Here is a 111,330-nt window from a genome sequence, read left to right on the forward strand (position 1 = left end):
TTTTAGAGGCCAAAAGCACACTTCAGTGCTCTCTGTGGAACTAATTACGCACTAAGGTGCTCTATTGGGAGGCAAATGTGCACTAAAGTGCCCTTTTGGGAGCTAAACACACATTAAATTGCTCTCTTTTTGAAACTAAAAGTGCACATAAGTGCCCTCTTGGGATCTAAATACGCACTAGAATGCCTTCTTGGTAGCCAGAAGTGCACTAAAGTGCTATTTTGGGATCTAAAAAACACACTAAAGTGCCCTTATGGAAGCCAAAAGCACACTTCAATGCCATCTTGGGAGCGAATTACACACCAATGTGCTCTATTTGAAGCCAAATGTGCACTAAAGTGCCCTTTTGGGAGCTAAACAAACACTTAAGTGCCCTCTTGGGACTCAAATCTACACTTAAGTGCCCTCTTGGGATCCAAAACACACACCAAAGTGCCCTCTTGTGAGCCAAAAGCACACTCTTGGGATCTAAAACACAGACTTAACTTCCCATATTTGGAGCCACACATGCATTAAGTGCCCTCTTTGGAGCCAAATGTACACTAAAGTGCCCTCTTGGGAGCCAAAGTGTGCGCTGTATGTGCCTCTTTTTTTTCCCTTCAGAAGGTCTGTGCGCGCCACTGATTCCTGACCTTCTCGGCACGTCCTTCTCTTCCTCCTGCCCCTTTAACTTTACTGTCTCATGCCTCAAACTTAAGTGTTACACAAAACAGATAGACAGATGATTTCTGACTCCTTTCTTTGGTATAATTTGCTCCTTGCATCAGTGTGAGGCAGCTGTGTCTCAGTGGAGTGGAGACTCACCCCCAGCTCCTGCAGTCACATGTGTCCTTGAGAAAGACACTGAAACCCAAACTGCTCCTGCTGTTGTTCAGCAGTGTTCCTACCCAACCACTGGGGGGCAGTTTTTAGTCGATGGCTCAAAAATCTGACTGTTTAACCTTGCTGCATGATTTTTCACGTCTTTTCTTTTAAGGGAAGATACAGCTACAAGAAAAAAAATGTAAACCTGTCCTTTATTAGTAACTCCTGCAGTCTGAGAGGTCAGCCTTCAAAAAGATTAAAGCAGCTGGAGTAGGAGTAGAAATATCAACCATAAGAAGAATGACAGCGTGCTTATCTGGAAATGTTCATTTATTATATAGCAAAAGTAGCTCTCTTGTGCGAAGTCTGTAACACTGTTCGAGAACATTCATTGAGCTGGTAATGACCCCCCCTCCCCGACCCTTCAGCATCATCTCACCACTGCAGCACCCCGTGAACTCTGCACACTCCCAAAACACTAACCTGGAATATCAGCCGTCTGAAATAATCTTTTCTCTCAGAGAACATTAGTTTGCTTCAGTGACTAGGTCACTTTAAAGTATTAAACTCCTCGGAGTTAGTGTAACAGTTTGTTTTTTTTAACCAACCCCGACAACGGTAAGGCCATCAGCCGTGACGACGAACTTTTGCTACGACAAACGGAACAGTACCTCAACATAAAATGAGTCTCAGAAGTCGAATAAAAAGCATTCAAAGTGCTTCTCCAAATTAAAGATATGGTAAAAATCAGTTACATGTGAAGAATTGATCAACGTAAAGTGTTATAAAAAATTGCATTGCGTTTGAAGGGGCGTGGAGTTACAGTAGAAAATAAAGAATAAGAAAACAGTCTGTGGTCCAGGAGCACGCTCAGGATACGCTAAAGGTTTTTGGAGGGAGCGGTTCGTCTTAACAGTCTTAATCCACGGTTCTCCAACCAGGAGGATCTCTGACATCTGATTCCTGGATGAGGAGGCGTGGCGGTAGAGGGGGCGGAGCTTAGAGCGGGGTGATGAAGTAGTCGGCAGGTTTCTGGAAGCTGTGTGCTTGCTGGTTGTGTGCTTGGATCTGCTCCTGCTGCTGCTGCTGGATGATCTGCCGGACCTCCTCCTCCAGCTCCGGCGGGATGATGAGCTGGTCGTCAGGGTCGGGCTGAGCCGGCGCGTTGAAGTAGCCCCCCTGCTTCCTGACCGGGGCGTCCCCCGCCTCCTCTATGACGTCCTGGTTCCTTGCTTGGCAGGCGACGGAGCCGTTAGCTCGAGCGCGGCGTCCCAGAGTCCCCGACAGAGCCTCCCTGCCCAGGCAGGGGGAGGAGGGGGGGACGGGGGAGGCAGAGGGGGAGAAGGGAAGAGGCGAAGGCTCGTGATGCAAGGCAGCAGCGGGAGGGGTGTGTGTGCGAGGCTGAGGGTGTGTCTGGGGGGCTGAGGCGTCATGGCGGTGCAGACAGTGGACGTCAGCCTCCACCTCTACACGGCTGCCGTTAGAGAAGACACCAGCGATGGGCTCCTCGTCCTCGCTGTCCACGCCGTTATCCGACAGAGCTCCAGAGAACTGTCTGTGGAAGTTCCCTCCCCCACACGGCGGTCTCCTCATCCCGGCTCGCCCCCCCGGCAGGCTCAAGTGGGACGTCAGGGGCTCGGCGTGAGGCGGCGGCTCCTCTGAGGACGCTGTGGATCCGACCTCACTGCTCATCTCTGACGTGCTGAACTCGCTGCTCAGCTCGCTGACGGTCCCCGAGGAGGCGGGCGGCAGCGGGATGCCTCCATCACCACTCCCTGAGTAGGGGTGTGTGGTGGCGTGGGTGCCGGGGCCAGGGCTCGGTGGCGGGGGAGGCGGCTCGCAGAAGCAGCAGCAGTCCTCTGTGATGCTGAGCTGGACGACCACGGCGCTGAGGCTGTCGGAGCAGCCGTAGCTCTGCGCCAGCGTCACCAGCTTCTTAGCAGCAGCCAGAGCATCCGGGACGTTTCTGACCGCCTCCACGGCTTCACCGGGAGACAACATGTCCCATAATCCCCTGCTCCCCAGGAGGAAGAACTCATCCTGTGGTGTTAGAGTCACAGTGGCGACGTGGGGTCTGGGAGTCACTGACGGACAGAGGAAGGAGTAACCCATGATCCTGGTGGAGTCGGTCACTCCGCTGACTTTGTTATCCTGAGAGGAGAAGAAGACAGACGGTTTATTTACTCAGAAAGCATCAAATATGGATGCAAAACTCTTCATATTCACTGATTTCTGTGCCTAAAAGGTTGACACCACCTCTATTTTTAATTTAAAACTAACACAAGATGTGCCTTAATGCTGCATTCTTCCTAATGTCCAGCAGGAGGCGACATGTATGACTCCCGCAGAAGTCATTTTATCTTTGCTCTTAAAAATTCAGCTTACTATTAAGAGTCACTTCTGTTTAAAACAGCTTTGGGTTCATCTCTCTTATTTTTTTTTCAGAGTAACTTCAATCTGTTGATCCAATTCAAAACGCTATTTTGTCAAGCTTAAATTCTCCGTTACTCATAAAAGTGAGTTGTGAAGACGTCAGAAGGTTGCTTTTGACTTGGTTTATTTTTTGTCAGAGGTTGAACAGTATAACCTTGCAGAGCAGATGGATCCCGGCTAAATTCTTAATGGCCCAATCAGGGAAGAGAGGCAGGAGCAACGGAAGTGATGAGCAGACGTGACGTCAGCAGACTTTCATACTTGTCAGCGGTCCTTTAATTCTTAAGTTAACTTTACAAAAACGGCAGTAGTCGTCTGACTCCATTATCACGGCAGTTTCTTGTGTTCCTGTAGTTGTTTGTCTTTTGTTCTTCTGCAGCGGCGCACATGAGCTATGTCATACTGTGCCTTGATGTGGATTGGTCTGTCCAATCACAAGCTGCTGATTTTTTTTGAAGGTCCCGCCTCTAAAAACAAATCCGAAGAGCTTCTACCCAGATGGTCTAAGGAAATATTTCTGTGGTGGATATACGACACTGTTTGTCTGGCGTTTCAGGTTATGAACATTGGGGGTGGGAGAAAAATCAATTCACATGTGTATTGGGATTTTTGGTTTCATAGTACTAAAATCAGGATTCGTTATTAAAAAAAAAACTTTTTTTTTTCAAATTCAAATTCTTAATTTCTGTCTTTGTTATTAAGTGAGATTGGAAAAACGTTACCACTTTTCTCCAGCAGAGGGTGTAATGTTTCTCTCTGACTCGTGATGTGCATTTTACTGGGGAAATATGGCTCCTGATCTAGTCTGTAGACATTATCATCATCATTTAACTTTTTTCCATGGTCTGGTGTTAAAAAACAAATTAAAAATGGCAATAATTGGAAATATCAAAGAATCAAAATTTAAATTGAATTGGCGCCCACTGAGGGCACCGATTCGACTGAAGAACATTATTCAACTACTTTAGATAAACAAAACAGGTACATCTACTTTATTTTGTTAGTGGGCGTGTTGTAGGTGATAACAGGTGCATCCTGACCTTTTTAAATGAGGATTTGGCCCGTGCTACCTGTTGTCACCATGAAGAGTTTAGGAGAGCTGAGAGGTCATAAACAAAAAAATGAAGTTTGAAGCCATGGAGGTTGAGAAACAGATGTATGAGTCACAGGCTGCTGCACAGGAGGTGACGTGCTCCCTCCGCCGTGACACTCAGGCCATCATTGTGCACACAACCCAGCTGGTCGGTGCTGAGTCTGGGCTGACACTGATCGTAAATTCCCTGGCAACAGGTCCAGGGCTCTCTGAAGAGCACTGGAGATAAACATTCACTATGCACAGGTGGGGACTAGCGAAGCTGGCAAAAACACAATCAAAGCTCAGAAATGGCGTTGTTGGACAGGTGAACAATATGTCGCCACTATTTTTTATTTCCGACAGTCTAACTGTTTTGATAAGCGGCACCTCAGCCGTTTGTGTGCAACGCTGCTTTTCAAACGTGCTAAATATAGACGCAATAACAGTGAGTTTCAGGTCTGATAAATCACTCTGCAAGCGCTAATTGATTATATTGGCTAATCAAATGTCTGTCAAAACATGAACAAACAAATTCTATCGAGATTCTATCCACAACATCTCATATTTCTATCAAGGAAAGGTTATTTTGTGATATATTTCTTAATGTTTTTTTTTTTGCCCAGGGCTACCCAGACACAGACTAATAATGTCCAGATAAAAAAAAGCATTGTTTTTCTTTACCTCTGTGATGATGGCATTGTGCTGTCGGACCCTCTGATACTCCGGCCCCTCTTTGATCGTGTGAGTGGTGGTCAGCTGCAGGGCTTGACCATCACGGCACAAAACCGCCTGACACCTGCCGACGTTTGCCGCTTTCAGGGTGAAGCAGCCGCCGTGATCGCCTGGAGCCACAGGGTCGTGTCTGATGTGACATAAAGCAGCAGAGCCTCCCATCCGCTGGCCCGCTGTGCCCAGCTTCCTGCGGGATGGAAACACACACAAACACAGAGTTAAAGATGATCTGTCGGACAGCTGTCTCTGTTTGTCTTCTCAGGGAGTCTCAGGATTTGTTTTTACCTCTGCATGGTGAGGAACGTGTTGGTCATGTAGTCTTCCTGCCTCTGGCCCCTGTGAAGCTCCTCTGCAAGCACGTCTCCCATGGTGCACTGCAGCAGGTAAGGCACCTCGACGTTCCTGTCACCGTCAAAAACCCCGTACAGAGCTTCACGGATCCCACAGAAGCTGTCCAGCGCCAGAGCGGCCACACACAACCTGAGAACAACAGGAAGGAGAGCAGGTTGGTGATAAATAATTCAGAATCACATCCTTGACTTTTTTCATCCCAAAAGAATAAGAAGGTGATGAAAGTAAATCAGCTGAGGACTGACTTGTTTTTGACCCCGGAGGCTTCAGTGTAGCCGTGGCTCCAGACTGCAGGGGCGCCGTGGCTCTCACTCACACACGGAGCAGAAGGAGACGGATCCACTCTGAAACATTTGATGTTACTGCAGGAAAAGAAACAAAAAGGAGGTCAGCAGGTTGATTTCTGGAGTGTGAATGTTTCCCATAGGTTATCAGACGTGCAGCGTCTCTGAGGCTCCTACTTGAGGAGTTCCAGGCTCCTGTGGTCCAGGTTGAGACGAGGGTTTCCTGTGAGGTCCAGCTCCTGGAGCTTTGGAGGAAGAGTCTCTGGCAGAGTGATTTCTGTTAGCTCGTTACAGCTCAGGTCGACACACTGAGGAGGAAGAACAGAAATAAAGAGATGGTTAGTCCACAAGAGGGAGAAACTCTGGATCCTACAGTTTTCCTAGTTTGATTCAGGGGTCCAGGGGTCTGCAATCTTTACTCTCATGGAGCCATTTTGCCTCAGTTCACCTGGATTAAAGTAATTCAGGAGCCGCAAAATCTACTTTATCTTCACAATATAGACAAAAAAAAAAAAAAAAATATATATATATATATATATATATATATATATATATATATATATATATATATATATATATATATATATATATATATATATATATACATATATATATATATATATATATATATAGTATAAAATACTGTACAAAGTAAAAAATCTAGTGGATAAATATCTAAACAAGGAGTTATTCTAATCTATAAAATTGTACATGTAATGTGTTGTTTTTTAAATTTTCAATAAATTTACAAAAAAAAAAAAGAAATTGGCAAAATGGTTACAAATGTTGCAAAAAAAGAAATCTCACAAAAATGTTAAAAATTTGCAAAAATTGCAACTTTTTTCTAAAAATGTAAGTTTTGAAAATTTGCAAAAATCTTAAAAATTTCAAATATTTTTAAGTTTCAAAAGTTTGCAAAAGATATTGAAAATATTAAAATGTTCTCATTTTGTTAAAAATAAATATACAAATGAAATTTAATCAATTTGCATTGTTTTTTACAATTTCAAAATTTGCCAAAAAAATTGTAAAATTTTCAAAAACTCGAAAAAATTAAAATGTAAAAAATGCAAAAATTTCAATTTTAAAATTCAAAAATTTGCCAAAACTTTAAAACGAATTGAAACTTAGGCATTTTAAAAATATATTTAAAAACCTAAAACACTTAAATTTCATAACGTATTGATAATAATGCCCAACTCATCATTTTTTGTTGTTTGCTGATGTCCTGCCACATATCAAGCATGTACATAAAGCCGGCACATTTGCAGTTAGATGAATCCATCCACACAGAATTGAAATCAGTGTTTTTCTTCCAGATTAGTCTTTTTGTAGATTTAGTTACCTTAATCACAGGTTTATGGAAAGTTATTGGCTGTGGACGTTGTAGGAGGTGAAGTAGAGGTGGCAGCCTTTATTACTTGATGTGAATTCAGTGAAAAAATAAAAATCATTTTTTTCAATTTTTTTTAAAGCTACAAGGAGCCACAAAGGAGTCAAAGAGCCGCAGGTTGCAGACCCCTGATTCAGACCCAAGCTGCAAAAAATGATTCAGAAAGAGTCTCGATGTTTCTCAGTCTGTGACACACTTAAGATGGAAAATCATGAATATTAATGACTGAAGTTTTGGATAAATTCTTTCGAACCCTACATTAATTTATTAAAAAATCATCATTTTGAAATCATTATGGAAAAAATGTATTATTTGATTCCACCCTTCATTCAAACAAACTCATGCTCTGACAGAACTACAGTGTGGTCATTTGGGTTCAGAGAAAAGCAGAGATTAGGCAGCTACGAGGAGATTACAAAGGATTTCCTGATCTGGCACAACCCAATAAAGACGAACACAGAGGTACAGGGATAGACAGAGGGATAAAAAAGGGACAGGAGGAGCACTTTTTTCCCTTCAGCGTGGAGTGACGCAGATTATTATCCTCGAAATAACCAGACAGGAGCTAAAGGTGATGTGTGAGACGAGAGGGAGCGTGTAGAGGAGCGGTGCAGCTTAATGACTTAAAGAAACGCTCGTGTGTCTTACTAACCTTGATCTCAGGCAGCTGGAGGACCTCGGGGAAGGCGTTGATGCAGTTGGAGTGGGCGGAGAGCGTGTGCATGCGCTGACAGCTGAGGATGGTGGTGGGCACGGCTCTCAGTCGGTTTCCGCTCAGGTCCAGCTCCTCCAGCTGCTCCAGCCGTGCCAGTTTGCTGCAGGAGGCGGAGGAGGAACAGTTATATCAGAGCAGAACCTGTGACCTCTGTTCTGGAAAAACTCATCTTGTTAAGCATCTTTCTCCTGACAATTAACCTGATTCAGGAGAGACCCAGAAGAAGACTTTAGACTGCTGCTCATGTCTCTTTCAAAACCAGAGCTTTTTGTTGTTAGTTTATGGGTAACTTTCTCCATAGACAGAGATCACAAACCCAGATCTGTAGGCTTACAGTCTGGGAAAATGTGTCATGTTTGATTTGAGAGCAGCTGATGAAACCAAAGGAAAGACTCATGCTTTAAAGACACTAAAGTACAAGGACTGCACTGAGTGAGGTGATGCTGAAGCTTCAGATTTCAGGAATTTGGGCCACTGCCTAACTCTTCTCCAAGGTCTTTTCTGATTTAATTTCCTCATGTATACGTTCACTAAAGCCCTGTTTCCACCAAGTGATTCAGTTCGGTTCGTCGCAACATGGTCCACATTTTGTGAAGATTCCATTGACCAATCCTGGGACAGATACCCAAATTACTGAGAAGTACCGTCCCACTTTTTGGCATCCTTTCATTAGGGTGCCAGACTAAACCGACCCCACAAGGTGGAGCTACAACACTGCAGTCTGCTGATTGGTCAAAAGAATCGTCACTTCCTGTGTGACAGCGGCACACAGTCTTCTCTGAAACAAAGCTTACATGCTCTTTGTAACAAAGAGCCACATGAAAATTAAAAAGGAGACAAATTACTGGATGGCTTCCATTGTCTCTTTGTTTCCTCTGTCATGTCATGGATTTTTTGGTGGGACACACTGAGTAGCACTGCTTTGGTGTCACGCTATTACGAAACTGACACAGCTATTGGTATCCGGTTTACACGTCCCCTACCACTAGGGGGCACCATTGGCTATGGAAACGCAAACAGGATCCAACCTGGACCAAAGCGTTCTGACCATAGACCGTAAAAAAAAAGGGATGTCCGCTTGCTCGGCTCGAAGTGAGGTCTCCACAAAAACTGCTCCCCCTGGTGACTAGCTGCAGTATAGGTTGGAAAATTCATCTCCCCAGTCATTCCAGATGGGCTGTGGTCAAACTTTGAAAAACTGATACACTTCATAGAAATGTTTCTCACGTCTGATTGTTGTTGTGATTTGAAGATATCATTTGGCTGCCTTGTATTCAAGTCCTCTTTTTTTCTGAGAAGTTTTATTTTCATTAGTTATACAAGGTTAAAACGAGGTTTTACGTCATGTTTGACGATGATTGACAGCTGCTGTTCTTGTGTATTTTTCTCGGGGATTGTAAAGTATGTTGGGAGGTAGAGTCAGGAAGAGATAAGACTCTTGAAAGAAAAAAAATATATTATTTTTTGTCACCCAGCTCCACACAGATTCTCCCAGAATCCCTCACAGTCTCTACTGCGCAGACTCTGGCTGCACAACTGTTTCAATGGCTGCGCCTGTGATGGGGGAATTTTGGCTTCAAAACTGTACAATGATAAATGGCGGAGCCACACTGTCCACTCTATATATACAATATACCTGTGGTGTCCCACAAGGGTCAGTACTGGGCCCTAAGTTGTTTATTCTATATATCAATGATATATATAAAGTGTCTGACTTATTAAAATGTATTGTGTTTGCTGATGACACCAATATTTTATGTACTGGAGATAACCTCGAGCAGCTGCTAGATATGGTCAAGAATGAATTGTGTAAACTGAAATGCTGGTTTGACAGAAACAAATTATCACTAAATGTTACTAAAACAAAATTTATGGTATTTGGGAAAAGAAAGACAGATGGTGTAATTGAGCTGACAATTGATGACATACTTATTGAAAGAGTCTATGAAAGTAAGTTCTTGGGCATTCTGGTTGACCATAAGCTGTCCTGGAAACCATACATAAAATATCTGTGCTCAAAAATATCAAGAAGTATTGGAATAATCAGCAAAACAAAATATTTACTGCCACAAAAATCTCTGCGCACCCTCTACTGCTCCATGATCTTGCCATACCTCTCCTACTGTGCTGAAGTCTGGGGTAACACATATAAGACCAATCTACAAAAGATCTGCACATTACAAAAAAGAGTTATACGGTTAATAAGTCATGCTGGGTACAGAGATCACACTAACCCTCTATTTCTACAATTAAAATTGCTTAAATTCTGTGACATAGTTAATCTGATGACTGCTCAGGTGCTATATAAAGCATTGCACAATAATTTACCCGGTAATTTACAAAAAAAATTCAAAACCAGAGAGGGGGGCTATAATCTAAGGGGTGAACATAATTTCATTTTACCAATCATTCACTCAACTCTTAAAAGTTTGTGCATTTCTGTTTGTGGAGTCAAACTCTGGAACAGACTGGATGTCACTTTAAAAATGTGCACTACCACGCAAATATTCAAACTACACTATAAAAAAGTACTACTAAACTCATACAGGTAATTTAAAATAACATGGCCTTGGATTAGAACATTGATAACTATTAACATATGTAAATAATCACAGTAAGTAATTTAAAATGTTGCTTTGAACAGATATACAATGGTGAATTTGAAAGTATTATGAGTTGGATGTTTATGAACACTGTTGTCAGCGGGTTCTGAGTTATAATTTGATATTGTATCTGTTTTGTATTGAAAGGGGCAGAACTAGATAAGCTTTTTTGCTTCATTCTGCTCCTTCTCAAACTGGTTGCTGTGCATGTGTTTGCACTCATATGTTTATTTCTTTATTTCCTTTTGTTTTCTGTTTTTTTAAAGTTTGAGATAAATAAATAAATAAATAAAATAAAATATATACAGTCTATGGTTCTGATTCAGCCCGGACTGCTTGGTGGAAACAGGGTTTAATAATCTGGGATTTTCTATTGTCATTATTGTTATTTTTACGACTGTACATTACTTAAACTAGATAATCTTAAATTCTTTACTATGGTTATAAGTGTTGTGATTGTAACTACTATTGCTACTTATTTCAGTACTTAATAATTTTAATTTAATTTCATTTATTTATCAATTTTTTTGCTCAAAAATCTCTTCTCGCCCTCAACACACAGGCACACACACTTTGTCCTCGCCTCCTGTTGTTGTCTCTGGTGTTTAGTTTTTGTTGTCTTCTTATTTCTGTTTATCTCTTCTCATCTCATATCCATTTTTTCTTTCTTTTAAGTTTCTATATACCACTTGTATTGCACTTGCATTACTTAATAATATAATAAATAAATAAATAAATAAATGAATAAATAGATAAATAAAAATAATAATATTTTTGGCCCCAAATGATGGATGGATTTTTGATTTTTTTTGTCTTATCTAAGCTGTAATTAGATGAAAAATCAGGACTATCTTCTCATTTTTTAAACCAGAACGAATCGTTGCATTGCTCTCTTGAAGCAAAAACAGTGACTTATAAAAATGCTTGAGGCTGTGGTGGATTGGATTGATGAACTTTGCTCAAAAGCCTTTAAGATGTTTGTTTTTTGCCAAGGTAGTCTCTGCTTTCTGATTCCATCCTTCTTTGACACACCTCAGTTAAAAGCACTCTAAAAATGTTACAGAGAGAAGCAAATGTCGCTATTTCAGGCCTGGCCCCTGACGACACAAAGGTAAGTTTCTGAAACTGTTCCACTTTCAGCCGACAGCTGCAAAAAGCAGCTGAACAGAGAGGGAAAACAACGACTGTTTTCCTGTTTTTAAAGACAAAAAACCTCCGCGACAGGAGACAGTTTGCTTTTGTTATTGAGGGGCTTATAAAAATGTTTAAGGCTGCGTTGGATAAGGGACTCCCGTGTTCTGCTGATTACATTTTCTGTTTTTGTCAACGTTCTCTGATGGCTTTGAAGTTAGAGATTATAACATCTGTTTCTGGTTTGAGAATAAAACAGATTTTATCAGTAGGAATCCTTCCTGTAACATCGTCAGGCACGTAGGATAACAGTTTAGCCGGTCAGAGGCTAAAACATGAACTTTAAGGAACACAGAGGGTTCATTCAGCAGTTTTTTTCCCCAGAATCTATTTTTAAACGACACTTTTTCATCCTCAGTGATGTATTTCACCTGGCAGTGAAGGTCTGCAGCTGGTTGTAGGCGAGGTGTAGCACCCTGAGGTGGCCGTGTCCCGTCAGCAGAGGGACACACTTGTCTGTCAGGCTGTTGTTGGTGACATACAGCTCCTCCAGGCTGCTAAAGCTGTCCTCTGATAGGCTGGCTGCGGGCAGGTTCTCCAGCTTATTGGCTGACACATTTAGGTACCGCAGGCTGCCACGAAATCCCAAGAGAGAGAACAAACTTAGCACTTGACATGAGGGGAAAAACTGTGACAGACTGAAGGAGAAAAGCAGACGGAGAGGAGAGCAGGGAGCTAAATGGGTTTGATGATGTGGTGAGCACCTCTGCGCTTTGATGAACAGGTTGTGTGGGAGCTCGGTCAGGTGGTTGTGTTGGAGGTCCAGGACCTCGAGCTGAGATCTCTCCACCCTCTCAGCCAGCCGACACACTTCGTTCCAGCCTGCCAGGAGTTTTCTGAGGCTCCCGCTGGACAGCAGCCTGAAACACACACACAAACACACCAGTTTAGAGTCTCTTTCTGCATTTACTGTGACTGTTTTACCCTCATGAAGACTTAAAATGATACAGTGACCTATCTTCCACAGAGATCAAGCTTTGTCTCATGTTAAACAAAATTTAAAGTCACGTCTGCTCATAAATCAAATCATGTTTCAGCCACAGATTTTTTTTCTTAAGTGCTGAAAAAATCAGCTCACAGGCTGCGAAAGGCTCTGCATCTGTGTGGGCGTGTTGCTAAAGGTAAAAGCTTATGCAATATGAATAATAATACATCTGAGTTTAAGTGTTAGTGCTGTACTCCTTTGTACCTGTGTGCTCAGTGCGTACAGAGAAATGCTGAACGCAGACAAAACCAAACAGCCTCTTGATTCTGAGAGCACATTAAACCTTTACAGTTACAATACAAATATTTACATTACACACATCTTATTCTGTGTATCTTTCAATAACTGTGTCTGGAGAGCTTCACTGAACGTCATTTCTAGGTTTCCTGTGTTGTTTATTCCTCTTCTTCTTCTCTCTTTTCTAAGGCCCCGTTTCCACCAAGCCGTCCGGTTTGGATCAGTGCACTTTGATACGGTTTGGATCGTTAAAGCCTGATCCTGTTTGTGTTTCCACAACCAACCTTAAATATTTCTAAAATTAGTGATTTTTAGTTTGCCTTTTTAACACCGGACCAAGTGAAAAAGTTGTATATCAGATTTTTTCAGTGGGAGTCCGTTCATTTGTGTTTTTGGTCAGTAAAATATGGCCCCGTCTGAGTGCAGAGGAAACCGGCAGAGGAGCAGGGAGGAGGTATTTGGTGCGAGCGCTCTGGGCTTCTGCTGCACAAAAACACTGCTGTAGGGGTAATTTCTGCCCTAAACCTTGTGATAGGACCCAACTTGATCCATCCCGGAGTATCACTTTAAACAAACTGTTAGAGCTGCAACCTGACCAACCAGCTTCCTCATCCTGATCTGATGCTGCAGATCATTTGAAATGAGTGTTGGTGCTCCTGTGTTGTGCTTACTGAACAGGGAGATCGGTCACAGAGTTATGACTGACGTCCAACACCTCCAGTCTGCCGCTCTCACAAACCCAGTCGGGGACACATCCCAGGTTGTTCCTGAAAGAGAAAGAGAGATTCATCTTAGAGGACACACATTAACCTCTTTTCCACACCGTCAGAGAGAGAAAGTTGATTTTCCTACCAGGACAAATCCAGAACAGTCAGATTCTCCGGCACTGGCTGCACCTCTAACACCTTCAGCACTGCAAACACAACATGTGTTATTCTTTCTCAATCTACACATCCAGCATCAGATGTTATCTCTTCATCATGTGACACGTGTGTGTGTCTGTACCGTTGCGTGCAGCATGCAGGCTCTTGAGAGCTTGACCACACACTCTGAGGAGGGAGAGGCTGTTTCTGTCACAGCGGAGGAGCTCCAGCCTGCAGAGAGGCCGGACATCCAGCTCCTGCAGACCCGTGTCCCTCAGGTCCAGATGCGCAATGTGGACCAGCTGCTCTGAGTCTCCCACTGTCAGGTTGTGAAGCCGGTTCAGCCTGAACCAAAGGGAACAGAGACATTAGGTCAGAGGGCATGGAGAGGGTAAACAAAGAGTTAACACAGCTGCTTCATTTCAGCTCACATCTCTGGAAAAGTTTGATTTCACAGAGTTTAGTCCCAGTATTGTGGATAAATTCACCTCAGATCGACGTAGCGAGCAGGCAGCCACTGCAGCCCAGCCATATCCAGGACAGAGAGCTGGTTCCCTGCCAGGCAGAGTCTCTCCATGCCTTTAAGTCTCTCCAGGACGGGAGGGATGCAGTAGAAACAGTTGAAGGACAAACCGAGGTAGGTCAGGCCATCCAGAGAGCCCAGCTCGATGGGCAGGGAGCTGAGGAAGTTCCCGTCCAGGAGGAGAGTCTGCAGGCTGACGTAAAGACAAGACAAAGAGAGGATCTTAAGCTCAGGCTGAATCCATATCTCTTCATTTACTGGATACGTTTTGAAAAATTGATGTCAGCAGAGAGTCCCTTTGCAGTCGCATATTTGACGGTGGATGATAGCTCAGGGCTTGTCCCCACATTCCCTTTTCATGCAGAGGCAGCAGCAGCATGACTCTGCACTCTGATCACCTGAACAAACTCCCTGCACTGTCAGGATGAGTCTCTGGTCTGCAGCCAGTCGACCACTTAACGCAGAGAGGGATTTAATCTGCCCTGATGGAACCACAATGACAACAACTCCCGTCTGACGCCTCTGTCAGCAAAGTGCAGGAGGTCACTGCGGAGACATCGTGCTGCGAGGCTAATTATCATCCGTATTATCATTAATAGCTGAGGCCCAGGGAGGCGGTTTGAGCCAGTCAGACCACTCACTTGTGCATGGATCCGACGTCTGCAGGCAGAGAGGAGAGTTGGTTTCCAGACAAGTTGAGCTCCGTGAGCGAGGGGATGTCACACAAGGCCAGAGGAAACTCTGACAGAGCGTTATTTGACAGACTGAGACTTCTCAGCTTACAAAACCTAGACAGAGGGAGACAGGGACAGAGAGCGATGGAGCAGACAGGGGAGTTAATTCAAGATACAATCATGGTTAGACTTTTCAAAACAGAGACTTCAGAAATGAGGATGAAATTTGAAGTTAAGTTTATCAGGGTAGAGAGGAGCATGAACACTGTTCAATCATAGCAGAACATGAGTATTGGTCGTACAGTAAATCAGCTGTAACAACTAGGGATGCATGATATTATCGGCTGATATTGGCTTAAAAATAAGATATTAAATATCGGCCAACACTCCAATTTTGGCTGATATAACAAACTGATAAAATAATGGGCTGAAGCTGCATACTTTTTTTTTCGACTTTTGTGATTTTTTTTTGCACAGTTCAGATTGATCCGCCCCATATTTGGCTCCTGTTCAGTTTAAATTTAGCCAGCAGTCCGGCACTTCTCACATGTTCCCTGTGAACAGAGGTCATGTTTACTCATGGTCATTTATGATTAGGGATGGGTACCTTTCACATTTGAAACAATATGGTACTGATGCCCAGTACCTGGCAATTGGTATCGGTACCCAATGGTAGCAATTTTTTGTACTTGTTTGTGTTTATGTGGTAAAAAAATATATACATTAGTTTAATAATAAAGTATATATTTTTTCAATTTAACATATTCATTCTTCAAAACATAACCTTGCAATGCTGTCTTCATGGAAAACCACCTGGTACTTTTGACAGAATTTGGTCAGTACCTATAAAAGTACCTAATTCAGTACCCATTCCTAGTTATGAGGTTGGCCAAATTTGCCCTGGTTGTGGGTAATGCTATGATTTTCTCAGGAAGAGCATCATCCAGCTTTCAAGTAGGATTTATCTTTTGGATTTTTTTTGTTTGAAACCAATTCTAATAAATACATTTACAGTTTCAAGTATATATTTTTCTTCTTTAGCACAAGAAATGAATTTAAAAAAACAAATGGGATAAGAGTATGCAGCATAGTACAGTATGCTACTTCCAATTGGACATGCACTTATCGATCGGTGCCGATTTTCTTACTTTTGGGAGATCAGTGATCGTTATCAGTGATGGGTGATCATGATCAGCCCATCTTTACATATAAATCTGATCTTATATTCCTCCAGGAAGGTCTGACAGCCAGCCATTGTTGCTTTTTGCTCTGGGACCTAAAACTCAGGACACTTTATTAGTTGTTTAAGCTAAAACACAAAGATTTTATTGTTCAATGATTTTCAATAATATAGGATTAGAAAATTGAAAGTATATACTGTCAGTTATAAAAAATAAAAATCGGTATCGGCCCAAATTGATATAGGCAGATCAGGCTTTTTAAGGAGATCGGCCAAAAAATTGTGATCAGTGCACCCCTACTTCCAATACAGAAGAGAGTTGATGATCTCAGCAGCATGTGCACAGAAAAATTATCAGTATTGGTATCGGCTAAGTGAGTTGTTAAATATCTGCATTCGGGATGCGCGATATATTGGTATCGATATTGGTATCGGCCGATGTGTAAAAGTGGGCTGATATTTACTCATTAACTGTTGCCCATTTTGAGCAGAGCATCTTGAACCATCTTTAAAGACCCAAAAATGTTGTTTTCTATGCCAAAGTAAACACCAAAATTACCTAAGAAGAGTGGACCCTCTTCTTTTGCCATAACATTAATATTAATATTGGATATCAGTATTGAACAAAATTTTCCTATCGGTGCATCCCTTATCTGCATATCGAGTGTCAGCAAAAAATCCAATATTGTGCATCCGTAGTAAAAGCATTCCTTCCTGACGTTGCTGCAGTGTTCACAGGAATGGATCAATTTTGGGATCAACTCCAAATCTGATCAGTTTGTCCATTTCAGAAACATCTGAAGATTTTCCCTTCAAGCATTCCTAAAATATCATGTCCTTAAGAATGTGACAGAAATATTTTCATTTCTGCATTTTACACTGTTTGGCATGATTTCAGTCAAATGAACTGAAGACTACATCTCTAAGATTGACTGATGCCTTTTGAAATCTACAGTGAGCTCCAGCTTTGACCAGCAAGATTCAATCAGCTATTCAGCTTGTTCTGCAACGTCTCCGGACCTTCCTGATATATCAGATTTATGAGGATAGGCAGGACCGACGTACTGACAGAGGTATGCAAACACAGACAACATTAAGAAAATGGCCTCTGGACACAGCTTCCCAAAGGCATGAAAACAAATACCTGCGTCACGAGCACAGAGAACGACAGGAGCGGAAACCCACGAGGCACTCAGAGCGCACATGCTAATTTAAGCTAAATGTTTACATAACAGAAAGTTTGCACAATAACATAAGAGCACGTGGAACGGGCAGGAGTCTGTGAGTGTATCAGTGTGTGTTTCTCTCTTTGTGTGTATATGTGTGTGTGTATTTCCTGGCTCTCCTACTGTAATCCAGTTCACAGAGGGTTCAGGGTGGAAGGCTGAGCCCAGACCCACGTCCTTCCTCCGGGCGCAAGACGGGGAAAACACATCCCTCAAAGCAGCGGCTGGGAAGTGTGTGTTTATGAGGAACAATGGGTGTGTGTGTGTGACAGAGCTGAACGATTTTGGACAGTAATCTAATTGTGTTTTTTTGGACCAATATTGCAAATTTTTTGGGGGAAGTTCATCTTCTGCATTATTGACTTAACACAAGCAATAAACCGTTCAATAGCTTGACCAATACAACAAAGGATACTGTTAACTTAAAAACAATTCTTTCCTGTCGGCCAGACCTACATGTTATGATAAAATGAGATAAACTGATGTGTTAATTGATATGAATTACATATCTTTGTTTAAATATTACAATTACAGCAGAATATTGACTGATTAATTAAACTTTGGGCCTTGTTTTTTGCCATAAAAACTAGCATATTGATTTTTGCTGGTTCTAAGGAAGACCAAGTACAAGTTACTGTATTCACTCCAGGTCTGTGTACAAAAAAACATCTTTTTTCTTTTTTAAATTTATTACAGTCGTCACGATTTGAAGATTGCTTTCTATTGCATTGCAATGCCATTTTCAATTTAATTAATTGTTGAGCTCAATCCATTTTAAGCCCCGGAAGATTTATAATTAATTTTTGATTTATAATACCACTTTAAAAACTAACAGACAAATATATAATATAAACATTTAATTGTAAAATACTGCAATACTATTATGAAATATGTTTTATTATACTTGGACACCAAATTACTATAATAAAATATTTAATAATGATTATTTTAACAATTTCATACTTTTTGAAATAATTACTTTTTAAACTATTTTCCAAGCTTTGATTAATTAAAAAAATAAATAAATAAATAAAAACAACTTTTTACAAAATCAATTTTTATTCCATGGTGTCCTTTTCCACATTGGCCTTTTTATTTCAAAAAGTTGTTTTTCAGCATAATGACTAGGTCTGATATTAAAGAATAATGAAACATATTTCATAACAATATTGCTGTATTTTACAATTTAATGGCCATATTTTATATTTGTTATTTATCAAATGGTATTTATTTTGTTTGTTATTTTTATGTTTTTAATTATGAATCTTTTGGGGTTTAATAATCCATCTAGTTCAGTTCATGGCTACTATATAAGTTCACTGGCCATGAAGCAGCTCTAAATCTATAAAAATAAAGATCTGAATTACTGGTTATAGTCTTCTTTACCAGAGTTAAAAATTTAGCTTGCAGTAAAAAGATGAGAGTGTATGAATGATCTAGGGCCGGGCAACTAGTAATTGATAATTTGCTACAAAACCAGCCCCCAAACCTGCATATACACCATGGTAACAATGCAGATCCACCCGGCCCTCCAGAAACAGTAACTCCTGGTTATAAAACAGTCACCCCCTGTACCCAGTTGTTACCCAGCCTGTTGGCATTTAGAGAACAGCACAGTTTGTAGCTTAAGTAATAAAATAGACTCGTGCTCTTGCCACAGACGCTGTGTGAAGAAAGCTAGGCGCCTCACACAGAGGTCAAGAGTCAAAGGATGAACGCACATTCTGAGAACAGATGGTCGCCCCCTCATGACGCCAAATATGAGAACCATGCAGAAAATTTCCAGCTTCATGCAGGTGTGATTGTTGTTATGCAGCATTTAAAACTTTCATGTCTGAAGCATCATTTCACATGTAAAGACTATGATACTTAAAATTGACTGATACACAGTGACATGACTACATAAGACTGACGTCATTGGACAAACTGACCCAGGGCTCCAGAACAAACCTCCCTGTTCCTAACTTGGATATCTGCATGTCAAATCTGTCATCAGCACCGCAGCTCTATTTAATCATCAGAACCTCCAGGCCGCCCGCACACACGTCATCCGCAATTTGATCTAAGCTGCTTCCGCGTTACACCATATGGTAGCTCCCCAGCACAGTAAAAACCACCAAGGGGGATGTTCCACATCCAAAATAGAGAAGATAATAAAGAGGAAAATGGAGCGTTTCATCTGTCAGCTCCTCCTGTTCGTGCCCTTGTTCATGAACGCACAGGGCGGCTGAAGTGTGTGCAGAAACTCACCTGGTGAGTGCTGGGACACCTTTGTGCAGGGACATGAAGTTGTTCTTGAGATTGAGGTGTGTGAGGTCCTGGCTGTAAAAGAGCTGAGTGGGCAGCTCCTCCAGGCTGCAGCAGGACAGGTCGACTGAGTTCACCCTCTGGGACGCGATCTGACAAGGGGAGAGATACAACACCAGGATGAGACGGCAACAAACACAAGGAAAACATGGCCTTAAATGTATGCCATGATAAAAATAAAGCTATGGAGAAACTGTGGACACAGATTCACAAGTAGAACGTACCTTAGATGCCGTCCTGTGCCAGCGTAGATGCTCTGTGTACGAGTCGTAGCTGATGTAGTAGGTCTGACTCTGAGGACCAGCGGAGCTCAAAGCCAGACAGTGGCTGTGTCTCTTTACCTCCTCCACCTGCACCACAAGAAAAGTTAAGTTGACTTTTATCTTTTTAAATCCTCAGACACTAAGTCAGCTTGACAGCGGTCTGTTTTTAAAAAAAATAATTCCTCGCTTGTGACCTTTTAGTTAGCCATACAGTATGTTTTGTAAAAACAGGGAGTTGCGTGTTTGAACTTCTTTAGTTTGGCCGGGGGGCAGAGACTTCCAGGATCTTTGTCCTCTCCCTGAGGCTACGTCCACACGGATCATTCTCTTTTAAAAAACACTTTACCTCAGTGACAGGGTTTAAGGGACACATAAACAGAAACCTGAAGACGCAGCTGACCCTCTTTTCTACTGAACTCTCCGGGATGTGTTGTATTGTGTATGGGTGTAAACTGAAGGGTCTTCAACCTGCGGCTCTGGAGCCTCATGCGGCTCATTGACTCCTTTGCAGTGGCTCCTTTTAACTTAAAAAAATATCATTGAAATAAAGAACTTTTATTTTTCTTACAGAGGGTATTGATGATTTAAAAACATTGACACTAAATAAAATCCTGTGTTGACATTTAGTTGAACTAAATCTTCATCCCATCTGTCAATAAAGCCTGCCACCGCTCTACTTCACCTCCTACAACATCAACAGCCCACCAACTTTCCATGCACCTGTGGCTAACCTCAAGTTTTACAGCCCTGGGAAGATAACTACATCTACAAAAAGACTAATCTGGAAGAAAATACTGATTTAAATTCTGTGTGAATGGCTTCATTCAGTTGCCTATGTGTCGGCTTCATAACTGTGCTTGAAATTTGACAAGACAAAAAAAGAATGAGATTCAATTTATTTAATGTTTTTAGGTTTGGAATTTCAAAATTGTTTATAATGTAATTTTTGCATGTTTTTTTTTTTTTTTACCTTTTTTATCTTTTTTTTTTTTTCTGGAAATACATTTTTTAAAATAGTTTTAATATTTATTATTATGAATTTTTATTTATGCATTTTTTTCCAAAAAATTTCATTTTTTTTTTAATTCCATTTTTTAAATAGTTGCAAATTTATTAAAAATAAAAAACTAAGATATCACATGTATAATTTCAAAATATAAATCAAAATCAAATATAAATTTTAAGAAATATATTTAAACTTGTATAGATAATTATTCACTAGATTTTATCTCTGTGTAGAATTTCATACACCTTATTGTCTTTATTGTGAAGGTACAGTAGATTCAGTGACTCCCAAATGACTTTTATCCACGAGAGCTGAGGTAAAATGACTCCAATGGAAGTAAAGGTTGCAGACCCCTGGTGTAGACAGTATCTTCACCACTTTCTGGTGCAGCAAATAATTCACCATAAAACTACCAGTTGTTCATTTTTAATGTCCAATTTTGGATCGTGATGAGCATTTCCTGAACTTTTTGTCATTGTAAAGACATAAGGATTTATTACATGTTAGATAAACACAGGAGTGATGGAAAACCTCTAGACCACAGGGAGGGATACCAAGCCAGGCATACCTTTCCTCCGATGAGAGGGAGGATGTGCATCTTGCCGGTGTGGGCGTGCTTCACAGAGGAGACAATGAGGCAGGTTCCACTCAGAGTGACCTGCCGCTTGGACCAGCGGTTCACCGGCAGCGCCAGCTTCCCTTTCCGCACGTTGAACACCCCGGAGAGCTGGACGCGCTCAGAACCTCCCACGCTTCGCGGCTTACCTGGAAAGACAGAAAGAACCATGTCATACTGTAATCCAGCTGATCATCGTCACGCATGCTGACTTTATGTTTCATAGTGGCCTTCTCACACAATGGGGCGTGTTATTTTTAGCGGTCTGGGATTTTGTGAACCGACTCTCATGCTGGGTTTTTCTTTTCAGATGGCGAGAGTGACAGCGAGCAGTGCAGTTATGTAAGTGAATTGAAGCTAATAGCCTGTAGGCTGAAAGAGAGAGCAGTCACTCAGCCGTGGTTTGTTACTTTAACCCTTTACTGATGCAAACACAGCCACAGTTCAGTGAAAGCCACAGAGCTGAGCAGGGAATGGGCCAGACAGAGCGGGCATGAGTGTGAGTGTGTGTGTGTGTGTGTTCAAACCCAGTGAAACCTCATGAAACATGATACAGGTGATTATTCTCCTATAACACTGTATTTTCCAGTCTCTGTGTGTATTGTTGTCTACTCTAGTGATCACACACACACACACACACACACACACACACACACACACACACACACACACACACACACACACACACACACACACACACACACACACACACACACACAAACCAGAGACCAAGAGCGAGGGAAACAGATGAAGAGTCTGAGCCAGTGAGAGGCCTGAAATCAGATTAGCTTGTTATGTAACGTCTTTAAACACCAGCACCTCGGTCCACGCTGCTGCCTCCCTCGCCGGCTTACACACAGCTTCACTCAGACAGAACATTTCACAGGGACTAACCAGCTCCTCAGCAAAGCTGACACTGAACCTTAACACGTCTGAAATCTGTCTGCGGGACTTTGTTACACTCTTTGAGCTCTTCTTTGATCAAGCAGTGATGACTAAGGTTCGACACATGGGCTGTTAGTGTCCAAACAAAGTCTCTGCCTTTGGTTGGACATCATTCCACATTCAGGAGCTCACACTTCTTAAGAAAATACAAACAAAAAAGCTGTTGGAGAATCAGTATCCTGTCAAACACAGCAAACTTTTAGAAAAACCTGAATGAGACTCTACCCTGTCAAATGTGCCGAAAGTCTCAAGCTTTCTGTGTTGCATCTGGGATCCAAAAATGTGGTGTTGTTCTTTAGTTTAATGCTTTCAAAAGTTAACAGAGTGAATAACCTAGCTGAGCTAATGTCTCGGAGGGTTATTTTGAGAAAGATATGTTAAGTTTAGAGATGAGTTTGTAAGATTTTATCGACACTGATGCCTCATTAATTCGGCTTATCAATCCACTTCTTCATCAATTATCGTATCACTTCCTCCTGAGAATTTTCGCTGTACAAAAAGTAGTTTTACAGGTTTTCTGGGTCAAAATTAAATTGAGTTCAGAAGTGAATAAATGTGAAATTGGTCACTGGATCTGCATATCTCTGGACATAAATACACAGAAATAAGTAAAAATTGCACTTCATGTGTAGGGATGGGTACCGAAATAGGTACTATTGTGGGTACCGACCGAATTCTGTCAAAAGTACTGGGTACCGATTCACGTAAAATCAAAAGGTACCATTGTTTAGGTACCCAAATGCATCCTTGTGACTGTGAGGGAGTGGAAGAGTTGGTGATTTTCCATGCTGGACATGAACACAGCATTGCAAGGTTATATATTGAAGAATATTAAATTGAAAAACTTTTTATACTTTATCATAAAAAATGATATTTTTTACCACACAAACACAAAAAAGTACTGAAAATTGGTACCGTTGAGTACCAGTACAGATTGCCAAGTACCTGGCATTAGTACCATATTGTTTCAAATGTGAAAGGTACCCATCCCTAGTCATGTGACACTGATGTACTGTTTTGTAATATATTACCGGCTCACGAGGCCATCTAGTGTCTCAAAGTGGTTAAAGCATTATTTTAAGTCGTTTAGAACCTTGTACATAACCTGTGAGTATTTTGACAGTATTTTTTTACAAAGAGTAAGTGTGATATGTTTCTGTGATGAAAGTTGAAATTCTATTCTGAAGCCAAAGTTATACCATTGTATGCTAACTGCTAGCACATCAATGCAATTTCCTATATATATAAGCATCAAGCTAGCGTTGTTTTGTTTATATCATTTCTGGTAAATAATTCGATTTATACCATGTTGAATGTACTGAATAGGAATCTCCTGTGAGGGAGTAATGAACATTTCTTTGTGAGTTCAGTTCTTTTGTAAAACTCAAAGTTGAAAATCCTAAATCACAGTTTTCTTGGGAAATGTTATCTAACTTCTGGGCTAAGATATGGGAAATGTTAAGCAAAAAGGTGATATCAATGGATTGAAACATTTATCGACTCTCAACAGGAATCGTTTTCTAATACCCACCCCCAGTCAAGTTTACATTCTTTTATGTTGTTGCTACAATATCCAGCCCCAAAAATTCAACGATCCGCCTCAGACAAAATGCAAATCGACTTGGAAGTCTTGAGCGTATCAATCCCCCTGCAGCCCTAATATATACTCAGTAATGTTATGAAGCAAAGCGAGCGAAAAAACAGTTTTTGTTTCGACCTAAAAGAAAGAGATTGTAGAAGAGGAAAAAGAAGAAAGCCTTACATTTTGAGGCTGAAAAGTTAGAAGAAGTGAATAGAAACTGAAGGGTAAGACTTGCAGAGAGTTTCCCGAACACCTTCTCAATCTGCCCACATGAAACTTCCCCATTATATGTGCTCTGTACGTACCCTGAGTTCAAACAGGAACAGGGAGTCCTGAGAGACCAGACTGATGATGTAAGCAAACACAAATAAAGATACGACAGGAGCCAGTGAAGGGGAACAATCCATGCTTCGCTCAGAGCTGACAGAACACAGTCACATCATGATTTAACAGAGTCCGTACGTAAAGCTCCCACGTGACGGAAATGGATCGTGTTTTCTGTACGACTCCATTTAAACTAAATAACGTGGAATGTGTGTACTGTCGGGGTCCACCCTTCCCTGGGCGGTGCAGGAGAGATGTAGCGTGTTCATTTCTACACGACATACATGCCCTTTCCTTCCGTCTGTTTCTCTGAATGGAGACATCCTGTCTCTCATCAAGCTGCCAATAGCCATTTCCTGTCCACGCCACGATTTTACGGTTTCTGGTGCATCTTTAGCTCGAAAAGCTTCGCCAATGCATGCACACAAAGGCTCTGGCATTCATTCGTCCATCTCTTTCTTATTAGCTGCAAGAATTCGCCCGAGGCTGCGTCCAGGATTTCAGCTAAATCTAAGAAAATTTTATTAAACTGGATGAAATAACAGCCTGCGGGTATTTATGCAGGTATGTTTTGAAGGTTTCTGGTGAATTTTTGGTCACAGGTATCAGAAACATTTCACTGCCAAGTGTTTGACCTTGTGAAGTTAAGCAGTGACCTCTGAGCACTGCGGCTCTGCATCGGTCCCCGGCAGATCTGAAACACTGAGGAGGTGAAATCTGAGTTCTGCTAAGGTCACTTTCTCTTTCTGTCAACACAGCGTCTGTGTGTGTGTGTGTGAGTGTGTGTGTGCATAAAGAGAAAGAGTATACTTGGCTATGCGCATTGTGCCACAGGGATTATGCTGAGTCAAACTCCTTTGGCTCAACAGTGAGCATCGATATAAGCAAACAATTCATTCTGCACCCACCGGGGGAGCAGGACAGCACAGAGTAACAGTAACTAATGGTGAATGAAGAGTTGGTGTTATTCTTTCAGGCTCATAAATCTCTCAACAAGCAGATATTTGCCTGGATTGTGAACTTGAGCAGGGCTGATATGATCAGGGTTGTAAAAAGACTGAATGAAGCACTGTTTAATCTTTATGACTCATTTCATTTACATGTGCTGCAGATGTCTGTGCAAACTCGAGGATATGAATGACTCACAGCGCTCATGACTGAAGCTCTAACTGAAACTTAACGACTGATAGAAACTTCTTCTTGCGGTGGGAAATGTGGTAGATGCTGTCAGATCGAGCGTAAAAAGCGCAGAGTTTGGTATCCCTGCAGAGATAAACTTAATCACAACCAAAAGTTTGAGATTATTTAGACTCTGACAGACGCCTGGCTCCAGTTTCACATTTTGGAAGAAACACAGGATCATGTTGTCATCCTGAGCAGCTGGTTTTTGGTGTCAAATGTTATTTTTTCAGATGATTGGTGAAGTCACCACCTACTGTCTGTGGAAAGGCACTAGAGCGGAAACGATTCCTCGAACTCGATTAAAAAAATTACTCGAGTAATTTTCTCCGCCTCGAGGAATCTAATTAATTAATTAATTTTAAAAAGATCAAAGAATTGTATTTCAAATAGAGCTGAGGCCATATTAAGAGAGTTTTCAGACCCCTCAAGCTACCTCTTAGACAAAATAGCAACTAGCAACAAATCTAGCTTCTTTTCTGGAGTTTGGAGACTAATGGGTCATTCTACGAAACGGGTGCCATTTGGGTCCGCAACATTTGATGAGATGTACAAGGCACAAAAAATGTGTCAAAGTGTGTTTACAGATTTTGGAGCTACCAAAGCAAGTGCTCTTATTGACATGCTGTATCAGAAAATTCTATTTCTTAAAGAGAAAAATGTTCATTTGAAAAACTCTCTTTAACTAAACAAAAAATGTATTTTATCCGATTACTCGATTAATCGATGGGATTTTCAGTAGAATACTCGGATACTAAAATATTGGATAGTTGCAGCCCTAAAATGCACCAAAGGAAAATTGTAGGCACTTCACCCTCTTCATGCAGGAGGATGTGTTCACCGCCGAGTGCTTTAACTACAGGGCCCCTGCAGCCAGGAAGCCCCTTGATGTGGCTTCAAGCCTCTGTCCAAAGCACTCGCTGTCCAGCCTGACAACTCAAACCCTGATCATGAATTTATTAATCAGCTCGTATCTTCATCACACTAATTTTTCCTGTTAGTCGTCCTTGATTTGACAGCTTTCCTGTCACACCACCCCCTCAGTGCTTGTTTCGTGGCTGTGTGTGTGTGTGTTTGTCTCCAGTAGCTGGAGGGGGCCTCTGCCTTCAGGGGCCTGACTCTACGTCATGCTTTGTTCTTCTGTCATGTCACCGTGGGAGCCAAGGGTGGAGGGGAAGGCAACCGGTGGAATTTCTGCTCAACCCTCGATGAAACAGTTTGAGGGTAGAGGAAAGACAGTTTTGAGCTTTGTCCTTAAAAAGTCAAAGTCAAAGGTACACGCAGTAAAATGCACTTTTGCGCTGCTCTTTCTCTCTGAACTGACTTGACACATCATCTCAAATTGTTTTTTTATCACCAATATTGATATCGGTAAATATCGGTAAATATCTGTAAATAACGGTTATTGGCCATAGCAAGAATATTATCTGATATCGGTATCGACCAAAGTTTTCATATCAATGCATCCCTAATTTTTAATATTCACTAATATCTAAGAGCACCAAAGAAGCTACTGATCAACCAAGGAATTTAAAAGCACAATGTAAAGAAACAGTTATCCTAACTGAACCCAGACTTCAGAGGACAAGAGATGAATTAAATAAGAATTCATTCATCCTGGTGGATTTGTTTTTGTCCGTCTACCCTGTCACCCCATCCGGACCCTTCACCCCCTCTGTCTTTGTTGATGGCATTAAAAATAAGGTCAAAAACAGTATCCAGTTGTGTTAATCCCGTAAGAGATCACGGCTGATTTCCCATCCTCTTACCCGTCTTATCAGCAAAACAGGATCTTTATCAATAACAACAGCAGTAAAAACAACAACAACAACAGAATCTATGGTTGTGCCAAAAGATCCCACCTGTTACCTCCAGATGTGTCTCCCTACAGGCCTGTACACAGAGGGGTTGAGTGTTTACACGGTGGGTATTGTCCCACCAGGAAAACTGAACACACTCGATTAACAGTCTGACTGAGCAAACACAAAGACAGCACTCACGGTACACTGAGGACGGATGAACAATGAGTGAGCAGAACTAAAGAGGCGTGTTGGAGCGAGCAGGTGGCTCTCAGACAGCGAAGGTGCAGCGCAACTGGAGAGGCATAACACGTTCAACACACATCTGAAGTTCATTAAATTACAGGACATGAACACGGATCCTTATTTGGGAATATTTTATGATTCACCCTCTAAAGAGCTGAAGCCTGGCTGCTGGTGTATCTATGACACATACATCTGAATCATGGCGTATTTTCCCATTTCAGTAAAATGAATGGGGCACAGAAGTCAGCAGATAATTATAGGATGATTAAGAGACTGTGTCATTTATTTTCTACCTTAAATCCATTTTAATCATTTCAGCAGAAAAAAGCCTTAAGAATTTCTCTTAGAGTTGGGGGAAAGGGGATATTATTTTTATGGACCAATTACTATCATTATTCATCACAACATTAAATTTAAGATAAACGTGTAAAAGAGTAAGCTTATAATGAAAAACCCCTGAAAAACAAAGCCAATATATGAAAAACGCATTTTGGCTGATTATCAAACTAATCCAAGTATATCACTAACTTTGTTTAACGCTACATTTATTGGCTGAATAACTTCTGACAGGCGATTGCTGACACCAACTTTTCAGTTGTGGTTCTTTGGGTGCCCAGCTAAATTGGCAGTGTTAAAGAAGTGTTGTTTTTCTCCTCCTCTCATCACCTGTGCTTTAAAAGCTTTGTAGACAGCTATTTTGCTCTGTTTCCGACACTTCGAAATACTCAAAAAGCGAACATGTTGGAGCTTGTTGTTGGAAAGGATTAGCTGCTATTGTGTGTGCGTAAACACAACATGTCATTAGTCATGAATGTCGCACTGAACTTTCACATCAGCCAATTCAGACATTATGCCAGTGGTGTCGTGAATCGCTGTTGATAATCAGGGAAGTCCTGATACAGATTTTGACTTCCAATCTGATTTTTTAATTAAATGTTTTGCCAATACTGATACTAGTGGTGGGGGATAAAATCAATTCTCAGATGCATATAGATTCAGGCAAGGACGATTTTGAATCGATTCACACACGTCCAAATTCCGATTTTTTAAATGTGAAATAACGTCAAATAGGCAGAACTGCAGCGCGTTGTCACCCGGGGGACATTTAACGGGGAGCGCATAACAAAGAAGCATGGCTGAGCGCGAGATCCACCCTGCCCCTTCCGGATTAAAAGCTACTGTTTGGAAGAATTTTGGCTTCTTTAAAGTTGAGGGTGGACTTGAACTGGACAAGAGCCACGCTATATGTAAACTGTGTCACACCAAGATTAAATACTTCGGTAACACCACGAACATGAGGAGTCACATCACTCATTTTCACCTGAACGAGGGGGGGGGATGCCACCAAACAGAGAACAATCCAGCAAGTAATTACAAAGCTCCACCCATCATCGGAAAAGGCGAATCACGAAGTCCATCGCTTCATTTGTTGCCAAGGATTTACGTCCGTAAAGGCAGCTGTTGGTTGTTAACTAAGGTTTGAAAGTACATTTGTACTGCTGCCTGTACAGAATTATACATGTTTGACCTTTTCATGGTCCTTTTTTTCTGAAGTCTGAAGCACTTTAGTTGAGCTACCAAAACAGAATTATATGTTATTCCTTTTCTAAAAAATGAAAAAAAAAAAAAAGTTTTTACTTGTTTGAGTGCTATATCGCACATAAATTAAAGATTTAATATTTTCTTACAGTTGTTCATAAGGACATATTTTCACATTTCACATATTGTGATTAAGGATATGTTAAAAGCTTAGGATGCTACTACCTTTTGTTCTTTACATGAAGTTTTCTTGTTTACACATTTCCATTAGTATAATAAAAGATAATGGAAGTTAATTCATTGAATTTTTTCTCATTATTACTATTTTAAAAACACAAAGTGGTGAGTGGTTACACAGTGAGACAAAAAGAAATGTGTAATAGCTGGGGGAAAAAAAAGATAGTCGTTTCAGAATCGAATCGTAGCCCCTGAGTCGTAATCGTAATCGAATCATGACGTGCCTGAAGATTCCCACCCCTAACCGATCCCTTTCTCTGATTAATACTGTACTTCACCAGGTGATTCTGTTATAAATTACGAATCACATTTGTCGTAATAAAGTGAGCCCTGATGGCACTTCATCCTGTTTCCCAAAAAGAAAGGAGTCCCACACAGCGGACATGTTTGCAACATAGTTTGATTTACAGCAGTTGCAAAGCATTACGGTGCTGAAAACACTTGAAAACTGGATCTGTCCTGATCACTTAACAAAATACGATGCGATCGAATCCTCCAAAAAATAGCCACATAGGGCGTTGATACCAATCAGTGTATGGGATTGGGACATCCCTATTGATACACTCAATTCAATTAACGCTAATTATTTTTTATTAATAAGTTTCAGACAAATACCACTAGACGATGGGAATGGGAGTAGTAAATGAATAGTATGAGGTAAAAATCGTATAATTCAGTGCAACTAAGGCTGTTTTCAACCGGAACGAGGGGTCAGATGAGGCAGCCAGCTGAGCTGCTGCTGACCAAAGCCTGAGCTAATTCAAGGAATTAAACCAGCTTTTGGATCCAATTCTTCAAATAATCAAAAACAGACTTTTACAAAATGAAAACGTAATGTTTTCCCAGTCTGTGAAAGGGGCTGCCAGCTGAGCCACCAATAACATCTGTATAACTGAGGTCATGTGACCCTCTATCTTTAAATGATGACCTGAGTTCAGCATCAGCGACTGATGCAATTTAATTTCTTCACTGGCATCAGACTTTCTGACTGTTGTTAGTATCTCTGCTTTATGACAGACAGTTTTATCCATACACTGAATAAAAATATCCAGAGTTTTGCGTATTAATCATAAATCAGCCTCAATCCTTGCTCAAGAGTGTTTCATCATTCATCTCTCCGCAGTCATAATGTTGCAAAATCAATATGTCTTCTCAATGCAAATTAAAACTTCATTTTATCTCTTGAAACGTCAGCAAATGATGAACTGTGTTCTATTAAAATCAATATTGGATCCACAAATCCTGTATTGGAGAATCTCTTAAATTAATGCTGCTGCAAGAAGTGTTTTTTTTTTGTTATTCATTGAAGACACTCACCAAAGTAGAAGCGTATGAGGCAGCCAATCTCAGGATTCATCCCCTCAGCCTGCACTCTCCAGGGGTCTTCAAACCCGAGGTTAGTGAGGTACTCGTTTAATATCTGCAGAGGCCTGTCCTCATCTCTTAGTCGCCTTACGGCTCCTCCATGCAGTTGGATAAAGAGAGCAGGGGTCGGACTGGTATTGATGGGTTCGGGCCAAGCTTTGCTTCCCCCAGGGATCTCCGGGTCAGGCTGCACAGATGCTTGGCTGGTCAGGGGCCGAGTCTGGGAGCTGCTGGGGCATTTAGAGGCAGGTTTGATTAATTTGGGGCTGTCTGCGCTAACAGCAGCTCCTACACCATCGATGTCATCCAGGTTGGGTGTAGCTTGGCTGGAAGCACTGCTGGGATCTGTGGCGGGCAAATCTGCTTGTTTGTCCGAGGCGGAGGTGCCAGCCGAATGTGTCGGAGAAGAGGTGAGCTCAACCTCATCTGAAGAGCTCTCAAAAGGATCTGGTTCCTCTGTGGCACTGTCACAGTTTGGGCTCAATGCTGAGGAGTCGGTACCCGCGCCCAGACCTTCACTGAGGGAGTCCCGGAGCTCTGTGCTTCTGGGTCCACCTGGGCTGAAGTCTTCACAGGTGCTGCTCTCCATGTCTGAACCAGAATAAACTCCATAACAGTCAGCAACGCTCAGGCTCAAATCCACCCCGATGTCATTCAGATACACCTCAGATGAGGAGTTACTGGCAGTTTTATCATCCAACAAGTTAGAGGACAGTTTAGCATCAGGATAATACTGTTTTGTGTCATCATTCTCGTCTGATTTGGGGTTTTTGACATCCACACTGTCACTGAGACTTTCAGCCTCATCACTCTGTACACTACTGTCTTTACAGTTGTCATTCACGTCCACTGAAGCAGCTGTTTTGTAGTTAATTCTCAACACAGCCCCAGCTTTGCTCCCCTCCAGCTTACTGGCCACCTCCTGAGCAGTAGTGTCCACCGTGCACAGCACCGGCCGTGGGTAGGAGGGCGTGAGCCAGTCGTGGACGTGAATGCAGCCACGCCGCAGGTCTGATCTCACCCATGTCTTATCCGAGGCCTGGAGCTGCTTGGACTGTTTCTGCCGGAGAAAAGTCCTCCTGTCCAGGCTGAGGGTGCTCAGGGGCGAGGCTGAAGGAGCAGGGCTGGCTGCCTCTGTGGAGGACACGCCGGGCGAGCTGCTGGTCGGCGGAGCCCCGAGAGACAGGTTCCTCTTGTGTCTGTGCCGCCTCCTGCTCAGCAAAGAGTTGACAGAAGTGTTGCTGTTGGCGGATGTCAGGCTGTAAATGTTGGCTGTTTTCACGGCGGGAATGTTTATGTTTTTGGCTGCACCGCCGATAGCATTGGCAACTTGGTTTTGATAGATCCCGTTCCTGATCGCAATCTGAAGAAGGGAGGTGGCTGCCAGTCCCTTCCCGAAGAGTTTCGCCTCGGCTCCCCCACCGTCATCCTCCCCGATTGAGGGTCTTTTCCCGGCTGACAGAGGCGTTAATCCTACCGACTTCACGGAAACACTATCAGCACCCGAATCTGGTGGTGCTGATGAAGTTGAAAGCCCACCAGACCCGTTTTCCTTCACACTTTCCATCCCGTTAGCTCCAGTTAGCTCAAACAGCCCGCAGGTGAATGCTAGCCCACGTTAGCTCACAGCCGTTAGCTCGCTCTAGTTACGGGCTGCTTTCTCCTTAACGGCTCCACCTAAGCTTAGCATGCTCTATATACTGCGCGGTTCGTCCAAACAGTTGTCCCGCTACATTATCCCGTTTTGTAATATGCCTGTTAGCTCGCACAAAGGAGCTAACCGGCTGGTCGTCATGAGAAAATGCTCTTCTAGTTGGTCGCCATGGAAGCTAGCGAGAGTAGGCGCGTCCGCTGCCGTGTAGACAGATGAGAGTGACGGTCAGCAGGACACGGTGGCCAGGGCAGGGCGGGCGCTCATTGGATATGAATTATGACGCCTTCAGGTGCTGTCAAAAGCTCGGAATTTACGTTGTTTATGTAAAAGAGTAAGAAGAATAGAGATAACTGATGTTAATTGTAAAGTTAACGTCTGTATTTGAGGATTTTTTTGGGTTAAACATTGATGTAATCAATAAGTCTAATTTTTTACATTATTTTTGTCACAAAAGAATCTTTAAAAAACATCTTTCCATTTGTGAAACTTATTTCCGCCATGTTAAAATAAATAAATGAATGAATAATAATAGGGAAACTTGCCCTCAATTAAAAAAACTAAATAAGACTTTTCCTGAAATATCGAAAAGCAAAATAAATGAAGTGCGGCAAAATCCTTTTTAGACTCTGGAGGCTCAGAAGTCCGAGCGTAAATGAGTAAGTGACTGCCACATACATTGCAGTTACATGTCTTGTTTGCTTTGCTCTAACGGTCACATTCCGTCGGTTCTCTAACGATTATATTCGATTGTTTCCAAATTTATTGTATTTTAGATGAACACAGCGAGACCTCCAAACACTTTAAAGAGAAACTGAGAATTTCAAGTAAATGGGAAAGGTCATACTTGCTGTACCTCGACTTCTGCTGCCGTTACGTGGTGAAAAGGGCGTATTACAATAGAGAACGATGAGTCCTAAGGTCTTCATTCCTCGTAAATGGCAGGTATATGGAAACTTCTTCAAATAAGTTTCTAAATGTTGTATTAATGTTTCTTCTCTTAGTGTATAGTTGTATTTTAAGATTTACTTTTTCATGCTAACCCTTTGTTTATATATAGTCTTTATATTACTTAATTTATGTCCTTATTAATTTAATTTTGCACTAGGAGACCAAGACAATTTAATTGTAATGTCAAATCTTGGCAATAAATCTTATTCTGAATTAAAGTAAATATACATGAATGAATAAATTCACAAGGCCCAAAGTCATAGCATGTTAAATGTCAATACATGTGATGATGATATTAATAGTCTTGTATGTTAATGGACAAAATACAGTGCAAATAGAATAGCTTTTGTATAATAAGCTTCGAAAAACATATACCAGCAGTAAAAGTAGCAGAAATACAAAGTAAATTCATACAATAGACAATGTGCTAAGTTGCACTCCAAAGCTAGCTATATAGTGCAGTTATGCAATAAATCATTTTATGACTCAGTGTAACATTGATCTTTATCTCAAACGAGTCTGTGGTGTTAAACAAATCTCCTGTTTCCTTCACATTAAAGACAATTGTATTTTTCCAGATTTTAACAAAGATGCACAAAGTAAAATAACTTGATCAGCTGTTGACTGAATGTTTGTGAAAGAAGAACTTATTCCCACTGTTTTATTCTGTGTTACTTTCACATACACAGGAAGAAGGCCTGCTGTCACACTGCAGTCCAACAGAGGGCAAAGTACAAGTATCATGCTCTCTGTCTTTCTGTTTCTCCCTCCCCCTGGTAAGTCTCCACCTCGTTTTCTACTGCAGTCACACTCTGACTTTCACTCATCAGGCTCCTGTGACTCTGACTTCTTCTTACCTGCAGCATCTGTAAAGGTAAGACCCCTTCATGTTGTCTCAGATAATGTTGAAAGTCTCCCCTTCTGCAGGATTAAGAATAGGCTACAGTTGGGTTATCTACCCTGTGAGTCATGGGCAGTTCAACGTTCATTCATGGACGTTTCCTTGAACGCTTGCAGCCTTCATTCCTCATTCGAAGTTTCAGCACAGACCACTTTTAGTAAACAAAGGAACATGTGATGGATGGGGAATCTCAAAGGGATTAAAAGGGGGAAAAGTCCCCCTGCAGATGCTCTTAATCCCTCTGACATATTAAGATGCTGAACCCCAGGAGACATGTTTCCCCTTGGATTCATTCCACTTTAAGAGCTCATTTAATCTTGCATTAAGTCTCAAAACCCCTCTTTTCTCAGGACAAGTGAAAACCCTGCCAGTGGGGGTGTGATAATCACACTTATTACCAATGCAAATTAACTTCCCACAAAAATCCAGTGACATGAATTTGATACTAATTAGATGGAGGACTAAGTGATTGAGATCCCCGTGTTACAAAATGAAATAACCTCACACTGCAGGCGAACTAATCTCGTGGATTTGTAGAAAAAATAAGGTTTGGTAATCAAATAAGGCGTCTCCGTGGGGTGGAGATGTACTCAGAGGAGATTAGTTTACTGCTCAGATAAAACGCTTTCAGGAAGGAGAGAAAAACAGAGAGGAATAGGGTCTTACTGTAGCAGGAAAAGCAGAACAATAGTGACATGTTGCTGTCCATTTAAGGTCTGCTGCTCTGCAGAAATACTTTCAATTTCAAATAATCTGTGTTGTTTTACTCACGGCTTTGAGGTATCCTAAAAAGAGGTATAAGAAAGACACAAAGATGGCAAATCCATTTCAGAATTCCTCTGTTAAAATCGTACATATACACTATAATTAAATGTGGCTAGCTGCAGCTCAAGGCCTCTGCTAAGGGTTCTCCCTATAGCAACATGTGGGCATATGCATGTGTGTGTGTGTGGCTAGGGAACACACTTCCGTTTGTTTTGCTCCTTCAAGCCAAACACTGACAAATTTAGGCTGCCGTGGCCTTAAAGAGGTTCGAAAAACACGCCAGAAATACATAATTGGAGGGTAGTGACTGATTAAGAATGTTTTCCCAGCCCTGTCAACTGTTCCAGCGAGGGAATGTCAGACGCTCTTAAACTCGGAATAACAGGAACAGAAAGCAGGAGAAAGAAAGTGTGTTTGTGATAAAAAAGTACATTTTTCACACATGTGCCCAAACAGGCCTGGGCCCCAGATGTGAGCCATGTGGAACGCCGTACATGTGAGAGATAATTGGTTTTAATTGTAGAAGTTTGCACAGAATTAGCTTTGGTTTGGGGCACTGAAGAGCATGTGGTAGATGACCAGGCTCAATCCACAGCTGTTTGCTTCTAGCTTAGTCGTATAAAGTTGGGTGGAAGGCCAATCAGGAGAAAAGTTTTAATGAGTCATCTTAAGGGGTTTGTCTGTTTAACTCATAGTGAAGTGAACCTGTTAAGAAAGTTACTTTAGAAATAAATGACAGACACTTAAGCATCTGGCAGTAAAAGGGGAGAAAATGGAAAAACATGTTCTCCTAAACCTGACCAATAAAAAAAATATGCTTGGAGGTTTTATTGCCGAGTGAGATCCATGCTTCAAGATAAACCTTATTGTTTGTTTCTCTTCATTCAGATCAGTCTTTATCAATTTTTTTTCTGCATAATTTCATATTTCCATCTTAATTTAACCTGATACATTTAGGTTCTTCTCCAGCAATTTTCTGAGCACAAATTACATTTTTAGAGCTTCTTTCTGTTTGATTTTAGTTTTTACATTCAACATTCACCAGTTCCAGGTTGTTAAAGCTCTGGTAAGGGACTTTTGGTCCTTGCATTGACCCTGTCCTGTAACAAGGTAGAGTTTTCTGGAATCCTAAAAAATAAAATGTGTCTGAGTAATTGTGAATATTTACTGTTGGAAATGTAAAGAGACAGTCTTTGCCTGACATCTACCCCTTGCACCAGCTACAAGAACTAAAATAACAATATATACATAAAGCATAGTGTTTGTTGCTGATGGTCTCACTTTCTTTTGGTCAAATATAAATATCCAAACAAATTTCAGTCTATTTCACAACCTGTAAAAAAAAAAAAAAAATTATTATTAAAAAAATAGATAAATAAATAGATAAATAAGTAAATAAAAATACAATCAAACAATTAAAAATACAAAAGTATAAATAAAAAATAAAATAAAATAAAAATTATTTAAATAAAATAGCATAAAATAAAATAAAATTAAATTAAAAAATGAAATAAAATGAAATTAATTTAAATTAAATTAAATTGATTTAAATTAAATTAAATTAAATTAAATTAAATTAAATTAAATTAAATTAAATTAAATTGAATCAAATTAATCCACACGAGTTGTCCAAACAAATTTCAGTCTATTTCATAACCTGTCAAAAAATAAAGATAAAAAAGATGAATCAATCAATAAATAAAGATAAAAAAAAGATAAATTAATAAATTACAATGGAAATATAAAATAACATAAAATAAAATAAAATAAAATAAAATAAAATAAACTAAAATAAAATAAAATAAAATATAAATGCATGAGATCTTTAAACTACAAAAGAAGATGTTCCAAGTTGTGGCTTTGGTGCAATGGGTTTAAAAAATAAATTAAAATAAAATGAAATTAAATTTAAAAAGTTGTTGCCAGAGGAATTGTTCATGTGAAATAAGCTTATATTTAAAAAGTAATCTGAACATTGTGAACGTTGCTTGGATGTCTTCGAAACAATAGGGGGAATTTCTGTTGCACATGTATTTTCATAAGAAATGCCCTTTAAGCTCTGGTGTGTGAAACAGAAACCAGGAACCTGTGTCAGGACCAAACCTGAGGACCTGTCATGTGTTTTCCCCCATGCTGTGGTGATTCCCAGTGGGTTATTCTTGCACATGCAGCTCCGGTGAAAACGTTTTTTATCACTGTTTACTCTGCTGTGGTCACATGGTCAGGGTGAAGGCGAGGTTAACCACTGCTCTCTCTTTCCTCTGCTCCTCTTTCTGTATGTTGATCTGGCTCCCACAGACGTGAACTGACATGCATGTCCATGTGCAGATATAGAGCTCAGATACCACAGGACTGTCCAGTCTGGGATTTAGCAGAAACGTGTGGCAGGAGTTCAGATTCTGTAGGTTTCTAGGACACAGAGGTCATAAAAACAGGAACTCTATGTACAAGATACAAACAAACAAAAAAAACACAGAAGTCTGATAAACTGAGCGGCCTGTACATGATGCTACACCTCACTGAAAATAACACATCTGGACTTTTATTTGATTTAATCTTTTTAACTACAATGATATTCTTAGAGGAAAAGTTTAAACTAGTGCATCAAAGTGGATTTCACACACTGCTGAGCTGTTACAGGTATTTAGCCTCTTCAGGAGCTGATGGGCTCTCCGGGTTTTTGCCGGTTAGTAATGAGGTTTCAATCTGCTGTTTGGGCAGCATCCCTCCTCTGACTCATCACCTCTCCTCCAGTCACAAGCTCAGCAAAGGCCTTCAGTGACTCAGCTCTTGTTTCACTACCTCATTTTCTGGCCTTGACCCTTCTTTGTTTTAGCATCACGTCCTGTAAGAGGATTTGTGGATTTATGTAGGATGACCTGGTTTGAACTTTCATGACTTTACAAAAGTGTTCTCACTGATAATGCAAATAAATTCTCAGTAGATTCTCACTTCCACAAAATTTACCCCTGACTGTCACTCTCACGCCTTCAGGACGCCAATGTGCGAGCGAAACCAGCCATGGAGGAACAGCAGAGAATCGATCTGACCTACATCACTGAACGCATCATCATCATCTCCTGTCCTCCTGAGGGTCTGGAGAAGGTCTACCTGCAAAACCTGCAGGAGATTATTGCGATGCTACAGTCCAAGCATGGACACAACTACATGGTGAGGAAGTGGAGCACATGTATCATAATAGAGAGTTAACAAATCTACATCCTGTCCTTTGTCCTTCCTTCCTCAGCTCATCAACCTCTCCCAGAAGAACCACACTTTGACCCAAATGAACCACAAGGTGAGGATAAAGCTTTAAATCTCAGTGTTTAAATCCATCAGTGTGACTTACAGTATGTTTAAGTGTTTGTGTTTTATCTTACAGATTCTGGACACAGGTTGGCTGGACCTCCTGGCTCCCAGCCTGGATCAGATCTTCAGTGTGTGCTCTACGATGGAAAACTGGCTGCAGACACATCCGAAGCACGTCCTGGTGTTACACTGCAGGGTAAGCTTCACTGATTCCTGCACAAACACACAGACTCTGACATGATCTGTAGATTCATCCATGTGCTGCAGGTTTAGGTTTGTTTATCCTGTGACTGTGGTTGCTCCTCAGGGAGGGAAAGGCCTGCTAGGAGTCCTGGTGGCTTCTTATATCCACTTCAGCAACATGTCCTCCAGGTAAAACTGATGCAGGTCAATTCATTTAAATTTTGTTGTTGTATGATTCTTGAGCTTCTGCTTTCTTTCATAAACTAATACATTTTTAATGTGGTGTTGTAGCTTCCTAACAGTTGCTAATGTTGTGTTGTAGTATGCTATGAGTTGCAAATATGGTTTCCCAGCTTCCTAATAGTTACTTATATGGTGCTCTGACTTGCTAAAGGTGCCAATGTTTTGTTCTGGTTGGCTAACAGTTACCAACTTGGTGTTATATCTCGCTAAAATCTATCTTATGCTGTCCTAGCTTGCTAACAGTGAGCAATATGGGGCTCTAACTTGCTAACTTGCTAACAGTTGTTAATGTGGTGTTCTAGCTTGCTTAATACTGCTAATGTGGTGGCATAGCTTGCTAAAAGTTATTAATATGGTGCTCTAATCTGCTAATAGTTGCTAATATGGTTTTCTAGCTTTGGAAGAGTTGAAAATGTCACGTTCTAGCTTGCTTAAGATTGCTAATTTGGTGTCCTTGCTTAGTATAGTGCTAATATGGTGCTCTAATCTGCTAACAGTTGCTGATGTGCTGTTTTATCTTTTGAACAGTCTCTAACGTTATGTTTTAGCTCGCTAATAAATGCTAATTTGGTGTCCTAGCTTGCTAACAGTTGTGCAAATGGTGTTCTCACCTGCTAACCATTGCTGATGCGCTTTTTTTTTGCTAGGCATTGCTAATGTGGTTTTCTAGTTTTCCTACAGTTTCTAATGTTGCGGTCTAGCTTGCTTAAAATTGCTAATTTAGTGTCTTAGCTTGCTAACAGTTGCTGTTATGGTGCTCTAACCTGCTAACCATTGCTGATGCGCTTTTTTTTATCTTTCTTACAGTTAATGAAGTCAAGTTTTAGCTTGCTGATAATTGCTAATTTGATGTCCTAGCTTGCTAAAATGTAGTATTGTAGTGCTCTTAACTGCTAAAGTGGTGTTTTAGGTTTTTAACAGTTTCCAAATTTGTGGTTTGGCTGGCTTAAAATTGCTAATTTTGTGTCCCAGCTTGCTAAAAGGTGCTATTATGGTGCCCTTACCCACTAACTGTTGCTAATGTGGTGTTCTGGTTGTTCTACAGTTTATAATGTCATCTTTTAGCCTGCTAACATTTGCTAATTTGGTGTCCTTAGTTGCTAAAAGCTAATTATACAGTTATCTAACCTGCTAGCCATTGCTAACTAGGTGTTTTAGGTTTTTAATAGTTTCTAATGTTGTGTTCTAGCTTGCTTAAATTGCTAATGTGGTGTCCTAGCTTGCTAAAAGTTGCTATTAAGATGCTCTAACCTGCTAACTGTTGTTAATGTGGTGTTCTAGTTTTCCAACAGTTTCTAATGTCATCTTTTAGCTTGCCAACAGTTGCTCATATGGTGCTCTAACCTGCTAACTGTTGCTCAAGTTGTGTTCTGGCTTTCCTACTGTTTGAAATGTCATCTTTTAGCTTGCTAACAGTTGCTAATTTAGTGTCCCAGCTTGTGTACAATTGGTAATGTGTTTCTCTAACATGCTAACCATTGCTTATGTGGTGTTCTATTTTTTTAAACTATTTCTAGTGTTTAATCATAGCTTGCTAACAGTTGCTAAAATGGTACATTGACATGCTACCAGTTCTTAATGTGGCCTGATGGCTTGCTAACAGTTGCTAACATTGTGTGAAATAAAGTGTTATTTTCACCTGCCAACTGTTGCTACTTTTGTGTTGTGTTTTAGCCTGCCAACCGTTGCTAATTTGGTGTTCTGGCTTGCTTTGTGTGGACAAAGTGATGCTGTTATCTCATTCATTGCTCTAAATATGACGAAAGAGTGTTATCTGGTGGAAAATTATCATGGTCTGATTTGGTTTTGTGATGTGACACGGACCCCCTCACAGCAGTGTCAGTCATTTTAAAGTAAAACACATATCGTGTGTGTTATAGAAATCTCTGAATGTGTCTGTAAACTGCTCAAAACAGCCTGTTCTACAAATAGCATGAGATCTTCATGAGACCTGCTGAAATGATGAGGTCATGGCCGGAGCTTTAAGGTTTCAGCGTATACTCTAGCCTTTTTAGCAGACTAACAGCTTAAACTCTGTAGTCTGATGTCTTATTTTTCTTTCATGCATAGTTCTGCTCCAGAAAGAGGTTAATCCAAGTAAAGAGAAACTTGGCTGTAAAGTAAGGACGCAGTCTTAATGAATAAGAGACGTGTTTGCAGGTCAAAGAGCGCTGACAGAACAATAGATTGATCCACTCTGAGTCTCCAGGAGGTGAAGGACAGGATGTCTGCCGGACAGACTCTGACTTAGACTGCTGTTTGGTTTTCAGGCTGGGGTCCTGTAAATACTGGACAGGGTTTGTGGATTGTGTGGCTACAGATCCTCTATTCGAATGATTGGACGTGAGGCATTTTAAGCACACCCTCAATGAACGTGTCTAATAATAGAAAGGAGAGAAAGGTCAGCGTTCACTTTGAGTTACAGACCAGAGGAAGATAAGGTTGATTTCTTCACTTCTGGTGAACATGAGTGTGAGCGCTGGGTTCTGGGTGAACAGCTGACTTATTGTTGAGAAATATCTGACTGTGACCGAATATCACAGAGAATGATTTTTGTAAATGAGTGCAGGCATGCAAAGGATTGTGGGGAAAAAATCTTTTTGCAGAACAAAAAATAAGCACTGACTTTTGAGGGGTATCTCGCCATGGAGAGAGTCCTTTTTATTCTTTGTTTTGGCTTTTGTCTGGAATTTTCTGCTGCTAGTGTTGAAAAAGTAGTTTTGTTCGCTGTGTATGAATAAATGACTTTTGTATGATGCCTTCAGGAACCAAAGGTCTTAAAACTTACCCAACGATAAGATAAGATAAGATCAGATCTGTGTGATAAATGTGTTAGATATTTCATCGTGACTTTTGTTCCCCTCTCTTAGTGCAGACCTTTCACTGGACCACTTCGCCATGAGGAGGTTTTACAACGACAAACTGTCAGCTCTGATGACTCCATCACAAAAGCGGTAAGAGCGGAAGTGCAGCAGGTCAAAGGTCAGGTGTGGCTGAGTTTTCATCCTCAGGTTTGATGGATACAGAGTGATCCTCGATCTTGATTGTGAAGTTACTGATCACCTGATTTGGTAAAAAAAATAATAATAACACCACGATAATATGGAAGTATATTTAGGGCAAAATTCAAATGAAAATGCAAAAATGAAAATAAGAATGCAAAACAGGAAATACACTTTCATTTCAAGAATATAGGTGCATCTTTTGAGTCAAAATGAAAATTAGATGTCAAATATCCAATTTCCATTTTTATCTTAAGGAACACACTTTATGTGAAATTATTCAAATTAAAAAAGGGTGTTTGCATTTTAATTTCCAAGAAAAGACAGCTAAGTTCTGAAGATAATTCAAATTAAAAAGGAAAAGATTATTTGCACCTTTTTATTTTAATTTTGAGAAAATGAAACTGATTGGACATTTACATTTAATTTCCATTATGGCTCAAATAATGTGCCTATATTCTCAAAATGAAAATGTATTTCCTATGTTGCATTTTCATTTTCACGTTTGCTTTTGCAATTTATTTTGTCCTTAATATGCTTCCATACTGTAATGCTATAAACGGCTCAATATAAATACCTTTAGACTGAAATAAAGTCATTTTGGATACTTCCTCCAGGAGAAATCATTTTCTTTGTTCTGCAGGTACGTGTGGATGCTGGGGTCGATGTTAAAGCGAGGGCTGAGGATGTTCCCCTCTCCGTCTTTCCTCCTCTGTGTCGTTCTTCACAGAGTTCCTAAATTAAGACCGGATGGAGGTGAGGAGCAGGTGTCTGCAGTGGTGTGTCTAGAGGGTGGTCAGGGGTGGCATGGCCCCCTTTAAAATCTGAATGGCCACTCCAAAATCCTCAATTATGATCAGCTGTTCATCTTAAAAGCAAGAAAACTGAGGGAAAATGAACCATTAGATGATTTTTCACCAGGCTTTCAGCTGTTTTTTTTTTTTTTTAATTTTGAATCTTTATCTTGCCCTTACACCAGTTTTACATTTAAACTATATAGCGCCAAGATTTTGACAAACGCTCACTTAAATAATAGTGGATTTAGTAGAGGAAATGATAGATATTTGTTTGTTTGTGTGTGCACACCATAGACTGTAAAAAAATGGATGTCATTTTGTGAGGTCACCACAAAAACTGCTCCCCCTGGTGGCTGGCTGCAGAATAGGTCAAAAAATCAATCTCCCCAGTCATTCCAGATGGGCTGTGGTCAAACTTTAAAATATTAATACACCTCATAGAAATGTTTCTCATGTCTGATTTTTGCGATGATTTGAAGATATCATTTGGCTGCCTTGTATTCAAGTCCCCTTTTTTCTGAAAAGTTTTGTTTTCATTAGTTATACGAGGTTGAAAATGAGGCTTTACGTCACGTTTAACAATGACTGACAGATGCTGTTCTTGTGTTTTTTTTTCGGGGATTGTAAAATATGTTGGGAGCGAGAGTCAAGAAGAAATTAGACTCTCGAAAGAAAAAAATATATGATATATGATATATTATTTTTGTCACCTGGCTCCACTCAGATTCTCACAGAATCCCTCAGAGTCTCTACTGCGCAGACTCTGACTGCACCACTCTTTATACAGTCCATGGTGCACACATATCCTCTGCCAGCTCTGCATTATCAAGTGACACCACCTCAGTCGTAAAGGTGTAACCCCGCCCAAGGATGTCTGACCTGAATTAGAGGAATCTAGGCAGTTTAAAAACAGTTGCATTAATCTCTGAAACAATGACAGACTGATTTAGTAATGCAGTTAATATTCATTCAAATGAATGTTAGTTTTTGTGATGAGATTTTGTGATTGTCTTTCTGCAGGATGTTGTCTTTTCCTGAGAGTTTACCAGAGTCTACAAGCTGTTTGCACGTCAGCAGTCTAGTAAGAAAGCACACAATAAATAAATGGCTGGATGCTTCATAAAAAAACAAAGAAGACAATATAATAATAAATGTGTTTTTATTCACTTCAGCCACGTTAATGCAGCTCAGACGGACCAGCTCTACTTTGTGCTGCAGCCGGCTCAGCTGCTCAAAGGAGACATCATGGTGAGTGTACGACAGAGACAGAAAGACATTAGCTTGAGTGATTCGCATCAGTTTGAGAGATTCAAACAGTACACACGTGTGTTCCTCTTTTCTTGTTTTCAGGTGGTTTGCTATGATAAAAACAGCCACTCGTCCAGCCGCCAGGTCGTCTTCCGTCTCCAGTTCCATACGGGCCTGGTTCACGGACACACCCTCACCTTCTCCAAGGCGGAGCTGGACGTAGCCTCTGAAGGTATTTATCACCAGCCGCTGTCTCTGCCAGCAGCAGCTCCAGGCTCTATCATCAATCTTAATGTGTAACTGATAAATCCTCCCCAGTGTAAATATCACACACCTGAGCTGACCTTGGATCTCTTTTATCAGCCGTGCTCCTGCAGCACAGGTGTCGAGTACACATGAACGCACTTCCAGCGCGCTAAGATAACCAGCTGTCTGATTTCTCTTTTTCTGGTAATGTTGCAGACCCTCGGTTCCCAGAAGATGGAAAAGTGGAGTTGTTCCTCTCTGACAGCCCTGAAAAGATCGCAGGTATCCAAAAAAGATAAAGATAATAAATACGCAGGTGAAGACATGCTTTTGGAAGTTTTTCCAAGTGTAGACCAGAAACTGATGTGTATTTGATCAAAGATTTCTTCCGTCAGTAGTTGGAAAAAAAGTTTTCAGCGGGACAGTTTACAGTGGGGAAAATAAATATTGAATGCGTCAACTTTTTTCTCATCACATTCATTTCCAAAGCTGCAATTCAAACAAAATTTCTACCAGACATTGGTATTAACTCAAATAATCCACACATGAAAAAAAATCACAACGTTCAGGTCCATAAATAATGATTATGTGGAATTAAGTAAGATAACACAGGAAAAAAGTATTGAACACACCATGGAAAGGCTGTATACTTTGGGAAGGAAATGCACCATACCACCTGAAATCTGTCAGTAATTATTACTTCAACTTCCAATTAGTGCAAACCAACATCAGCTGGGCAACCTGGTTGTTGCTCATCATCAGAATGGAACTGGTTACAGACTTATATCAAAGCACCTGAATATTCCAGTCAGCACCACAATTATTCACAAGTGGAAGAAGCACCACCTTACCATCAACAGGCCACGCACAGGAGCTCCTTGAAGATTTCTGACCAGGGAGTCAGAAAGATAGTCAGAAGAGTACTCAACGAGCCAAGGACCACCCTGAAAGTGCTCCAGAAAGACTTGGAGGCAGCAGGTACAATTGTTACAGAGAAAACAATAGGCAATGCACTCCACCGCCATGGCCTCTATGGACGCTCAGCCCGCAAGACTCCATTCCTCAAGAAAAAGCATGTTGAAGCTGGTTTAAAGTTTGCTAAACAGCATCTTGACAAGCCTGTAGAATACTGGGAGAATGTTGTCTGGTCAGATGAGACCAAAACTGAACTTTTGGGCTGTCATACTACAGACCATGTTTGGAGGAGAAATGGCTCTGCACATCAGCCAAAAAACACTACACCAACAGTGAAGTTTGGAGGTGGAAGCATCATGGCATGGGGTTGTTTCTCATCTCATGGTGTTGGCAAACTTCATATAATTGACGGAGCAATGAATGGAGCCATGTATGGGGAAATTCTTGATCTGAATCTGCTGCCATCCACCAGGATGATGAAGATGAGACGTGGCTGGACCTTCCAGCAGGACAACCATCCAAAGCACATGGCAAAGTTGACTCTCAAATGGTTACAAAAAAGAAAATCAATCTGTTAGAATGGCCTAGTCAATCACCTGACTTCAATCCAACTGAACATTTGTGGAAAGAAGTAAAGAAAAGGGTTCACCAGAGGGCACCAAAGAATATTCCAGATTTAAAGACAATCTGTGCAGAGGAATGGGCCAAAATCACACCTGAGCAGTGTGGGCCATTAGTTCAAAACATAAAAGAAGCTTCTGGAAGCTGTCACTGCAAACAAAGGCTTCTCCACTAAGTATTAGATGAGTCTCAGTTAGCGTGTTCAATACTTTTTCCCTGTTATCATACTTAATTCACCATAATCATTATTTATGGACCTGCGTTCAATAGTTATTTTCCCCACTGTATGTTTGGATTGTTAGTTTCATCCAGTCATTCAAAAATGAATTGATATTGTGTCTATACATGAATATTTGCTGATCTTATCAGGGACAACACACACACACACCCACACACAGACTCATGATTTAGTCTCCTCACTAAACCAGCTTTCATTGTGTCTCCTAACTGGAGCAGAAGAGACGGAGATGACTCAGTTCGAAGCATCTCACACACTCTCACACTCTCACACACTCACGTCTCATGAATGAGTAACATATTCATCAGGTTCAACAAACAGTCACCAGGAGGGGGCGGTGTTGGGCCCCTGTAGGAGGGACAAGCTGCTGAACTGACCCTCAGCGCAATCACACTCACTGGCTCTCAACAGGAAGCAATATGAAGGGTTATCACACACACACATCTGACAGGAATTCAGATGGCTGATAGTACACACACACACACACACAAAATGAGCAGAAATGATCATTTAAGCTCATTATTTCTGAAATTAAATTTGAAATTTGATCTGGGCGCAGCTCGTGTTATTGTGTACACATCCGGAGCTGTGTGTGTGTTTCTGTGTGTGTTGTTGTTTAACTGACTGCTTCTTCTTCTTCCTCTTCTGTCCCGCTGGTCGTCGCTTCCAGGCAGAGAGCTGTGGCACAACGGACACGGTGTGACAGTGGACTATGACACCTTGGACCCTCTGGTCCGACGAGATTCATACCAGGACACGTCGTCTCTAGAGACAGGTGAGACGCATTTTCTCATTTTTATATAAAGAAATCTCACTTTTTGAACCTCTTTCTGTGTCTTTCACTTTCTGTTCCTGTTGTTTTGAATTCCTGAGGTGTCTCTGGCTGACTTCTTAGACAGGATTTGACAGGTAGAGCTCTCAAAGACACAAAAACACAAGGTCTGTGTCAATGCAATTCCAAATAAATGACAACAATCAAGATCTTACCTTCTTAAGACCAAGCTGCAAGCCACATCCACTTCTATAGAATGCTCAGTCTGTAAGTGTGTGAGCAGGTTTTGGTGTCTAGAGTGTTTCCATTTCTGCAGGAAATTGTCCAAGTCTCCAAGGTCCAACTTCTGTCTGGTTTCTTCAGTTGTCCAGGACTGAATGAGTAGAAAGTCTTGGCCTGTAGTCTCTTATCAATAACCGAAAGCCCCATAAAGGCTTTGTGATCGTGGCAGGAGCAGTGGAGGAAGTAGAGTCATGTAGTTTAAGGAGGAATAGGGAAAGAAAGTCATCTCAGACTTTTACAAAGACGCCAGGTTCTGTTGTCTCCTGTGTGATCAGCAGGTCAAGAAAAAATTTAATTATATGATTATGTTATTATATCATTTCCTTGTTCATTTCCACACTTCCTGTGTTAATCTTTTACGCTTCCTGCTGGCCCAGTACCATAGCTGAGGATTCTAGTTTTTGGAGTCTTTGAAGTGACTGTGAGGAGTTTCTAAGTGATCATTAAAAAGTCTCCACTCTAGATATATGCCTGATCACAATCTCCACTTTAAATTGAGATTATCAGCACTACTATAGGTTATTTCTAAATGCTACCTCTTAGCTTCCTGATCGGGTTGAGCAGGACCGGATTGACTTACAGCACGTCAAAGTCTCTTTTAGTGATGGTGGACACTGGAGCCTAACTGTCAGACAGAAAAAGGACAGAAGAGCAGAAGAAAGATAAACAGGAGAGAGATACAGCCCAAGCTAATGGCTAACACACGAGCTTGTGGGTAAAACACAAGCTTTTACCTAAAATACAGGGCTAAAGGCTAAAATACAAGCTAAAGGCTAAAACAGGAGTTAAAGGCTAAAATATGAGCTAAAGGCTAACACACAAGTTAAAAGCTAAAACATGAGCTAAAGGCTAAAGCACAAGATTAAGGCTAGCATACTAGTTAAAAGCTAAAACACGTGCAAAAGGCTAAAAAAAAAAGGCTAAAAACTAAAACACAAGCTTAAGGTTAAAACATGAGCTATAGGCTTCAACACAAGCTAAAGCAGGGGTCTCAAACTCGTGCCATGGAGGGCCAAGAGGCTGCTGGTTTTCTTTCCAACAAGAAACTCCACCAGCTGATTTCACTGATTAGTCCCTGCTCTCTGCTTGAAGGTGAGGTAATCAGTGAAATCAGCTGGTGGAGTTTCTTGTTGGAAAGAAAACCTGCAGCCTCTTGGCCCTCCATGGCACGAGTTTGACATCCCTGGGCAAAAGGCTAAAACGTGAGCCAAAAGCAAAAACACAAGCTAAAAGCTAAAACATGGGATAAAGGCTAAAACACTAGCTAAAGGCTTCAACACAGGCTAAAGGGTAAAACACTGGCTAAATGCTAAAACTCAGGCTTAAGGCTTCAACGCAAGCTAAAGGCTAAAACGCAATCCAAAAGCAAAAACACAAGCTTAAGGCTGAAACAAGGCTTAAGGGCTTAAACATGGGTTAATATATTTGTGCCAATGTTGACTCCAACCCACAGTCAGCAGTTATTCGGCAGTGGTCTGTTCAAACTTGAGAGTCTATCAACAAAATGAAGAGTGAGGTTACGTAGCTCTGATTGGTGAGGTTGGAGTTGGTAGATAGGCCAGGCTGTGAGTAGAGCTAAATACAGCTGGCTACTAATCTACGGTACAAAGTGACAAAGTGACAAAGTTTGTTTGTTGTTGCTTCAAGATTTAGCCTTTAACCTTTAAATATGTGTTTTTATTAAGCTTGTTGTGGATTTTTCTGCCCCCAACTGATCAAAAACCAAACTCTTCCATTTCTTTCTGCTGTTGAGAAGTCGTATCCGTCTGTGGGTGCAGATTTCGTCTCCCAGAAGCTCTGTTTGGACTCCAGCCTTCGCTGTGGTCAGCGCTGTGGGTAATTGTGCGGTCATTAGAGTGACAGCTTACAACTGCTGCGGCCTCAAAGGCCTCTTTCACGTTCCTGGGAATGGGTGTGACGGCAGTCACCCAGACCAGACCAGACCAGTGTGTTTGGGAGCAGCTTGTGTTTCGACAGAGTTTCTCTTTAGCAAGAAAAACAGAAAGACACAAACACACATGCAGACGGCTGAAACAATCACTTAGAGCGGCGGTCGAGGTTCCAGCTCCAGCTGTTTTATGCTGTTGCTAAATCGGCTCGGCCTGCCGTGTAATTTAGACGGACCGATCATCGAAAAGTGGCACATACACAAACACGAGCACACACATGGCCATTACGTTTAACCGCCTGCACACACGCATGCACATGAGTGTAATGAGGGTGCCAGCCAGCTAGCGACGTAGCCAGGAGCAAGAATGCTGCTTTTAACCACAGGTGGTTCTACTTTACCTCCCCTGACAGTCTGCCCCTCTATCTCTCCTTCTCCCCTCATTTTCTGCTCCTCTTCCCAACCCTGTCTCAGTTTTCCCAACTGCTGCGTGTTGCTTTCATACGGAAGAGGATTAGGGCCATTTTTGACTGAAAGAAGCAGTAGAAAGTGACAGTGGACTGTGTTATGATGGCAGAGGTTAAATAAATAAGGTGTTTGCTGGAGTTGCCTAAAGTTTCTGTTGATGATATACGCAGAATTGTCCAGGTATTAAGTACAACACCATGTAGCAAGTCATATAAAGGCTTTAAAATGTACATGTTTTCATTTCTTTGGAGCTTTGGAGGTGATTTGCTAACAGTAGCTAGCCTGAGCTAGAAGACTTATTTTCGTGTTTAAAGTTGAGAGCTTCAGGTCAATCATACTGATGAGTAAGTTGAATCATGTGTATATTGCTCTCACCTCATGTGTTTGCATTTTTATAAAGCATAAGGTAAAAACAAGGTGCTACAAGAGATTTCCCTGAGAGCCAACTGATGCAGAAGTCTCTTACAAGATATATGCTAGCAGTTAGCATACAACGATAAAACTTTGAGGGATCTAACAGTCTACATCGTCATCAAGATGCACACACATTTTGACCGCAGAAGCAGCGTTTAGCTCCATTCAGTTAGCGTTTTTTAAACACTAAATTCAACCTGTTATCAGCATAAAAATGTTCGGTTGTTCTGTGATCAGTTTCTAGAAATGATACTATACAACAGAGGAAACGTCTATCAAGTTTTGACCGTCACAGAGAAACCGGTGTTTTGGAGTTATTGGCAACCATGCTAACTGGTGACTCTCAGCTGACAGTATCAGTGATTAAAGGCTGAGGGTCACCAGTTCACAGGGTCACACTTTACACTGAAACACCAGCGAAGTCTGCGCGTGAAAAATTAACTCTGGATGTAGTTTCTGGTTCTTTTATTATGAACCGGTATCAGACTTAACAGTTTGTGTGCTTTTTTTGGTCTGGGAGGGTTTCAGTTTTATTGACATGTGACATGTTTACGTCCTGGTCAGTCACAGTCTGGTAAGTGTCCACGGATAACACAGCCATGAGCTTCGAGTGACAGTTGTGTGTTTAAATTGATCTCTGGGTACATGTCGGATTTCTCTGCTAAAAACGTCTGTCCACTTGCTGATCTCTTCTGTTCACTTACTGCTATTTCACAAACCTGGGAGCCGCTTACCATCCGTATAAGTGATGATATTTAGTTTAAAAATGTGTTTTTTGGTGGTTAAGTCCTCCATGTCATGACAAACCGTTATACTCCGCAGTGCTTCTGCTCCAAGTTGCAAGCGCATCAGGCATTGATAAACAAATAATCCTTCTATAGAGCATTGGTGTTAGCTCGATGCTAACATACATTGGAAATTGCATTAATATGCTGGCAGGTAGCATACATCAATAAAACTTTGTTTTTCCAGCAGAATATCAACTTTCATCACTGAACACACCAACAAACTGACATAACTTCCTCACAAGAGATTCACTTCCAATCCATTCAACATTTTATATCTCTACTACAGCTCACAGCAGTGGATTGGAGATGGCTGAAAGAGCTGTCATCCCATCTATGAAAGGACAGCTACGTACGATTAGACAAAATCTAATTTGGGCGCATAAAAAACAAGCCATACTTAAAAACATGACAATTAAAATTAACCACACAGCTATAAAAAATGCACTGTTTTGGATGATTGGATGACAAACATTAAATAAATATTATTTAGCGATGCAGGCTATATCGGTATCAATATCTGTATGTGAAAAAGTCGGCCTATATTTACTCATTGGCCCAACTAATCTTGTTATCTCTAACTATGTAAAGACCAAAACTACCTAAGAAGAGTGGACTGTCTTCTGTTATGTCTCTCTTCCTGTTTTTGATCCAAAAACAGACAAAACAATTTTTTTGATCACGTTCATCTCAGGCGCTCCATCCTTTGATCCTCTCCATGTTCGTCTTTTTTCTCTCGATGGCGCCGCTCTTTCTCTCTGAACTACTGCGACACATCATCTCAGATTGTTTTTTTTTGGTTTATTTTTTTTAAAACCAGTATTGATATCAGCAAATATCAGTTATTGGCCATAACAGCAATATTAATGTTGGATATCGGTGTAGGCCAAAATTTTGATATCGGTGCCTCCCTAGTATTGTGTATGTAGCACGGCGCTCTGAGGTGACCGAAAGTTTACATGTCACTTTATTTTCAACGGGATATATGTCATACTCGCATGTGCATAAGACCTATCCTGAGAAAAAAAAGTCTTCAAAAAAACTTTTTGGTGGATTTTTTTTCAGTGGCCCTACTCCTTTTCTGCACTTTCAGGTTCAAGTTGCAGGTTGCAATTTGTCCAACATGTCCCCCATCCCCCTTCTGCACACAAGTCTCCTTCCAGAGCCCGCCCACGTGTTTACATTCCCCTCACCATACTTGGCCGGCTCAAGGTCCCTCTGCTCCTTTTTCCTCTTTCTTTAAAGTGTTGTGCACAAACTCTCCCACCTGCCTGTGCGCCCTTGCATGCAGTCGAGTGAATGATCCACCACGTAAACTTAAAAATGCACAAACGCACGCTCCTTCTCCCTCCTTCTCCTCTACCTGCGTGAGCGGGGACACAGGATGCAGGGGGGAGGAAAGGAAAGAGGGGAGGGAGGGATGGCTAGTTCTGTAGTGACGGCGAAGGCGGGGATTCAGAGCGCAGGGTTGGAGCAGGCGAGGAAGGAGTGACATAAGAGCGAGGGGAATGAGGGAGTAGGAGGAGGTGGTGGGGGGACAGGGGGGGTGTTAGCACCTTAAAAGAAAGAATGTTCTTTGCTTGTCTTCCTGTGGCAGCCTGAGAGGCAGAGGGGACGACAGCGAGGAGGAAAACACAGCTCAGCTTCAGCTTTTCTATCTCAATCTGCAGCTTCATCTCTTCTCATTCTGCCCTCGTCCTTTCCTCTGTCTCTCCTTTCAGCGTGTCATCTGTTTCTCTTTTCCTCTTTCTGGGACTCCGAAGGAAAGCAGGCGCTTCCATCCTGTTTCTGGTGCGCAGTGGGAGCAGTGAAAGTAAGCTGCTTTCTTGGTACTGAGACTTTTTTTTTTTACAGTTGTGTTAAAGTTTTTACTCCGTGTTTATCAGCGTGTGAATTTCCTTCACTGCTCGGTGCATCTGTGCGAGCAGGCGAGCTGCTACACCAGCTGTGAGGGTTTACCATGCATGTCTGGTATTTGGCTTTTATTGCCTCTCTGGACTTAAGAGACTGTGCTCATACAGCTCTGGTATGCACTGTATGTATTGTTACAGTCGCTGTACACGGCTGCTTTATCTCATCTCAGTGAAAGACTCTTTATCAGGGAGAGCTTGCTGTTTTCATTATGTTACCTCACTGTTTGAAGAAAAAAAACCATTGTTTTCTGCACGAACACTGCAAAAACTGGAATTTATCAAGTGCTTTTGTCTTATTTAAAAAAAAAAAACTTATCTTTTAATACTTAATATGAGCCACATTCAACTGATCAGTCCATAAATTGTTGTTTTCAGTTTTTTTTTTACTGAAAATAAGACAAAAACACTTGATAAGATTTTCGTTTCTTGCAGCAAAGTGACTTAAATTTCACCCAAAAATTCTGTTTTATTGAGCAAAACATGACTTGATTCAGTGATTCAATGTCATATCTCACTATAAATCAGAGAGTAGAGCTTAAACATATCAACATTTGATGCTGTTGCTTGAAAAAGTTACTCAAAGGATAATTTATCACCAGCTGAAAAGTCTGAAAGCAGCACGAGACAGTTCATCGTTTGTGCAAAATTGTAAAAAATTCAATTAAATATGAAAACAACAGAAATGATGCATAAAAAAGGATTGTTTGGCATGATTATAAAACAAGTATCATAAAAAAACTCTGATAAATCTTCATAAAGTCCCACTATAAATGTTTCAAGTAAGCTAAAAGAGAAGCTGCAAAAACTCAAATTTGAGGATTCAGACGAAACAATTTTCAAGGAAGTATTCGAAAAATTACATTTGCAAATTTGATATAATAATACTATTTTTATATTATATTGATTTTTATATTATTTTTTAAATATATTTTTTATTTTTATATTTTATACATATATTTTTTTTTCTTTAATTTATTATATATTTATAATACATTTTATTTTATAACATTTTTTCGATATATTTTATTTTATTTTTTAATTTGTTATTTATATTTTATTTTCTACATATATATATTACATATTTTTTATTTCATATATATTTTTAATTTCTTTATTATTTTTAAACTATTTTTTAAATAATATTTTATCAATAGTTGTAAATTTAGGCAGGTATGCTTTAAAAAAATGATAAACACATCGATTCAGTCATTACTTAAAGTCTGAAGTAAACAAATCATTAATTAAATGTTGTTTCCAAGGAGAAAAACTCAAAGATGAGTGTTTTATGTACATATTAACACGTCAAAAAGGCACAAAATCCACAATTTGTTCAATATTTTTTTCTATGAATACATTTTAATAATGTATATCTAAACAGAAAAGCAAACCTTTTTAACTCTAGTAAAAAAACAAAGTTAGGGCGCTCTTTCTGTTGTTTGGGAAGCTAACTCTGTGTGTGTCTGTAAAACTGTGACAGAAACCGTTTGCTCGTGCACGTGATTGTGCAATCCTCTCCACCTGACCTCAGGTACACTATGTACACTGTGACAGACACATCCTCTGCGTGACACACACACACACACACACACACACACACACACACACACACACACACACACACACACACACACACACACACACACACACATAAGTCAGACACGTATGCGTCCGTCAGCCGACACAAAGGAGCTCTGTGTTATCTCCACGGAGTGTGTCTGGAGTGATGGCTGCAGTCCAACAGGTGTGTGTGTGTGTGTGTGTGTGTGTGTGTGTGTGTGTGTGTGTGTGTGTGTGTGCGTGAGTGTGTGTGTCACAATGATTCATGACGCAGAGCTACAGGTAAAGAGTCAGAGTGGATCTACAGAGGATCTCTCTGACATGGAGGTGTTTTAATCTGCAGCTTTGATTTACTGACTGACCGCTCTCTAGAGGATCATTCAGCTCCTCTTCATCACTCTCACCTACACTCTTTTTCAGTATTTGTCAAACATTTTCTTCTACAGAGTGTAAAGTTAGAGTTCAGCCTTAACTTGACAATTTAGTGTCATTTTCAACAGTTTGACTTAGTTCTTAAAATGCAAAATATTGAAAACCTCCTCATTTCAGCTCCTCATGCCCAACCAAAACACTACTCTTTCTGTATTTGTTGTGCTGTTTAGAGATTCGTCCCTCCCAAAAACTGAGATTAAAAATCACATTTTAAAGGAGACAAAAGGCTTTTTCAATATGTGTTAAATGACTCAGGTGATCTGATGTTGTCATTTCTCAAAACCGCTAAACCTCACCTCTTCAACATGTGCAAGTTGTCGGTACCTTTTGGAGACGTTAATGAACACTGGACAGATAATACAGCTCACTGGGAAGCTTACTGTCCTCTTTTTGCTCCAGCAGAGATCATTTTTGAGTGATAATGACTGTTTTAGGACCCTAACTTATCAGAAAACAGCACAAATCTCCATCATCCACTCCTCAGGCAGGTGTGAGTCTGAATTTAATAAAAGAAAACAAAAAATACATTTTTTTTTCAGATTCTTGCAGGTATGAGTATTAGCTCCTCTTTTGTCTCTTTTCCTATGATGAGATTGATTGTGTCGTATTGGAATTGTTCATTTTAAATGTTTTGTAATTTATCTGTGAATCCTCACTGTCTGAATTGTATTTTAACTTTCAAACCTCTAACGTGCAGAGAAGCGATTGGTCGGAGTCACACAGCCACTACCGTTTAAGACGGCTTCATTGGCCGGCACTAACATTTGCTTGACGAAGGTCTATGAACCAAACGTTGCATTAAGGTTATTTTCTCTCTGAAAGTCGGCCAGTGTGTGGGATTTTTTGTTTTCTTCTGTTAAAGACCCAAACTGATAAAAACGACCATTTCTACAGAGTATTTTGACACCGATGTGTCGTGTTTCACCCTGCATCCTAAGTTTATAAACTGATTTTGCAAATAATGCTCTTTCTCAGAGAGTTGTTTTCCTGCCAGTTACGAAACGTAATGACCAATTTGCATCTCCCCATCTTCTTTTCTTTAATTGATAATGTCGCTAACAGCATCAGAGTTTATCTGCACAGTGCATCTTGGATGCACTGCGAAAAAGTGAAACCTTTTCAAGTGTTTTTGTCTTTTTTTCAAAAGAAAATGTCTTTTTAGACTTAGTATGAGCCACATTCACCTGACCAGTCCAGAAAATAAGAGAAAAGTTATTTAAATTAAGACTTTATTAAAGGTTCCAAGCAAATTTTTCTTGTTTCATTGGCTTTTTTTGTTTTTACTTTTTACGAGCAATTCAGACCTCAATTGTGTCTTAATGTAACTTAAAATAAGACATTTTTCAGGACTGGTCAGGTGAATGTGGCTCATATAAAGTGTACTAAAACAGTTAATACTTAAAATAAGACAAAACACTTGATAAGATTTCAGTTTTATCTTTAAGTACTCACATGAATGAAGCTGTTTTCAAATATTTTTATGGCTTTTCTGCTTCACAAACCTTCATGCTGACCTACATTTTAAACTAAATTAGTTCTGCTGTGGTCTGTTTTTAAGTTTTGAGTGTCACATCTCTCATTTGCAGAAAGCTGTTCTGTCTTAGGTACTAATAAAGAAACCCTGAACCTTAATTAAAAGCTGCTGATGACAGAGGAGAGTTTTCATCGAGCATGTTGGTCAAACTCAGAGACGAGTCGTAGATCAGGACATCTCTGAAACCAGACTGTATAAATCTGTTTTATATGTTTTTATTTACCTAAAGTTAGAGTTTCTTTTTTTTGTTGCACTTTTTATTGTTGTAATTTTGATAAACGTATGATTTATTCTTAATAAAAACATCCTTTAAGAGTATTTAAAGGATATTTTTCAAAGAATTTTGCATCATAAAAAACGATAAACTGTCAAATTTTTGACATATTTGTTTGAAACAACCACTTGTTAAAGTTTTTATTCTACTTTATTAAAGGATAATGAAAATACGATGATCTTCACACAGTTTGATGTTTCAGATTTCATCATCAGACTTAGTTTCAGGATTCGCTCTTTAACCCTGCTTTAACTCTAACGGTCACTCTGACCTCGCTGATCTGTCTCCACAGCTCCTCTCCATGTTCTGGATCCAGGTCATGGCACTTTGTTTACCAAAGTGAGGAAGAAGAGCGGTGAGGAAGGACCCGTGCCTGTCCATCCCACCAGCAGCCCGAGCTGCAGCGAGCGCGCTCCGTCCGCCAGCAGCGACTCGGGCCTGTCCTTGGCCTCCCAGAGGAGAGGGGCTGCAGCGGAGAGGATCACCCAGGCGGGGAAGCTCTTCCCTGGGCTGGACTTTGAGATCGCTCAGCCTCTCCTGGAGGTCATGACGGAGCTGGCTGCAGCTGGTGGAGGAGGGGAGGTGCTCGGAGACGAATCAGGACTTGGACACACTCTGAATGGGGAGGCTTCGTCCAGCGAGAGAGAAACGGATATTCTAGATGATGAGGATGAAACAGACGGTGTTGCAGCTCCACCTCTGGAGATAGCGAGCTCCAGCAGCATCTGTTTTCTCCCTGACACTCACGCCGAGTACTCCACGCACTCCTGGGTCCGGCAGCAGCAGATGGTGGACGTCTCCTCTGACTCCTACCTGGGAGCTGACGGGGAGGTGAGGCTGAACGGGGACAGGAAGGAGGCGCCTCCACCTCTGGTCTCTCCTGACACCCCTCCTCGAGGACTCAGCAGCAGGGAGGCGGTGCAGAGAGGGCCGCTGGACGAGGACGCCACTCAGAATCACACATCATCATGCCAGGAGGAGGATTTGGCGTCGTTAACGACAGATGTGGACGAGTCCATCGAGCAGCTGAACCAGCTCATCCTGGATTTGGACCCGACCTTTGTTCCTGTCCCGACTCGCTGTGCCCCGCTGTCCAGGTCTGCCTCTCTGCAAACCAACGGCCTGAGCCACAAAGGAACGAACCACCTGTCAGGTAAGACTAACAAAACATTTTTAGGGAAACTTTCATGAAACTGTGGATGAAATTTGACAGAAAACATCAACAGTTGATCCGTTTTTTAAAGCACGGGTAAATCCAGAGCATGAAATGTGTGTTTTCTGATTGTGGAAATCTCCACAGACACACACACATCGTGGGTTTTTTACAGAAGGTGTGTTAGCTGGCGCTGTTTGCTGAAGGGGTGGGAGCTTGGGTCAAACAGGTGAGCAGTGTAAAACCAGGACATACACAATGACGTGTTTACCCTCCAATCCGTCTTATTTTGAATGGAAATATACCGAGCTGGAGGGACGGGTCGGTCTGAGCGTGTCAGAGATAAACTGAGGATGAAGTAATGACAGGAAAACGTAATCCACAGAGCGACTGAACGTTAAGACCAACGAGCAGCTGAGGAGGATTACAGGAGTTAGTTCCTATCAGTGAAGACGCTGTCAGGGATGGGAAATGTTGTTAAAGAGGATGTCAGAAATAAGCTCCATCAAAGAGCAGGTTGAGATCCTGAATCAGCTGAATAATCTCAGAAGAGACAGAGGGAAGTGTTGGACAGATCCACCTGCTCAGGTTGGGTTCAGACCTAAATCATGTGGTGCCAAATGTGAGTTTTGTTCAGTTAGAGGCCAAAGAAATCAGATGTTTGGACTCACTGAGGAGTTTGTCCAGACGTTTTTGACTGGAGAATCCAAACTTTGGTGTATGAAGCGCTAACAAAAGAAATTTGGACGTGAATTTGCTCTGGAGGTCTGGGTTTGACTCCAGTCTGCGGCCTATTTACTTTGTGTCACCCCCAACTCTCCCCACTTCCTGCTCTGTCCACTGTCCTGTCCTTTCTAATTAAAAGCATAAAAAGCCCCGAACATTAAAATTCAAAAAAACAAAAACAAAATAAAGATGAAAACAAATAGCCTACACGATATAAACAATTATCTACAACAGGAACAAACAAATCTGGTGTGATTCTTAAAGAAGGATCTGAATATTCCAAGTGTAACCGCATAAAATTGTCCTACAGGAACACTCTGCATGTGCAGGATGTCTAAGTCTGGGACGTTCTGATCGGATCGATGTTTGAGGAAGGAGTCAGATACAGACACAAAAAGTTACAACAGACATCTTTAAACTTCCTGTGAGGAGTTTTAAAGTGATCTTAAAAACAGCTCCCTTCTAGCTAAATGCCTTATCCTAATCCACACTTTTGACAGGTCAGGTCAACAAGGACCGGGAGGATTTATGGCACGTTCAGGTCTCTATGACAACACCACCCTGGCTGACAAAGTTTTTGTAGTAAGGAGAGATTAAACACAGAGATCTGTTCAAACTTGAGAGTCTATCAATAAAATGAAGAGTGAGGTCATGTTAGCTCTGATTGGTAGATGACTGGCAGGACATAACCAGGATTCACTGACGTTGCACATTACAGACATGTCTAACCCCTAAATTCCACCACACGAGCCGCGAAGCGAAGCAGAGAGCCTGCGGTCTTGCTCCGATTGTCAAACCCGCTGCGCTGATCAATCCAAAAGGGGGGAGGGCTGGTCCTCGGAGATTCATGGGCTGTCGTGTGAATAGCAATATCACACGATCACCATCCACTCCAATAACTTTTGATATGTCAGTCCACACCTTGTCCTTTCTGCCTGCATCCTTATTAAAAGGATGTTTGGGATCATACAGAATGTTTAACTTCTCCACTTCCAAGATTAGCTTCTCTTCATCCATGGCGTCATGTTGCGTCTGGGACCCTCCGACCGACTGTTTTCCTGATGCACATGCTTTCTTAACGACAGTGAATTTACAAGGTTTGGAAGCGGTCGCACAGAAAATAGACTTGAAGCATATTTCTCACGCCGGGCGCTCGCCAACCCGTCCGAAGACAAAACAAGGTCTGAATTGCTTGTTACAATTAAAAAATTCTGCCAATTGAGCAAGAAAAAATTTGAGAGAAAAAAACAAAATTACTGTATCAACACAAGTATCTTTTCTCTTCCTCGAAAAGACAATTTTTTGACTGAAAATAAGACAAAAACACTCGATAAGATCCCAGTTTTTGGCAGTGAAGTGACTTAAATTGGACTAGAATTCTGTCTTGCTGTTGCTTGAAAAAAGTTACTCTAAGGATAATTTATCACCAGTTAATTGTCTGAAAGCAGCATGAGACATTTTATCATTGTGCAAATTTGTGAAATGTTCGATTAAATATGAAAACAACAGAAATAATGCATGAAAAGAGGATTGTTCGGCAGGATTTTGAATCAAGTAATCATGAAAGAAAAAAAAAATCTGACAAACCTCCTTAAGTCCCATTATTCTAAAAGTTAAATTTGTAAATTTAATATAATAATATTTTTTTTTTGTCTTATATTATTTTTAATATTTTTCTATTTTTATATTATTTTTACATAATTAATTTTAAATTTTATATTATTTTTATTGGTTTATATTATCATATATTATTATTTTACTTTTTATATATTTTTTATTTTACTATTTTTAAATAATATTTTATTAATATTTGTAAATTTAGGCAGGTATGCTTTAAAAAAAATGACAAACACATTGATTCAGTCATTCATTAAAGTCTGAAGTAAACAAATCATAAATTAAATGTTGTTTCAAGGAGAAACACTCAAAGATGTGTCTTTTGTTTACATACTAACAAGTAAAAGCGGCACAAAATTCACAATTTGTTCAATATTTTTGCTATAAATACATTTTGATACATTTAGATATATTTCTATATTTTGTTCAGCAGAGCTAAAAATTATGAGAACTACAGCGGCTTATGAGAAAGTTTAATTTCTCACTGATCCACTGCTAAGGTTTACAGTTAAGCCTGGAGCCGTGGAGCTAGCTGAAGTAAGTGACCTTTTGGAAATACTGCTCTTGTAGTTTTTCAGTCACTTTGTCATGAAAATCAAAGTTCCTCAAACCGACAGCAGTTCACTGATGTCAAAGTTCAGATGTGACTCCAGATAAAGACAGTTTACGATCTGATGTTACGTAATAAGATTGTTTCCTCAGAGAAGAGCGCCCTGTTTTATCTCCTCCATCGTGTGGGGTTATGTAAGTCAGTTATCTCTGTTTGTTACATTCAGGCAACATCACTGATGCTGCTGAATGAGGGGACAGGAGTATTAATCTGTGCAGAAGCTCCAAGCGTGATTATTTCTCGCCTGTTTTTCTGACCCCGTGTCTCCTCGCTGCCTCTTCTTCACCGTTCCTCCTCCTCGGGTGACAGATTTACTCTCCTCACATCCACTGGGACTCTCTGAGGAGGAAGAGGCACATTTCTGCTGCGACCTCCGCTCCCTGATTCATTTTCCGTCAGGTCATAGGTGTGTTGGTGATGTCATCACTTCCCAGCTCGCTGCGCGCGGAGCAGCTGCTCCTTCAAAGCAAAGCGCGGCGTGAGCCGACGTTCACGTGGGAGCGACTGACAGTCAGAGCTGCTGAGGAAAGTCTGTGACAGATCCTGAATCATGTCTGTCAGGCTCTTTGCGGTGATTACCTCTGACCCACAGCTTTGTGCCACACAGTCACATCACCCCTGACCTTTGACCCCTGACCCTGCCTCCTCCAGGTCAGCACAGGCTCCTCTCCTGATGGCGAGACTTTGAGCACAGGAAGTGCAGCGTGTGTGTTTGTACGTTTGGATGCAGGTCACAGGGTTTGTCAGGTGGGCTGACGTTACCTGAGGGTTTATCTGCAGCAGTTGTTTCCCTGCTGAGCTTCTCTGGCACTGTGTGTGTGTGTGTGTTTCTAACGTGTGTTTTCCAGGATGATGCTTTGAGGCAGGACGTTGTCAGCGATCAGGAATGCTTTTGAAGTTCAGCGCAGCACTTTGCTCTCCTCTCCGTTTGGATCGCGCTCGTCTTCTCCCGCTCTCAGAGCTGGAGTTGTGTTGAAAAGAGAAGAGCCTCCTTCACAAACACACTGAGTGATACTCACACTCCTAAAGGAGAAAAGAGGTGTGTGTTGGCGCCCCTCAGCAGACTCTGGATCAGTTTCAGTCAGACTGACTCGGTCCTCCATGTGGTGTCTGAGATGATGGATGCTGACGCTGAAAGCTGAGCTCACAATGTTCCACAGTCATGTTTTGGGTTGATCTGCACGATTGAGTCTGGCTCCATAAAAGGTGAATCTCTGTCACCTCACACACCTCACACTCTGCAGGGCTCTGAGGTTTGACCTGTCTTGATGTAAAAATAGACTTTCAAAAAGAATAGAATAGAATAAGGAATACTTTATTTATCCTCAAGGGAAATTCAGGAGGAGTCACAGCAGCAATCAAGAAAACAAAAGTAAGAAAGTGTGCATAAGAAAATAGATGCTGACAGCTTCTCCATCATTGTCCAGTCAGCCAGCCTCCACCTCCACACTAGCATGATGCTACTCTGCCTTCTGGTATTCCCTCTGTTGCTGGGTTAGCACAGCTAGCTCGTCCATCTTATTGGAGATAGATCTTACGTTCCCAATAATGATGGATGGAAGGACAGGTCCATGTCGTCACTTCTCTGCTCACACCTGAGAACCAGCACGTCATCCTCACCTCCTTCTCCTCACCTTGTGGGAATCATCTGGCCTAGCACCAGTTAGCATTGTCATGCTACAGACTGCTAACAGCTGAGTTCACATGTAAACAATGCAGCCATGGTTACATGTAGGATCTCCAGACAAACACAGGAGCAAAAACAGTAAAAATATCACTGATGACAAAAAGTTTGGTGTCCACGACCAACAAATGAACCATAAAAAGTAATGATCCACTCCAAATGCAAAGATGATGAAAAGGAGATGAAAAAATCTCAAGAAACAGACAAAAAAGAGAGCAGCCACAACAGGGCGGTGGCCTAGCCATATAAACCTGCTTTCTCCAGTTTCCTGTAACAACTAGATCAGGGGATCTTAATTCTGTAACGAGTGACCCCCAGGATAGCGGTGCCAAGACTGGTGACTCCCTGCTGTGGGAACACACTAGAAAGACTAGAAATCATGTACAATTTAATATATTGTCATTATTTCTATTGTTATGATTGATTTTGTTGTGTTATTACAAAAAAATATAAACATATAAATACATAAAAAGTAAAAATAAATTAAAACTGTAGGAAGCGTTTGACGATCCTCAGGTCCTTTCTGCCGTATTGTCAAACCTGTTTCCGCTCCACTGGCAAAGTATCACCTCCACTGTCAGGGTTTCATCCCTTTCTGTCCCTCTTAGTGCTATAACAGTTGATACCATGTATTATTTCCTCTGCTGAGTCACATGACCAGCTGCACGGAACTCCTAATCAGTGTGACATCATCATAGAACTGCAGCAGAGTTAAGAGTGAAATTTATTCACAAAAAATTGGATTGGAAAAAACTCCTCGCAGAGGCCACAATTTTACCCAATTTGGCGAAAAAATATGATACTTTTGTAGAAAATTTTGCCAGGAATCCATCTATGACATTTTTAAACCAGTACAACTTTTACTTTTTTGTCTTAAGGCCCAAATGTAGCAGCCTGCACGAAGCTGAAAACTGAAGTTTTATTTTGAAAGGCAAATTGCAAGCTTCCTGTTGGAGATAAGTCAGGATAGTCAGTGTATGATTTTTGCGTCTCAGTGAGATGAACTTTTTGACATTGGTTTGATCTGTCTGGGAAATTCCTTTTGGCTGCTAGGGCCATTTTGGTGTGCCTCAATGGAGATAGAGAGCATATTGTGGGATGTTGCGGTTCATGTTTGCTATCATATGGAAATTTTGGGCGCTTGTAATGTGTCTGCAAATTTTGATAAGTTTTTGAGCATGTTCAGGGGGTCTAATAAGTGATTTAGAAGAGGAGGGAGTAATTACTTCCTCTGCTGAGTCACATGACCAGCTGCACGGTGTGACATCATCCGGCATAGGGAGGGATTCAAATTCAGAAAAGTTTATAAATAACTTGTCATATAGGCCAGAATGTTGACCTAATCTGTGTAAAAATATGACGTTCTTGTAGGAAATTTTGTCAGGAATCCATTCATGTCATTTTTAAAGCTGTTCAACTTTTACTGTTTTTGTCTAGAGCCCCAAATCTGCAGCCTTCATAGTCAGGAATGAAAAATTCCATCTGTTTACATGGAGGGAGCTGTGAGCGGTCGGCAACTTTGAGGGCTTGCCATTTAAAAACCGGGTCTGAAACAACAACTTCCTGAAAAACCTTTGAAGAGCAGGGTCTAGTCTGTCATGTGAGTGAGTTTCAAGCCGATAGCACGACGTGTCGGAGTAAATAATTTTGGCAGAAAGGGTAAAAATTAGGCGAACTCTTATTAATGTGCACACATTTTGGTGTTGGTTTCATATCTCTGTGACATTCCTAGCCTCCTTTAGAGCTATTTTAGTGTGTTTTTGAGTGCCTTTCTGGCACTAGAGAGCTTATTATTGGATGTTGATGGTTATGTTTGGTATCAGATGAAAATGTTTTGCAGTTGTGGGTTGTGTGACAATTTTGGTTGGTTTTTGAGCATGTTTAGGGGGTGTAATTAGAGCTCAAAGTACATGCGGAATAATAAAAAAGAAATGGACGGAATACAATAGTGCCCTCTTCCTCAGGCCGAGGACCCTAATTAAGGCAACTGAAGGGACTGGAAAGGGAAAACAGAATTTTAAACTTTGCAAAAATGAATGTAATACGTGCGCCTGAAAGGACCTGTCCTAATGCCTAGCTTTAACTTCATCATGACCTCTCCTGTTACCCTCAATAAATACACTAAATCGCCCTGAAATCATCATTGTAACATCTTTGTTTCCCTCTCCTCCTTCACCACCAGCCAAGACAAACACCAGAGCTGGACCTGCACGAACTGGTAGCTAACGTTACGTGACAGTTTCAGATAAAAGTGATTGAACGGAGGATTTTCCCAGGACCTGTGCTCTCATTTCTGTTCCTACATGTTTGAAAGGAAGCTGTTGGGAACGACATTAAGCACTTTGGAAACATGGAAGTTGTTCTTGGAGCTGATTTGATATGTAGAGGGTGAAATTGGATGAGGTGTCATGGGAATGATTTAGCAATGAGTAGATGAAGTGTTGATGTAGCAGCTCGAGATAGAGTTTCTGAAAAGCTGTCAGCACGTCGAGGCTTTAACTTTGACGGTTTAACCATTTTTCTTCTGATGCTGACCCATTTTTTTAACTTGAGTGAGTTTCTACCTGCAAAAATATTCCTTAAATATTCTTCCCAATGATCTGTGAACAAACTCTGCATTGACTCAGATCTTTTCTTGTTAAATAAAAACTCCCTGTCGCGCTCAAGTGGACCAAAAAGCTCATTTTCTTGCCCATAAAACCCCAAATTGTCCATCAATTGTTTTTTCTTTTTTATGACCTTACAAAACCAGTGAAATAAAACCCAGAGTGAGGTAAATAACCCAAAGACAGTCTGAGAAGACATCATCTGATTGTTCCAGCAGATGTTTTTCCACCATCTGCTCTCGTAGCGTCTGGTTCCCTCCACACACGGTCTCTGGCGCGGTGATAGGAGGGTCACTCTGCAGATAAACCCGCTGATAGATGCTTTTGTCTGAAGCAAACAACCTAAACATGAGCCTCTGTCGTCACCTCTTATTGCAGCGCAGCGTCTGGTCATCATAAAGAGCCGGCAGCACGCTGTGTTTTTGTTTTGTCCTTGAAACCGTGAGTGATGCTGGGTTTTATGAGGGAGCCATGACGCTGTTTGGTTTAGTGGTGGAGTTTTTGGTCCTGATCAGGATCAGCCTGACTCTGACTGTCTCATGCCTTCCTCCTCCTCGTGTCTCTTATCTGTCTCCTGATCAGGCTGGAGGCAGCAGAAGCAGGTCAGTGATGTGGTGGACTATGGAGGTCTGAATACTCCAGCGTGGCGAAGAGGAGGCTCTCAGAGCTTCAGAGGATTCCCGCTCTACAGCTCCTCCTCCTCCTCATCCTCACAGGTAAACACAGTGGCTACCATCCACCTGGTCTAATCAACACCTCTACTGTTGAACTTCTACAGAAAATATTATTAAATATCTTGTGAATATATAATATAATAATAAAAAAAAGGAATGTAAACAAAGAGTCAGATATTTATGCAAACATGGGAAACGCATAGAATACTACAGGACTAATTTTTAAAATCTATTTATGAGAGGAATATGTGAAGATGGAAGAAGATTGAAGCTTCTGTTTTTTTCTTGAAGAAATTTCTGTTTTTTTCACATATACAGTCAATAAAATCAGAGTTTTGGCTTAAATTTCTGAATCCAGTGAAGAAAAAAAATCTGAGATTTCTGACTTTTAAAAAATCAAATTTAAGAGTTTTTTCTGCAGAATTCAGAGATTAAAGTAATAATTGTGATTTAATTCATTTTTCTAAGAAAAAAACTCTGAATCCTGAATTTAAAGCCTGAATAATGTTTTTTCTTTTACTGGTCTATCAATTAAAGGTCTAAACACATGTGACAAAAATCCCCTGCAGAAAAAAAAATCTCTCATCCACTAGAAGTAACTGTTCTTAGAGGGATAGTTCAGTTTTTTTGAAGTGGGGTTGTATGAGCTCTATGTGACCACTAAGGACATTAGATACAGTAGAAAGTTGTCTCCTCTCCCTCAGTAAGACACAGACTGTAATCGATGGTGACGAGGAAATAGGCGCTAACAGGGACAGACCGTACCAAATTCAAAGGCTATTTTCTCTGCCTACAAGAACTAAAATCAAAAAGTAATACCACAGTTTAAGAGTACGCTACATAAAATGATTTTTAAGTGCATTAAGTCTTCAGAAATATAAACATTTATCCGGACCTAACTAACTGGTCATGTGTCCTTCCGCGCAGCGCTAGTGCGCTCCGTCCCCCCTCCTCCTTTCAGCTGTAGGGAATGTAAACAAGCTATGCTTCGGGCACCGGTTGTAGCCTCGTGTGAGTTTGATCAAGTATTGTAATTCTTTTGTTTGTACTCTAAGGATTGTGAGGCAGCGTAGGAAATTCAAAATGAATGACTGTGACAGCAACGATGAAGTTTCATTCATTTTGGAACCAAAATGATACCTGTATGAACTGGAGCACACAGAAGAAGAGCTGCTACAGATGGAGACTGAAAGGAATACAGAGGAAACATCTGCAGACACTGGACATCAAGACAGAGTCGGAAATACTCAGTGGTGTAAATGTCTGAGCTGTGACTCAATGCCCACGGATGCTGAGTGTTACTGCTGTCACGAGTGGAACTTGGTTACAGACACTTCAGGATTTGTCTGAGGATGCTGCTGGCTCTCAAGCCGTCTGTATAACTCATCACACAGATTTCACTGCGCTTCTAAAGTCTGGAGCGTCCTGTAACAGCAACAACAACAACAACAGTCGTAGCAGCAGTAACACTCAGCATCTCGATGTCCAGTGTCCGTGGATGTTTCCTCTGTATTCCTTTCAGTTGCCATCTGTAGCAGCTCTTCTTCTGTGTGCTCCGGTTCATACAGGTATCCTTTTGGTTCCAAAGTGAATGAAACTTCATCGTTGCTGTCATAGTCACTCATTTTGAATTTCCTACCCTGCTTTACAATCCTTAGAGAATCCTCCTCGTCACCATCGATTACAGTCTGTGTCTTACTGAGGGAGAGGAGACAACTTTCTACTGTATCTAATGTCCTTAGTGGTCACATAGAGCTCATACAACCCCACTTCAAAAAAATGAACTTTCCCTTTAACTCCACTTAATATAAAATAGCAAGTCTTTTTTTTATTATTTTACATCTTTTTCCTTTGTATTCTAATGAGAAGATTAAAACCTGCAAAGTATGGTGTCTGAAAATAATATAGGTACATATTGTAGAAGCTCACAGATTTAGGACTTTAGGTTAAGGAGTGAAAGTTTGATCTGAAAACACAGAAATAACACCCAGTTGGTGGTGTCCTCCCGGCCGGTTTTTCACAAGGTTTTCTGTCGACAAAAAAACAAAAGCTGCCATGGAAGCACTTCATTAATCACTCCAATTCTCTAAATCTGTCTTGGTGTTATTCCCACCACAGTCTAAAGCAGGGATCACCAACGGGTGCCCACAGAGCTCTTTCCAGGAATTTACGTTTTCTTCCATCACTGTTGTATAAATCATAAATAATATTGTGGAATAAACAATTACATGTGAGCAGTCTCATCACAAATAATTACTACTACCACTGTTGTTATTGTTGTTATCAAAAAGTGATCCGTGAAATTTTTTCTGGAAACTTGTATCAGACAAGCAGCCTTTTGTACCACTCATTTCCCTTGAAGTAGCCCTTAGTCTCAGAAAGGTTGGTGACCCCTGAACTAAAGAAATGAGCATCATGCTGCACTGAGGAAGACTAGAAGAGGCTGAGGCGGTAAACTCTTGAAATTTCTGAGGTAACAGATCTGATAAGGAAGAAGTGGGCTGGGTTTTTTGTAGACTCATCAACAAGCCGACTTTTTTTTTTTTTGCGCAACCGAGGGGGTCGCCCCCTGCTGGACACCAGCAAAGTGCAAGTTCAGGGTCCTCCTCCATCGGCTTTAATTATCTTCATATCTCACCCACTTTTTTCATACTCTACTTTAAATAGTTATATGAAGGTATGTTGACAGAGACTTTCATGGTTAAGTTTTCAACTTCACTGCATTTCAGTTTTCGTTTTTATTCATGATTTATAACAGAGTATATATTTGATATGATAGCAAACTTGCAGCCTGTCTACATGAGCTTTTTCCCCCAAAAGTGGGTGTGATGCATGGTCCCAAAGTCAGACTATTAAAGCAGCGAGCGAACACAAACATGATTCATATAAAGGGATAAAATCTTAAATCCATCAGCTGTATCAAGTGTCAAATTTTACTGTTGCACAACTGTAGTTTACTTTCAAACACGGGTCTCTATAATCGATGCAGCACTTGTTTTATGGTCTCTATAGCATCTTTTTGCAGATTCAACATCATTATTTTGTGTCCTAAATCAGTGATTCTCAAAAGGGGGCATGCGTCCTCCTAGAGGTAAATGCAAGTACTACAAGAGGTACGTGACAAATGTAAAAAAAAAAGTTGGCATCACAAGAAATATAAAAAAATCAGATTTAAAAACAACTTTATCAACAGCAGCTAATTTTCATATCCATGAATGTTCATGTTTATAAAAAAGGAATATGCTAAAAAAAAAGAAATGTGATTTGAATCCACTAACTGTGATACACCAGACGCACTAATTCTGAAAAATATTGCACAACAAAATTTTAATATTATTATGACTGTAAACCCACATGCATACATTTATTTGTGTTATTTCCAAAAAAAACCTTTCTCGGCTGAAATTGTGAATGATGAATGAATGAATGCTTTATTTCTAACATATGAACATAATACAAAAAAGAAAAAAAAGAAAATCAACAGGGAAAAGAACAACTGAAAACACAAATATAAATAATAAAAGAGAAAGAAATCCAAATAGAAAAAAAACAGGCAAAAAAACAACAGAAACAACAAAAAGAACATCTAAAAACAATTGAAACAATTTTGACATGTTTGAAAAGGAGTAGGAAGGAGCATCAGGTTATTTAATCCTACGTACTCAAGTCAGAAAAGTTTGAGAGCCTCCGTCTTATATGACACTTAAATCTGACTGAGCTACAGACGGAGAAGATAAAGTGTTATCACTCTGAAATGAGTGAAACTTTCTCTGTCGAGTTATGATTATGTAACTCTGTTTACATCTGAGTGGGTATTTCTCTCCTCCCTCCTCCTGCTCTGGGCTGGGTGGCATGAATGGCCCGACTGTTTACCCCAAAACACAGGCTGCAGCTACACACAGATCACAAGACTGATGTCTGCTGGTGTGTGTGTGTGTGTGTGTGTGTGTGTGTGTGTGGGCCTGTTACCCCACAGTACAAACACATGTTGATGATTTCTTTTCTTTCTTTTATTCTCCTGTCTTTCCTCTGAAGCACGGCCTTCCTCACCACACCAACAGCATGGACCATCAGGGGCACACAGACACCGTCCCGTCCACTCCGGCCTTCCCTGTGTCTCCTCCGACGCCGTATGGTGAGCGTGATAGCGTCTGAGGGGACTCCTCTTCATGTGGGTGTGTTTGCATTTCTGGGTCTTATCAGCGCTCTCCTCCTTCTCTCCTCAGTGAAACATTTCTCTGAGTTTTCCCCGCTCCGGAGCGGCGGGCAGTGGGAGCAGCACAACTGGACTCAAGGTACTGAACAAAGAGTGTGTGTGTGTGACACTTAAATGTATGTGTGTGGCTGCAGTTTGAACCCAGACACTCAAATCCTGATTGCTGTCGGACAGGGTTGAAGAACAAGCTGGAATGTCCTCCTGGCATATACACCTAAAACACACACACACACACACACTCATGCACGTACACACCTGCCTGTGCTTTGTTTCTATTGGCCGATCATGAGGGCACGGCTCTGTTTTCGGTAACAGATGGCTGCTTTCTGGATTTTCCTGTTGATGGTCTGAAGCGCGGAGGTAGAAAGCGGTCAGGGTCAGAGTTGATTAAATGGATTTGGAAGCTCTGGACAGCTGATGCTTGCAGCTCGGCTAATAATAGCGGGCGATAACAGAGGAAGAGGCTGCCGCTGACAGGATGTCCACTCACGTCCTGTTCAGGGAGGGGACGAGAGGAGAGGGGAGGGACATCCTGCCTGAGGAGATATGAAGCACACAGCTGCAGGAGGAATTTACTGTAGAGTCTGTCCCTCAGCGGTTATGTCTCATATCTGATCCTAAAGCGGCGTTCACGCTCCTGCAGTGACTCGTCAATCACAAGAAGGCCACGCCCCCTTATCGTCAAATCAACATGAACATTGTGTCATTTATAAGAAGACTTTAACCAAAGAATAACATCATAAACTTTGCAAAAACTTGATGTTCTGATAGACATTTTTTTAGAGACTTCTGAACAATCAAACTTTGTTTTTGCACTCTGAGTCGCCCCCTGCTGGCCAGTAGAAAGAATGCAGGACTCTGCTCTGAGGCTTCTTTCACCTTGTTAGACAGGCAGACAAAAGCAGGGAGGAGTTAGGGGACTGGCGCAAACTTTGTAATAAGTAAACAAAAAAACGAGCACACGGTAAATATTTTAAGATGATTTGATCTTTGTCCCAGGTAAAAACTTGCCTGTGTAAAGTAAACAAAAGTTACCCAAACCTAACACTTGTACCGTGTTCTTCTTGATCAAACATGAGCTTGTGCAAAAGTTCTCAAAAATTCTAAAATTGTTTAAATTTCAAAACTTTGTCAAAATTTCATAAATTTGCAAACAGCTACATTTTCAAAAAATTGTAAAAATAACAAAAAATTGCAAGTGTTTTTCAAAATATAGAATATTAATAATTTGAAAAATATTACAAAAATTTTTCAAAATCTTCCAAAATTTGGATTTTCTATTTAATTTTGAAAAAATGTTAAAAAGATATAAAATTTAAAAAAAATGCAAAAAGTTACAAAAGTAATTCTAAAAAAAAAAAAAAAAAAAAAAAGAAAAAAATATATAATTTTTTGCAAGAGGGGAGCTCAACAAAACGCATGATTAAATTTTTTGGCTATGTTTTTAATCATCAATACCCTCTGTAGGTAAAGCAAAAAATTCTTTATTCTAATAACATTTTTCAAAGCTACAAGGAGCCACTGCAAAGGAGTCAAAGAGCCACATGAGGCGTCAGAGCCACAGGTTGAAGACCCTTGGTCTAGAAAATGAACTTTATTCAGCTGGGAGCACTTTAAGCCCATGGGTAAAAAACAAGTGTGTTTAATGGTTTTCTTACTCGTAGGATGCTGAGCTGTAAGAACACTGAATTCAAGCACCTGTGTTTCAGTTTTTTCTCTGTTATTTTATTCTTTTTCCAATTTAACAGCATGATACTGTTCACGTAAAGGGAACTTTTAGCTTCTCTTTCTCTTAAGACGTAAAGTAGGCTTGTCTAAAAGTCTTTAGACTCCCTCCATTAAACTTGAACATCACGTTAATCCTGCACCGATCACCTCTGGTTTTATTCTTCCTGAAGAAATTTTTTTAGCACCTCATTTCAGATTCCTCCCAGAAGGTTGATTTATGTCATAAAGTCACCAAAATAATTTCCTGTTTGTGTCAGTCCATGGGAAAAACGTCACTCAGAGCAAGACTGGGGTCTGTTTAGTTCTCCTGTTACATAACTGGGATCTTTATGTGAAGCATAACAGCAAGAGTTCACAGTTATGGCATTATCGGGCGAAAATCTACTTTTTAACCTAGCTCCTTTTTTTCTGTTTCAAACCAGAATATGTGAAATTAGCCACTCAAAAAGTTCAGGTAAAACTACTTTTAAGATGATGAATTCATCAGTTTAGCGGCAAAAAAACTCAAAACATTTGTCACTGAGAGTTTAAAAATGAGTCCTCTTTATGAACAGGAGCAAAATATTATTATTATTTTTTTATTTTTTTAAAACTTTCCAAATCTTTTCGAAAAAGGAAATTAAGAATATGTGTAAAAATTCCAACAAATATGAAATTTCATACATTTGCCAAAATTCAATAGATTTTCAAACAACAGCTATATTAAAAAAAAGAAAAATTAGCAAAATTAAAAAAAAATAAAGAATTTTTAATAGTTTGAAAAAAATGTGCAGAATTAAAAAAAAATGCAAATTCTTAAAAAAGTTTGAATTTTTCTCTAATTTTGAAAAAGGGCAAAATTTAAATTTAAAAAAATCTAAAAAAGCTACAAAAAATTGCATAAATGTAAAAAAAAATCAGAAAGCTTTAATGCACGAGGTGATGCATATTTAGCTCAACAAAATGTATAAGACCCTTGTACCAGAAGATGAACTTAAATAGCACTTTATAAACAAATGTTTTTAAAAGTGCTATATAAACAAAGCTTATTATTATTATTTAATCACTTTTTTTAATCAAGTTGAGTTTGTTTTTAAAATTAATCATGAAATTTAAAGGAAAAACTGTTTTTGTTATGAGTTGAGTAAGCTGAAATCCTGCTGCCTCAGCACGCCGTCCTCCATCCCCTGATAAGCAAACAAAGTGATATTTAAGTTGACATTTGGCTCTGCAGACAGATCAGTTCATTGTTTAAAGGGCAGCGCCGCCTGTTTATTGTAAACATGTTTGTCAGAACACAGGGCTGTTGGCGGCGACGGCGGCAGGATGGAGAGGGCGCTGCTGAAAGAATGATGACGGCTTGTTTGGAGAGAAACACCTGATTCCTTCTCTCTGCTGGATGGACAGAAGAATTAACAAAGGGAGCAGAATATCTGCAGCCCGCTCCCACTTAGGGGCAGACAAGCACTTCCTGTTTCCCACGTTGGAGGCAGAGGATGTCTGGGAAGTAATTCTCCACGTCGGGGCAGAATAGTCAGATTCCTCTCTTGAATTATTTTTTATTTAGAGTCATTAGCTGAATGTGACCTAAGGCTCCTGGAGGAGGGGATTTCTAACAGCTTCCAAAACATCAACAGAGCGCTCAGTGAAAGAAATGAAGCCTGCAGCTATAATCCACGGTGTTATCACCAGGATCATCAGGCAGGCAGGCATCCTGGTATGCTTGTGCTGGTAAATTCCAACTATTCCTGGTATTTATTTGGAGTTCTGGAGTTGAAATGGTGAAATATCTAGAGCTGAATCAGGCTGACTCCAAACACTACAAACAACAGTTTCTATGTTGTGGTTGCATGGTTTAACTGCTTTGCTTATATAGTATAGACTCATGAGACACAGAGCAGTTATTATTAGCAGCTATAAACACTAGAAGACGGGCTAAAGGCCACAAAATGTTTCCTCAAGAATTCATAAACAGTTTACTCTTTTTTGGAGCTGTGAAAAAAAGCATTAAATATTGTGGGGAGTGAATTTGGAGCATCTAAAAGACTTTAAAGTTCTTTCACCAAGTTTATCAGTTTTGTGCTCTTTTATCTCTGTTTTGGTCTCCACCAACTTGTTAAAATGATCCATCTCCTTTAGTTGTTGAATTCAACTTTGTGTTTACTGTCAAGTTTCTCATTGGATCTCTTCAGGTGATCAGACCCTTAAGCTTGGTTCATGTTTTATCGAGTGGGAAATTTCCATTTTGTGCAACATAAAAAAAATTCTAACTTCTGTGTGGAGATGCGTGGACGAACAGGTTCCCCTAGTGGCCAAAAGACAAGAAAAACAGGCATTTATATGGTTCATCACACAGAGATTGCTGTGATAACCATGTGACGAACAATTTTTGGCGTAAAATTGCGGTCACACACGGCAGAGAAGAGAAATTAGCTAAAAAATGTTCTAAACAGTGTAAACAAAAAGACATACACTTGTAATACACCGCCCCCTGGAGTTTAGGATGTCATGCAAGTGTTGAAAAGTATACAGTTGAGTTGGACCCCTTTTTTCCTTCAGAGCTGCCTTAATCCTTTGTGGCTTAGATTCAACAAGGTCCTGGAAACATTCCTCAGAGAGTTTGCTCCATATTGACATGATAGCATCACACAGTTGCTGCAGATTTGTCGGCTGAACATCCATGATGAGAATCTCCCGTTCCACCACATCCCAAAGGTGCTCTATTGGATTGAGATCTGGGGACTGTGGAGGACATTTGAGTACAGGGAACTCATTGTCATGTTGAAGAAAGCAGTCTGAGATGATTCCAGCTTTATGACATGGAGCGTTATCCTGCTGGAAGTAGCCATCAGAAGATGGGTACACTGTGCTCATAAAGGGATGGACATGGTCAGCAACAATACTCAGGAAGGCTGTGGACTTTAAACCATGCTCAGTTGGTACTAAGGGGCCCAAAGTGAGCCTAGAAAATATCCCCCACACCATTACACCAGCACCAGCAGCAGCCTGAACCGTTGATACAAGGCAGGATGGATCCATGCTTTCATGTAGTTGAGGCCAAATTCTGACCCTACCATCTGAAATATGGAGCAGAAATCCAGACTCATCAGACCAGGCAACGTTTTTCCAATCTTCTATTGTCCAGTTTTGGTGTTGCTGTGTGAATTGTAGCCTCAGTTTCCTGTTCTTAGCTGACAGGAGGGTCACCCGGTGTGGTCTTCTGCTGCTGTAGCCCATCTGCCTCAAGGTTGGACGTGTTGTGTGTTCAGAGATGCTCTTCTGCAGACCTCGGTTGTAACCAGTGGTTATTTGAGTTACTGCTGCCTTTCTATCAGCTCCAACCAGTCTGTCCATTCTCCTCTGACCTCTGGCATCAACAAGGCATTTTGTCCCACAGAACTGCTGCTCACTGGATATTTTCTCTTTTTGGGACCATTCTCTGTAAACCCTAGAGATGGTTGTGGGTTAAAATCCCAGTAGATCAGCAGTTTCTGAAATACTTAGACCAAAAACCCTGCCAAAGTCCCTTAAATCACCTTTCTTCCTCATTCTGATCTCACATTGAACTGCAGCAGATCGTCTTGACCATGTCTACATGACTAAATGCATTGAGTCACTGCCATGTGATTGGCTGATTGGTTTGAGCTACATTTTTCAATCCACATTCTTCTGCTACAGCTATAGAAAATATTTGACTTGAAAAAACATTAAATCAATGCGCGCAACTTATAACTTACAGAGTTTTTTTTTCTCCCCTCAGCTTGGTTTGACCATAGTCTGATTATTTTCGTCTGACACTAAAACACTCAAAAATAACCAACCACACAAAGGACCCACTGATGGCTTCCCTTTTGCAGCTTTTCCATCCTCGTCATCGCCATATTTCAACTGAGGATGACCTCTCAGCTGTCTCTGTTCTTTCATTTCCTCGTGATGTTAAAGCTCAGCCCCAAACGTTACGTAAGACCGTTTCCTTTGTGTACTTGTGGCCGAATCAAAATAAACAGCCGCACATATACAGAAACTCCCCGCCGGAGGAAGCAGCTTCCAGCTGGAGGAATGTGGATGCTGCTGTGAGCTCAGGTTCAGTAAAGGCAGATGGTCCGCTGAGACAGACACTTGACTGTTTGAACCTCAGGGTCAAAGGTCAAGAGAAAGTGGAGGGGGAGAAGGAAGAGGAGGCTGGGGAGGCTGCTCCTCCTTCAGATGATTGAATGTGTTGTCAGTGATGGATGAGACGATGAAGTTTAGAGAGCTGTGTGGTCGAAACTGACACAAACTGTGGTTAGCTCTTTAAAACACATAAATAAGTCTTTATTATGGATGATTCTGGTCCTTTTAAGTTTGTTGGGAAAATTCTGTAACCCACACTTTGGGGAATTAGTGTTAAACAACACATCAACAAAAAAAAGTTATGTTATATACAACTGAGCGCAAATTTAAACAAGGGAAATGTCTAAGTTTTAAAAGACGGCATAAGGCCAAGTAAATTTATACAGTAAGCTCTATAAAATAAAACAAAAAAATTGAACCAACCAATTATCATCTTAAAATAAATAAATAAATAAATGAATGAATGAATAAAAAAATTAAAAAATAAATAAATAAAAAGGTGAATTAAAAATAATAAATAGATCAATAAATAAATAAATACATACATACATAAAAATAGAATAAAATAAATGACATAAAATAAATAAAATAAAATAAAATAAAATAAATGAAATAAAATAAATAAAGTAAAATAAAATAAATAAATAAATAAATAAATGAAATAAAATAAAATCATGGTTGTTGAGAACCTTTAGTTGGAGAATCTGTAAATCAACATCTTTATTGTACCATCAATTTTCAGTTTTTTATGCTAAGCTATGCTAACCAGACTCTACCATAAGATGTCCTTTTTTTCTCACAGGTGAATTTTTTGTTACAGTACATAAACATAAGACTTTAGAAAAGTGTACCAGCAACAAATTTGCTTTTTAGCATGGCTAATTAAGTAAACAGTTAGTTAGCTTTACCTAGCGTAAAGCCTGGGAAGAAGAAACGTCAGCTAGCAAAGTTAAGCTAGCTAAAGTTAAAAAAACTCAAACAGTTGTATCTTCTATAGTTTAACACAAAAAGCAACCTAAAATAGCCAGATAGCTATTTTGTTACCAATAAAGCTAAAGCTATGCTAACTAGCAACTAGCTTTACTCCTCCAATAAAACAGAACTAATAGTTGTATTATTTTTGGAAACATACACAGCAAGCAAGGTCAGTATCTTATTGTTCACATAGAGCTAGAGACAGTATATGGTTATTTTAGCATACCATTCCTTAGATTAGATTAGATTAGATTAGATTAACACATTTGAGTGTGTGGGTTGTGACGCTAATTTTATCACAGGTTGTCAGTTTGTTGTCAGTTCTTTTTCCTGAGGAAAGCTAAGCTAACTAGCAGCTAGCTCCAGCTCCATTATAACTAAACCAAACTCAACAGAAGAACAGATAGTGATGTAAGACTTTAAATTAATGTACTCGCAAAGAAAATCAGCTTATTAAGTAGCTGTAGCAGCTAATTAGCTTAATCTAGCAAATAGCTAAGGGATGGGGAAACAACCAGTAGCCTTTACATCAAATCAACCTGTTGTGTTTGGTTGTGGAAAGCTTTTTTTGAGGTGTTGCAAAGCAGAATTTGTTGATCCCAACTGTTAACTTTGTTTCTAGTTTTTGCTGTGCTAAGCTAACATAGCTAACTCCAGCCTCAGAAGAAAAAGAAAGTTGGTGATATCGTCTAGTTCTTGAGAATATAAATGTTTCCATAGGGGCTGCTGGAAAATATATTAAGTGTATTTATATCAGATGCTGTCAAAAATGTATTTTACATCTTTCTGATTTAATTCTCCAGCGTCAGACGTGAACCCTCGGGTCTTTAAACTGATAAACGAGCATCACAGATGGACCGAGCCGTGGTCCATTCCAGCTCATTTCCTGTGTCACAGAGGTTAAAATAAAGGCACGCAGCACATGTCTCCACCGAGACAAAAGTAAAGTCAACACGATTCAATCAGAAGCTTTATGGTGTAATTTATGAAGTGCTAAGATTAGACACATGGCAGGAGACACGGTCACTGTGTGTCTGCATGCCTTTGTCTCTGTGTTTGTGGCGAGCAGATGGTGGGAGTGGACACACATGCCCTGACAGAGAGGCCATAGAAACCCCACATCACCCCCCCTCCACCACCTCCTCTCTCTGCTCCATAAAAGGCCACACATGACCCCTGACCCCGCTGGAATCCATCCTGATTGGGGGAAAGTGCTCGCAGTGGCCCGGCAGGAACAATGCTCAGTGGTCAGCCAGAGGAAGAGGAGGGAGGGAGGGGGGAATTCTCTACCTCTCGGCCCTCCCTCCATACAAACCCAGAAGTCGAGCGGTGTCACAACAAGCCAGGAACAAACGGGGAGCTTATTTTTCCATCTGGGGGACGAGAGGAATTGGGCATGGCGGTGAAACGATCCAGCCCCTGAAAAAAAGGAAAGCCCAGCGAGACGATCTCAGATTGCTTTGAGGAGTGAAAGGGAGAGGAGGAGTGAGACTTTCATTCAGGAGGCAGAGAAGAAAGACATTTGGGAGCTGATCCTAAAGGAAACTTTTCAAACGACGGGATACTTCAGAGAGTGTCACACACCATGACTGCGTCTCTCGGTATGTATGTGCATGCACACAGTGTCAGAAAGCTTAAAATTCCTCCACAAATCTTCTGCACATCCCTTCTTCTGTAGGCGTTTTCTTCTGCTTTCTGCCAGCTCTCTGTTATCTCTGCCTCTGTCCCTCCTGGGAATGCACAGAAACACTTCCCGTCTCTCCTCCAGGTCGGCGGCTGGTATTCGCAAACAGCTCCTGGAATTTCAGATTTCCAAACACACCTTTCAGACCTCGTCTCCGTCTTTTTGTGCCTTAAAGAAGTTTTACTTTTCATTGCTCTCAGCAGCATCTGCAACCCCTCAGACGTCCACGCTTCGTGAGGCGATGAGATGGTTTGTTCCACTTATGATCTCATCCAGTTAAAGGCTATTTTGGCCTCCACGGTGCAGTCATGGAGGGCTGATGTATTGGTGGTTAACCGATGGAGGCATTTCCCCCCTTTTTCTGCTCTACTGACCCGAGCTGAACCAAAAAAAAACCTTTGAAGATTTGTGTTTTGTCGGGGTGCTTAATGCCCCCAGAGACGTTACACACAATTAAACAGCATCCCACTGAGACACAGAGCTTTGGAGGAACAGCTCATATTTTCCACATTATGTTGGAAGTGAAATAATGAACAACTGCAATGATGAAACTAGATATGAGCAGAAAGAGTTTAAAAGTTCAGCCTCTACTTTTCAAAATGCTCTGACGAAGACAGTTAAGATAAAAGTGAAAAAATCTACCTGCAGATTTTCTGCACCATGTGAGAATTTTATGACTATGTAAACACCAAAACTACCCAAGAAGAGTGGACTTTCTTCTTTTGTGTCTCTCTTTCTGTTTTTGATCGCGTTCATCTCGGGCGCTCCATCCATCTTTTCTCACGATGGCGCCGCTCTTTCTCTCTGAACTACAGCAACACATCCTCCGTTGGAGCGTGAGCTGCCTGAACTTTTCTGACTTGCAGCGTCTCTCTACGTCTCTGTCATTTCACATCTTCTCCTCATATCCATGCTGAGCTCTCATCCAAAGAGCACCCCGCTCTCACCCACAGTAGTTTACAAGCAGGATTTTGATTGACAAGGTCCACCAGACCCTGCCTCCCCCGCTGAAAAACATGTTTTACTTCTATAGACGCCAGACAATTGGACTCAAGTCATAGAGGCTCGACTCGAGTCGATCTCAAGTCGCAAATTTGACGATTTGCAACTCAACTCGACTTGAGGGTAAAAAACTTGAGACTAGACTTGACTTGAAAGACAATGACTTCAGACTCGACTCAACTTGAGACAGAGTCAGATAGCTCGTAGCATGTTCACCAGGCTATAGGTTCACACTTTTATTGATTGATTGATTGATTGATTGGAGACAGGCGTGAAGCAAGATCACAAGCACGCAAGCAACCAATGCACGCACACAACACAGAGTGGTTGTTAGCTAATAATGGCGACTGCTCCTGGGCCTGTAGCCAGTTCTGCTGCTCCAAAAGTCGAGCAGTTTGTGTTTAAAAACTTCCACCAGAAGGGAAAAAGGAGGACACTAAAATAAAGGAAAAAGGGGAAACAATGTCTAACTTTATCCTCTATTCAAAGACTGCACACGAAGCCAAGGAAGTGAAGTGTGTGAGCGCGTGCACGTGTGTGTGTGTTGGTGTGATGTTTGTCGATCGTGTATTGAACATTCTTGCTAATAATAAGACAAACAGTTTCACTGCCCACTGCGGCTAACGTTGATATGAGCGACTGTAGCCTCTGTTTTGACATTTACATTATAAAGATAAGGTTTCTCTCTTCAAGATATAAACCTGGGATATAACCTGTGACTCGACTCCACAACCTAATAACTTGAGTCGACTTGACAACTTTTGTGACTCAACTTGGTTGAATTACCCACAACCAAAAAACTCGAGACTTAGACCAAATCACTTGCTACTTGCGTAGGACTCAGATCTGAGGGACTCGGCGAGACGCGTTAAACAGATGCAGTCGAATTGACGTCCATAGACCTCTAGCAGTTGAAAAATGTGGGTTTACAAATCTGCTCTTCTTCATGTATTCATTTGATTAGTTCATGAACAACAATTTTGTAGTGTCCTGGAATTCAGATTCTTTATTTGGGACCATAAACTGATATGAGATTAAAATTTCATTAATTAGATTAATTAATTACAAATCCTGTGATTAATTAGATTAATTTTTTTAATCGCCTGGCAGCACTAATTTATTTACAATGCATAATTTGCTCCTGGTTTTGTCTCAAGAATTTTCACAGAAGCTCCTTGAAATGTTTTTGTTGCAGTGTCGTCATAATAGTGATATTTCTGAAGTTTTGATAGAGAACGAATAAGCCTTGCAAGTGTTTCCATTAGGACTAGAACTGCACACAACTTTAGTAAAAACAATACGTAACGTCCATCCGGACGCTACACTGATGATGATGCCGATTCGTGAACATTTTCTTTGGTCAAACTGTCGGTCGTGGACACGTACTTAAGACTTTTGGGAGAGGATCGTAGTCAAGGAGGAGAGAAAGGTACGTTGTTATGGCAACGTGAAATGTTTTTGTGCAAAAGGTGTTTCCCTTGCACTTTTGCGATAAACTTCAATATTGTAACTTTTGAAAAACCACCTCATAAGAGCGTTAAAACTTTTTCTCGAAATTTTGGTGTTTCCATTACTAAGTTTTATTGCAATATTTACATTTTGCGCAATTCAAGGTGTGATGGGAATTCAGCTGTAGATGCACAGTTATCAACGTTATATGCATCAATTAGAAAAAAAGTGACAAGGAATGATTTCCATGCTACAAAGTTTCTTACTTGGAAATTTCTCTGGAATTTCTTGTGAAATCGTGAGGAGATTAGATAACTAAACCTGAATCCCTGACCCCTGCTGCTGGGGGATGAGAGTTTGCATTTTGGATGAGGGTCGCTCTTGATCCCAGATGATCAGTGGTCAGTTTTCTGCAGCGTTACGTGCTGCGTAAACATCAGCAAACTCTGCTTCTGACCAAGGAACATGTTCTCCATTAGGGGGTGATATGGAGGAAATATGTCAGGATGGTTTTATGGCAGGATCAGGATCTAGATTTTGTTTTTAAAGACTATTTTGACCTGTAAACATCATTTTAAGCCTCAAACATTTCTTATCCTGCATTCTGAGCTATTTTTATGCTCAAACTTTTGCATTTCACCTCCATTCCACAGCTTAAATCCTGTCTTGTGTCCTCTAATGTGTTTTTTGAACTCTCACATTTTAACATCCTGATAAATCCATTCATATAAAGACATCAGCTGGAAAAGTTGTTGAGTTTCTGCAGAATCTACAGAGCTTCAGCTTCATACAAGCAGCCTATGCACAGTCCAAATGGAGTTTAGTGAGACCTTACTGATGCTTTGCTTTGGTTTGTGACCTTAACAAAAAATGTGAATGTGCACATAAATTAGAACATGATTTCTATCCGTGCCATGGTTAAAATATTGTAAGATGAAACCTGGAGGCTGTATGGAAATGGACCTCAGCCTGACCTTCCTTATATGTAATTATGCTGAAGTCTGGAAAGACCATGATTCTGCAGACTCAGCTCGTGCAGACCGTAAAGCTCCTCTGGCCTGAGAACTGCTCTGGATTCACACTGCAGCCTGAAAAATACGGCTGGAAAGAGGAACGTCTGGACTAACCCTCTCCGCGTGCTGCCGTTGATTGATTGGACGTCTGTGTCAGGAGCTCAGGAACTGGTGAAACCAACGCCAAGGAACTCTAAAGCTTCTCTGACGGCACATGATGTTTAAATCAAGATGGTTTTTCCTTCAGCTGAGCGAACCCAAACACAAACTTCCTGGGGGACAAATTTATTGAAGACTTCTGCTGCGAGATGATGTGCAGACGCCTGTAGCACGAGACACTGGAGTTTGACAGAACCAAATGAAGGGCAAAGAAGCAGAAAGTGCAGACCACAAGTTTGGGAGATGTTGACATCGTAGACACAAAGACACAAAGTCAGCTCGGGGTGAAAAGAGCGGAATGGAAAGAGACGGAAACGAGGATTTTGTTCCTCAGAGAGTTAATCAACAAGTGGTCTGTGGTGTCACCAGCCCAGCATGAGTGAGACGGACCAGAACCTCTGCTGTCAGAGACATAAAGACGTCTGGTGTGCATTATAGAGTGCAATAACCCGGCAAGAGCCCAGGAACCACAGGAGGTAATAAAATATGAGCAGAATATGGGACAGAGTCGGTTTGAGAGCTGATGTGAAGCAGGAAGAGAGAACAGGCAACACAACGCCGTCCTGACGAGGCTGCACCATCTTCTCTAAAGCCCGTTTCCACCAAGTGGTCCAGTACGGGTCAGTATAGTCTGGTACAGGTAGGATCCTGTTTGCCAACTGTGCCTTTCTTGGTAGGGAGCAACGATGGAAGACATCCAGCAACTCGTCTTCTTTTTGATTGGTCTGTGGCTCTTTGTCACAAAGAACAATCAAACTTTGTTTCAGAGAAGTTTCAGGAAGTGACGATTCTTTCGACCAATCAATGGACTGCAGTGTTTCTAGCTCCACCTTCTAGTGTCAGATCGGTATTTACGGGACTCCAACAGAAGGGTACCAAAAAATGGGACGGTATTGGGCAGTAATATAAGCCACGTTTCCACCAAGCAGTCCAGGTCAGATTGTCTCGGTACGGTGGCGTTTCCACTAACTTATCCCGGGACAGATCCCCAAATAACTGGTCCCACTTTTTGGGACCCTTTCATATGGGTGCCAGACTGAACCGATCCGCTCTCAGAAGGTGGAGCTACAACACTGCAGACCGTTGATTGGTCAAAAGAATCGTCACTTACCCTGACAGCGGCTGCATTTCTCCTGACGGCACACAGTCTTCTCTGAAACAATGTCTTTGTATCAAAGAGCTACATGCCAATCACAGAGAGGACGAAATGCTGCATGTCTTCCATCTTTGCTCTTTGTTTACTGTGTCATGTTTTTCTTCTTCGTTGGATTTATCAGCAGGGTAAACTGTGTCACGCTGCTACGGCGTCACACTATTATTTAACAGCTGCGGCTCTCAGCATGTGGTTTACACGCCTCCTACCACGAGAGGGCACAGTTTGCTGTGGAAATGCAAACAGGATCAGGCTGAACTGTACCAAACTGTACTGAACCGAACCAGACTGCTTGGTGGAAACACGGCTTTAGGGACTTGTCCCAGTTATAGTCAAAGGAAGCACTGAGACGAACTGGACTGAACCTCTTGGTGGAAACGGAGCTTTGTAGGTTTGTCTGAAAGGATCTAGTATCAGTGAGAAAGGCCAGTTAGTTGGCTGATGTGATGGCCTTCATTTTATTTCTCTCAGCCTAAAGCATAAGTTAGAAACGGATGCATCTACGGGTCGAGACCTGTAAATGTTTTTGTAAAGTGTCTTGAAATAACATTTGTTATGATTTGGTGCTATACAAATAAAGACTGTTTGACTAATTGATTGATTTTCCTGCTAACATCAACCATAGACTCTATAAAACATGGACGTAGTCTCGCCGACGTCACTCGTCGGAAAATGAAGCAGATCAGCTATCGCGGCCATATTGGTAGGGGTAAGGGCTTCGCATACAGCTATAGGGCGCCTGTGTCATGTGACCTGAGCTGTGCCTTTGATTGGGCGAGCTCACGAACTTAATATCCTCTGAACGGCTGAGTTAGAAAAAGTTCACCCCCTGTACAGTGTGTGCTGATGGTAAAATTGGCGACTCAGACAGAAGTAAATGGGCTGTAAATAGGTTAGTTTCTGCTTTGAAAACAGCTTTTTTTTGGCTTGGTGTGTTTGTGACTTCCTGTACTTCCAAAGCCAGCCTCAAGCAAACACTCAAGAAACAGCAGATTTAGACTGAAAGTTGCTGCTTAACATCAACTCTGGTCAAATCCAAAGCTGTGATGCTGCGGTGTTACAACAATCTGACCAACGACATAAAAGTTGAACAAGTTCGTTCCACTTTTTTGCAAACTTCTCGCTAGACTCAGCGTGTATCTGAAGCTGTGTAGAAAAAAAGTTATTTCCAATCTTTCCCACAATGCCTTGGTCTGTTGTTTCCAACCAGCTGAACCAGCAGATTAATCTGAATTCCTCATTAAACCAAAGAACTGGGACTCAGAGGTTGTAAGCCTTGAGCTGTTAATTTGTTAAAAAAATAGAAAATTTTAAAAATAAAAAAATGTTAAAATTCGAAAATTATATGAATTTAAAAAACTAGAAGAAATATCAACATTTAGAAAAAAAAATCAAAAATGCAATATCAAAAAAATGGCAAAATAAATGTGTTTTTCTTTTTAAAAATTTTTTCAAAATTTTCAAATTAAAAAAAATATTGTTAAAATACAACAATTTTAGATTATTTCAGAAACTTGGAAATAAATATCAACATATTCAAAAAAAATTCTGAGTCCAAAAAAGTTATTTCTAACCTTTCCCACAATGCTTTGGTCTGTTGTTTCCAACCAGCTGAACCAGCAGAATAATCTGAATTCCTCATTAAACCAAAGAACTGGGACTCAGAGGTTGTAAGCCTTGAGCTGGCACAGATTACTTCCCTTTGCTGCCAGTGTTTTATTATCAAAGTGCAGCTTGTTGCTCTCTATCAGGAGTCAAAATGACAAAACTCCAAGCCACCGAACAGAACAGGCTCAGAGAGTTCAGGTTGTTTCAAAGTGTTGAAGGTAGTCAAGAACCAAATCAAGGGAACACGTCTGAGCTGAGTTTGCTGGATCAGGCTGGAAACATGGCATTGTGCAAGGTTTGGAAACTTCCTCTGACAAACCAGACTGCCTGAAACTTTGGGAACCATCTCCATGCTCCAATATTTTATGCTTCCAGTGTCTTGTTCCTCCTCTCGTCGTCCTATTTTTGAGAAAAGCGAGTAATGATTATTTATAGATGTATTGTGAAGGAAGCTAAGCATCTGCAGTCCAGGACGAATTTCCTCTAGGGGACAATAAAGAGCATCATTGAACCGTTTCACCTCGTCTTGTATTCTCTGCAAAGATTTCTTCCCTAACTTTTCCAGACTACCAAATTAAAGTAAAAGCATCCTGAACTTCTGACCTCATTCCCAGAGTGACAGGATTTCATGATATTAACTCTCTCCAATGCTTAGGGTTTGATTGGCTGCAGATACTAAGTCATTGTTGCAGGTCACGATCAAGGATTGCTTTTCAAATATGCTGTGGATACAGCTCAGGAGCATTAAACAGCCCCCTTGCAGTCAGTCTGGGTTGATTACGTAAATATTGGATGGAAAATTAAACCCAGGACTGAATAAACTCTTGCTCCAGTGATGATGCAGCGAGCCAAATGTCTAAAAACGCTCTTTTTTTCAGCTACAGTTTGCTTCTTCTGCGACTCCCCGATTACTCATCAGATTCATAAAACAGTGGTGAAACAAAGCCAGAGCTTGTGGTCAAATATAAGCTCCATGAAACAGAGTTTTGTCTTGTTTCGTACAAGTTTGCATCAGACATTTTGTTGTAACCACTGACATGTTGTGGGCCCTGAAGGAAAACTACTTACGATCCCTGATCTCTTCTCCAGACGGGTAACGTCTGAGGAATTTAACTTCTAAACATGATCAGAAAACTCAGAGAAAACTTCTGTTTGTTGTACGGTGAAGGAGTGAGATAGTCTGACACTTCATGAAGTCTTTAACAACACCTCCATGACTCTCGTAACCTCCTCTCTGAGCTCTGCCCGTCCTGTTCCCTCTGATTGTTCACAGCATTGTTGTTCTTCGCTCCCTCCTCAGCTGGCTCCTATATTAACCTCTCCTCCTCCTCTTCACCCAGTCGATAAAGCTGTTCATCCAAACACCCTGAAAGAACACACAGATCTGATTTACTGCTCCGTCCTCCTCTGCAGAGACGCTCAGAGCTTCTGGAGAGGAGGAGGAGGAGGAGGACACAGCAGGGTATGAGGGTGATTGATTTTTACTGAGGCAGACTGATCGCATTCTGATGCAGCGCCAAGCGACACCAAGGCGAAGCCGGCACGTCCTCTGGCATTTCTAGAGTTCCTCTTATTGGATTCTTTCAGAAGAAAACCACAAAACTACAGCAAAAAGAAAAACCAGGCAAACAGAAAATCAGCACAGACTCTACAGATCTGCTGTACTTTTAAGGCTCAGTCGCACGTCTCATGTAGATCCTGTGCTTAAGTCCAAGACAATATATAAGTTTTACAGATCAGTGACAATAAGAGACACACACTTGACTCTTTCCGTCCCTCTAAACCAGGGCTCTGCAACCTTTACTTTCTTAGGAGCCATTTTGCTCAGCTCAACTGGATTAAAATAATTCAGGAGCCACAATTTCTGCTTTATCTTTACAATAAAGACAATCAAATGTATAAAAATCCACCTTACTGAAAACTAAAATAGAAAAATTATCTAAACAAGAAGCTTTTAGAATTTATAGAACTTTTTTTGAAGTTTTAAAAATTTCAAATACGTCAAAAAAAAATCTTCTGAATTTAAAAAAAAATTAGAAAAATTTAAATATAAAAAATGTTAAAATTATATGAATCTAAAAAATTGAAAAATATCAACATTTAGAAATAAATTAAAAATCAAAAATGCAATATAAAAAAAATGGCAAAATAAATATGTTTTTTTTTCTTTTTAAAATTTTTTAAAAATTTTCCAAAAAAAAAAAAAGGTTAAAATATGACAATTTCAGATATTTTAGAAACTTGGAAATAAATATCAACATTTCCAAAAAACACTCTGAATCCAAAAATGCAATCCCCGAAATTTGTAAAAGAAAAATATGTTTTTTTTTATTTCAAATTTTTGAAAAAAAATTTAAAATAAAAAATTTGTAAAAATATGTGTTTTTAAGAAATTAAGAAAACTTGGAAAAATTTTTAATTTATTAAAAAACGTTTAAAAATGCAATTTTAACAATTTGCAAACATATTTTTTTTATATTTCAAAAATTTTCAAAAAAATTTAAATGGTTTTAATTTGCAAAAACTTTAAACATTTTTAAAATACAAAAAGTTGGCTGAAATGTTTATATTTTTGAAAGAATATCCAGTTTGATAACATATTGCTCAATTAATTATTTTTTGTTGTTTTTTAATGATGTTCCCTTCCCGAGCATGCAAATTAAGCACATTTGCTGTTAAATGAATCCATCCACACAGAAAAAAAAAATCTGGATTGTGTTTGTGAAGTCTCTTGTTTTACAGTGAATAATATATCAAAACCACTGTCATACCTGTTGGTCAAAAGCAAAACTGCAACATACTCTATGGTTTGAGTTACTAATGATTGCTTGCTCTATGTACTTGGCTTTTTGTCGCACATACATGAACACGAAGGTCTATTTGTCGTCGTTTCTTTTTGTATGTTTCTATTTTAAAAGTAAAGAGACAAAGCTGATGTTTAAATCTTCTCAGCTTCAGTCTTTATGGACTTAAAAGATGATGTTTGTCCACAGTCACATGAGAAAATGTGTTACACAAAAATGCAAAGAAAGCTGCAAGCAGTTGATTTAACTTGTGTCTGAAAAGTTAAGATTAGCTGACATCTGCAGGATTCTGATGTCATAATTTATTCTTATAACAGCAGAGTTTTAAGGACACATATCAGGACTTTTCCTCCCTCCATCTTTGTTTTTAACTCTGGATTCCTGAGCCTCAGCGTCCCAGCAGGTGTCTTCCTCCTCATTGTGTTTCTGCCCTCTCCCTCCTCTTCCCTTCATCCCCCTGAGACGCAGCAGCTTGTGATCGCTGCGAACAGCTGTAACGTGTCAGAGACCTGCAGTCCTGTCACTGTGTGTGTGTGTGTGTGTGTGTGAGAGTGTGTGTGTGTGCTAACAAAGGGCCTGCACTCACATTCCTGTGGTCAGTAGGGAGTCTGCAAACCCACTGCTGTGCTGCATAGCTCCCCGTGCGTCAGTGTTTTTCTGTGTGTGTGTGTGTAGGCTCTCACTTCTGCTCCCAGAGTAAATGTTTGGATGCGTGAGCGTCAGAAATAAAGAGGAGAAGTATTTCTTTCTCACAACACAGTAGCTCTGTCTATCTCTTCTTCTTCTTCTTCTTCTGTTTTTCCATTCTTTGTATCAGCTTTCTCTGGAGGTGGGAGAAATATTAGCTTGAGATTACATCATCGCGCTCCTTCTCAGTAACGGGATTATCAGCACAAAGCATGAAGGTATGCGCACATCTTCAATCTGAGCCATAAAACTGCCACTCTGTGTGATCAGGAGTGTGTGTGTGTGTGTGTGTGTGTGAGGCTTTGGCTGGTGGAGGCTGGCATTCATGCCCACATGGGTCTGTGCCATCTGGAGTTGGTTTTGCATGGTTTTGACCCAAACTGAGGAGGCTTTGTGCGTCCTCCGAGCTGCACCAGAGAGGAGGAAACAATGGACAGAAAAACACTGTTGGAGAAAACAACAGGGAAATACTTTTTTAATAAACAGGAAATTAGAAAAAGTGATGTTTTTTAGGGTCTTGCAGGAGGAAGCACATGTTTTCATGCATCAAACAGCTGGAAGAAAACATTTTTCTTACACTTTTTAAGTTTAAAGAGCAAAACTCTCATTTTGGAATTTGGGACAGACTCCAGCACATTTCCAGTGAATCTCTGGGAGTTTCATGGCAGATTTCTTTTCCTTTTGGACTTCACATGAAAGGAATTCGCTCCAGTCGGGCACAGCCTGTTCCCTCCCTGCAGGTTTCTTCATTAACACACACCCAGCTGACACCCCGTCTCCATGGAGACGCTGCAGCGTGGACACAGACGCTGGAAGGTGTCTGAGGCTGCAGCCCGAGCCGTGTGGTCAGGTCTGGCCTGCGCTGAGAGGTCAGGGTGGGGTCAGCTGGTGTTGCCACAGGTCGGCTTGTTCTGTAATTAGCCGGATGATCTGAGCGGCAGCAGATGTGACGAACCGCTGAGAGGAGAATCAGTGGTGGGAAACGGAGGGAGATGCAGCTCGGCTGCTCTCTGGGAATCGTCCCCAGAGAGAAGATGTGACAGGGACTGTGGGAATGTTTGAGGCATCCTGCTGCTACCAGGGCTTTCTGCTCTGTTTGTGTTTGTGTTTGCTTTCTGCATGGATCAACAACTTTCAGAAATCACTGGCTTCATTTTCTGAGCTCTGAGTGTCCAAATCACCCAAACCAACCCTCTGCCCTTCACCTTTAACCTCTGAGAGTTCAAGTCGGGTGTTGACCGTGTATTCCTCCCTGGAGGGTTTGATGACTCATTGAAGCATTTTACAACGTTTAAGGACCCTTACGTGTTTAAATGAACAGGTTTATCATCATGAAGTGAAAATGAAAGATCCCGAAAGTGAGTGAAAGTCAAGCCATGAGTTTTGATTCACTTTGGTTGTTTTTCTTACTCCATTCTACGTTCACTATCGTAGCCACTTGGGATAGCTTCTTCCACTCGCTAATTAACATACCAAGGCTGTCTTCAGACCAGAAAAGTCCTTTGGACCAAAAGCGGACTTTATTTTTTTCATTTGGTGCAGTTTGTATTCCGATTGTATTTTTTGCAAGTGGACTATATTCTGTAAACACATCCACGTGTGTGACGATCAGTGCTCTCATTGGACAGCACTGACAAAGGCGGCACACTGAATACAGACCTGGAAATGGAGGTAAACATGTGTGTTTGTGCTCTTATTAGAGCTGCTAAATCATTTTCAGTTTCTAGAGCAGCTCCTTCAAAGCAGCTTAACAACACCGTTTACAATTTAGGAACGGGAAGACAAATGATCGCAGCAAGGAGGCGCTATGCTCTGCGTGTCCTGACCCACAACATGGTAGCAACAGCGTGGCTAAACAGAAGACGGAGGATCAGGTATGAACCAAAGACAGTTAGGTTACGGTGGCTTTATAGGCCCAAAAGGCGCATGTATCTTGTTGTTAGTTCGGATGGACCTTGGTTTGTATTCAGACCGGAGAACCACGAACCGCACCAGAGTTCGTTTGGAAGCGGACCGAGACCACCTCAAAAAGTGGGTCTCGGTCTGGTTGTTTGGTCCGCACCAGGGTTCGTTTGTGTCTGTTCACACCTGCATGAAAAGTCCGCACCAGCGTGGGAAACGAACCCTGGTCCGTTTAAAGTGGACCAAACAGTCCAGGTCTGAATATGCCCTTAGTCACTTGGATGCTGGGGTTCTTTCATTGGCTGAGGAAACCGCGCTTACTCTCCGCTCAGAAAAGTCCCGATACAACCAAAACATCAACATCCAGGCAGAGGAGGGGGTTGAGACAGACACAGATGCTGGAACACATGCACAGAGGCCCTGTATGGTGGCCCTGAAGGACAATGGGAAGAAATATTTCAAAAGCACAAAACAAATTTCAGAAGCACTAATACATTTCTCTAACTACAAATTTATTTCAAAACAGACAAATACATTTCACAGAATGCAAATAAAAACCACGGATTACAAATTAAAAGTAACCAATCACAAAATAAATTTCACCAATCACAGAATACATTTCATGAAAGCGGAAAGGGTAGGACCATGCTACTTGTCTCTGATTGGCCAAAGCCAGTGTGAAGTTTCAAGCATCTACCAGGATGGAAGAGAAGCTTGATTTTATCAGGCAGTACTTCAATGAGGGACATACACTAAGAGTGATTATAGAAATGCTTTCATTTGCCACGATATACACATATCACTATGAACCCATTAGTCAAGCTCAAAGAGCCTTGGGCTACAGAGAAGGGGCGGATATTCCTCATTGAGCTACTGGGACCTGGACAACTGTTTGGGTACCGAACAGCGTGGCTCACGCTCGAGCAGAAGCATGGTCTCTGTGTCAAAAGGGGGGCCATAATGAGTCTGCTCCAGGCGCTGAATCAACATGGGACCCTTTAGGGGACACATCATAGGTTTATCCGTCACACTTACCACTCTATGGGTTTGTCCAATCAGAGACAAGTATCATGGGCTCACTCAACAGCGCTGGTCCTACCCTTTCTGGTTTTGTGAAATTTATTTTGTGATTGGTTACTTTTAATTTGTGACCCTTGATTTTTTTTTTGCATTCTGTGAGACACATTTTTTTTGTTTTGAAATATATTTTGGGTTTGTGAAATGTATTAGTGCATCTGAAATTTATTTTGCTCCTTTGAAATATTTATTCCCATTGTCCTTCAGGGCCACCATACCTACAGGCCTCTACACATGTGTTTCAGTGTCTGTGTCTGCCTCATCCCCCTACTCTGCCTGGATGTTGATGTGTTGGTTGAGCAGGATTATTTCGATTGTAAAAATCGAAATTGTATTTTTTTTTAGGAAAATCCTGCAGACTCTACTTTTAACTTGTCGTTAATTTGCTGTTGTGATGCGCCTAACACTTTGCCCAAATGGGCCGTTCCATTACGGTTGGTCTGTAATGACTGAAGGACTGAACATGTTCCTTGGTCTGAAGCAGAGTTTTCTGATGTTTACTCAGCACGTAACTCTGCAGAAAACTGACCACTGATCATCTGTTATCAGAAACACCTGAGGGACAGGTGAGCTTTGATTTCATCAGTCTGAGATGATGGTTCGAGAAGGTTTGACCACATGCAGGGACTGATTCCTCTCTGTAATGAGTCTCAGCAGCTGCAGGTTCAAACTGATGGACATCTGATACACCGTAGGAAATGTTGGCGCTGTAGAAATGTGTGTGGGAAACATCCAGGCGTGGGAAGATGATGTGAAACCCTAAACTGTCGATTGGTGTCAGAGGAAGCATTTAATGATTCAATAAAAGCTGAAACAAAAGATCACAACGTAAACACACTCCGTTAAAGAGCTTGAAGAGGCCACGACGAGAGCAAATAGCTCAGGAAATTGACATTAAGAGGATCAAATTCCTGGAGAAATGAGCGGCTTGTTATCCTCCTGGGAAATCTGGGCTTTCAGAGTTTATTTTGTGGCATGTAGAGCATTTCAGTGAAGTTTGAAGAGCTGGTTTTGTTTCTGTACACTGTTGATGTTGTTGATAGTGTCTTGTTTACGTTTTCAGTTTGTGTTTTTCACGATGCAAACCCTCAGATGTTCTTCAGGAGAGATGATATAATCCTCTTCAGATGATCCTGCTCGTCCCAAACGCTCACCGATAAACAAAGCTGCTGCTTCAGCCCAGATTCCTCCGTCTGTGAATGAAGGAGCGGAAGAGAGGAGGGGGAGGACAGAGGGGGGAGGTGGGGGAGGTGATGGGGGAGCAGTCGGCCTGAACAAGGAGCTCTTTATGATGATTGACTCTTAACACGGTGACTCATCGTACTTCACAGACCCGTCTGCAGCTCGGGGAGGCCGCCGCTCGTGTTTGCTGAATGACACACTGTGCTGTCAGAGCGTCAGGGCGACGTGTGGTCCACTGTACAACACCGCAACACAACAATACAACCACACAGCTACACAACACCACAATGACACAACTACACAACAACTCCAAACCACAACACTGCAACATCACAATCACACAGAGACACACAGCGCTGTCAGAACGTCAGGGAACGTCACACAAAATCATGAAATCACAAAACTACTACAGCAAACAACAACGAAACAAATCCTCCCCATCAGTGAAACACACTACAACTATTAAAACAACCTAAAACACAACACAAATACACAAATAGACATCAGTAAGACTTCAACACAACAAGTCAATGCCACACTTTACAAACACACAACATTGCATGCACAAAACAGCAATAACACAACGTCACGACAGTAACACTTTCTTTGATTTTTCATCATCTGTCTGTTTTGAGATCATGTTGTTGGAATAGTTTTGGACTAAACAACAAACCAAACTAACCAACAAAAGCAATCCATCCAATCATTTTGGTTTGTTTCAGCACGACACGCATTTTGTGGCGTTTCCTTTGACTTAACCTCTTAAGACTTGAGCTTTTGTCCGTGTGCATTTTTTAATTTACTATCTGGGATAAGTAAGACCTAATAAGTATAATAACTAAACTTGGTCTTTGTATGGGGAGTTTGACTATTTGTGTTATAAGTTCTCCATTATTTGTTTGTTACTAAAATATGTTGTTTTTTTGTTTTGTTTTGTTTTACTAAGACGGGTGTATTGTTGTGATATCACCAAAAGATGATGTGGGCAGTGTCTTTAAATGTGGCTTATGGGTCAGTGTTTTAAAAAATGAAGTACCATGGGTCTGAGAGGCAGAAATGTAATGTTCATATATGCAGACGCTGGGTCTTAAGAGATTAAACTGGGACAGATCCCCAAATTACCAACCCTTATAGACCCGATTTTAGGGACCCTTCCATAAGGGTGGAGCTAGAAAACACTGCAATCCATTAATTGTTTGATAGAATCGTCACTTCCTGTGTGACAGCGGCTGCTGTATTCTTCCTGGTGGCACACAGTCTTCTCTGAAACAAAGCTTGATTGTTCTTTGTATCAAAGAGACACGTGGAAATCACAAAGAAGACAAATTGCTGGATGTCTCCCATCGATGCTCTTTGTTTACTGTGTCCCGTTTTTCTTCTTCATTGGATTTATTAGTGGGGTAATAATAATAACATTAAGAGAGGAGAGCAGAGTAAAACAAGATTAAAAACAAGTTAAATGCTTTCATGGAAAACTTTTTTAAAGTAAAGGTTTTCAGGCCCTTCTTAAAAGAGTCTGTTGCTTGTGGAGCCCTCAGGTGGTCAGAGAGGGTATTTCACAGGCAGGGACATCATGCTATTATTTAACTGGTGTTGCTATCGGCATCAGGCTTACACACCGCCTACCACAAGGGGGCACAGTTGGCTGTGGAAAGACAAACAGGATCAGGCTTTACCCAAGCAGCAACCTCCGGTCTGAGAATATGAGTCAATGCTGAAGTGCTAAAATCTGCTGTTTCTCCAGTGTTCGCTTGAGGCTGGCACCGGAAGTAGCAGAAGTCACATACACACCAAGCCAAAAAAAAGCCATTTTCAGAGCAGAAATTAACCTTTTTACAGCCTGGTTCAAAAAACGTCTCCTGTCTGAGTCGCTTATTTTAGTACCGGCACCCACTGTACGGGGGGTTCATTTTTTTCTAAAGCAGCCGTTCAAAGGATATTAAGATCGCAAGCTCCCCCAATAAGAGGCACAGCTGAGGGTCACGTGACGACAGGCGCCCTATGGTTGTACGCAAAGCCCTTGCCACTACCAATATGGCCGCTATAGCCGATCTGCTTCATTTTCCGTTTCCGAAAAAGACGGGTGACGTCAGTGAGACTACGTCAATGTTTTATACAGTCTATGGCTTTTCCGCGCCAACCTGTACGACACTGTACTGATCTAAACCAGACTGCTTGGTGGAAACAGGGCTTAAGGCCTGACATCCACACCAAAACCGCAGTTTCACATCACTAAAAACAACACTTTCAGAAAACTCTATCCAAAGTAAGTAGTTTGGAAATCCCTGGTTTCATCTGAAGCTGAACAATCCTGTTAGCTTGGACTATTTTAAAACCAGGATTGAGGATCATCTGCTGAGCCTGTGCAGGTGTTTTACTGCCAAACGCTGCAAATTTATGAACCTGATGAATTGTTGAATTTTTGCTGTTTATTGTCTCTGTCTTTGCTGTCTGTATGAAACTTTCTTGTGCTACCGCCCCGGCCAGGATTCCTTTGTAAAAAAGGATCTCAACACGATTAATTCTGGTGAAATAAAAGTTAAATGAAATAAGAAATAAATGGTTTTATGAAGACACCAGGAAACAGAGTTCTTGGTTCCAAATTTCTCAACTGAATAACAGGGGTTCGTTCTGATCGGCTGGGTTTCACGTCTGTAAAACACCGCCACCTATGGGTCTGGCATGCTTCCAGTCACACTCATCGGCAGATTAACCCGGTAGAAGAAATATTTTTAAAAATGAATGAGGGAGGTGTATTCATTTTAGAAATTACCCAGATCTGTGTGTACAAGGTCTGAGGCCATGTTTTTATTTTTGAACCCAGGATTAAAAAGACAAAACTAAAAGAAAATCAGCTGATTAAGTAGAAAAATACTCATCATAACTAAATTAAATGAGACATACCTCTGTTCAGAATATTGGTCCACGATTAGCTGGGGAAAAAAAGAAAAGAAAAAGTCAGGTTTCTTCCTCTACTTTGACTTTTTTTCTGAAACAAACACACTTTCAAAAAAAATAATCAAGACTGAGAAACTAGAGAAATAAGTCATAAATGTTGATAAAAGGGTGAAATAATCATGTAACTGAGTTTGGATTGTGGGATTCTGAGTTTTGTTTGTCTTTTCTTGTTGACTGTGAACTATCGTGATGTTATGAATCATTTCTTGCATGAATGAGGGTTAAAATAACCGTTTTTGTTGCAGTTTATGGCTCTGTAATCTGAGAGCAGAGGTTCAGTCCAACGTACGCAAACACCTGTCACATCCTCACCCTCTGAATCACCTCTGCTCTCCGGTTTCTGACGTCACATCTGGTAACAGTTTGAGGAACTCTGCAGTAAAACCGGATTAACTCTGTTTCTCTGTTTGTCTTCTTCAGATTCGCGGAGTTTCCTGGACAGCATGAACCACGCCGGCGGCCCCGCTGAGGGGGAGCTGTTCAGAGCAGACGTGTCCGTCACCCCCGCTTCCTGTCAGAGGATCTTTGGCTCCATGTGCTCGGTGTCTTCAGACGGCCCGCTCACACACACAGACAGGTACACAGAGTTAAAGCTGTGTGTTAATGTTTGTCAGACATTCCTCTGCTCCTCTGAAGAGAAACCATCAGCCTGAGAGCCGCTGAGAGCCGTGTCGTGGTTTTAAGGCTTCATCTGGACTCTCAGAGCTCCAAAATACCACAAAATATTAAACGATCCATCCCTTCTCTCTTCCTCAGCTCCACTCCTCCTCCTGGTTGGCATGACCGGACTCCAAACTCCCTGAACTCCCCGTACCCCCAGCAGCCCTCCCCTCCTCTCTCCCTCAGCACCCCAAACGCCCACAGCTCTCCGCGGGGGGCGCTGAAAGGCCTGGGTGAAGGTCCAGGGGTCCTCAAAGAGACCGACAGCGCCGACTTCTCCTCCTTGTTGCTGCTGGGGAACGGCGGCCTGGAGCACAGCCTGCTGGAGGCCATGGAGGGGCTGGGGAGTCTGAACATGGGGGGAGAGGAGGTGCTCCCTCCGCTGCTGCCTGAGAAGAGGAGAGGGGGTGAGGGGGCGGAGCTGGGCTCACGCTCGCCGTCTGTGAGCGGGTTCTCCAGCCCGCACAGCGGCAGCAGCCTCAGCATCCCCTTCTCCTCACCGATGACCCCTGACCCCCTCAGAGGCGTGAGCGGGGCCCCGTCCCCAGCTTCAGGTATGCTGAAGGCAGACCATTTGAGCTCTGTGCTGGAGTTCTCGTTGACCAGACAAATGATCTTAAAACCATCCAGCAGATAGTCCTGGCTCCACCTGAATGATTAGAAATAAACAGTTATTGAGCGTAATAACCCTTTAAAAGCTGTCTTTACTCTTTTTTTCATCACGTTTTGGCTTTAACGCTCCTGAAACCTAACGTGGACTCTTAATCTGTTCCTGTCAGACCTGGGCAGTAAGCAGGACACCGTGAAGTTTGTTCAGGACACCTCCAAGTTCTGGTACAAGCCCGACATCTCCAGAGACCAGGGTAAATATTGGTGTTGGACCGCGGAGCCGAACGGCCGCTTCTGAGCAGATAATAAGAGCCTGTGGAAAGATTTGCACCAACGTGAGGTTTCTAACTTTATCCTCTCTGTGTTTGCTCTCTGTGCGTCTTTCTGAGCAGCGATCGCCGTGCTGAAGGACAGAGAGCCGGGCTCCTTCATCGTCAGGGACAGTCATTCTTTCAGAGGAGCATACGGGCTGGCTATGAAGGTGGCCACGCCCCCGCCGTCTGTGCTCCAACAGAGTAAAAAAGGTACACGAGAAGACCAATTTCTGGGCACATAGATGTCTTTCTGAACAGAAACTTTTTACAAAACCTAAATATTCAGAAGTCTTTCCCACAGGTTTTGATCTACAAGAATGTTAGAGATTGTTTTTAACTTCTTCCTTTAGCAAACTGCAAAAAATGCACCTTATATCAGGTGAAAATGTCTCATTACAGTCATGAAAAGTTATGTTTATCCCACAAATAGTGAAAAAAATAGTTTAAAAACACCTGAGCAGGAGAAGAAGAAGAGGCTAGCAGTAAAAAGTATCACGTCCCTCTGACCCTTTAACCCCAGTCTTAGAGGAAAAATGTAAAAACTGTCGTATCTGAACTAAACTAAAAAGTGTTTTTGGGCCGGTGCAGGAGGAGATCTGTCCAACGAGCTGGTCAGACACTTCCTGATCGAGTGCACGCAGAAAGGAGTCCGTCTGAAGGGCTGCCCCAACGAGCCCTACTTCGGTGAGAAAATTTGAGCCTCATGGTTTCTCACAACTGATGCTTTAATTTCTAACACTTTATTCTCGTAGTAGAGGAAATGAAACCTCAGTGAACCTAAATTAATATCAGGATTTTAAGTGAATCATTTTTTTTATATAAACTGAATTTTAAAGTTTGTGTTTGACACGAGACGACTGATGTCATGTGTGATTTTATCGTCTGTTCAACAAACTGGAGTCTTGGAATGTAAAAAAACAAACATTGGTGATTGCTGTTGTTGTAATATTCAGAGTAAGCAGTGTTAAAGCAGCCAAAGTCAGTCCACTCTGTGGTTACTGAAGCTCAGGACTCAATGTGTTTACTCTGCTGCCCTCTGCTGGTCAGAACCCTAAGGTGCAGCCGGCTCCGATCAGTGTGTTCGTCTTGCTTGTAACAAGAAAAAAAAATAAATAAAAAAATCTGCCAATGGAATAAAAAAAAAATGTTCGAAGATTTTCTTGAGACTGGGTTAGTGTCTTGATGCAAGTTACTTTTTTCTTGTTCCATTGGCAGATTTATTATTATTACTTGTTCCAAGCAATTGAGACCTCATTTTTGTCTTTAAACAAAAAATGAAATAAGACTTTTTTTTTCTCATATTAAGTCTAAAAGGACATTTTCTTCTGAAAATAAGACAAAGAAACTTAGATTCAATTAAGATTTCAGTTTTTTGCAGTGTGTTAATGATAAATGTGTTGTTTTATTTTGTTAACAGGAAGTCTCACAGCTCTGGTGTGTCAGCACTCCATCACTCCCCTGGCTCTGCCCTGCAAACTCATCCTGCCAGACAGAGGTACACTGTGTGTGTGTGTAAGTGTGTGTGACTGTGTGTGACTGTGTGTGATATCATGTTAGAGTGTGAGACGGATAAATGCGAAGGAGCAGTTTGTGCTCTCCTTTAAACATTAAAAACTATGGTTAAGTTGATTTCTGTCCTTTTTTTTCCCCAAATAAGAACTCTTAAAGTCTCTTTTGAAGTGTTCAAATCTATGGAGGACCAAAACCGCCAAAATTAAAAATAGAAAAAAGTGAAAAAAAAAACAAAAAACCCAATAATAAACTTCAAAATTTTGATACAAAGAGATAACAGACATAAAAACAAAAATAAAAAAATATAGACAAAAGGAAAAAATGATTATTTAATATAAAAAAAATAAATAACTACCAAATAAAAAATAAAAATTAATACAAAAATAAATGCGTAAATAAAAAAAAAAAAAAAAGTGCAAATTGAATCAAATATCAATAAATAGATGAAAGGGATCTACTCTTATAGTTTTTTTTTTCACATTTCAGACTCTGAAAGCATGAAATACAGAAGGGGGTTGATCTGTTTTCCTGTTCGTCAATCGATTTACTTTGTATTTATTTTTGCTCTTATTTATTTATTTACTTGTACTGTTTTTTTTGTTTTGTTTTGTTATTGTTTTTATTCTCACTTTCATTTATCTATTTTTAGTTCTGGCAGTTTTGGGCCTCCATACAAATCTCCATCAAGGAGTCAAACAAAAGCTTGATGTTGAAATGTGTTGTCTGGAGACTAAACATGAGCATTCAGTGATAACACCCGTGTGTGTCACTGTTTTCAAACTCACTTGAAGTCTGAAAACTCTCTAAAAGTCGACCTTGAGCTGCAGGTGAAACTGCAGAAATCAGGTTTTAACACCACTCTGCACAAACAGCAGCTGCCAGGTCATGTTATGATGCTCTTTCCACATTTCTTCTCCCCATCTTTGAACTTTGAATGCAAAATCATCCACATGCAGAAAACACAGATTTAGTCTTGTGTGTTTCTCGATCTTTTAACTCTATGTGTGTGTTTTCTGGTTTGCAGATCCGGTGGAGGACCTGAGCGACTCTCCCACACAGACGGCAACAAACTCAGCAGCAGAGCTCCTCAAACAGGGAGCAGGTAAACAACCAACACCTCCCCTGTGCTGTCTGTTCATTAATGATCCACTCTCATCAGTCAGAGGTGAAATGATGAACGCTGAGCTCTTTTCTTCATGTGTGTGTGTCTGTGTGTGTGTGTGTGTTTAGCGTGTAACGTGTGGTACCTGGGCTCTGTGGCTCTGGAGTCTCTGACGGGACATCAGGCGGTCCAGAAGGCGACCACGCAGACCCTCTCCATGGATCCACCGCCTGCCTCCACCGTCGTCCACTTCAAAGTGTCGGCACAGGGGATCACGCTCACGGACAACCAGAGGAAGTGAGTCATCACAGCTGGACAGATGTGTTTACGATAATACTGCTAAAAAAAAAAAAAACAGTTTAGTGTTACTTTTGTTTCTTTACATCATCTCACACAATCACTTCAGAATGATTTTTTTTTCTTTGTTATTATTTTTTCTAAAGTAATAATCTAAGTTTTAAAAAAAACGTATTACTTCACGAAAAGGCCAACTGATGACTTCTCGTTGGCATAAATCTTATCGTCACAGAACGCTTTGGATTGAGCTCCTAGCTTCAAGCTGATTTAACTGTGACTGCCAAGGGACGGCAGATGTAAATTAGCTGTAAGCTAACTGGTACAATGCATCAAAAGGTGACATTTATGTTTAATATTGTACATGGTTCCTTTAAAATTAAATTAAATTAAATTACATTTTATTAAATTCAACTAAATTCAATTAAATTAAATTTTACTAAACCAAATTAAATTAAACTAAACTAAATTATTTAAATTAAAATTATATAACATGTGATTTTTAATCATTATATTAATTAAATTCAACTTAACTAAATTTAACTACATGGGACTCAACATGCTCCTATAAAACCGAATATTGCATGTTCCATCCTTTAAAATGAGGAATAGTAAAAAAAAATTAAAAAAAAATGGAAACATGCTGTAAATTTTTACTGTATTTACATTAATTTACAAAGATTACACTCTTTCCAAACAGCGACTTTCTGCCCCAGTCAGACATACTGGTGTGAAATCAATTTATGCAAAAAAAAAAAAAAAAAAGAATAAAGAAAGAAAAGAATTCAGTGGGTAAATAATCATGATAATTAAAAATATATTTAATAAAAATTCAAACATGGGCAGCTGGCCCCCCCAAAAAAAATGCTGGCAGGCCAACTTTGGCCCACAGGCCCCAAATTGGACAGCCTTGTCTTAAACTTGAAAGAATCTAAATTTTTTTTGTTAATAAATGTGTTTTAGTGTGAAATTTAGAGTCTGTTTGTTCCTGCAGGTTGTTCTTCAGGAGACATTACGCCGTCAACACCGTCATCTTCTGCTCTCTGGATCCACAGGGAAGAAAGTGAGTTTGATTTTCTTGATACCACAGCTGATGAGAGACAGGAAATCTAATTTTAGGTCATTTCTTGTTATACTGATGAACACTTAAGAAACTTTTCTGATAGCTCTTCTGAAAACTTATTTTTATCCAAACAGGTGGACCAGAAACAGCGGTTCAACTGCTAAGTAAGTCATTTTTCCCCCTCACTCTCCATTTTCGGTCTACCTCTAAACCAAAGACAGACATTCATTCTTTTGTTAGAAGTATAAAAGTTTTTTTTTCTTAAATTTCATATTGTCAGGGGCTGCAGAAAGACAGAAGTAACATGTTCAAATCTGAAATTTTCCAGGTCTTTGGCCTCAAGCTTATTTCCTTTAAAAAAGTATGAATCAGATATTGAAAACTCCCAGCAGGTTGAAAGTTGAATCACAGACAAACTCGGTCTGACTTTTGTCCAACTAAAAGTTATCTTTCAAACTTTTTATCCTTATATTTCAACCACTGAAGTGTCTCTAATCTGAAAACTTTTGACTCTGTGCTCCTAAATCATTTTTCCTTGTTGTCTTTTTCTGTCTTCTCTCTTCAGGATCTTTGGATTTGTTGCCCGGAAATCCCAGAGTGAGACTGAAAACATGTGCCATCTGTTCGCCGAGCACGACCCCGAGCAGCCGGCCAGCGCCATCGTCAACTTCGTCTCCAAAGTCATGATCGGGTCACATAAGAAGTGAAGAGACAGTCTGAGGATCAGCAGCCAAAAACTCTGAACACACACTCCACGAGCCGCTCTGATTGGTCAACCATCCTGCAGAATGAACTCCAGTGTTTTCCACTGACTGCACTGCAGGCTGCCGCCAGCAGAGGGAGCTGAGACACCTTTTGAAACAACTTTTGGAAATCTGTATAAAGTTAGAGTAAAGTGACATTTTTCTCCAATGGATCTCGTATCGACGACTTTCACTCTCACACTACTTCACCGACAGTCACACCTGACGAGTCTCACACACCTGCTTCTGATCAAACCTGAGGAGGACGAACCATTCTGCAGCTACGGATGCTTTTTTTTTTTGTAATATTTGTGTAAATCATGAATTCTCTTGACTCCAGCGTCCCGTTTAAAGTCTGTTCAAACAAAACGAAGCCGTTTGTCTCCAGACAGAGCCAGAGCTGTGGTTGCCCTGTGCTTCAGATGGATTTATTGTGTTGTGTTTATAGTATTTATCCCTTTTTATAGATGTGTAAAAGTCATTTTGTAATTGTCATATATTTTTGTATATTAACACATTCTGTACATGAAGATTAAAGGAAGTGTACCTCTTTATTTACCCTGTTGACTTCTTCTCTTTCATGTTTCGATATCAGGATTTTTTTCTTTTATGGTGACAGTTATGTTTCCATGACGACGTCGTTCTGAGGAGATCAAATCCACCAGGTTTGTTTCAGGTATCTGAGGTTTGTTTTATTTTATTTTGATGCTGATGTGTTTTAAAACCGAGATATTATCTAAAAAAAAAAAAAAAAAGCTCTCACTCAGTAAATACTTATGGTTAATTTTTTTGGAGACTTTTTATTAAAAAAAAAATTCTGAAATGCAGTCACAAATGTTCCCCGATTAAAGGCAAACACTACGCTCTTTGGTATAAAATGAATCTATTTAAATATAGTTTATTATTAAAACTGTATGTTCTTATTGAAACATGTTCACACCAGAGATGTTTTCTTTAAATGTTCGCTCAAAGCAGTCTGATGTTAATATCAGCACCACAAATTAACTTTATGAACTACTAAAATTAAGAATAAGCCGTTTTTAATTTTTTTTTTTAATTTTATTAATTTTATCAGTTTATTAAAACGTTATTTTGGGACGAGTCACTCAGAGTGAGCTCTTTTAGGAAATACAAATAAATTCAGAACTATGTAAAAAAAATTACAAATAAGATGAGCTAGTAATAAACTTTTATAAGATTAATGCAGTTAATTACATTCTTAATTTAATGCTTTAAACTCAATTATTCTTCATATCAACTAAAAAATATATATATAAATAAAATTTTAAGCCATTTTTGGACTTTTTTTTTTTTTACACCTTGACTTGAGAGGATATAATTGCTGGAAACTGGGAGAAAGAGTGAAGAACTGATAGGTGGGAAAGGGGCCTTGGTGTGGAAACGATCTCAGGACTTCCCCCTAGGGGCATGTGACTTAACCACTAGGCCAAAGTCTGTGCCCATTAAAACAATTTTAATGTCTATATCAACCCCTTTACACCCACTGACAACAACAGTTGCTGCACTTTTGAAAGTTTGGAAATGAAAGAATATAAAAAAAATAATCATGTTAATATAAATAAATAAATAAATAAATAAATAAATAAATAAATAAATAAATAAATAAAATAAATAATGTGAAAAAACAATTGTTCATATTGTGTAATGGGGGGTCTAAAGAATGAAATGCATTCATTTATTTTGTAGGAAAATTTTGGTAGCATTTCTTACAAATTTGGCTCAGTTTGATTCTCCACTGGTGTCCAGGGATTCCTGGTTAATGCAACATTTTTTTCATTTTCCAGGTGTTCCACTTTGGTAGCTCTCTATGTTTCATTCAGCTCCTGTATGTGTGGGATTATTTACCCCTTTAGCTGAACTCTAGCTGTTTCATCCACTGCCCTGCGATATCTCCAATGCGAACCTCTGCCTACTTTAGTTTTGAGGTCGCTCTGTGACATCACCCTGCAGAAAAGTTTTTTTTTTTTTTTTTTGTCTTATGTAAGGTAAAAAAAATGTCTTTTCACACTTGATATGAGCCACATTTGACTTGAAAGTTATTTGTATGAAGTCATTATTCTAGTTTTAAGCAAATTTTTCTTACTCCATTGGCATCTCTTTTACTTGTTACAAACAATTCAGACCTAATTTTTGTCTTTAAATAACTCGAAATTAGGCATTTTCTACTAAAAATAAGACAAAAACACTTGATAAGATTTCAGTTTTTCCAGTGCAGTCTGATTGGCTGCACCTGTATGCTTTGCTCGTAGATAGACTGAGGTGTAACTTGCTGGTCCAAAAAAAGTTGTTACTTTGCATCATGACAGGAGGCAGGTAGATGCTGCTCTTACGGTGGGCCAAAAGGGTCAAAAACAGCTCACAGTTTAAAAAGACAACATTTATTAAGGACCACCTTAACTGCAACATGATTTACCCATTGATTTCAACAGCCTTGATACAAAACACAGTCACCTCTTTAATGTTGTCACAGTTTGTAAGAGTTGTCGGAAAGCAGCTCTATAAAAACGCTGAAAAAGCTGCCATTTCTCGATTATCCGCCACATTACTAACGCCAACCCTAAAAGCAGTCAGTATCTATCCAATCCTGGCTCTCAGTGTTTTTACAGTGAGGTAGCTTTAAGATCAGGTTGTTGCAAAGAGAAAAGACTAGTAAAGTTGAGGGATTTTAGCAAGAAATAAATATCTTCTGCTGTTTTTGTTGACTTAGTGAGGTCCGGCCTGAAGACTGATAAAAGTCAAAGCTGTCAGAGTTTTTAACAATCGATGTAAAAATAGCATGTAGCTCCACAGAGTTTGAGAAAAAAAAAAAAAAAAAAGAGTTTTTTTTATTTGTAGTGAACTGGTCCTTTAAAATCTACAGCTGTAGTACACACTTCTGCCAATAGATGGCAGTGATGAGCCACCAAATGTCACATTAAATGCTGCGTCTGTGTCTGGATGAGTTCAGGCTTTAATGTAACTCAAAAATTAGAAGTTTTTTTAAATGAATATCGACTTCCAGCGCGTCAAGATTTTGATTTATTCTTTATTTTTTAATCACTGAGGTTTCCTGAGGCTGCAAACTCAGTGAGTCAACCTGTCACTGTCAAAGTGTGTCTGAGTTCTGTGTGTGTGTGGGATGTACAAATGACAGTAAAAAGGATCCTGACGGGCCTCCAGGTGCCTCACAGATCTGCTGATGCGTCTGTCTCCAGCCTCTCTGTCCTGCTTCAGACTTTTAGAGGCCAGATCATCAGATACCGGGTCTGAATGAGGCTCTATTCAGGCCCCGGGTCTCTGCGGAGAGAGCCCAGGAACTGGAAGTGGGACAGAGACGTGGGGACACATCGCCGTCCTGCAGTCCTGGAGAAAAGAGGGACAGCATGAAGAGTGGGGGGTGTGTGAGGAGATGGTGTGTGTGTGTGGGGGTGGGGGGTTGCCGGTGGTGGATGACCTCACCATTACGGGAAACTTTCCCACAGCCTGCACACAAAGAAGGCCGTCAAAAGGTAAAAAGGATGAGAAAGAATAGAAATTTAACACAGTGTGTAAAAAAGGAGCAGAGAGCGGAGTGAGGATGAGAAAGAGGCTCTGTCGGAGGGGGAGTCCACTTCACCGAGTCCAGATTCACCGATTCAGGCCTGATAGTAGCTCAGAGTGGCCCTGCTCACAGGAGACTCCTCCAGTTTGGCTCCTGTCCCCTCTCTGCTGAGTCACCTGCCGCCATTTTGTCCCCAAGCTGGCCCTCTGCTCTCACTTCCTGTTCGGCACCTGGCGGCACGGCGCTTTTCACAACTGCCGCCGTCTCTGCTGCTGCTGCCGCCGCCGCTGGACGACATCACATTCCTGGAATTGCTCGCTGCGAGCGCTGTTTGGAAATCCAAAGGCCGGCTTCCGCTGGGGAATGCCTCCCTCACAGAGTCCCTCTCAGCCTCTGATCCCCGGCCTCCTCTCACTTTATTTGAGTTAGCTATTTAAAGCCCATGCTAAGTGTGCTGCTGCTGCTGCTGCTGCTGCAGACACACACATCCATCTCACACACTAAAAACCACACCAGCCCACAAATAATCCCTCTCCTATTTTTATTTTGGTGGGCTGAAGGGACACAGCCTGCACCAGGCGCACAAAATCTTTATTTTTGTTACGAGCTGCTTTGTCGCCGCACCAAATACGGTTCGACCTGACTGAGCTTCATCGATGTGGAGGTAGAAAGATTTTTAATTCTGTGAGCGTGAACAGGAAGTAGAGTCAGCTCATAGTATGTCATGATTTAATCTAGACAGGGTTTAAAAAGTTTTACAAATCTTAATCTGAGCGTCACTCTGTCACATCTCCACGTTTTGCAAATATTTGCTTTACTACTTTAAATCTTGGCTGTAAATCCTGCCAACATGTGAAGACAGAGAGTAGAAAGTCAGTACATCCTCGTATTAAAGTCTCTGTGAGACAGTATCTGTATCTGTTTGGTGTTGATTACAGTGACACCTGTGGCCAGAACCGGTAGTGGTTTTCTATAAATCTAAGATTTAATTCAGCAGAATCTTTTGTCTAAAGCCACATAAAACACAACCAAGAAATAAGACCGGAGGTAAAAACTTTGTGCAAGTTTTTCAAAGTTATTTTGACCACAGGTGCTGCCATCTAGTGGTAGAAGAAGTGCCTCCCCCATCTGAAATAAAGTAGCCATGAGTAAAAAAAATCAACATCAACAACTTTCAATAACCACTGTTAGACAGTCACTTAGTTTTTCCAGGATGGAGACTACATTTCCCATGAGCACTATCACCCACTGTCCTAAAGATGTGCATTTGTTTTGGAGAGCAGATCTCCAGTTTGTCTCTATTTTTCTTTGAAACTACTTTTCCTGAAACTGAAATCTCAAAGTGTTTTTGTTTTATTTTAAGTAAAAATTATCTTATAATACTTGATAAGAGCCATGTCCAACTTATCAGTCCATAAAAAATTCTTATTTCAAGTTATTTAAAGACAAAAATTAGGTATAAATTGTATGTAGTAAGTAATAAAAAAAAATCTGCTAATCGAATAAGAGAAAATTGCTAAAAAAAAAAATAATAAAAAAATAAAAAACTAGAATAATGCTTTTTTTAAAGTAACTTTTCTCCTGGTCCATTGGCAATTTTCTTTTAGACCTCACTTTTGTCTTCTAAAACTCTAAACAAGACATTTTCTGAACTGGTCAAGTGAATGTTGCTCATGTTTAGTCTACAAAGCCTTTTTTTTTTTTTTTTTTACTAATAATTAGACAAAAACACTAATAAGATTTCAGTTTTTTGCAGTGGCAGAGAGGCAGTGTATATATTTGTAGTTTGAAACGTGACAACAATCAAAACTTGTAAACTTAGTTTATATTTTCGTGTCCTCTCCTCATTCACTAGGCTGTAAAACCCCAAACCTGTTGAGTCCTGGTCTGGCTGTGCTCATCATGTCGGTTTATTGTTGTTGTCAGTCTTGACAGGATCTGGTTTTGACATGGATTGGTTTATTTTGACATTTACTGGGTGTCTTTAGGTAGTTTCTGTGCACCACTTCCTGTGTGCCCTAGGGTGAATTGAGAGAATAGAATAGAATAGAATAGAATAGAATAGAATAGAATAGAAAATACTTTATTTATCCCTGAGGGGAAATTCAGGAGTCACCGCAGCATTTAAGAAAACAAAAGTAAGAAAGAGTATAGAAAGTGCAAAAAAAGTCCATAAGAAATTAGATGACGACATCCCGTCCACCACTCGTCCACCACTCTCCAGCCCAGCCAGTCTCCACCTACACAGGGTCCAGGACTGAGCCTCCCCAGCAGTCTGTTCAGTCTCTGTCTCCTGGATCCTGTCTGCCCACAGCAGGTGAAGCTCCTCCGATGTGTCGCGGCGTCCGATGTCAGCTCCGTCAGCCACGTCCGTGAACAGCATGATGCCGCTGGGTTAGCACAGCTAGCTCGTCCATCCCCCGGAGCGAGATCCCACGTTCCCAACAACGATGGATGGAAGAACAGGTCCACGCCGTCACCTCCCAGCTCACACCGAGAACCAGCACGTCGTCCTCACCTCCTCCTCCTCACCTCGAGGGAAATCATCAAGCCCTACACTAGTTAGCATTGACATGCTACAGGCTGCTAACAGCTAATTTCGCATGTAAACAATGCAGCCATGGTTACATGTAGGATCTCCAGACAAACACAGGAGAAAAGTAGTCAAAAATACCGCCGAAGCCACAAAAAGTTTGGTGTCCGTGACCGACAATGAACCATACAAAGTGATGATCCACTCCAAATACAAAGATTACGACAAAGAGACGAAAAAAATCACAAGAAACGGACAAAGACGAGAGAGCTGCTGCAACAGGCAGCTACTTGGGTAGCACCTAGCGTGTCGTGATGTGTCATAGCTCCAGCATCCAGCAAAAATATGACTGTTGCATATCTCCTGCAACCTGCCGGAGGAGGGACGCTGCCGGATCACTACAGAGAGGAACCAGTCTGTTGTGGAAGTTGTGGATTTTCATAGACATCTACAATGTTGGGACACATAAAACTAAACACTGTTACTGACGCCATTTGTTTTTCCAGTAACGGATAATCTAATTAATGACTATTTCAAACATCATAATGCAGTTGCCGTTACCGACAGTGAAATGTGGTGGATTACTCTGTATCCGACCTGGCCCGCTCAGCTGATGCTAAAGTAAACTTTTCAGCAACAAATATCACACAGCTTCCTGTGTGTGTCTGTGTAACCTGCAGTCAGAGGGGATCTCATGCAGCGTCTTTGGATCAAACCAACTCCAGGGGGGGTGCTTTTTGAGGTTTGAATGTAAGGCATTAGAAGCCGACTTGTTTTGACTTTAAAAATATCAGAGATGACAGAACTAGGCTTAAAAATAAGGGGTTAATCGAGGGAAATTACAAATTGGGATTGGAGCGGGAGAATCCCTCTTAAGTCGGGAGAGTTGGCAGGTCTATCTGACCTGGATCGCTCAGCCAGACACTGACGTTTTTCAGGATGGGAGTGAACAGACACCACTTCAATGTCAGAGATGGAAAAGGCAAAAATATGTGAATATTATGTTCCAGAGAAAAACCTGCTCAAAAACTTAATTCTTTTGCAAAATTGAAGGTTTTTCAAAAAAGTAACACAAGAATCACTTGTCCTGTTAACTAATTACATTTATAAAGGATACTGATTACTTTTTGAAAGTAATTTGCCCAGCACTGGAAACCTGCCTGCTGAGGCCATGTTTTAGCCTGTGCTCTGTGATTCTCCTGTGTTGCTTTCTTCTCTGACCTCCTTTTTTTTTTCCAAGTCCAACTCCAGTTTCCACCATTACTACCAAATAAATAACAGAAATCACACGTCTTACGTCTCTCTGATAAACTTTGTCTGGCAAAGAGTCATCAAAGAAACTTTTGTACATGTATTTGTGTTTTTCCCCATGTTAGCCCAACCCAAATGCAGATACTGATAAATGTGAACATCATATAGCTTTAATAAAAAGTTTTATTAATAAAGAGACTAAATAAATCTGCATATCACTCAGTTAAATGTTGCTCATTCAGATATTTTGTCCAGCCTGAAAGCTCAAAGCAGCTCTAATGCCAGAAACAGAATCTAAACATATTGATTTATAACTGTCTCCACTTTAAATCCACTCCTTCTTTACTGACCAATTTCCGAATACCTCTGGTTACTTTTCTGTGAATTAAGGTTTGATCACATGACGGAATATTACTGGAAATAAAACCCTGGACGGTTTATTTCTGAGAATCTCTTCCTTTAAAATTTCTGGTCACATTGGACTCTTGATTTGGGCTTTTTTTCTCGGAGAAATGAATTTACGAGACTTTTGTGCCGTGTTTGGAGCCAGAAGGACGTTCCTGTGTGGTTACAGAAGCGTCTCCATCGACATGTCGACCACTCCTGCTGGTTTTTAACCTCTTAACCCTCCTAGCAGACAAAAAGTTGACGCGCTGGAGCCGGAAGTCTGTTCCTCCACTCTCCCAGCGACGGAGCAACCTGAACGCAGCGCAGAAATATGTTTGTAATACATCAAGGTGTCACGGACCCACCTCGATGTGTGTGTGGCACACTTCCAGAAAGTTCCCACACTAATATGTCTCCAGCTATTTTATTAACTACACACACACACTTTCACACACGTCTACATGCCAATCAAGATTTCTGGCCTACGTGCGCTCAGGCACATGCTGAGAAAGCAGTGCCTTTATGGCCAGCCTCCTCTTTGCATTGTCTGATATAACCCACTGAAACACACACACACACACACTCACACACACGGACAAAAGGCCTGGGTACTTGGGTATCAGCGTCAGTCTTAATGAACCTGTCTCCGGGGGGCGGGGCCGGGGTAATGTCCCACACAAAGAGCCCCCGCTGGGCCACCGAGCCAACCAGAGGCCAACAGATTAACTTGCATTACATCAGCATCCCCACAATACACCTAATGAGGGAGGGATTATGTGTGTGTGAGTGTGTGTGAGTGTGTGTGAGTGTGTGTGAGTGTGTGTTGGCTCTCATGCCATTGCATCACTAATTAAATGCGATGACTCACTTTTGCTGATTCAGAGTGCGTTCAGCTGGGCGAGGAGGGGGCGTGTTCGTGGTCCCGGGGATCTTAACATCTACAGCGCCCCCCACCCCCCGACCCCCCTGATATAACCTGTCCTCATTAATGTTTTAAAACAAACATACATTTTTAAAAAAGTGTGTGAAGTTTAAGGTTTTAATGGCCCATTTTTGAACGACTCAAACCTTAACTTTAATTCTTTCTTTTAGTGATTTCAGGACAAATAAGGCCTCAAACCTCCTCGTACCATCAGCACAGACTGATGACATCAAACCTCACCTGTCCCTCAGGTGTCTCTTGATCCCAGATGATCCCAGACCATTAATATTGGGCTCCAATTCATAACTTTAATCTCTGTCTTTAATGTGTTTTTTGAACTCTCACATTTTCACACCCTGATAAAAACATTCATTTAAAGACGTCAGCTGTAAGAGTTGTTGAGTTCCTGCAGGATGTTCAGCGCTTTAACTTCATACAAGTAGCCTATACACAGTCCAGGTGCAGTTTAGTAAGACCTTACTTTATATAATTTGGTTTTATTTGAGAATTTGGCTCAAAATGTAAATTTTACATCATTTTGGACGATGCAACTGCCTGGTTTAAAGCCTTGTTAGCATTAGCGTCTTTTGTTGTTGTTGTTGTTTTCCTGCAGGCTGACCCACAGAATACTTTTTCAACATCTTTTCTTTCTGTCAAGCAGTTTGGATGCATAACTGCTAAGAGCTGCAGTTCCTTGAGTGTCCACTAGAGGCTGGCTGCTGCAGCACCAGCACCACATACACTCCCACACAAAACAGTAGATTTTCTTAGCAGAATAAAAACAAACAAACAAATAACAACAAAAAAAAAACAGTCACAGTCTACTTGTAAGAAACAATTTCATCTTGACACCTCATTTCTCCAAAGGCACACACTGTACGGGGGTAATTATTGCATAATTAGAGGCATAGCTGACTCAATTTCAGTTTTTCAATTTTGTAAAGAAGGCCGGTTCCAGCAAAAAAAGCTTAATTAAAAAAAAAAACATCTGAAAACTGCAAAATAGCTCACATATCCTGAAAAAAAAGTAGTAGCATAGTGTTTACTTTCTGACTGAGGTGACAACATTTAACTATTCAGGTGTATATCCAGGTGGCACATATATTTGCCAATTAGCTTAAAGTTGGAGTCTGCAGGACTTTCCCTTAAAATAGAAAAAAAAAAGAAAGAAAATGGCAAGTTTTGCAGGAATAATTCTACTTAGTCGACTCCTATAGCCTCTATAAATGTGTGTCAGGGTCTGTGTCTGCCTCAAACCCTCTCCTCTGCCTGTATGTTGATTTTTTTTGGTTGTGTTGGGATGTTTCTGGATGGAGAGTAAGCGTGGTTACCTCAGCCAATCACAGCACGCCAAGTGTGCAAGTGACTTTGTGTGTTAACGATAGCGAGTGGAAGAAGCTATTCCGAGTGGCTACGATAGCAGACGTAACACATAGCAGGTAGAAAGGGACAACCAAAGTGAAACTAAACGCCAACTAGATAAAGTTTTTTACTAAACGTGGGTGAAGCTTGGCTTGACTTTCCTTGCTTTCAGGAACTTGGAGAGCAGCTGGAGACAATGAGCGACACATGTT

The 111,330-nt window shown here is 40.8% G+C and overlaps 2 protein-coding genes across 2 annotated transcripts; one reads left to right on the forward strand and one right to left on the reverse strand.

Annotated features, from left to right (window-relative positions):
• Positions 1 to 1,116: 1,116 nt before the first annotated feature.
• Positions 1,117 to 32,546, reverse strand: LOC141788592 (PH domain leucine-rich repeat-containing protein phosphatase 1-like). Its single transcript, XM_074667483.1, has 17 exons — positions 30,630 to 32,546; positions 21,414 to 21,610; positions 19,801 to 19,926; positions 19,520 to 19,668; positions 14,831 to 14,977; positions 14,155 to 14,382; positions 13,809 to 14,011; positions 13,656 to 13,716; positions 13,475 to 13,570; positions 12,286 to 12,441; positions 11,953 to 12,153; positions 7,725 to 7,887; positions 5,857 to 5,987; positions 5,641 to 5,757; positions 5,330 to 5,524; positions 4,994 to 5,231; positions 1,117 to 2,955 (listed from the first exon to the last, which is right to left on the reverse strand). The coding sequence occupies exons 1-17, from the start codon at positions 32,242 to 32,244 to the stop codon at positions 1,804 to 1,806; spliced, it is 5,175 nt and encodes a 1,724-aa protein (XP_074523584.1). The 5' UTR covers positions 32,245 to 32,546; the 3' UTR covers positions 1,117 to 1,803.
• A 325-nt stretch (positions 32,547 to 32,871) lies between these two features.
• tns3.2 (tensin 3, tandem duplicate 2) lies at positions 32,872 to 101,664 on the forward strand. The gene is made up of 29 exons (XM_074667484.1): positions 32,872 to 32,987; positions 33,105 to 33,273; positions 33,969 to 34,055; positions 37,940 to 38,116; positions 38,193 to 38,243; positions 38,328 to 38,450; positions 38,562 to 38,626; positions 41,551 to 41,634; positions 42,326 to 42,438; positions 43,500 to 43,560; positions 43,652 to 43,727; positions 43,830 to 43,959; positions 44,190 to 44,255; positions 46,418 to 46,522; positions 56,359 to 57,219; positions 65,045 to 65,178; positions 69,172 to 69,271; positions 69,363 to 69,431; positions 95,246 to 95,402; positions 95,582 to 96,039; positions 96,265 to 96,348; positions 96,487 to 96,618; positions 96,997 to 97,092; positions 97,826 to 97,903; positions 98,945 to 99,022; positions 99,151 to 99,319; positions 100,311 to 100,379; positions 100,514 to 100,543; positions 100,945 to 101,664. The coding sequence occupies exons 2-29, from the start codon at positions 33,238 to 33,240 to the stop codon at positions 101,084 to 101,086; spliced, it is 3,831 nt and encodes a 1,276-aa protein (XP_074523585.1). The 5' UTR covers positions 32,872 to 32,987; positions 33,105 to 33,237; the 3' UTR covers positions 101,087 to 101,664.
• The last annotated feature ends 9,666 nt before the right edge of the window (positions 101,665 to 111,330 follow it).

Source organism: Halichoeres trimaculatus, unplaced genomic scaffold (assembly GCF_033239565.1).
Source record: "Halichoeres trimaculatus isolate MK-OKI-2021-1 unplaced genomic scaffold, fHalTri1.1 fHalTri1_scaffold_4, whole genome shotgun sequence".
NCBI lineage: Eukaryota > Metazoa > Chordata > Actinopteri > Labriformes > Labridae > Halichoeres > Halichoeres trimaculatus.

Bases quoted from the DNA above. Each gene is read 5' to 3' on its own strand.
- LOC141788592 (XM_074667483.1), bottom strand. From the start codon at position 32,244: ATGGAAAGTGTGAAGGAAAACGGGTCTGGTGGGCTTTCAACTTCATCA. The intron at 19,669-19,800 runs GTACGTTCTACT...TCCCCTTGTCAG, and splicing joins GGCACAGGACGGCATCTAAG to ATCGCGTCCCAGAGGGTGAA. The intron at 14,383-14,830 runs GTGAGTGGTCTG...TCTTTACGTCAG, and splicing joins GACGTCGGATCCATGCACAA to CCTGCAGACTCTCCTCCTGG.
- tns3.2 (XM_074667484.1), top strand. From the start codon at position 33,238: ATGAGTCCTAAGGTCTTCATTCCTCGTAAATGGCAG. The intron at 38,244-38,327 runs GTGAGGATAAAG...TTTATCTTACAG, and splicing joins TGACCCAAATGAACCACAAG to ATTCTGGACACAGGTTGGCT. The intron at 96,040-96,264 runs GTATGCTGAAGG...TGTTCCTGTCAG, and splicing joins GGCCCCGTCCCCAGCTTCAG to ACCTGGGCAGTAAGCAGGAC.